Source organism: Blennius ocellaris (genome assembly GCF_963422515.1).
Source record: "Blennius ocellaris genome assembly, chromosome: 2".
Classification (NCBI taxonomy): Eukaryota; Metazoa; Chordata; class Actinopteri; order Blenniiformes; family Blenniidae; genus Blennius; species Blennius ocellaris.
Genome location: NC_137651.1, coordinates 3332686 through 3476864, shown reverse-complemented (window position 1 = coordinate 3476864; position 144179 = coordinate 3332686). Strand labels below are relative to the sequence as shown.

Below are 144179 nucleotides of genomic sequence, written 5' to 3'. Positions count from 1 at the left end.
GACAAGACAACTGGTGGCCCCTACTTACGGCCTCAAGCCGGATAAAAAAACATTTTTTAAAGTTTTTGTTTCACTTGAGAAAGTCTTGATATAGTCAATTCAACCACATTTAAACTTCATATCAACTGTAATCACTCCTCCAAAACTGTTTTATGAAAACATCCAAAATATCCAATATGTCTACAATGGTTTTCTAAAACTACAGTGAAGACGTTCAGTTAGGATTTAATAAGATTGAATTCCCACATGGAGACCGCAGCAGGTCCACATTGCTCAGATATGAAAAGCGGGTTATACTCGACCCGTGAAGAAGTCATTCATCTTTTATTTCGCTTAACAAACGGTGATGGCAAACCTAACTTTTTGTTAATGGCAGCGAAGGTTCGAGTATCTTTTTATGACCTGCTCATCCCACAAATGCTTTTTCCTTGACATTTTGGCCTCATCTGAAACCTACACAGTTCCCAGTAGTATAAGATTTGGTGCCAAAAAGCTTTGTTACGATTCAGAAATCACCCACCAAACAAACTTCCCTCCTTTTATCGCTGCGTTTATGTCATATTATACATTATCTCACAGCAGCGTTTCATCATCACAGGAGATGTGAGGATTTATTTCAACCTTTAAAAATGATTTAAAGTGGTTTTTGAACAGGTGAGAAGAGAAGAGAAAGAAAGAGAGAGAGAGAGAGAGAGAACAAAAACTCATGTATTCTACCTTGTGCTTCAACCTGTTGGTGTGTTTCATAAAATTCATCTTTCATCATTGTGAGCTGAAACCAAACATGACGTTATCATTAAGCTTTTAAATGCTTGGATCATGTTTCTGCTCTTGACCTCAGTGACAGTTGGAAAATTCACTATGAGCAAACATATATTAGAAATTAAACTACAGCAACTGCATTTTTAATGATATGGCGTATGAAATTGGATTTTCTGGTTTGAGATTTTGCATGAAGCCTGATATTATAATATTGTAATCTGTCTTTTTACACATGAGGATATTGTAAAATTCAGAAGGAAAAGTTGCAATTCCTCCTAAATTGAGATTCAATTAGAAAATGGGCAATCCTGTGGCAACTAAAACCTTTAAAGGGGTCATACTGTGCAAAATTTCCTTTCTAATTTTCCAACAGTACTCATCGTCTCCACACCTGGAACGACGCCCCAGAAGTGTAGAAAGTGTGTCCTCTCTCTCCCTGGCTTGTTCCAGGTTTTAAAAAGTGTGTTGCTCCAACCAGCCAATCAGAAATCAACCCTATATAGTGTCATCAGGGGTTTAGCCAATCACAATCAAGGTAGGCTCCTCCCACAATTAGGCAGCTCTGCTCTGGCACATGGCACCACGAGAGGAAGATATTCCTCCTCTTCCCATAGATGGTCATGTGTGGGCGGAGTCAGTCCAGCTCACACAGACACAGCAGATGCTGAATGCAGCTCCTATGATCCAATATTCAAGTAGAGGAAAATCGAGGAAAAGCTGGATTTGGGGACAATAAACTTTGAATACAACATTTTTGGATCAACCAGACCATGTAAAAGTGTTGAAAAACTGGATAATATGACCCTTTTAATATAAGTTCTCAGTTCTCAAGTAAAATTCCTGGAGTTTTATCATTTGCACACACTTGATTAGTTTTAAAATTGAGTTTGTAATTAAATAACTGAAATGTTGCCCTCAGGTTTTACTCTGTTTCATTTTAGCATTGCTTTAATAATTTCCATCCATAAAATCCTAGCCTATCCATGTTTAATCTATCCCAACAGCAGCTTAAGTTTGTTTAGTTTAATTCAATTATGTAATACTGTTATAGTTTAATGCTTCTCTATGCATTGAAAATGAATTCTCTCTCTCTCTCTGGTCAATGTCAGCTACTTTTTGTAGATTTGTTGTGTGTTGCGCTCGGCCATCAATTATTTTACACGCTTACCATTGATTTAAGATTGTTTTTGCTCGCTTTAGGTTTATATAATATTCCATCGCTTTCTATATTGCCCAGTTTAACATGCAGCTCCTCAGCTGAGGCACAGACACACCAGGAGTTGAGTTACACACATTTCATACGCTGGTGTCGGTTTGGCTGCTCAATGAAGTTCAAGTGCAAAGTGATAGTAGATATAAAACAAGTCACACGCATGTGAGAATGTGTGGCTGAGAAATGGGAAAAACTCTGACTTCTGAGATGGACAAAAAGCCATTCCTTCAGTAAAAACTGGCTTCCCACAATTTCCCACTAAAAGTGGAAAACTTGAAGTCACTCAACATAACAGAGGCGGTGCATTTACGTGAGAATCAGCGTTTCATGACCATGCACTTTGCATTAAAACGTTCAAATATAAGACAGAACTTCAAACTCAATATTTCCTCCTCAAGGGGGCGGGGCTTGTAGAATATTCACTCAGCTTTTGGAAACAAAGCTGAATTCCGAGTTTTAAAGGACAATTGGAACTCATTGTTATCCGAGTTGAAATTCAAAATTCCCACCTTAAAAAAAAATGTTCTTGTTTTTTCTAAGTTTCAGCACAAACTATTCCGAGTTCCTAGAACAACTGGAATGTACTATTGTCATATCCAAAACTCAAAAGTGGTAATTTCCCAAGTGGTAACTTCTTTTTTTATTCCCACCTCCATGAATGCACAACACAGTTCATATCTTTTAATTTCAAAATGTAAGTCAGGACTTCAAACTCAAAATTCCCACCTCAAAGGGTCGGGGCTCGTGGATTGTTCACTCAGCTTTTGGAAACAAAACTGAATTCCACGTTTTCAAGGACAACTGGAGCCTTTCGCTGCCGGCGTCACACTCCTTAATCAACGTTGACTTCTCCAACTGGTACCTGAAAAGCACGATGTGTTGGTTTGATTTCAACAATAATGGGGTGTGTTCACTTTGTTGCAGCACAGCTTGAGTGAAGGAACCATCTGTGTGTGTCTGAGCTGTGCTCTGAACTCCTGCACTGAACAAACCATTCATAGTATTGTAAGTGCATGCGCTCAAGTCGGTGTCTCTGTAAATACTGTAACCACTGTCCCGGGTGTTTCCAGTGTCTGTTGACGTCCACTCTGTGTGCGTGTTTGTGTTTGTGTGTGTGTGTGTGTGTGTGTGTGTGTGTGTGTGTGTGTGTGCTCTCTGCTCACTGGGGGTCCAGAGGTGCAGGGAGGGGTGCAGCTCGTTTCAAGGAGAGGCGGCTGCTTCATCACAAACATGGCCGACGCAGGCAGCCCAGGCCCTTTCTGCTTCCTCTCCACCCTCTTGCCAAAGCCATAAAACTCTGCAGAGGTGAACCACACAATATACATGTTTTTTTTTTGTTTTCCCTGTTCAAGGAAACGCAAGATCAAACGGGAATTTTTTTTTTTTTTTTTTTTTGGGGGGGGGGGGGGGGGGGTGACAGAAATGTGTGTATCATGTTGAACCTGATTGTGTCCTGTTATTGTTTTGGGGATTTAATTTTTTCTTTTCTTTTGCACTGTACCTGTCATCCATTCCAATGAAATGTCAGATTGTAGGTTTGTGCAAGAGTGCCATCTAGAGGAGAATGAGGCTGAAACATGGCCATACTGCTCCATCACGTGTGTTTCTGTCTTTGGACACTGTGGGGATTTGTTGTCGGAATTCTATTTAAAACGTCTGATAAATGTTGCTATTAAATGTTGAATTTTTATGTAAAATGTATTGGTTGACTCTGCTCTACCGACACGGCGGGTAGAGCAGCACTTAGTATGCGAACACATATTTAAGCAGTATATTTATAGATGAGGAATTTCTTGCCCGTGGCAGAAGAAAAAAACAAAAAAACATTTTGAACCTGTGAAAGGTTTCGCTCACAGATGAGTTAACAATTTTACATTGTGGGGACTGAATAAACAGCATTTCTGTAGAAACAGTCTTGAAAACCTTGTAGGTCACACTGGGTTTTATTTTTTATGTTTTATTTTTTAATCTTGAGGGGGTAAAAAAAAAAAAAAAGGATATAACACTAATTGAAATATTTTTTTATTTTAATCTATCAATCTTGCAGTATTGGTGGAGTTTTTCTACCAGATATCCAGCTGATCACTGCTGTCATGTAGTGATTCACTTGAAAAGTCCTTTCTTTGTTATTCGATGTGTTTTCTGGGATTTGAGTTAAATCCACCTTCTTTACAGTACCCGTGTAGTTCGACGGCCCTCTTTCCCCCCGCAGACTGATTGCATGTCTCCATCACTGTCGAAGTTTTCTTTTCGGAGAAGAAACGCACAGTGTCTCTTCAGTAGCATGTTGGTCGGATCCCACATTCCCCTTTTTGTTTTGTAACTTTGTACATAGCTATTAGACGGCGTATCTACTAGACAAGCACATATTATACATACTTTGCACGTGCAATATTTAAACATGTAGACTAGAGAATAACTTTAAGTTGTATTATTTATTAGAGGCTTAATAATTATGAAAGTGTAAATATAAACCCCCTGAACAAAAGTGAAATAATTAAAACCTGTTGCAATAAAATACTGCTTTTTTTCTTCTTCTTTTTTTAAAAGGGTGTTGTATGTTTTATTTCACTCATCACTTCATGAACAGGGTACACTACTCAGGTGTTGAAAGCACTGTGGTTCGATTCCCTACCTACCCATGAGTGTCCTTGAGCAGTGCAGCCAGTGGATGCACCCAGCGCCTCGTATGGCCATTAATCTGCTTAACATGTAAACTTAGTTGAACACTAATGATTTTTATCATCAGAATTGCAAAACATCCCTAATTTCTGCGTAAATAGGCAGAAGAGTGAAGTGAGCTCAACCTCCCCTCACGTTGCACAATAAAACTGGAGACACTTTTATTACATGTTCTCACTTTTCCAGGTAAAAGTAAAGAACTTCAGGCATGTCTATACTTTTTGGCCCCTATGTAGTGGCTTTCATTAAACTATACCAAAATATACATTTGATCTTATTTTTATTTTGTTCGCACACCAGAGTCATTTTCAAAATGACTTTTATCTATTTGGTGAAAACAAAAACAAAAAAGCCCAATAAATACAATTCGGGGGGGAATGTATTTGGAATTTGGAAAATGACTGGAATTTCTGAAAGAGAAAAAAAACCATCTTAAAATAAAATTTAGAAAAAGAAAAGAAAAAAAAAGCGAAACTGCTTAGAAAATAAAAAGGCTAAAATGTCAGTTCATTCCTGTCACCATAAGACTCTCCAACTGTGTGTTCTATGATTTAGTTCATTTTGTCCACTTTAATATTAGTCACACCAAGCCTTCTACATATTCATATTTATAATTACATATTTCATTTTTGTCATATTTGATATTCAACTTTCTCTCTATTTATTCTATGCGAAGCAATGCTTAAAGGGGATTTATATACGTTTAGAAGTTTTCACTCCAGGTAAATTAAATGTGCTTTGGTGGTAAAGTTCAGACCCCTCTAACTGTCTGCTCAGTACAAATTGTTGGGACTCGCTGTGATGTTCCGTGTAAACATGGATCAGCTGAATAGACACTTTTACAAGGTCACAGATGCTGTGGCTCTGTGTGAATCACAGCCTTGCAGAGATTCAGTGTCGTTCTACTTCATGTGACGTGATTTGGCCCCAGTGGCCACTTTTATACCGCTAGAGGGCAGCATTGTACACAGAAGAGCGGTGACTGGTACACTGTTAGTGTGCTGTTTTGTTGTTGTTGTTGTTGTTGTTGTTTTTTACATATTCACGTATATACATATAACCACAACAAATAATATAAATATTCAGTAATATAAATAACTATCAATTTCATCACATAGTCGGACAGTGTGTACAAGTGAGCTACTGACAGTTATACAGATTGTGAATAAAAGCTGATTAAATCAGAAAACAGACAAACAGTAGACAGTATGTTCCTGTTGACTGTCCCTCTTCAATATACAAACTATATGAATATAAAAAGTTTTAAGGTGGCGGTCCAAAATATAAACCTAGCAAACTGAGAGATTCCTTTTTCTGGCCTGCAAATACATTTGTTCCTGTAAAAATACTGAGTCCCCACAACTACAATATAACAAAGAGGGACGCAGAAGATTAAAAGTTTATATGGATGTAGTGTAGTATTTGCTTTTTTTAATTGTTGAGTAGATACGTGTGTAGAAGATGCGGGCATACATACTGCAAAGTGTCTAATCAGGGGATAGCACTCGGATAATTGAAAGGCTTTATTTAGAAATGAAGACATAAGGGGGGAAATGCATCTGGTTTAAGCATTGTATTCTTTTACTATGATTGAAATAATTGAATACTTTAACAGTTTGAGTTTGAGAATATTGCAGTTTTTGATTACGACAGCTCAGTCAATAGAAATTATTCCCACATGTTTGGTTTCAGAATGATAAGTCTAATTTCACAAGCAAGTTTCTTTCCTCAGTTTCTACCTTGTTATAATCAGTTTACTTCAATTCAGTGTTAGAAACACAGAGCAGAATATAGCTATCACATTTAAAATATTCATCAAAGCTATTAATGAATTATGAATAATCATAGCAACAGTGAACTCTGAAAATGTTCTTTTACCAAGACGATTAAAGACTTTCTGGTTTGAAGAGTGCAAGAAGAAGAAAAACAGAGTGAGTCATTTGGGTTTGATGTGACGGTTGACTGGGCCTCGGCCTCGGCCGTGATCTTCCCTCGGTGCAGGGAGGCGATGAGGCTTGTGGTTTAGGAGTCTGATCTGCATCCAGAGTGGTGTTAACATGCAGCCTCTGTCCTGCAGGGCCGCGCCGCTCTGCCCAGCTCGCCACCAGAAACAGGCCCTTGTGCTCCCAGCAGGCTCCTCCTGCTTCATTTACATCTCCAGCACTTAACGCATCCTTCAGCTCAGACATGGCGAACCGCCACCCTCTGATTCAAGGACAATTTTTTCACTGATGAAACTGGAACTTCACCTTTGCAGGGCATTTATGTTGAGCCACCTGGCAGATGTAATCTTTGAGGGTTTTTATTTATTTTTTAATTTTTTTAGATTAAAGTATCTAAAAGCTGTGAGCAGATGCTGTGCAGTTAGTGTGAAATTTCTCTCAAAGGATCCTATTTTCAGAGGGTAATTCTGAGGACTAATCTCACAGTGTGAGGAAAATATTTAGACCAAACACCATGCAAATGGATGAAGCACTTAATGAGACACGCAGCATGACAGCGTCAACTCTGCACACTCTCAAGCTTCTTTTTAATATTTACAAAAAACAAAAATTAAGTATTTAAACGTGTCATATTTTACAGTTTTTCAACACTTTCACATGGGTCTTGCGGGTCCCAAAACATTATATTAAAAGCGTAATGCCCCAAATCGAGATTTTCCTTGTTTTGAATATTATGAGCTGCATTCAGAATCTGCTGTGTCTGTGCGAGCTGGATCGGCTCCGCCCACTCATGCCCATCTTGGGAAGAGGCGGAAGTACTTCCTCTCGTGGTGCCATGTGCCAGAGCAGAGCTGCCTAATTGTGGGAGGAGTCAAAGGGGAGGAACCTACCTTGATTGTGATTGGCTCAACCCCAGATGACACTATATAGGGTTTGATTTCTGATTGGCTGGTTGGAGCAACACACTTTTTAAAACCTGAAACAAGCCAGAGAGAGAGAGGACACACTTTCTACACTTCTGGGGCGTCATTCATTTATAAAATTTAATTTTGCACAAATATTTGTGACATTATGAGCTGTAAACAGGTGTTTTGGTATAATGTATATGAGAAGTTTTCAACAACTCAGAGGGCATATATTAATATATAAAAATATGGTAAAACTATGATCGTATTTTCTGGACTATAAATCACAACTGAGTACGAGTCGCATGTCAAAGAAATATGCCTCATGAAGATGAAAAACCGTAATAGTTGTTTCCAACAATACCCAAAGTCATTTTTCATCAATGGCAACATCACCATTATAGTACCTTCAACAGCCAGTTGTAATATGGAAGATAAAGGACACAGGAGTAAATAAGCTTCTCAGCTATTACCCTATTTTTATATAAAGATGGAAGCAGGCACATTTCTCTGAAAGAAAACATAATTGGATTCAGCCCACAGGTCTTGAGTTTGACACATGACAGTGTCCAAGCCCAGCCTGGACCCTTAAAAGGTTTTTTGAGGCATGTTTAATTTTAATGTTTTTCATCAAAACATATGGAAAATTATCGCTTTCATTAACCATTCAGCAAATCGCTTCCGGTAAAACAACTGAAAAAATAATTGCATCTGAATTTGTCTAGATTTTGATGAAATTTGTAAAGTGACAAACTGTAAAGAGTAACCATACACAATGGAGGAAACCAGTTGTTTATTGGAAGACAATCGTGGCGCAAGAACCCAACTGAATAAACTGAATATATGACATCATTTACATCTCCTTTCAGGAACAGTTCTCGTCCGCGTTTCCACAATCCGTGGCCTTGTGCATCCATCGCTGACTCCAGCCTCCTCTTCTAATCTCCAGTTTTGTCAACATGACAGAAAACAAAGTGCTTCTTGACTTTTGGCCGTCTGCAGTAGTTATGGCACTCAGCAGGGAACAGAACTAATCAACTCAGCACAACTCTGCACCCCATGAAGTCCTTACAGTCATGCTACAAGGATGTACTGCATCTGATGCTACAGAGAGCTTGGAGTCAACACATTTAAAAGAAGCCATCATTTATGTAGAATTATGATTTAGCCAGTAGCCCTCTTAACATTGTGGCTTTTAATGAGATTTGGGATGATTTACTGCAAAAAAACCAAAAAACTAGCTCCAGTGTATTTATTGTTGGTGCTTTGTTGATCAAATTTTCAAAATATTTACAGGGGTCTAACTTTCTAAACTAACAATAATGACAATTTAGGCAAGAATGCTTGGCAAGTAGGCAGTCAGAAGTTTTTGTGCATCCCGGGTCACCAAAAACTTGTTGAAACCTAATAAAACTACAATTATTACTTCAGACTGTTTCACATTTTAAAAGGCATGAGATGATTCACAATGAAATATTGCAGAAAGATTTTGAGGATATAAACTCTTTTCCCACGTAAGACAGAAAAACATGGTTTTGGTTGATCGAACTTTTACCCACAGTCCTTAGAAAATGTCGCAGAGAGAAGTGGCACGGACAGAAATAATGGCAACATCACATTGGAAGTTTGTCAAGTCCCAACAGACGGACACAGTCCTCATGCTTGAACTTAAAAAAAACAAAACAAAAAAAAACAACCCACAGCTTCTTCAGAGTTTTATTTCCCCTTTGTTGGGAGGATGAAGAGCCCGTCCTCGCCGTTTGTGCCGTGAGCGGAGCCGAGGTCAGGTGACAGCTCCTGGGAAATGGCCTCCGCTGTAATTGGTCCCGGTGGAACTGGCCCAGTGGACTATTGCTTCATGGTGTTCTTGATGGTCCACTTCTGCCCCGAGCACGGCTGCAGGACCAGCAGGTGGCCGAAGTAAACGTTGGCCTGCACCACCTCCAGGCAGCGCCCCGTCGCTCGATTTATGATCGAATCATTCTGCGGGGGTGTATGATGGAGAGGAGAGAAGCAGTGAGGAAAGAAGGAGAGAGGTGTGAGACGGATCGAGGGAGAAATATGTATCATCCAAACCAATCAGTAATTGTTACCTTCGCCAACGAACGTAGGGCGACAACCAAAGTTGGCTGAAAAGGTTATGTTTTTGTCTGTGTGTATTTATTTATTAAATTGTTGGTTTGTATGTATTCTACCAGCTTTTCGCAAAAGCTACCCACCCAAATTGCATGCAATTGATTTTTCAGGAACCAAGGACCAAATCCCCCAAAACTGCGAAACTGCGGGAAAAAAAATGCCCCACTCATCTCGTTTCATCTCCTCACACTAAATTTCCTTTGAAAGTTTCTTGTAATAGCGTCACCAATACATCTCGCACAAAGCCTTGCAGCCTCTCCGTAGCCTGGTAGCTGAGCTGTTTCCATGGCGACGAATCACGTTTCACAAATTGATGCAGCTACCTGAGCTATCGAGTTTGCGTTGATATGAGTAAACGGCTAACATGCGAGCAAATGCTAACTCGGGTGTTGACGAAGGTCTGCTCTCTACCGAGTGCCCGATTTAATTTAGTTTTTTTTTTTCAAGCTAAAATAGTGTATTTAATTAGTACTAGATGTCTAAAAAAAAAGTTTTGACAATCCTGGTGTCTCATCACCACCAGATCACATGTTTATATTAATCGTGGGTAATTCAGTTGAATTAAAACATTTTTTTATTTTATGTCATTTCAAGACACTTTCACAGAGAAAAACCCGACACCTCCACATGAGCCAGCAGTCGAATCTGTTCAGCAACTCGTAACCAGAAGCTGGAAGAGACTGAGCCAGACAAGTCAAGGAGATGAATCCCTGCTCACCTGATTGAAATTCCAGGTTTTCTGCTGGACGTTTGTCACCTTGTCACAGTTGAGGAGTTGAGGAAAGCGGCTGACCTGGTCGTCCACCACGCAGCGAGTGTCTTCCCCGGTGCTGCCCAGCGGACCCAGAAACAGCTGACCCTCTTTGGTGTAACGCCCGATCTGGAGACACAACCCACAACTAAAACTACCTGAAACCTCCCCCGCAGACGCTTCAGTCATTATCGCACAACACGCTAAGGGAAAATTACATTTCTAGAGAGACTTTCCTCTTTTTTCTTTTTTTTTTGCAAACAGCATTGCTTTCTGTGAACAGATGGATCCTCCAAATGAGGCTGAGGGGAAACAGACATTTCTTGCTCTCCACTGATTGCAGTGCTGAGACTCTCCTGCAGATCTGTGCTTGAGGAGAACCACGCTGAGTGCCGATGGAGCAGTTTGCACAAATCAAATGTGTTGTTTGTGTTGAAAAACTGAGGAGAGCAAAAAAAAAAAAAAAGAAAAGAAAGAAAGAAGTCTTGCACAAAATGTGACAAAATATTTCGCCTTCTGTCCACAGCGTAGGAGTAAACGTAGTAATCTGAGACAGAACAATGAATCAGTCTGGAGGGTAAATCTATTTATCTATCTATCTATCTAGTGGTGTTGAAATGAAATGCATTACATGTAAATGTGCTGCATGACTGGTGATTTAAACACCATTTGTTGAAGTCCTTCTCTGCACTCAGGATGAAGTCGCTTTTTAACCTCAGTTAGTTTTAAAGCACTTTTGCTGCCGGAGCCAAGAGTTGTCCCCTCAAGCTGAAAAGTGAGGTCCTGCGGGCCGGAGAGCCGACACCCGCTGACTCAGGAGTTCAGCAGAGGAAAAGAAAAAAAAAAAAAAAAAGTGCAGCAGAGAAACATTTTTATTTTGACAGCAGAAGTCCGTCCTAAGAGGATTTGAGCCGAGCCGCGGTGAGAAGCACAGCAAGTGAGTCACATCGCGGGAGAAGCACTCATGAGCCGTAAAATCTTCACGTTCTACCTGGGGACCCCATCCGTGGCAGGGGTGCAGCGTGGCGGTGTGGTTCTCCTTCATGCCCTGATCCATACACAGGTTGCTCACTTTGGAGTTACGGATCTGGAACCAAAGGTTGATTTAAAGAAAACGCACTTTGAAATTGATAAAATATGACACACATTATCTGGACTACAAGTCATTTGCATATGCCTCCACTTTCTGTTGCACATTTGATCATTTTTACTTTAAATTCTGCTTTGTAACGGGGGTTTTTTTTTTTCTTTTTGACCACATTTTCCATGCTCTGTCAGTCCAACACAGTATTTATGTAAGTTTTTCTGTGGTACCATAGCAGCATACAGCCACCATACAGTGACATCTAGTGGTCACAGATGGTATGTGCCGCACAGTGGTGTTTTGATGGAGAAGTGGGTATATGATCAATTTTAGAATCAGTGGCATGTAATATGACGATTAAGTGAAAATCAAACCATAGTATTTGTTTAATGTCACATTATTTTGGGATAATTTAACAATCAGAGGCAGAACAGGGCAGGTTGTGGCATCATCATCATATAAGGAAAAGAATCTAGCTGGTGGATATTGCTGAGTGGTGCATCACGGGGGATTCTGAAGTGGCTGTAGACAGTGATGACTGAAACATTATTGAAAAATATTCGTCGTATAGACCTGTATTCCTACTGGTATCACTATATTGTGAATTATCAACAATAAACAACAACAAATATGTGACTCATCCACAAAATACTGTACTTTAAGCTGAGTTTTGACTCACCTCACCGTAAAACAGCGTGCTGTTGTACCTTCTCATCTCCGGGTAAACTTTGTCGAGGTACCACTGGAAGCTCTTACAGTTCAGACTCTTCCTCAAGGTGACGCGCTGAGAAATGTCTCCGTAATCGATGCCGTGGTTCTGCAGCATACACAGGAAATCATAGTAAATCTGCTGGTTCTATCTATCTCCATCGTTTCCCACTGCTCGGGTGGTCCCTGCAGCTTTTTCATCCCTGATGACTGTTTCCCTTCTTCTTCTTCTTCACTTGGGTTCAACGGCAGTTGCACTACCGCCATCTGCTGGTTCCAGCTAGTCCATACCTTTCGCGCCACTCAGACAGAAGGAGACAGACCAAGGCTTTCCTTCAATGCCTCAGTGACAAGTCTGATGTTTGAGGCTGCCTCTCTCACCTCCATAGGGATGTTCCACGCCAGGTACACGTTGGACTTGTACTCGTCCATCCAGACTTCGGCCACGCGCAGGGCGTTACGCCGCGTGTGGTAGGCGATGTTACTGTGGTAAGGCTTCTTTATCCGTGCGATGTGAGCCACCCTGGAGCAAGGAAGCACCTCCATGCTGCCGCCACACAGCCACACCTGCAAGAAGAGTGTGATATAAAGTCCATAGGGGGGCTTTTTTTGGACAATAAAAAACAGGAAATTGTCCCAAAAAAAAAAAAGTCAATGAATGCAAAATGATTATTATAATTTCAGATGAGATAATGTAGAAGAAGTTCCAGCATTGAAAATGATAAGTGTCTCTTGATTTGGCTTCCAAATCTGTTTAAAGATCATACATTTTATCTACTTTATTAAAAAAAAAAACTGCATATACTGAGTAATTTTTTTCACACCCTCCGACAGGCCGGTTTTGGCCTGCGGGCTCTATGTTTGACACCTCTGTCTAGACTTTACATTTCATCAAGGATTTCATTGCTCTTTGTGTGTCTGACACCGAAGTTCTCAGTGATAAAACTACAACAAAGGGCTGAAGGCCAGTGTTAAAGCTGTGAACAGATTTATGGCTACGCATTACAGAGGAATGGGATTTATTATGTGGTCATTTGAAAAGAAGCCACTTGGTTAAAAATATGAGCCTTACAAAAAAAAAGAAAAAAAAAAAAGAACAACAACAACACTTGTCACATCTGGGGTGATTGTGAAGTTAGTAGAAAACCACATAGCCGTGAAAACATAGAGAAAGCATCTTCCAGCGGTGCTGCTCCATGTGACCTATTTCTCTGCGTGGCCCTGCTGCGAGCTGCACACACAGGACCAGTCCTCCAGGACTCCTAATGGGGCCTCATTTATCAGCGGTGCCACGCTACGGTGGCCAGTGCTCCACTTAAACCTTCAGGGGTAAAGAGGGAGTGGGAACAAGAGGAAAGAAAAAGTGGGTGACACACAAACCCTGATGCCCAGCTCGATGTTCTCCCCCCCATACACGTCCATGCCGGAGTCCAGCAGACCGAGCTCGCCGAAGTAGGCGCGGTTGGCCACGAAGGAGCAGCCGATCATAGCGGGAGTACTGCCACGGAGGAAAGAAACCCAATATGAAAACAACTATATACACGTGTAGTACATGTTGCTCAGTGAATGCATTTGTGATCTGGGTCGGGGTTCAACCTTCGGCTCTGGAGCCACCATGAAGGACATAAACGCTCCCTGAAGCTTCCATAAAATGATTCGAAAATAACCTTGTTAATAAAAAGAAATTTCAACAATCTTTACATTACATTTTTTTATTTACTTAAAAAAATTATAAAACAGCAAAAAATGGCTAAAAGAATTGTAACTGCTAAAATTGTTAAACAAAAAAAGGAAAAATTAAAAAACAGTTGTTGGAAAAGACTAAATAGAGACAAAATGATTAAAGAATGATTAAAACAGCTCTACGTGCTAAAAGAGCTTAAATCATGAAACAAGTTGAGAAGAAAAAAACAAGGAAAAGCTAAGAGTCAATATTCCTAAAATGGATAATGGATTTTTTGCAAAAATTCAAAAATTGCTAAAATAGTTATAATAACTAAGACGGTTAAAAGTAGCTTAGACGGCTTAAACCAGTTTAAACCACGAGACATGGCACAAAAGGAAATTAATAAGCAAAATGACTAAATGGGCTGACTCTAATGTTTTTACAAGCTGAAACACTTGTAAAAAAATGTAATCAAATATCTTAAATGCAACCAAACATACAGTTTTTGTATGTATAACAAAACTATATATAAAACCATCTCAATGCATATATAAAATGTTAAACACTAGTGCGGTGAAAATAAAGAGGCCAATCAGATCATCAGTCGATCACATGAGATGGGAGATTCTCTTTAATCGCTTATTAATCTTAGTTAATACTTAGTGTGAGACGAAGCATGAAAAACTTCAACGAAGATCAAATTACAATTTATGAGAAATGAATCGTCTACCTCCTGTAGCCACTGCGTTTGTACTGCTGGTTTCAGTTGAGCTTTTCTTTTCTTTTTTTTTCTTTTTTTTTGGGGGGGGGGGGGGTGTTGCTTGCCTGATGGGGGCTGACATGTCCCCCTCGTCCCACCACTGTTTGGGCGGGCTGATGTACATGCACCACAGCTCCCAGTTGTAGCCGTGACCCGAGTTCTCGTAGCGCTCCACCTCCAGGGTGTCGTGCTTGATGTTGTCGATGGAGGGCAGGATGATCCTCTTGCGGTCCTCTTTTATTCTGGCCAGAACCGGCTCAGCCCTATTTTAAAAAAAAAAAAAAAAAAGAAAGAAAGAAATAATATAGAATAAAAACAGTGGACACGAGCTTCACAGTGCTTCCCTTTAAGATCAACACTCCGGCACCAACTTCAATCAGAAAGTCCCTCAAGCAACTTTATTAGTGATTCCGTTTGATTCAGGCTCAGTGGGGCTCTGGAGGGTTTGTGCTTGTTTATGCTGACTGAACTGCCTTGTGTACATCCACTGAAGGGCGTGCTGAGCTGGAAAAGCACCACGCGGACAAAGAGGTGTCAGCGGGACGAGGCCACAGTGCCATAAAAAGTCAAGTGGCTCCATTTTTCTTTTTAAATAGTAAATAAAAGCGATCTGAAACAGCTCTGGTAGAAATGCTATTGTAGCCTCCTCGATGAGATATTTGTCTTTCATCAGCTGGAGTTTTCTTGTCTTAAAAATTATTTTACTCTGGTTCTTTACATTTCTACTCATTTCATCTGTACACATGCTTCATCCACAAGGTGTAGAGCTGGAGGTGACCACAGTAAATCTATCTTATATCCAGTGTGAGATCTCAATCTACAAACTATTGGTGTGGACGTGCACTTCAGCATGTTTCAGTTCAGTAAGACTGAGAAAACATCTCAAAACCCTCCAACTCAAACATGGACAACATGAAGATAGACGAATGTGTTTCCAAGCTGATATTTCAAATTACATTGTGGATAACATGGAATTATATATGAAAGTACACAAAAATGCCACGTTAAAATGTTGTTTGAGTGTTTTAGTTGTGGAGGGAATACTGAGAAATGTATTAATGGAATCTCTTGTGAAGCAGCCGGACCGAACTGAGGAAATTGCCGGCAGCAACTGGTGTAAAAAGTGGCAAAAGATGGATTTCATATTACACAAGTTATATCGAGACAATACCGGACTCACTCACCAAGAGGGCGTGAACTCCACATGGGCGTCAAAAAAGCCCGTCACCTCAGCGGTGGCCGCCTTCCAGCCCTCGATCCGGGCTCGGATCAGCCCCTCTCTCTTCTGGTTCCTCACGATCTTCACCAGGCCGGGGTAGCGCTTGTTCACGTACTCCTCCAGCGGCGCTTTCAGCTGCTCTGTAAGTGGGATGAGCACATGGGTTGCACCCGTGAAATATTTACAAGATCTTCAGAAAAGCCAAATGAAAAACGTTCTAATAGTATAAAATTTTCTTACTTTTTGCGCATATTTATTTCAGTTTCGCCAGACAGAAAAAGATACAGCACCTGAGAGTTAGCTGGCTAACGCCCTGTCCATAGGACGTCGCCATTTCATGTAACCGCCTCATCCACACGGCGCAGTGTTTAAGGAGCCTGAGGATTTTTATTTAAAATTTTTCTAAATGGGTTCCAGAGTGGAGTAATTTAAAAACGCCACCTCAGCTTTGACGTGTGGATGGACAAGATGCACATTTACTTGAAACGATGATGTCAGTGACCCTCTCTGCGTCGTAACTTAATAACAAGCACAACAACAGAGGCAGCAACAGGAAGAGATTCCAAATCTCTTCCTGTTGCAAGAGTACAAACTGTTCTGACACCAAAAGGCTCTCTATCATATAATATTGTTTGCTCAAGCTACAGAACAGGACAAAGGGGAAAAGAAAAAAAGAAAAAACTACGCACACAATAACAGCAATGGCGGACTGCATGCGGCAGATGGAGCTGCAGAAGCTACTGATGCTCGTCACTTTAATAAGGTGAGAAGTTGGGTTTCTCAAATAGGAGGATTTTTGCATGCTGTCTCTTCTCTATTTTTGGTGTATTTCTGTGGCATTACAGCGCCCTCTATATAGGCTTGGCACATGTACTACATCATTTCGAGTCATTTCTATGGTGTCGGGTGGATGGGGGAAAAAAAAAAGAATGATGGGGAGAAAAAAGATAGTATTGGACCTGAAGGCGTGTTCACATTCCCCTGTTTGAACCAGACTGGAGTTCTCGCCAAAGGAAAACCATTTTGTTTTGGTGAAGTGAACACGCCCACCAACTCCGAACCGGAGCATTTACAATCACAAACCATCTTTCTAGCGGGTGGGAAGAGGGGGGGAGACAGTGTGATGTTGTGTGCAGTGCATTCTGGGTAGTAAACATACAAAGCTAACAGTGTGAATCAGAAGAAGCAGTCACAGAAAGAAAAAGCTGGAAAAAATGTGGCAGGCAAACGTGGAGTAGAGAGGAAGAAGTAGAGAGGAAGAAGTAGAGAAGAAGAAGTGGAGAGGAAGAAGTAGAGAAGAAGAAGTGGAGAGGAAGAAATAGTGAAGAAGAAGTAGTGAGGAAGAAGTAGAGAGGAAGAAGTAGTGAGGAAGGAGAGAGGAAGAAGTAGAGGAAGAAGGAGAGAAGAAGTGGAGAGGAAGAAATAGAGAGGAAGAAATAGAGAGCTCGAAGTAGAGGAAGAAGTAGAGAGGAAGAAGTAGAGAGGAAGAAGTAGTGAGGAAGGAGTAGAGGAAGAAGTAGAGGAAGAAGTAGAGGAAGAAGTAGAGGAAGAAGTAGAGAGGAAGAAGTAGAGAGTAATGAGCTCATCGTTATCTGGCCTAAAGACTAAATATTGAAGTTGTTTGTGGCGACCCATGAGCCATGATCTAACTAACCCAGCCACCATGGCAGCGGGACTTGCACTTTTGGTCCGGACCAATCAGTGAGCCGTGATTCTTCAGGTGACAGCGCCCCCAAACCAGCAACAGATGTACTTGCATGACATTTTCCAGGAGGTTTGGTTGGGTCTCAAAAGTAATAGTGAACATCACCCGAACTGAATTAAGGTGTGAAAATTCTCAACTCCCCTCCCTCCCAAGTGAACCAAGACCCAGACTATCTGAATGTGAACGGTCCCTCAGTCTTGACCGTGAGTGTGTGGGACCCTGGTTCGAATCCCTAATGTGACCGTGTAAAAACTAGACAAGTCTACAGTGCAAGATGCAATGACTCAACCTTTGTAATATGGAGCAGCTGAACAGACACTTGCAATACACCCTGAGACAATGTCACACATATAAGCAGAAAAAAAACAAGAATCTGTTATTTATAGATACAAAGAGCCAAACAGAAACTGAGACGTGACATAAATCAGCGTGCTCGGCCTCCCGCGGGGCCTTTTCAAGCTCCAGCACTCTCCAAACAACACCAAAGGGAGTCTGTGGCTTCCTGAGTGTCAGCCACCGATACACCTTTGATCTCTCCATCAACTCATCAGGCGTTCCCCTTCCGGACCCAAACACACACTCTTCCTCTCCATCACGCACTGAAACAATCCCTCAAACACATTTCTTATGCTCTCTGTTTCCCCATGCAGACTTTTATTTATTTCTTACCCACTGAAGCTCTTGATCGCAAACTCATTCTTCATGCTGTGTTTTCCCCCCTCACACACACACACACACACATACGTATGAAGTGACAGGGGCCGGGTGATGCGCTGCACGCAGTGAGGGGAGGGAGTGTGATTTGTTTGCGTGCCTCGCCCTCTGTGCCGCCGCAGCCTCGTCCCCTCGGTGATGGATGGATGGCCGTGAGCCAGCGGAGAGGGGTGCAGCAGAAGACGTGAGTTCAACTCTTCTCACAATCGTTCACTCCTCCGCTCTCTTTTCCCGCCTCGCCGTCCTTTGCACTTAACCCCCGCTGTCACTTGAAGATGACGAAAACACACGTGGGTGTCAAGCTGCTCTCTTCTCACTACCTCGAAAACCCGGGAGACAAAAAGTCCCCCACACTGAGGAGTCCTGGAATCGAACAAGGGCACTCCCGCTGTGACGCAAGAGTGACCACTACACTGCTTTGTGCAAAGTCACACATCAGGATGAGCCGAAACCGAGCGATAAAGTTTGACATAAGAATAACAAACACAATTAGGCGGAATCCTTTAATGACTCTTTACTCACTTCTAGTTACTCACTTCTAGTTACTCTCTCAGTAACCGTATTCTAACATGTGTTGAGCTATCAATTCTATACCTGTTCTACCATAGGCAGTGCCGGGGGGGGGGGGGTCATAGCTCCACCTGGGAGAGCCATTGCACCCCCATGATGTTCTGATTCTGTTTTACGATATTTAGATTTGTGTGAATATTCCTATTGTCTGGTTTATTAATAAAACACCACTAAAACATGAATTTATTTTATCAAATTTATTTCACTGTGGTCTGATTCAGCCAATTGGTGCAGCGTATGTCTTAACCTTTGAACTTGCCACTTCCTGTTCACTGCGTAACTTACTGATAGAATTAAAACGTGGAGCACAGTTTTGCAAAAAAATGCGCCTTCGCCCTCAACCTCAACAACCGAAGCATCGTTTCATTATGACATCTAATGGTGAGTGTATGATTACTGCTCATTTGGTGGTTGACATCCAAATTCTGGCTGGGTGTTTATGATGTCAATCCAGCCATTGAAATGAATCTTTTTCTTTCAGTGGAGGTTTTGGTGACTGGCAGTAGGAGTTAGGGGTCTTTGTGTGTGAGGCCAAAAAAAACAAAAAAAACTGCTGTGTGTGTTTTGTTTACTGCTGCTGTTGTGGCTCCCTGTCAGTGACATACTTGTGTTAAAGTTTACATCCAGTGGTGTGTTGAAGTGGCAGTCTCGTACACCTTTCATCTTTATCACTCTGGCTAAATACCATGTGTATTGTGTACACCCCTTCTCTTTAATGGCTCAGAAAACTTTCTGCAAATTCAATGTTTGTTGATTTTTTTTGTACTTTATATTCTAAAGATGGTCTAATCTTCTGGTTATAAAACAGCTAAATAAAGCAACACAGCTAGTATTGCTAAAAGCAGATTAAATAACCTCAAAAAAGAAAAACAGGTAAAATGGTAAACTCACAAAAATAGTCCAAAAACATTAAAATTGCTATTATGGTTGAAGAAGATATTCAAAACAGCTTTAAGTAGCTAAAATAATTAAAATGGCTACAGTGGAAAAAAAATCAATTTGTTAAAATTGGCTACAAAAGCAAAAGAAAAAAATGCATATAACATGTCTAAATTAAAGCTATGAAAAGCCATGTATCAATTTTTTGTATGTATACTTTCCCCCCTTCATTTCAGTTAAATAGTGTGTTTTGCGAATTCAGACAAATTCTAACTTTTAGTCATACTAATACTGTCTGCTTTACTATTGTTATTTACTGTGTTTATAAGATGTTTTCTTATCTGTCTTTACTGTGATGCACTTTGTGACTCTGCTGTCTGTGAAAAGCACCATACAAATAAAATGTACTTATTTACTTACAATCAGCAGTCTTAGTAATAGTGGTTAAAATATTAATAGAAGTTATAATAATAGCAAAAGTAAATAAAAAAAATAAAAGTAATGGCGCATAATAGTAGTCAGAGTAAGGGTAGTCGTGTTAATACCACTACTGTTAAAATGGTCATTTTAACTAGTAGTAATAATAGAAAAAGTAATAGTAGTAGTAATAATAGTATTGGTGTTAATTCTATTTAGCTACACAACTGAAGATATATGATAAAATCAGGGCATAATTTAGGCAATGTTTATGAGAATTACAGAGGGTTGTCCTGTGGCTGTATCACTTTGGTAAGAAAAGAACGGAAAGAAGAAGAGACAGATGAAGGGAAAGTCACAAAGCGTTCCCCGACAGACGAACACGGTGTTGGTTTTGATCTCTCACAGGATTTGTTGACAGTGTGAATTAGATCATGTCAGAGCCTTTTCTGAGCCTTCATCATCCTCGTCGTCTCGTATCCTTCCTCCCTTCTCCTTATATTTTCTCTCTCAGATATTCATGGCACTGCGTCTCCTCCTCTCTGTCCGACCTCATTTATCTTAGTGCCTCTCCGTCTCTCTCTTCCTCTCCGCTACTTTCTCTAATAGCCTGAATTTGCTCTTTCAGCCTCTCCTTTCATTCTGCCTCTACATCTCCGTCTCCTTTCTACTTTGCCTATTTTTAAACACTTCAAACCGTTTCGTTCCTTGACCTTTTCCGTCCTTCCTCCTCCCCCCGACGAAACCCCTCCTCCGACACCGACTCCCCTGTATCTTTCCCTCGCCTCCTCCCCTCCTGCCTCCTGCCTCCTCCCCCCTCCATCCCTCTCGCCCCACAAAGCTCAGCCTGGCAGCCCTGCCCAATAAATAAGACACAGACAACTCTCCTGTGACATCCAATTGTGTCTGCCCTGCAAATATTTGACACCATCAGTCACCTCGGCAAGCGGCTCTTCAGAAGCAATGGCCACCACCTCTGTCAAGGAGAGAGCCATCCTGCTGTCACGGAAGGAAAACGCCGCCGTGCAACAAACACATTATAAAGTACAGCGCCACTATTTCCAGGGGTAAGTGTGGCTTGACAGAGGCTGCCACGTTGACTCACTGCAGGGTGCACTGGAGAGTCGGCTAGTTTTCACACAGTTCCTGCTTCAAACACGGGACTCCAGCTGAACTCTAACGTCCCATATTGACAGTTTTTCAACAATTTCACATCGGTGTCAGAGGTCAAACATTATATTCAAAGTGAATTCCCCCAAATCCAGCCTTGGTCCTCAATTCCAGCCTAAAAGTCCCTCTAGTGATTCTACTGAGAGCAGGCTGTTTGTGTCTGTCCACGCCGACTCCGGGCCCGTTTCCGGGAGAAAAACTATCCAGTGTTTCAGAATAAGTGGCTTCCCTGTTAATCTGGTAACAATTTAGTGTCCCTTGTTGCTGCTCATAACAGATGTTAAAAACTCGACAGGAATCAGTAGCCGTCCCGATGAACGCCTTTTAACAACATATACAACCATGTTCCTAAGTGTCCTATATTTTGTGAGAATTATTTTACACATGTTGTGAGAAGCAGCAGTTATGGATGCTAAAGGAAGTCGGGCACCATTTAGGACTGAAACCAGTTAATCCGAAACGATAGAGTTTGGGGGCTAATGTTGACAGTGGAATTATCGGTCTTGCTTGCAGAGACGCTGTCGTTCAACCAGTTTGAACCAGAATCAGACCCAGAAGTAGAGACTCCTAAAGATAATTAGTTAAAAATATTGTGAGGGAAAATCTGTGATTCACATATTTGAGCACACGTTGAGTAAAAAGTGGAGCAAGTGAAGGAGATGACGGACTTTCTTCACTTCTGGAGCCTCATACAGGCTGAGGACACGCAATACAGTTGGAAAACCATTCAAATGAATTTTTCATAATACGGGCCTTTAAAGAATGAATCCATCATTAAATTGACCTACACTGCACCTTATGCACCGGATAAACTCAGAATAATGTAAGAAAGACTATTAAAATGATCTCTATAGGTAATTTCACGTGCATTGATCCATTTTTTTAAAGTTTTATTTTAGGTATGGAGTGAAGTCGTAACTGAACTTACAACTGCAATAATCGAGGAACTATTGAGGAAACCAGTATTCTTGTTTCCTCAATAGGCTTGTTGGGTTTTAATATGTGGCTCTAAACTGTGTGAGTACCTGTGGTTACATGAGGCAAAAGTACTCACCATATATACAATTCAGTCTGATTACATTTGCACCAAATGATGGGAATGGGGGTGTGGTGTAGTCTGGTTTTTGATCAAGGCATCGTCCATGTAAACAGCCCCACTGATTACTTCCTACAGCCGGAGCTTTGCGTGCAAAAAAGTGACCCGTACTGATCTCTTCTATTATAATTTGAATCAAAAGAATGTTTCTTCGATGTTGCAGTTTCTAAAACAAGAAAAGAAAAGAAAAAACACAAGTGTAATAACTCCAGTTAAATTCTTTTTTTTTAACACATCCAGGTAAAGCTGGATGTTGGATTCTATGCACATGCCAAAGATATCCAAAAATGTGGACTGGTGAGCTCTTCAAGCTACAACCTGCTTTTTAAAGTCAGTTTTGATTTGCTCCAGTGCTGTTGCACCCCGTCTGGTAAGACACTGAACCCCCCCCCCCCCCCCCCCCCAAATTGCATCCACTGAATGTGTGAGTGTGCAGGAACACGTGTGTGAATTGAATGGGTGATGCTGTAGAATGAGATACACGAGAACCAGAAGACCTTCTGGAAACCTTCTTTTGTTCTACGTCGGCCTCTACAGGCAAGAGCTTAATTGGACTGGAAAGCCATTTAGCTCCGCTGGGATGAGGGAGGGGAAGCCTTCCGTCTCTACTGACCGTCGTCGCTGTTGTCGTCCACCAGGATGATCTCTTTGAGCAAGTGAGCCGGCGTGTGATTGACGGCCGAGTGGACGGAGCGCAGGATCACTGACAGCGCCTCGTTGACGAAGATGAAGATGATGGAGATCTGCGGCAGGTCCCTCGGGTAGGTGACCTTTGTACATCTGTGGAAACACGAACAGAGACGCGGCACCATCTGTAAAACACACTCCTTCCCTTTTCAGCCGTAAGAATTCATGCGTTGTGGACTCTGCACGCTCCACTCGTCGCCCATTATTACCACAAAAGACCGAACTGCCTCCACGGAGCGGCTGATATCTTGTTCAGTGGAGCTGAAAGGGGGAAGCACATGCCTCTTCCTGTTCTACTGTAATCACATGGACTTTTTTTTCCTCCCCTGTAAATTAGTCTATTCACCGAGTGTCTGCTGCAGATAGACGGTCTATTTTTACCCCTGTTTGGTTCAAACAGCTCTAATGAAGAGGAAAGAGGCAGGGCGAGGCTACGGCTCCCGGTTTGTGAGAGGAAATGCCTTCCTACACTTCTCTCGTCTATTTTATTCTACAATCTCCTGTTCAAATTGAACGTAAAGGGGTCACATTATGCAAAATTTACTTCCTAAAGGTTTTCCAGCAGTACTAATCGTCCCCATACCTGAACGACGCCCCAGAAGTGAAGAAAGTGTGTCCTCTCTCTCCCTGGATTGCTTCAGTTTTTAAAAAAGTGTGTTGCTTCAACCGGCCAATCAGAAATCAATCCCTATATAGTGTCATCGGGGGTTTAGCCAATCACAATCAAGGTAGGCTCCTCCCACAATTAGGCAGCTCTGCTCTGGCACATGGCACCACGAGAGGAAGTACTTCCTCCTCTTCCCATAGATGGTCATGTGTGGGCGGAGCCAGTCCAGCTCACACAGACACAGCAGATTCTGAATGCAGCTCCTATGATCAAATATTCTCATGGAGGAAAATCACGGAAAAGCTGGATTTGGGGAAATTAACTTTGAATACAATGTTTTTGGATCAACAAGACCTTGTGAAAGTGTTGAAAAGCTGCATAATATGACCCCTTTAAATCAATTATATACTGAATACAGATGCTGTAATGAATTTGATGATATTTTTTAGTTGTGGCATTTGGGAGCAAACACTAAAAAAAACAAAATGTCAACAATTATTTAAAGTAAATTAAAAAAACATGTTTTTTTATTCCTTTATGCTACATCTTAGGTATTAAAAAATACAAATGCCAGTATTGAAGTTTGAATAGCAACGTGTTTAAGGAGATATTACCTTCATAGACACGTGCATCGGAGATACACGTACTATAATGTAGAAAAAATAAAGGAAATTCGAAGGTAAAAGACGCTACTGTAACTATGGCAATACTCGTCGAGAACAGGAGGCTGCAGGGAGAGTGTTTCTCCTGACAGCAGTGTGTAGCAGCGTGAGTTATCGAAGTGTGAAGTCCTTACAAGTACATCTTCATCTTCATCTTCAATGAGAAATGTGTGTTGAATTCAGCCTCTCACAGATGGCTCCTCTGACTGCAACGCGTTTATTTCCCATTCCTTATCGAATCTCATACACAGAACGCGACATACGTGTTTCATGTTCAGGTTTGGATCAGTACAAAAATGTCAAACGTGTCAAATTTATGTGAAAATCGTTTGGAATGCTTCGCACATTTTTCTCGTTGACGTTGATATGAAGAAAAGCTATCGGAAGTTATTTTTGACATTTCTTGATGAAGGTTGTTTTGTATCTGGTGGCAGCGGCACGTCTCGAAAAAGGTGGGATTATCCATTATCCTTCCATCTTCTATAACGCTTACACACCATCATCATTGTGACTTTAATGTCAGAAGTCTGGCTTTTTTTCCTCAGAATTCTGAAGAAGAAAAAAATGAAGTGAGATTAAGGTCTCTTTCAGAGGCAAGGTGCACAGGTTCCTATCCGAGGCACTGGTTTATTTTTAATCTTTTTCTTTCTGCTGGATTATTGACATGGGACTGGGAGCATGCAAAAAGTGCAGAAAATTTGGGAATCGTGTACTATGACATGTTATGTTTTGTTACGTTTTGTTATGATTCAGAAAACTGTTAACGGGAAAAAAAACTGCAAAAAAAAAAAAAAATCCCATTCAGAGTGGATGGGATTTGGATGAAAATGATTTTTTTTTACTTTTACCAGTGCTCGGCTGCAAGCGGCAGGCACACACAGAATTACATCTGACATGTCCTCCTAACAACATATTGTGTGTGCCTGTCTCTTTAAGAGGCCAGGTGTAGAAAAATGATGAGACTTCTTAATCTTTTTATTTTTCATCCAAGGCTAAAGGAGGCTAACCCTTCCCTTAGATTATTGAGAATGTAAACATTCCTTACCATGGCCGCCACTTAATCACTTCCTGGGTTAAGGAAAAGGAGATAGGAAAGGAGATAGGAGGGACTATTTGGGCGCAGCCCCTGACTTCCTCCCTTTGAATTTCCCACTTCTGTGATTGTGGACTCCGCCCCTGATTGCTTCCACCTGTTCTCCTCTCCCTCATGTATAAATGCTCCTTGTGTACCTTTATTGTGTTGCCAGTTCATTTTGTTCTGTCCAAGTCTTTGTGCCAGGATTCCAGGTTATTTCAAATTTGTGGTCATTCTTGACCATGTGAGCGCTTTTTCTTTATTGGAATTCTTTTGTTATTGGTATCCTTTTGAACTCTGAGCAAAATGAAAGACAAGATATCAGTTTTGAGTCCACCAGTTCTGTCTGAGGTCTTAACAGAGGGAATGAAACGCAACATCAATTACTAGGTTTTCCTCAAGAGATTTCCAAACATTTCTCAGAACTTCTTTGTGTCGCTTTACTTGTTTTCTCCCAGATTGGTAAACTTGCGTCCATGTTTACATCTGAGAGACTTTCCCAGCTGAAAAAGCTCTTTTTATTCCCCATTTGTATCACTAACTTGCAGCATTTTGCAGATTTTCTTCCCACAGTCCAAAGACATGCATGTAAGGTGAATTAATTACCTTTAATTGGATTGAAAATGTTCCCCCTCAGAAGATAAACGTGTGGGTAAAATTGCTCTCCATCAACGGCTGTCATTTTATGTTCTACTGTGAATGTTTTTCTATATTATACATTACATATATTTATCAAAATTACAAATATTACGGTATCTATTTTATTTTCACTCTACACATTTTTAGGAGTAAGAATGCATGAATATACCAGCCTTTAAAGGCAAGTTAACGTGTAGCACCATTCGGACACAAGATAATTCAAAGTGCTTTATTGCAACAATGCAATAAAAACATGAAGAAAATTAATACATTAAGCAATAAGATGGAGAATAAAGTCAAAGATGCTAAATCTATTATTTATTTGAAAGTCTGAGGTGATAATCACGGTCTGATTAAAAAGAACTGAAAATACAAGTCCTGTATCGCCTTCCCATAATATTTTAAATATGAGTTTGTATATTTTCCTCTGTGCTGCTCGTCTGCGTTCACATTTTCCGGATCGACGGTGTTGAAGGGACCTTCAGTCCAAACGCGGTGGGTCAGCGTGGCTCCCTGCTGCTGCTCAGCCTGAAGACATCACATCACAGCACAACACGCTTCATATGCAACTTTGATCCCGGCGACATGAAAGACACGAGTGACAACTAGGAGCGCTGGATTCGGATCCCGACACCCGACCGTCACACAGAGCGGGAGCCGGTGGCAGCAACGGGCCGGGAGCTTTATGTCATCATCAATGACTTTCAGAGTGAGGGTCCGCTCCTGTCTCCGGCAGCCACGTCAGCAGGACGCCGTTACTACAAGCTGGGCGAAGGAAACCTGCAGCTTTCAGACACGGCGCACCGTGTGGAGATGAGGCTGCACACGCTCACTCGACAGGCACACTAATGTGCAAATTCATCAATTCAGTGTGTGAATGAGATTGGAGGAATGGGTTCTCTTCCTGCTAACACAAGCAGTGGCACATGTGCTCACTTTGCTGGACTGCATGCCCAAATGCCTGCAGATCAATAAGCCCGACGGTGCAACTTCATCTAATATGAGAAGAGGCAGAGAGGGAGGGAATGAGAAGAGTCAGGTGAAAAGCTCCACCAACAATGATCTCATGCACATGAAGTCAAATGTTTCATTCAAACCTCACAGTGTTCACATACGTTGATATGCACTTCTTCAGCTTGTCAGTATTGGACCATAATATTCTTTATTGTCTTCGTAATGTCTACAACAACAATAAAGTGTCATCCTGTCAGTGCATCATGCAGAGAGTCGATATGACATTGGCTAAAATGGATAAAACCTAGAATTAAACACCACAGGGACACAAATAAACAATCACACACAGGGGTGTTTGTAGACTCACATTAAGGAACTCCTCAACTCTTCCTTTCCACATGCACCACTGCATGTGTGTGATTTCGCAGTGTTGCAGGGGCCCCATTAGGGGGATTCCCAACACGCTGTTGCAGTCTGAGGGTTTCTACCTGTGACATGAACCAAATGTCAGCCACTTCTGGTACGACCACCTTCCAGCCATTAACCATTGACAACAAGTGTGTGTGTGTGTGGGGGGGGGGGGTTAGTGGGATTCCTCATGTATTGTCAAAGAGATTCCGTCATATTGTCACTGATCCAATCCATCCAGCTCAGGGCCAGAGGCAGTTCCTCCCCCACCGTGACACCTCTGATTGTAAAACAGCTTATGGGATTAGAAACGTGTTTGATGGGTTATTATTGGATGCAGCACAGAGGCTAGTTATCACTGCAGGGTGAAAATAGCTTTTTTTTTTTTTTTTTTTTTTTTATTGCTTTACCTGATGACAGCAGTTCAAACGGCGGGTGTTCAGGGTGGGAAGTGTCCTTCATAATGTTCTGAACTATTTTTCATTCAGCAGCCGGGGAGTGTGTAGGTCAGGAGTCTGAAACCTTCATGACCGAAAGATGTACTTTGTCACTTTCCACCAAATCAAATTGAAGTGGAGCCACAAAACACGTTTAACTTGATAGAAAAATGGTCTCCTTTGTCGTATTTATAAAGTTTCAGTTACAGTTTAGGATGGTAAACATTTCTATACACTTTGAGCTGTTTTTGGACCTGATTTTAGTGGTTTCAGTATTTTTGGACAATGTTGACATTTGAGCTTTTTTTGCTCTTCTATTAGCAGTTGTGCGTGCTATATTTTCCCATTTTAACCCTATTTCTTTTAGAACATCTACACATTTTAGGTTTTTGTTTAGTTTATTTGTAGCTATTTTTCTCAATTTTAGATACGTACAGATACGTTACACTTGAATCACTTATCTGGGAATCTGAGTCTATGTGAGCTTTAATTTCAGTCAAGAATTTTATATGAACTTCCGAAGTCCATCTTTACATCGCATCATTTAATTGGTACAAAATGCTGGTTCCATGTTCAAAGATGGAGCCTGCATCACTTACCATCTTCCAATTATTGTTTTTTTACTTTAATTACATTTATCTACATTTATCTACATTTAATATATTTATTTATTACAAATTACTTTATCTTTGTTTCAATCTTACTTTTTTGTTTCTCTTAAGTAGGTTACCTCACTGTTTGAATGATTTCACCTTTAATATTTAATTAAATCTTTAATCATTATTTTTTGTCATTAAAAGATTTAATGGCTCTCTTCACACTTTTCTGTCTTGGTTTTAAATTTAGTCCATGTTTGGGTTGAGATCAATTTCCCTTTTCAGATATGTTGAATTTGATATATATGTTACGTGTATAATTTATACATATATAGGCATGTGTATACTTGGAAATAGATTTATTTTGTGTTAGTGCATTTTCAGAAAGTATAGATTTAATTATTTGTATAGATTATTGCATTTTGTATATGTTTCTGAGATGTCTGAAATAAATTGACAAAAAAATATAAAAAATTCAGGTATGGAGACATGGTGAGTAACCTCTAAATAGCCTTCGGTGACAGAGAGCTATTTTATAAAATAACTGGATTTTCTATCAATGTAGTGAATGTACACTTCGAGACACAGCATTAATTATCATGTCAGGTAAGTGTCCTCTTTCTTTTGGATGTCAAACCACCACTACACTTTTTCTTTTCTTTGTCAGATAACCATTTCTTAGATTTGTTTCACCTGAAAGGCGTTGAATGGAGGTTCGTCTGAGAAGCCCTGCAGCACTGACAAGAAGAAGAAAAGAAAAGAAAGAAAAAAAAAACGCTTTTCACTCATATCACGATGTGTTTTTAGGGTATAAGCTCTGAAAGAGGGTTCTCCGAGGTACTCGTGTAATAACTGTAATGGATGAAACCGAGGTGAAAGCTTCGGCAGTTATGATGTCTGATTCTGTACACCTGCATGGGTGTTATGAGATGCGACGAGCCGACTGATTGGCACCCGGCTGTGAATTATCCCGTTACTGTGAAGCATTGAATGAAACAGCTGAGGCCAATCAGCTGATGTAGCTCAGATAGATAAATGGATAGATGGATAGATTCTCCCTCTCTCAGGTCTTCTGGAAACACTAAAAAGCAACAGGCTCCTTCCTCTATAATCGGTTCGGGTATCTGAAGTGAAGAACTTCCCTTACAATGCAGAAAAAAAACCACAAAAAAAACCTCGAAACTATAAAAAGATATCAAAGCACTCCCTGCTTGCAATTACCACCGTCTGCGTCGTCGTGAGGAAAGAGAGAACGGTAGAAGTCCGAACAAGACCTGTAACATCCACACGTTTGGGGATGTTGTGCAAAAGAAAGGCAAAGCGAAAACAGCAGCTGCGGAAAGGTTTATCCGCCCCTGGAGTGACGGTTGGACTGTTTACCGTGCAGCACAGATATATAGACTGGGTCTGCATGGACAAGTCATCAGGGGGAAATCTGCTTTGCTTTCGCATCTTAAAAACGTGTTGTCTCAAGTCTGCAAGGCGGCATGTGGGCCGTGCAGCTCTGCAGACAGACGGAGTTCAGGTGGAGCTCCTCCTCCACAATCAAACTTCATGTACACCCTGATAGAAGATGAGGTTGTGAGGGTCCACGGTATTGGTATGTCCCCCTGTATTTCAGCATGAGTTCCCGTGTGCTGTGAAAGTCAGGTGGTATTCCAGCAAAACCCTCACACATCTGCAGCCAGTCTTTTATGGCTCAGGGACCTTTTGCGTGAAATTCGGAAACAAGCTCCAGATGTTTAGCAACATAGGAAATTGGAGACTGTGTCTCTGAGGAAGTAATGTAGATTCCATATGAGTCTCATCCTCACAGCATGGTGAATGTAGAGGCTCTCTTCTGTCGTTGATCGTATGCATTTGTGTTGTTGAGTTGAATATACCAAGCCAGTAAATCAGTGTATATGTATATATGGAGCCATTTAAAACTGAAGTATTGCAAATGTATTTGGTTCATCGCAAAATCCAGAGCATCAACAATATGACAACATGACATTTTTTTGTGCAAAGAATTATGATTACATCCTGCAAATGTTCACATTCAACAAAGTGTCCACGAAACCTAATTACTTGTGATGCAGAACACTCCAACAGGAAATTAGTTTTAGAGAAAAGTACACACACACACACACACACACACACACACACACACACACACACACACACACACACACACACACACACACACACACACACACACACACACACACCGAGAGAATGCAAACCAAGGCACTGCCACTGAACAAACTATGAACTTTCTAAGTCATATTCACTGGAAAACAGCAGTGAATATCTTCTTTACTTCCACATTCGACCCTTTGACGGACCTGTTCTGGCCCATGAGCCATATATTTGGCACCCTGACATGAAACCTGTGAATGACTCTTCTCATGGATGAGAAGAATCATTCATGCAGGCGGCAGGTCTGCAATGTGACATCAGATGATCTTTTCAGACTGAGGGATCAAGATGAGCTCCACCAATGACGAATGCAAATTTCACACAAGGCGACACGCTCACACCTCACTCTAGTTCCTTCTCATGATCTCAAACAGATATTGTCTACATTTTTCTGATTTCAGAGTTTCTATAGCAATACAGTTTGATTGAATGATTGAATACCTCCCTTGATCACACAGAACCTGGAGCCGCTGCAGTCGCTCAGAACTATTTTCAGTGTGAGAAAGAACAAAGAGTCCCGATAGTGATACAATAACGCCTCAGTATGGCAGAGTCTGTGTGGGATTACATAAAGAGACGGAGGGACGGGATCTATGAAAGATCTCAGAATTGTGGAAACCTGAAGCAGCACGCAAGAGTGAAATCACTGCATTGAAGACTATAGATTTTTTCTCTCTGGTGAATTTTTCCTGCATGCACCTCAACCACTGTGAATGAAGTCCACTCCACACGCAACCAGCAAAAGTTCACCTGCCCACTCTCCTCATTAAGAGCGCTGTGTGTGTTACACAATGAAACTGGGATACCAATGTGACGTCAAACAAGTCAGTGGAGGCAGCAAAGTGCTGCAAAGAGCTTTCATTAACGACACGGTAATTATTCAAACTTGACCTCGAGCTGTTTGAAGAAACACAGGCAGGGGTTTCTGGACTGTTCTCACAACTCTGGTGAGACCTGCAATATGACCTGTCTGCAGGAACGCCTGAAGAGATGCAGATATGCTACAACAGGTTTTACGGAATCATGCATTTTTACATGTGCACAGGCTGCATTCACTTCAAATTACCTTCCCAAACAGAAATCGCCAACATTTCGCAAAACAACTGCACACTTTCATCAACTAAATGGATTTTCAATACTCTCCACTGGAGCTAAATCTGCATCATCCAGAGCAACATGGACATATTGACATGCAACCATGTTGCTACTGATAAAATATTTAAAAGTTATTACATTTGAAAATGATGTTTAACCCATCTCCGTTGATCTCGGATGCAGGGATCTTGAAGATTCCCAATATTTTTTTTCATTCATAACTTTGAAGACGTTGCACTCACTTGCTTGGCCGGTGGTCTGGTATTGTGCGATCCAGGGAGATCCTGTCACTGAGGTAGGCGTTGTAGCCGTACTTCTCCTTCAGGTATTTGGCTTTGTCCTCCTCCGTTGGCTTCACCGTGGCGGGGAGGCCACCTTTACCCAGACCACCGAAGCCCTCAATCAGGCCCAGGGACTTGGACAGACCTGTGCAAGGCAAACAAGAGAAGATTACACGTCAGGATGCTTTAGCCCAGCCTGAATCGCTCTCCTCTCGGTAATTTGCTCCATGGCCTGCGGCTGATAGCCCGCTTCGCCATCGCAGCTCCCAGACTCACGTGGATAAACTATGAGCACTCCCAGGCTGTCAGGCAGGGGGATCTCTGGGCTGATTGCATATTGTTGCAAGCACAGGCACAGATTCACACAGAGGATGTCAAGATTAGAAACTATGCACAAAAAGTGTGATTGGTAGATTATTTCTTTGTTGTAAGCCTGTTTTAATATGCAATTCAGAGCTGAGCTTCATGCCATGTGGATTATTCCCATTACTAATATTTGCCAAAACTTCACTGACGCCAAACAGCTACTATTTGTGCATAGTTTATGATAGGAGACTTACTAAAATGTATGCTTATGCTCGGCTCACAGAGGAAAACACCTTTCATTCAGCCCTGAACGTTTCTTATTCAAGCTGCATCTGAAGAGTGTGTTTTGTATTTGTGGGTGGAGGAAAGATTAAAGTGGTTATCCGTCAGCGTGATGAGCTGCACTCAAAGCTACTGTGTTGGTAAACATCCTGCGCCCCGAGAGCAAAAATCCCCAAAAGCCCCGACTCGGACCTGTTGGAGGGGAGACATTGTTCTCTCAGGCATCAATTAGCCACAATTCTGCACACAGCGCCGCGAGCCAGAAGCTGCTCTAATCTGTTTCTCCATTTAAACTCAATTATGACACTGAGGAATTAAGCGCTTTATTGGAAATTAAACCCACTACAATCTGTGTTACCGCAATGAATACGTTTTTAACTGTCCGTCGGTGACATTTTCAAGAAAGCTGGTGCGTTTAGATTTTCGAGCCGACTGCACAAACACATCAGACACTGCAAACGGCTGCTCGAGTGATGTCAGAGGCAAGCAGGACCCAATAATTAGCAGCACAATAGCCCATTACAGACGAGGCACAAGCGGAATGAACGGGCTGAAAGAGTCTGCTGATGAGCTTTCACTGCAAAACAACTGGTGGCCGCCCACGAGCCACATGTTACAGTTTACTGTATTATACTTTACTTGTTTTCTTTCATCATGATGTCATATGTGCAAGACAAGTTCCAGAAATGAATAGTCTTCATGTGTAATGGTAATCTAGTATGGAATGAAATTACTTTATTAATGTTTTGTCTTTTTCAAGGTAAAAAAAAACACAATTAAATTAAATGCTTAAATGTTAATTAGTCTTTTTCATTGAATTAGTTGCCATAATTCTCTTGAATCCTGTCTCAGCATTAAGTTTATAACTTTTCCTTGAATGTGTCATTTCCCAATGTTGCCAATGAATGAATGGATGAATGAGGATGAATTTAAGGCAGGCGTCTGCAACCTTTATGACCAATAAGGCCATTTTTGACACTTTCCACCATCAAGTTTAACAGGAGCCACAAAACATGTTTAACCTTTCAAAGGAGGTGAACACAGCTGCCATTCAAGCTTTTTTTGCCCTTTTTAAGTTACATTTTTTTCCAATTTTCCATTTTCTTTTCGAAATTCTATTCATTTTGGATTATTTCAATTAAAGCTTAAAGGACCCAACTAAGCACAGCAGTCAGATTAGTTTATGGAGGCTTGATTGTGACTTTGTAACATTATGTCAGGGTTCCTAGAAACAGGGGAGCATGTCTGATATCGAGAGTCTGGGGCACACAAAGGAGTTTGCAAGTATGCAAATCACAGTGGAGGAGGCCAGAGATGGAATGTGGAGTCAGAAATACACTTTTCCCACCATTCCAATCATTTCTTTGTCAAGGCGAAACTAAAATGTTACGAATGTGAAGTCTGAAAGCACATTTGTTCAATTCTGACCATTTTGGGTTATTTTCATTAGAGGAGGGGGGTCAATTCGTGATTTTCTGTACCCAAGCCAGGAAAGAGTGAAGAGCTGCAGGCAATTCTGGAGTCATCAATTAATATCAACTGCATGTAAACTAAGACCTTCAGAGAGCTCAACACGTCCACATGCTGAACAATTGTAGAGCCTGTATTAATTAAAGGCATGCACAGGGAGAACATGCAAACTTCAAGTCCTCTGGTTTTCGGAACCAACCACTTCTCTACGTGTCACTCCAGTTGAACGAGTGTCACGCTGCTTTTTTTTTTACCATTGAGCTGCCTGTACACCACGTCCTCCAGCGAGCTGAGCCTCTTCAGCAGCCCCTCATGGCTGATGCCGGGCCCCTGCGCGGTGCCGTTGGCCCGGGGCCTCTTCCAGTCCGCCGGAGCCTCGGGACCGGCGGGCTGCACGCTGCGGGCGCTGTTGCACCTGGCCCAGAAAGTCATGAAGCCGGCGAGGGCGAGCACGTTCAGCACCAGCAGAAGCCTCCATCGTCTGAACACGAATGCCATGGAGAAGTCGCCGGTGACCGGGCTCCGGTGCGTGCAGAAGCGGTAGATTCAGGTCTCCCCCTGCGGGCGATGCGCTGCCGCTGAAGGCTGCGGGAATGATGCACAGCCCGGTTACAACTGCAGACCTGAGGCTACACAGAGAGAAGAAGAAGAATTTTTTTTTTTTTTAAGACCTCAGGGAGCATTAGGTTAGTGCGATCCCGAGCCTGTGCACAGATTTTTGGGTGGGTTATAAACGCGCTGTCTTACCATTTGACACGGGGGTTATTTTAGGTTGCATCCCCCCTCCGGACGCAGTTTGGGGCGCCAGGCGACCGAACGGGACGTGGACGGTGCAGGAGAGGGATGGATGAATGGATGGATGGCCATCGGCGATCATCCGTGTCATGCACTCGCGATGTAAGACAAAGGCATCAGCATATCCTGAGCTTGAAGGAACAGATACTCCTCAATAATTTAACAGCGAGGAGAATACCAGGAGTCCCTTCTTTTCTTTCCTCCTCTCTCTCTTTTGCGTCTAACTGTGATGCCTGGTGAGGGCTGCCCGCAACGACAGGAAGAAAAATCCCCCGGAGAGACTCAGGGAAAACCTTGGTCAAGCAACATTTGTGCTTCCCGTCTGCTCGCTCATCGTCTTCCACCCGGACACACGCGTTGAATCGCAGCAGCCTGCGCGCATTTTTGAGCGCATTGAGCGGCTCAGGCGCGCCGCCGCCGCCGCAGCAGCAGCAGCATCCTCTCTCCGGTGGCACAGGCAGGCAAATCCGCGGTGTCTTCACATGTTCTCACGTTTAATCAGCACCCGCAACGTTTTCCTGTTATTTTACACGCCCCTTCTTGTTTGCTGCGCCCTGTTGTTTCCTCCTGTTCCGCCCGGAACGCGCAGAGTCGGCCGCTCCGTGGGCAGGAGGCTGGAGAGGACGCTTCACTTCACAGCAGGTCGGAGGGTGGCGTGTGGGACGGGTGGGGTGGGGTGTCGGCTCACTGGTACCCAATTATCTACAATTACACAACATTTAATATATGCACATGTGAGAGGGGTTCCCAAAATGCGGCTCGCGGTACTGATGCGGGCGCCTCGGCTCAAGCACACGGTGACGCCTGCAGTGCAGAATCACCTTCAACCCAATAAAGCAGGGAGACACAAGCCAGTCCTGCATTAAATCACAATCGCTCTCCATCCATTCTTCTGCTCTTCCAGGGGTCTGCACCATTGATAACCCTGAGGAGACATTTCTGTCATTTGCCTGGAGCCACAAAACACACTTTAACATTTCCTATATACAGTAGTTTCGAAACACATGGGGGGAAGTATCTTATGTTGCATTTCTAAAGTTTCAATAACAAATCATGATGGTAAACATGTTTTAATAACATTTTCAGTTGTTTTTGTACCTGATTTTAGCAGTTTCATCCTTCTTTTCCAGCATTTTGCAGATACTTCTGAAATTTTACAATAGAATAGAATAGTATAGAATAGAATAGAAATTCCTTTAAGCATTGCTCCACACAGAATAAATAGAAAGAAAGTTGGATATCAAATAAGACAGGGCAAGAATTTAAAAAGTAATGCTAATATATGTCTTAACAGTGACCATTATACATTTAAAAGTAACAGTGTTGCTTTTACATCAAATTAACTCGGTTTTCGGTCTGTTGCCATAGCAACTTGATGATGGCTTGGTATTCAGGTTCTGCATGCAAGTAACTCAAGGTTCACATACTGAGAGTTGATTAAAGTTATTCTGATCAGCTGTTCTGGAACAGGAAACGCAGGGTTTCATCTCAGATTGAGTCAACGGGAGTCCCCCCCCCCCCACCCACACACACACACACACACACACACACACACACACCCCACCCCTACCCCCCACACACCCCAAGGAAGCCACTACAAAAGCACTAAAGACCCACTTGTGGCTCCACAGCCACAGGTTGAAGTTCTCTGCTTACTGCTTGTATTGTGTTCAGGACAGTGGGGGTGCCGGAGCAAAATCCAACTATAGTTCACAAAAGGTTACACCTGGGAGAGGTTCACAAGATGCTCAGAAATGTAATTACGTTCAAGCAATGTGAAGTTTGAGAGGATCTCCATGTTTCTCATGGGAATTTAATAGTGCAAGTTGTCACTTATTTAAAAGTGGTTCCCTACCTGAGAACGCAGCAGGCGCCGAGCCTTATCTGGCTCTGAGGTAGTCAAAATTAGAACCTGCACATGTCGATTTAAAAGAAGAACAAAAAAGGGAGACTTCATTGAGTCCATACCTGACTTGAAAATCTGCACTGCTTTTCTTCTTCTTTTTTTTTCATTTTAAGGTCTCTGCATTTGTCTGGATAGTTTTAACTACGGGAATGAACTCAAATACACTTTGCATGCATAAACATTGTACTGAGCTTGTCTGCAAAACAGCTCAAGCGTACGATGAATACTTTATAAGTTTTCACTGAATTTGAAATAATGTGCTTTTTGTTCAACAGACAATTTGAGAGGATTAATAATCATCTAAGACTTAAAAAAAGTATAACACTGCTTGTCATCAGTAAAAACTAGAGATAAATCCATTATAAATCAATTAAACAATGGTATTGTTTTATCGACAACTTTCTAATAGTTTGTAGTTTATTTTTTGCTTCATGTTTAAATATTCATTTGGTTGTTTTTTATTTTGCTTTTCTGTTTTATCCCCTTTGTCTCTAAAATGTTGCCAAATTTTGTGTTTTTGCAGATATTTCTGACAACGGTCCAGCTAAACAGTGTTTCACATGCAAGGATAGTTTTATTCTCTGTCGTCAGGCAAATAACAAACTATGTTTACCTCTCTGGAATTGAGTTGATGAGAACATGTGTGTATCTTCTCTGCCGTGGTGGGCCGTGGATTGAGCCCTGTGGCACTCCATTTCCAGGTGGAGTTGAAAGGCTATAGATTTGGCAGATTCTACAGCAGAGAAAGGAATACATTGTGGCGGGCATAGCGTGGAACTGACGCCGTGAAGTATTGTGCGGGTTTGTGCAGAAATGGGTCACCCAAATAGCTGCGATGAAGCAAGGAGCTCAGTAACTCTGCAGCTTACAGAGAGACACGCCAACTCTGATCCGTGTGTGTGTGTGTGTGTGCGTGTGTGTGTGTTTGCGCGTGAGAAAGGGAGAAAGAAGAGTGTAGCGAGATCAAAACCAGCGCGAGATTGTGTGAGACGAATCAGGAGACAAACAGAAAGAAACATCAAGGGAAAAGAGAGCGAGAGAGCATCAGTGAGACGCACACGAGGAGGCAGAGATACAGAGGGAAGGAAGGATTGGGTGGAAAGCAGAGTTTTTAGAAAAGGTGGGAGGAGAGCGTAGACACTGGGGAGGAATCAGAATTCAAAGGGAGAAAAATTCCTAAAGCAGTGGAGAGAGGCACACCGAGATGCTGGAGAGAACAAAAGGCCCGAAATGTAAGAAGGAGCGATTGTGTGACGGCAGCACTGAAGACAACTGGGTGAAATAGAAGTGCAAGAGTAGATTTGACTTGATTTTTGTTGAAAGGGGGCGAACGTGATAGTCTCCGCTCGAGTGCCCCTGTCAACCTCGCAAGTGCTGGACAGTCCAGGCCTGAAGTGGACTAAATGACTAAACGCTCTGCTCTCTGCTCAACCTAATGTTGATCTGGGCATCGGCTGCCCTACAACTACATTTAATCATGAGAAAACACAAAACTGTTTACACTGTGGTTTAACTTCATATTTCTAATAGAGGCTAAGAAATATGTTGCACAACGCATGAAGTTCAACAAAAACAGGAACTTTTTTTTATTAGGAAACATTTTCAGAGTACATGAAGTAAGTGTTGGTATTCTATTTTGTGATAAATGTATAATTTAAATCACAAAAATGCAATATAGATATTGAACTAATATAATGACCAAGATCAGTTTAAAATGTAGTTTTAGACCCTCCAATAAAATGCCTAACATAAGACATTATAAACACTTATTGAAAAGTTTAAAATGGGTCAACGATGTACAGAAATTAATGATTAAATACATGCAGTCTTCCAATTATGTTTGTTGCTGTATCATTGACCTGTGTAGACTGTAATAAACTGTGAGAAAAAATAAACTATATTAGACTTTAGAATCAGAACTGATGATTTCGTCTTAGCATTCACATACTAATAGAGAGACTCAAGAAGGTTGAGGGATGTGTGAATGATCTCCTCTCAGTTCAGTCTGAGAGTTCTAAGCTACAATCTCAGCTGTGACCATTTGCTTTCCTTTTTAAGATGAATAAAGTTTTACTTGATTATTAAATTGCTGCTTCATTAAAGTAAAGCTGTTAAGTGCAACTTGAAATCGGTTACATTTAACCCACTGAGCCCTTTTTTTTTTTTTAAGTTCATATTGGTACATTAGGAAAAACACATTACTGTAACCTTGAATCACCTTGGATTAACATGTAGTTAAATGAGGAACTCTCTCTGTTGCAGCCTGAAGAAATTGCAAATATAAAACTCCCGCTTCAGGCAAAACATCTTTATCTCTTATTATTGGCCCACGGTGTTTGGTTTTTCTGACTGTGTGAAGCACAAAACAAAATAGAGCCCCTTTATCTTCTAATCTACTATATCTGCACTGTAAAACCCCACAGTACAGAATAGAATAGAATAGAATAGAATAGAATAGAATAGATCAATTTCAGAGGGGAATTATTTTTCTTTTTTTTTTATATGAATAATTAATTAATTAATTTATTACAGTTATAGTTATTATATACTATATATGGGATTCATAAAGTATTTTTATTCTATAACTTGAATGGTTAATACTCATTATCAGTAATGTAATATAAATAATGTAATTTAACACAAAAATGAATTTCCATCATGGAAACTAAACTGAATTCAGCACATATATCTGTGCATTGCATTGTGATTTTAGCGAGTTACAGCACCTCACTAACCCTTTTCTTTGAGTCGACTCTTCTATGAAATTGCTGTCCGCAAATGGTTTGAGTGGAAGTAACTCATCAGACTTGAGTCAGGATTTAGAGACACAGAGAGCCTAATAAGTTGTGAACAGCTAAAAACAACTTAAAAGTCCAAACTTATCCATTTGTTTTCATGCAAACAAATACAAAAAAAATAGCTGAACATGGGATTAAATCTGTTCACAAAGTTGGAGCAACGTAAAGTTCTCAAAGAACACTGATTAAAGTGTCATTATGAAAAAAAATAATTTTTACGGTGTGGTGTGTATTTTGGTGTTAGCAAGTTATCTGGGTTATGCTTTTACACGAGCTGCTCTGTGGAAACTTTGATAGTTTTTTAATTGTTTTTAATACATTATTGATTCAGTGCTAATTTTAATAACATGAGGAAGATGTTTCCAGTGTATTAGAATGATCAATAATGATAGATTTCCTTACTGTAGTGAGACAGAGAAACAATTAGGGTTCTGCCTGAAACAACACTGATCTTTTCATGTCAATTAAAAAAAAAACCTCTAGACACTGTAATTTCATTAACAGACATCAAATTCAAAAATATTGTTTAATGACATTATAATACTTTAGTTTTTACTATTTATTCAGTTGCAATCTCAGAATTTTTCTAGTCTAAGCAGCTGAAATGATAATTAAAAGAGCAGAAAAGATCTGACGACCCAAATTTAACTGATTTATCATCTGAGGGAGTTTTAATAAGTGCTCCAGGATTAAACTCAGTGTTGGATTAAAATGGATTAACATAAAACAAATGGACTCATGAGCTTTGAGAGGTGAGTGAGATCAGAGCAGACGTCTTCCTAGTGACTCCCCCTGGTTGTCTGTCAGCAGGAGGAGGAATCCCCTCACCTCCTCTGGTCACAGCGGGCAACAAGGAAACATCAGGACAATGAGAGCTCGTCTGTGATCCCAGTGCAGAGTGGAGAAAACTATTCAGCTCAATTTACGTAGGTCCAATTGAAACACAGTCATCTGAAGTCATTTTTACAGAGAAAAAAAACCCTACTTCTGCTCTCAAATAAGCACAGGAAAGAAAAGGACAGACAAAAAGCAAAAAAGCAGCAAAACCAGATGGTCATAGCAAAATAATAATCCACTGTAGACGTAACCCCTAGCGGGGTCTAAACCTACAGCAGCGTCACTAGAAAACAGTCCAAGGTGGCCTGAATGACATAGAGAAGATTCAAGTTAAAGCACGTGGCTGCGTCCGCCTCCTGTCGGTGAAACCGCCGCTGCAAACTAGGATCCTGAGTCAGAGTCACACAAGAATCTTCACTGCAAAGCTGCCAGGAAGAGGAGTTCAGGAAAAATAGAACTATATTTAAGCCTTGGCCAGTTCTTGAGACTTATGTATTTCAAATATCTGAAACTGAGACCTGGACCCACATGATAGGAGCTTAAAAGAAGGATTTTAATATTAATTGTATTCTAGATTTAACAGGATGGCAATGAAGAGACGAAGCTGACATTGGAGTGATGTGATCTCATCAATACTCTCACTGCAGCATTTTGAATCAACTGAAGACTGCTTAAGCACTTATTTGGACATCCTGATAATAAGTGCTTTCTTCATTCAGTTTGCAGTTTTTTTCTGCGTCAACCTTCAGCTCAAGTCTCTCTTTTGTTATTTTTCAAAGTTTAAAGACTATTCGGAAAAAATTTCAGTTTACAGTCGTCGCCATGAATAAAGATAAAATCAATTGAAGAAAACTGAAACATGGAAAGGAAAATAAATAAGAGCAAATATGCTTTAGGTACAATATTAAATGTATTCACTTTATCAGAGCAGCTGAACCTTGTGCAGATGCAGTTGACCTCTGCTATAAATAACATGGAAACTTTCCTCAGCATGTGACTCTGGCGCACCAGCGACAGATCCGCTACGAAAATGTACCATGACCAGGCTAATGCGATTCTCCGGCAGACTTTAGGAGCTGCTGAAGAGGATCTGAGACTGAAGAAGTAAATCACTGCACTGTGTGGAGGAAGAGGATACGACGTGCTCTTCTTTCACCACGAGCTCCTTTCATTTCTGCCCGAGCGTATGTAGCGCTCCCAATGGGAATCCATTGTGATCATGGCGGGCTTTAGCAAAGACAAATTGACCTTCATGTTGGATTTGACTGGTGTGGGTGTTTGTTCCTCTTCCGTGGGATTAAAGTGGGTGTTGAGCATGTGCTGGAGGGGGTAACAGACTTCCGCTAAGCTCCGCCAGAGAGATGAAGGTCATCACCACATCGTGTTTCGATGCGCTTTGATCTGAAATAACCAACGGTCTTGATGTATTTAGCAACTAAACTAAATCGAACATTTGCAGATTCACGCCCTACTACATCTCTTCTTCCATCATGGCTCTTAAATATTTCACTGGCAGAAAAAACAAAGTTATTGTTTTTATAATGATTGTCACCCATAACAACACAACTTTGCCCTCGCCCAACGATTACGTTTCCGTCTGCGTGTCTTTACTTATTGCTACCAACTTTCCTCAAAAACTGCTCCCTGAAAACTGCATGAAATTTTCAGGGATGATTTGCCGTCATCCAAGTACCAATCGATTAGATTTTGGGACGTTAACGGCTAACCGTTTCCGAAATAATCCCAAAACACTGTGATAAAATGTCCCATACATGCGGATTGGAGAGGCACCTCATGGTGGAGCTCAAAGGAGATCAGCATCTGTTGCCATGGAGACGCTCCCTGCTCAGTGTTTTACACAGCGACGTTGCTACCTGAGCTACTGAGTTTGCATCGATATGAGTGAACGGCTATCGTGCGCGCTATGTTAACTCGGTTGGCCATAGTTCTGCACTCTACAAACCACTGCTCCCGGGGCCAGAAGTCTCCGTGATCCAGCTGAAGCTGGGCCGGACACAACACGTCTGCATTTCAGCAGAGTGAAAAATGTGCGGATGATGAAGGCGGCAACCAGCACCACACCACAACAAAATGTGCATTCAAAACATTACCTTTGTATGTGGCTCGAGACGCAAGCCTCCCACTGGCAAATCTCATGGGCGACCAGTCCCCGCTGGCCTCGCACAGTCTGTCGCTGACCGGGAGTGGATATTGCCCCGGAGCACAGTGATTGGTCAACATGCTGCCCTTCAGCCCACCATGAGGAGGAAACACGGTTAATCTATGCGACATGATGGTATCCCTGTCATGCAGGATGCTTCTGTTGGTTCACTGTCTGTTTTCCTTATCACAAGTAGGAACTCAACTAAATGAGAGTTTTGTCAGCACACATTGTATATAATGACAATGAAATTATTCTGATCTCTGTGATACAGTTTGTTTGTCGTGGTCAGCATTTTTGCCTCACAGTGGAAATCTCCACAGCTTGAGTCTGTCCTTCGACGCCTTTCTATGTGGAGTTTTCATGTTTTCCCTGTGTATGCAAGAGTGTCTTCCCATAGTCCAAATGCATTCATTTGAGGTAATTGCTGTCCTTAAAATATATAACATTTAAATAAACTTATACATATACATACACACAATTTTCTTATCTTTCTGAGTTAGCTCACACCTGTATGTTTTTCAATCTTTTCTTTCAATGTAATTTTATATTTGGACTGAATACACTTGACGCGACTACACAAGAACTGAAACACTTATCCGTCTGCTATAGTTGTTGCAGGGTGGCAGTGGGTGACAGATGATTCCAGCTGATACATTTAAGAAACAGGGAGGGTTGCCAGTCTATCCATGGCTGAGCAGAGTGACGGACAACCACACGCACACACATTCACACCTAGAGTCAATTTTGGACATGTTAAAGTATGTATTTTGATTGAGGTCTTACACACTTCAGAGTCACTGATTGACACACGTGCCTCTGGAGTGAGTGATGAAGCCAGAGTACTCAAAGAAATGCCACGCAAGCAAAGCACACAAACTCCACACAGAAACGCTCAACCATCAGATTTAAAACAGGAACATACGTGAGTCTGTTGTGAGAAAATGGTGCTGACCACTGTGCTGCTCTCCACAACATTGAAGCCATCCTTCATGACATCACTTTGACATAAATGCAACATACAAGCCTCTTATTTGCCTCCTGAAAAGGCAATGGAAAATGAAAGTGTGCAGGAATTATTTTCACCTGAGAATAGGAGACATTTCCACCTTTGATGCTCTCCGTTACTGAGCAGTTCATAGGCTGTTGATCCTCGTAGTAGTCTGCCTCAGGTGTAGTCATATTCCTTCATGGAGACTTCAAAACAATCTGTACAAATGTTTACCTCATAAGATGTCACATCTTTTTTGTCATAGATTTCATTTTTAAAATTCAGATACCCGATACTGTCGCAGGAGCGTGGCCGCTTCTCTCTGGTCTGAGATGGACAGCCAGATGTTGGGGAACGAGGTGAGGTTGTAGCTGAGACCTCGACACATCTCTGCCTCTATGAGCTCACACGACGAAGCTGGTTTCATGTGGGGGGAGTGTGTTTTTCTTCCTTTATTTTTCTGTCTGGATTGTGTGGCTGAATTACCAGCATTGACTTTTGCTGTGTTGGAGGATTTTATTACAGCCTCAGTGGGAAAATAGTGAACAATTATGAGAAAACTGAAGAGAAGAGCTTTTAGACTGCCCACCAGACACACAGCGCCATTCAAGACCTCATCCTGGATGATTTTATCACACCGCCGGGCCATTTTAAAAATGAAATCTGTGACAAAAAAATATCCGCCATCAGACCCAGGTTAATTTGATTTTAACTGTCCTTTTGTGGTTAAGGTGCTGATGGAGTTGGCGTGCTTCGAGCCACTGCAGAGGTTTGTGGGATGTTCCTGCCGCAGTGCAGCCCTCAGGGTGGCATCCTGCAGCCCTGCCGCTCAGTCTGCTCCTCAGCCAAGCCCTGGATCTCTTCTCCTTCAGCTGGCCCTTCAACTGCCACCTCCTCCCGGACTCACAGGACCCCATGGAGTGCTCGCTGCCTTGAAGCCCCACAGTAACGATGCACAACAGTTACCGTCATGGTGTCAACTCAACAGATCTTCAACCAGGAGATAACAGATTTTAGGTGTGAAGCGTGCGTGAGGACCGCAAAGCTTACGTCACACACTTGAGCCCAGGTTAGACCGATTGTGTCTTTTCCGTTTTTGGTGTTATGAACCAGAAGTAACGCAGGACTTCCCCATTTGTGCCGACTGACTCAGTGACTAGCCCATACAGATCTGCATGTTTATTGGACGCAACCTGCAATAATGTGATAAACTGGAAGAGGCTTTGCCTCCCCTGCCTTTCATGACTGCCCATCACTGAAACAGTCCCAAAACGCACCAAAGTTTTCTGTGTCCTTTTGAAAATGTCGTGTGAATTGATATAATTTCGCTTATATAGGTATTTTTTCACTGCTTCAGTCTCAACTGCCTACACTGGCAGCATTTTGGGGTGTTACTCAAGGGCACTGACATTAGATGTGGTGAGATGGGGGATCTTACCTGCAACCTTACAGTTGGGAAACACCTTTCAAAGTAATTCTCATAAACACCATAACAATGTTTGGCAAGACAAGAGGAGGCAGTATCCTTACCTGAATTGTCTGAACCATTTCAAATAATCATTCAGCTAATTTGTAGAATTATGTTGTAAAATGTTATTGATTGATTCACTCTCTTTCTCTATTCTACCCCAGATAATCTTTATGCCTTTTCTGTATACCCACAAACTGTAACTTACAGCCCCCCTTCACACCTCTATCTTGCAGTGCCCAGTCGCAATGACCAACGTCATCCCTCAGAACCCTAAATTGAATCAAAACGCCTGGAGGATCCATGAGTCCGACTTCACCAACCTCTTCCTCCAGAAGTGCTCCAAGGCCTATGTGCTGGTCGGGGCCGTCCCCTCTGCAGACAACTGGATCGTCAAAAACAATGTGAAGCGCGTCAATATCCCAGATTACCTGTGGAATGCCTACTGCTGTGTGGACAACAACGACAGGCCTGTTCAGAGCGGTGCAGCCACGGCCAGAAACACAGAGGACAACATGGTGCACAAGGTCTCTGTGGACCAATGGAAGACTTTCTGCAACAGTTCTCCAATCAGCCAGTAGGGGAGCTGTTTTATAACAGCTGCAGGGTTTAAATCAAAGCCACAGTATATACTGACTTGATGCCACTTGCCAAGCAAGTGAAATTATGATATTTACATGAATGATCAATGATCTAAAAAGAAATATAATCTTGATATCTTAATGAATAAAGTATTACAGTCATGATTTAGTATAATCATGTAAAATGACAACAATACAGAGATAAATACACAATTAAAAAAGCAGCAGTGGGGTATTGTGGCTGTTTGCCAGTGTCTTTCTTAATCATACATTAGCTTCTTATTACATCTGGACATTGTTCTGCCTACAGGACACATGCACATTTGTTGTGACAAAGATCAGTTGACAAGATTCTTTTGTGGCGCTTTTCTTTTTAATCTACTTTATTTGACAACGTTTGAATGTAAGTAGTTTGTGCTTCTTGCATTTACTTTTTACTGTGTTGACTAATGAAGTAAGAGGATTATTTCGAGAGTCTTATTGTAATAATAATAATAATAATAATAATAAACAGACCTAATCTACTACCTAATCTAATTTCCATAATTTTTAGCTGCATAAACATTTGAAACAGAATGATTAAAATCTCTTTTCAATGCACCAAAAATTTTAAGAAAACTTGTTCAAAACTGCAGTGTTGACAAGACTTTATTGACTCTTAGTGTTTCAAAATCAATTCCTGCATTTTCCAGGATATTTCAGAATTATTATTTGTTTTTTTCATGCTTCAGATTGTGCAGTTAATGATTATCGTAGAAATTCCCTTTGACATACACATTATTCACATTTGACACCAATGAAACAATCAACAATTCTGTTATACAGACAGATAATCCACTCACTGTTCATTTTCATCTATCATGTGGATCTAAATTAGTGGCAGAGTAACATTCAGGCATGCTTGGCCATGGGGTGATCACTCCACAGGGGCAGATGGGAGAGTTTCTCCTCGGTATCTTTTTCAATGGGCCAGCCCCAGGCCTTAAAGAACGTGGTCAGGTTCATCCCAACGTTCTGTGAGAAGGTCTCGGTGTACAGGTTCATCTTTCCTGCGTTGTCAGTAGGGACGTTGCTCATGCTTTGGTAGGCAGAAAAGACTTTCTTAAAGGCATTCCAGCCAAACTTTTCTTGAAGCTGCAGGACAAAGACAGAGAGTGAGATTTTGATTAGGCTACAACAACAACAACCCAGAAGTGATTTGATATACATAAAAGAAAACAACCCTGTAACATTTGAGGAATTTATTTTGAAATTATATTAAATTTAATGCAAGTATTTGTATCATTGGCGCAAACCAGAGAACCTGGGGTAAACCCACACACGTGTACAGGAAGAACACCTGACATGAAAAGCCCACCAACATGGACTCAAACTGGGGATTTTGTCATTGAGAAGTGAGAGTATTAACCACTGATCCCCTATGCATCCCTCAGTGTCTATCAATGCTGCTTATATTAAGACTCCAGGTTTTAATGTATTCACATAAAAAAAAACTGTTTTGAATAAACTTCTTCTCTGCAGTACTACAATGCACCAAGAATTAAAGTAAAATGTTTCCCTGACCTGCAAGTAGGTCTCAAGAGCTGTCCACACATTCCAGTTGTTGAGGTTTCTGCCGGTTTTGACATACTCATCAACGCAACGCTCGCGAGATTCTGAGGTCATGGAATTATGAGCCTGCATTAAAGACATCAAAAGGAAAATTCTGCCACTGAAACACATTCATGACAAAATGCAGTTAAATAGTTGGCTGAAAGAGAAGATATTTACAGCACCTGTGCCCTGTTGACCCCCAGCGTCTCTTCATGCACGTACACTGTCCAAAGGTTACATGTGGCCTCCGTGGTGTGCGGCGGGAACTCCCAAGAGGCTCGCTGTTGGTTGTGTCCCATTTCATGAATTATTCCCCACAGACCTTTTGTTCTGGCATCGTTTGGTTTAACCAGCTTGGATGCAATAGATGAGTGCATCATGATGGGATAGCCTGCATGAAGCCAACCTGGAAGGAGAAAAATCACAACCTGTCTCGTTTCTTGGCCGAATGTAACGCCGGGTAAAAATGCTTTACATGTCATCTGTCATCAAAATAACCTGCACACTTGCTCATTCTGAACACAACATTTACATCACCGAAGTGAGAGGGATTGGTGAACTTTGCCCCCTTTAGTCGATGTATTTTTGCAGCTCCTGACTTATTTTCATTGCATCATTCAATGGGGGCAAAATTAGAATGATTAATGCCACTTCACCCGCAGACCAAACAAAACACAAAAAATAAATATATCTAAAAAAAAATACAACATCAGACCAGTCTATTGTCACAATAGGTTTCTGGAGGTCAAAGACGTATTGTTTGCTGTGAAATTAACAGCAAAAAAAACAATTCTTTGTATATGAAATGTCTTGGTTTATCACTGTTCTATCAGCAGGTCTTTACACGCCTGAAAACATACTCACCATGTGAAATCTGCACATCTGCAACGAAGCGTTCTTTGCGAGCAAATTTCTCCGGTATGACCGCCAGATCCGCAACGCCCTTCATGATGCTGTTCCAGAGCAGAGCCAGCTCGTCAAGGCGATCCAGGTCACGAACGACGCGTGACGGTACAGTCAGGATGACATTGTCAAACTCCAGCTCTGCCCAGGGTGCAGGAGCTGAGCGCAGCAATGCCCAGTTATCTGATGTCGTAGCCCCTACGATAAATAAAGGTGGATATTGGGAAAAGTTTACCGAAAGTTGAGTTATGGTAAATGTGTTTACACATGCCTGGGCAGATGCCCAAGCTTGACGTTATTTGTACTAGAGGTGATAAATAATTCATCAAAATTCAGATTTATCCTGTATCTTCTTCAAGCTGATTAAACAGAAGTCCTGCAGAGAATAGAATGCACTTCAAATAAGTGCAAAATACTCCACATTCCTCTATTCTACTTCAACATTAAACTCAAATTGGAACCTGGACTTACAATGGGGCTAAGACGATGTGCAGAAGCAACATGAATGATAACTATGAATAAATATGCAACTCCACCATAGATTTATGCTTTTTGCATGAGAATCTTCTGAAGCAATAGTGACCCAGACTCACCATGTTTATAGTACGGGGCAGACACAGATTTCTGAATGATGACCTCCTGGCCTTCCACGTTTGAGTCGACCGGAGCCACCAGGTAGATGAGCCCCCCCCACAGGTTCCACACCTGCATTACCTCTGAGGTTACTGGGAATCGCTCAGAAGCACTCGGTGCTCTCTTCAGCTCGGCGTGTTTCAGATAATCGGTCTGACAGCCTATCTGTACCTGTGGACGACATGAAGTGTGTGCTACAACTTCAAAACAGTACAACCACTGACTTCATTGAAATACTCAACATGTCGGTTTTCCTGTTTTTCACCATGGTCAGGTTCTGAAGGTTCCGTTGACCATGCATTACCTTTGGTTCGTATCACATCTCTGACCACTGAGCTTAATCCACTTGTCATCATAAAACCAAAAAACACCCACCTAATGCTTCAATGACATCACTCTGAAGACCAACAGCTCCACAGTTTCCCTTTCCAGTCACAACTGAAATCTTAGCTTCATCTTCCTTCGACCAGAACGGCCTTCTTATATCTCAAGACTATTGCTCACCTCCACCCATGTCTGTCTTTCAATCTCAGCTGCAGAGACCCTCATCACACCTTCATTCCATCTTGTCTGGGCTACTGCAACACTCACATCCTCCGTGGCTCAATAAGCTCCAGTACATCAAGAACTGTGCTGCTCCACTTCTTACCGACTCTTAAAACTTGTGACCCAATCACATCCGTTTTTCAAAACCTCCACGGCTGGCCAATTTACAATCCTCTCAATGACTTGCAAGGCTATTAATGACCTATTCTCATCATATCAGTCCGAACTCCTTCAACCAGCACACCTCAGCTCACACACTCTACTCAGTCAACACCACCCTCTTGTCCCACGATACTCACATGAAGCACAAGTCTAGCAGAAGAGACCTAATCTACAGCTGCTCCAATTATCTGGAGATCACTTCCCAAAACCTTCTGTGACTCCACCCTTTCTCTCCAATGTTCATATGATCAGATAAACATGTCTTGCTTGCCTAATTTAGCAGATAATTTACTACTCAATGATGCGTCCAGGACAATTTGTAGTCATTCTTTACCATCCATCTCTTGTTGACGATGCTTGTTGGCATGATCATGTAGGTCTTCATGCCAGGAGCGAGGTACAGACCTGTGCTGATCCACTCCTCTTTATCTAATACGCACAAAAAAAGAAGCAAAACATCCCTTAGAGGCAAGCTTTTAACAATCACAAGACATGTTTACTTTAATCTGATAAAAGTTAAGCACTGGACAAATGATTGTTGTACATGTTAATCTCGTCATTTGGCAAATTTGCTACAGAGACTTACCTGTTGTTTTGGCATTAATCTGGATCCTCTGGTTGTACAAGGCAGGCATCGCCGTGTAATTCTTGATCAGGTAAGGCAGGAGGGCATCGGGATCCTCAGACAATCTGTATACCGCTGTGGCTACTTGAAGGAGTAGGTGGTCTTTGGGACTTGTCACAGGCTTCTCCTCACTCACCTTGATATGGATTGATGAAAAACAGTAACAGACATGTGAAAAGAGTATGGTGGTATGAAGGTACCGTCATGTGAAAAAACATTAGGACACCCCATTAGATGTTTTGTTCCTTATCACGCGATGTTCACATATTGATGTCTACCCACATGGAAAGAACCTATACGAGGATATATGTGCATATATGAAACCTACAAGCAGTTTATATGCACATATATGCTGCATATATGCGTATATATGCCACATATAGGCAACATTGAGGTGCATATATGTGAATATACAGGCCATATAGGTCTCCTGTACTGCTTCTTTATTTCCACATATATATAGCCCATATTTCACTTTGGCAACTGTCATACATTATCAAGGCAATAACTAAGAACTAACTAAAAAACAATTATGTAAGAAGAACATATAGGTGCATATATGTACCTATATAGGTACCTGTATGCACGTATATGTATAAATATATGTGCATTTATGTACAGATAATATAGGAAAACGGTCAATTTTATATATGTCACATATTAAAAACCTATATCATAACCTATATTAAAACATATATGTTTATATAGGTTCTTTCCATGTGGGTAATCTCATTTTCATTCATCTCTGGAAAAGAAAGTGATTTAATTGCAGGTAAACAACAAAAAGGTTTTACTCATTAAACAAACAATATCCACAAAAATTTGAATTGTAACAGAGGAAAAATTGAGGCCACCTTTCCCACCAACAGCTGGTGTTACAGTTAGTGTGGCTGAAATAACTAAGTCCCGTGAGGACATTTTAGGGTTTTGCAGATTTCTTTTAGCATGTTGGCAGTCGTTTTGAAAATCCTCCACTTGTAGACTATTTTCAGTGGAATGAATTATTTCAAATTTATTTTGAGACCATTTTAAATCACTTAGCAGACTCATAAGCAGCGGGATTTTCTATCTGATAACCTCGGGCAGCTGTTTGGATCTCACCATGTTTTTCGCCTTCACAAACGGTCGGGAGCACATCAAACTACATTTCTGAGGTTTCCTTCAAAATGCTCAGTTATGATGTTCTAATCATGTGCTCCTGATGTGATACAACCGTGTTACATTTGAGCCATTTTAAAGTGGGAATACATGTGGGGGTGTCCTAATTTAGTCCTCGCCAGAAATCAAATGTTTTTAATTATTCAATTTTACAGAAAGTTTTGTTTAAAGTATTTTCTTCAGTTTTAATAATACATTTATATGTTTCAAAACTTTCAATTGTGTTAAAATTGAGATAAAATTTTCATATGTAAAAAAACAAAGTGCTGTACAGGAGAAAATGGTAAAAACAACAAATAGTTATGTTATGGTTAGTTATTTCAAGGCAGGACATATTGTTGAGGACTATTTACAATACAAGCCATTAAATTCCTACAATTTCCTACAGCTCACCTCTGGCATGCCACTCTTCAAGGTCTCAGTGAGGAAAGACAGGACTTGTGTGTAGGAGTAGCTGTCAAAAGCCTTCAGGTTCAGGTAGTAGGCAGACTCTTCTCCCAGCTTTTTAAGCTGCTGCTGCTCTTGGTTGGTAAGTTCTTCACCCTCAACAACATGGCCAACAAAGCGCTTGAGAAGATGACGGAAGTGGAAGTTGGTACTCGTGGCCTGGCTTGGCACGGCAGCATTGTATACTCCGGTTGGAGTAGTTTCCTTTAACACACTCAAACCCATTTTGTTCAGGATCTTGTTACCTGAAACAGAAGAAATGTTTTTTTTACGCGAACACATAGTAATGACAAACTGATAGTTATTAGTAGAATGTCAATAATGTAATTGTGTCCAAAATGCACAACAGTAAAAGTCGAATGATTAAAAGCATGTGGGATGGACTCAGGACTTAGAAGTACTGATATACAAACTCTTGTCATTGCCAGTTCATCAGTCTGAGGTTCGGCCTCATAACTTTGTACCAGTGTCATTCTGTTCTGTTATCTCCTGTTCTCTGTCATTCTTGTCTTGACAAACTGCATCCCTGAGGGTATTCTCATGACTGTCTGACCATTTTATTCACACGTCAACTTTTTGCCTTTTACGATCGATCCACCACCCTTGATTATATGTTACTAATCCCCTCCAGCTTTTCCTGTCCTGTCTTGTGTCTTGACACTGCAAATATGTGCTATTAATTTTATATGACTGTACTGACTATGTTTGTAAGTGTGTTGTTCAGCATCCATGGCGTTTCACAGCTTTACTCGAAATGGATTCCTTCGTTTTCCTCATAATTCTTGACACAATACACCATAATAACAATGTCAATGGTTTTTTTTTGTTAAATGTTTGCAATTTCAGGAGATAAAAAGAAAGCAAAAAAGGAAACAAGAAATCATATGTTCATGAGGAATGATTGTTGCAATGAGGCTCAAAATTGAGCTAATTTCAACAGCTTCATTGCGGAGTATGAACTCTTCTGCCGAACAGGCATTTTTTTTTTTTCGTGAAAACCAATGTTTTCTTCTTGAAGGTCCAAATGAGCACAATGGCCTTGAGGTGACCAAAAACCCAATGGTCAATCTGTCAGAGTTTCATTGTTCATCTGAACATTCCAGAAGGACAAACTTCTCTACAGAAATCCATTATTCTGGCCTATATGGTAGAGTAGCCAGGCGGAAGCCAATTCCTAGTAAAGGGCACATTTTGCTAAAATGCACCTGAAGAACGCTCTTGAACAATGCTCTTGCGACAACCAGGATATCAATAGCCAGATAGAAATGACCAAGACAACTCTGTGAATGTCCTTGGATGGACCAGCCGGAACCCACTCTTGACTTTGATTAAAGACCTGTCAAAAAACCTGAAAATGGACAAAACATTCTGGTTGCAGTGCCGTCCACAACACTTTTAACACCTCCACTAATATGGACGACATCGATACAGGAAGATAGCTCACAGCTCACCCCTTACAGCCTCCTGGCCTGCATTAAAAGCATTTGCAACATCACTGCCAATCGTTGGTCCAAATTGCTCATTGTGACTGCAAGTGCACAACATGAAAACAAACACTACCACAACATTTCATGTGGGTTTGTGACCGATCCTTCTATACTTCTGGTGTGCCACGCATGTGGAATCATATTCAGAAAGACTGGATGCTATTCTGTTAATGGTTTCTGGGTGAGTCTCATATCAGAACAAAAGTGCAATTTTTGGCATTACTATACCTGGAAAATCTGTCATTGGGTTTTGATCAGAGTGAACCCACGCCCAGTGCCAGGCAACTCCACCAATCAGCAGGCCTCCTCCCTCTGCAACAAAGTCTTGGATTTCCTCCTTATGTTGATCGCTATACACTGTACACACGAACACATTCAGGTCCCTCCTGAAATCTGTTCTCTCGCACTGTAGCTCCAAACCATTGATGATAGGGAGTCCGGACCCAAAACCAACCACTCCGTTTCGGCCTTGGGCCAGCCACTGAATGGCTTTGTTCCAAAATGAAGCCCAGCTCTGCAAAGAATAACAGAAACAAGTTTATGGCAAAAACAGACAATCTAAAAAGGATTGATCAAAACTGCTTTAGGTAGCATTATTAAAAAAAAAAAAAAAGTAAAGCATAACTTTTGACAATTGAGAAGGCATATCATAATATGGTATACTGCATTTTATGGACTGAATAAAAACAAACAATTAAGTCATAATTTCAGCTGTACCTCTGCTTGCAAAAACGTTTCATGCGTCACCACAATGACGCGTCCTCGCCCATAGTAGCTTCCTGCGAGGAAAGCTTGCCCCTCTCCAGTGGCACCGATGGGGAAGGCCAGAGGCCCATGGACCAGAACTTCAGAAGGTACACCATCCCCTTGAGTGTCAAACTGTGAAGTTCCATTTAATAAGAACTCTAGGTCTTCCTCAAAATTTTTACCAGCACTGCATGGAAAGAAAGAAGAGGAGAGAAATGTTAAGATGGTTCTGAACAGGCTGGTAAATTTAGTACATTTATTTGGTTTTGTGAGACAAATTGTATCAGCAATACTGTATGTGTATCCCACAAACACTCGTTTTCTACACAGCCACTTAAATTTCCTATACTGGATGAGTGTATTCTTACTTTATTGCTCTCCAGGATGATGGGATTTGGGGGTAAACGGGGAAGTTATCTACTGCTCCATAATGGCCAGTGAAGTAGATCCCTGCCACTCCTGCCACTTTATTTCCTGGAAACTGGGAAAGTATGTTCTTGTTTGGGTTTACTGAGGCCCAGTGCCATGCTTGCCCTCCCATCAGCACTCCTCCTCCCGCTTTCAGAAAAGCCACCAGCTTACTTGCATCTGCATCCACACTGTAGGCATTTGTCACATACACGCCAACCCCCAAATCATCTCCAAATGCATTGGCAGCCTTGACTTGGAAACCAGAATTTTGGAGGTTGTCAGCAACTGCTCTGAGGCTTGTGTGCACTCCTACAGAGCTGCTGTCGTACTGATCGCCTCTCAGCCAGGTCACCGCATTCTCCACCAGAGCAGGGAAAGTATCCAGGTAGGCCTCATGAGCTACTACCACAATCCTTCCACGGCCATAAAGCGACGCAGCCACCAGGACATTGCCTTGACCATTCATTAACAGGGGGAAGGCACGGTCTCCAGACAGCACGAGCTGGCTTGGGACAGAGGTCCCCCGCAGATCAAGCTCTCTCAGGCCATTCATCAGAGACAGATAAGCCTTTGTGTGAAAGGAGTCCTGGCGCATGTTGGAATTCATTGTTGCACTGGAGGTCTGTTGAAAGAAAGAGAGTTTAGATTTTCTTGTATGAAAATGTTAATGTATTAACTTGATGTTGTTGTGATGCAATACATCAGTGCATAGAGACAGATAAATGAACCGATTTATTGAGCTATTGAACGATTGATTTCCCCAGAAGGGCAACAAAAAAGAAGATTAAATTCATTAAAAGAAATTACATAAAACCAGTAGTAAAAATATACAAAGAGAAATTTAGCAGGAAATAATAGGAATGGAATTAAAGTTTGATGGCTAATCAAACCTATTTTAGAGGATGATATACATTTGTTAGGTTTACCTTATTAAATAAAATTATACACATGATGTATTATATAACGCCGTAGTGCAAATTAAAAGACAAATATTGTTAAATTCTGTAATTTAATTGTGGCTCAGCAGTCAACTTACCTGAAGGCTGAAAAGAATAGGCAGACAAAATTTACCACGTTAAAATTTCAGAGCTGTTTTATGTAATTTTATGAAATGGCTACATTTCGTAGCTGTGCATAAACACAATTTGGATTCCGAATGGCCGCACTCCCTGCTTTCTTGGTCCACGCTTCAATTCTAAAGTGTCAACTGAAAACCTTTACGCAACATTGTGGTTAGTTTTTCTTCATGCAGTTCATTTTACTATTTGCGTAAATGTAGCCTTGTGCAATGAGCAGCGCTGGACACCAGATGAACTCACACAGGAGCACACCCAAAAAGTGTCTCGAAATTCCTGGGATCGACAGTTTTCTTCTGGGCATAATAACCCAGATAACCGTACTCTTTTCAGTGCTGGTAATGGTTTAAATTCAGGATAAAATATATTGACCTCAGTGTGGTTTCTTCAATGATAAAATTATTCAGTCTTTAGATTTGCTCTATTAAAAAAAAATGGATCTACAAAATGTGGCTGCCTAAACCCAACTAAATAAGAATGTAAACATTGTACTTGTATTTTTTGGTATTTATTGGGATGAAAGGTCTCTGTGAAGTTTAGATGTTTTTCCAGTCAATATATGGATTTTCTCTATATGCTCCACTTTCCACTCACAGCCCCCCACCACCCCCACCCCACCCCAGACAAAAGATTTCTAGTTTGCACAGGGTGGAAAACAAGCCAGGTCTGGTTAAACTGGTGAGATTTTACAAAAGAATGCTTTTCGAGACAAAGCAATGAAAACTGGAATCTGTCCGCCAACTCTTTGTATGACATACATAATCGCGTATAAAATGTAAGACGATGCTGATAAAAAAAATTCTACCTATTGCAATTTTTTTTTTTAAAAGGAGCTACTTTTTGCATAATTTATTTATGTTGATCAAGCAAGATTGTTTTTTGATGAAACTACTTACTCGCCCCCCCATTTTTCTAACAAATATTTTTCTAATAATAATAATTCCAAGCAAATTCCTCAGGATCTATAGATATATATGGTTGGGATGTATGTTTGATAGATTGTTCGTAGTCTATTTTCCACTAATATACTATTATTATCCCCTATCACTTTGGGTATCTTCATTCTATCACTGTGGCGCTTGAGAATCCTGATGGATTGTGGGTATTGTAGTATTTGGTATTTTAAAATCCTGAATAAAATACAGTAAGGATAGCCAGGTTGTTTTTTTGCTGAGTGGATGAATTAAAAATATGATCTCACATTACATAAATTCTTCTGTTTTGAAGATATATTTTTTTACTTCAATACGAGATGTATTTACATAAATATACTGTTAAATTTACTTTTCAGCTTAATTTTTCTCAGTGTATTTATCCAGTTTAATTTTAAAAAATCCTCAAAAAACTAGAAATATATTAAGTAAGAGACAGCCTTGTCAATGTATTATTCCATAAAATGTGAAATGAAACAGAAGGACATCACGAGACAAATGGAATCTCCTAAATCAGTTGTCATTATTGATTAAAGGTAAAGCAAATAACGTTTTTCTTCAATTGCATTGCAGGTTATACAACAATGCATTCAAAATGTACTCAAACATACCTTAGTTCTCAGCCGGTCGAGGTCAGCAGTGATCAAAGGTCCACGTCCAAGACTGATAACCAAAATCCGGTGGGTGGAGTTTACCTGCTCAACCCCTCTAAAAACCAGTGCTCATCTCCACTCCTCCCTACTTGATAAAAATCAGCGTTTCTTCATGCACAAACAGAAGGTTACATGTGACACTTCCTCTCTCTGTTGGGTGTGTGCCATGTGATGAGCTTCTTCTCACAGAGCTTCAGTCCCGACATGTGGTTTGATGGGCTCAGCTGCTGATTGACAAGTCTGTCATGTGTGACAGACAAGTCCACACAGTAAAGCCTGCAGGTGCTGCCTTCACTCACCTCACCTCACTTCCTTGTTTACAGTCAGCCACACCCAAAACATTTTTCATATGCACCGCACCCTTGATTTATTCCATTTAATTAGGGACCTCGCCAACGGCAGGTCCCTTTTGTAATTCGTCGTCACCGAATGAGTTATTATTATCGCATCCAAAAATAAACATCATATTTAAAATGGAGCTTGGAAAAGCTGTTTTTTTAATCTATTTCATCCTAAGCTCTGCTGGTGTATTTGGTAAAATGCACATTGATGTTGTTTTTAGTCGCAACGATTTGCGGCCCTCCTGGTTCCGGGGAGGGGGGGTTATCGGTGGCGAGAGAATTCGCCTAGCTCCTAACTGCCAACGCCCGGACGCTAACCCCGGTCACCGCTGCAGCCAACCCGGTGCTGAGCAGCCTCAGCACCTGATTTGGGGTTGAGATAGTGGGAGGTGAGGCGAACAGCTGGGTCTTTAGATGCCAATGCCCGCTCCCGGGCCTGTCCAGAATCGAACTTCCCTTGAGGGGAACTTTTCGACGTAAGGATCTCCAAACAGGGGTACGGTAGCCCTCGGGGAGAAATTACTTCAGTTGACAGGGAGAGTGGACGGTTTCGCCTCGAAAGCCGAATGTGATGTTGCAATCCAATAGTTTGTGTCTCTTGGTCAGGTAATCCAAGATGCAAACGTTGGCTTCCAGAGAAAGTTGGAAGCTCCGGGTAATCAAAGATGCAAACGTTGGCTTCCAGAGAAAGTTGGAAGCTCCGGGTAATCCAAGATGCAAACGTTGGCTTCCAGAGAAAGTTGGAAGCTCCGGGTAATCCAAGATGCAAACGTTGGCTTCCAGAGAAAGTTGGAAGCTCCGGTTAATCCACCTGTGGCTCCCGATCTACGCCCCCTTCCGCCCGGTGAGAACTCCACGTCTGGCCCCAGGATAATCCGTCCCGTCGCCGCCGCGTTATTCCCTCCGTGCAGATTGAAAGGCAGTAAATCCCGTCGCTCCGTTCGGTTGATTGCAAATCCTTTTTCGGGCACGTCCTTTAACTCCGGAGATTCCGTCAGAGATGGGCTCCTCGGTGTGGAGGCCTCTCTCCTCGGTGAAGCACTCCAGTGAACTCTGTTGATTAGCTCATGCTACAGGGTTTTGTTTTTCCTCAACTCTTCTCGCCAACAACTCCCCTCCTGTTAGTAGCCCTTGTTAGCAGCATAATGCTCACTCCAATTCCCCCCCCCCCCCCCCCCCGCCCCCCAAAAGCCAAAAACAGCTATAATAGCTAATTAAACTCTGGCCTGCATGTCTGGCTTCTCACCCAGTATCGGCTCCACTTTTTGCTTCCCGTTGCTAGGTTACTTTTCCGCTTCACCCGCTCAGCCACCTCCTGTCATCAATCTGCCCGTCATAACACCCTACCTTCTGACTTCCTGTGAAACGCACGAATACAATGAGAGCACATGAAGCATTGGTAACTTTAATAATTCTACTTAACTGCACACATATTTTTCAGGCTTTTCCTACATCGCGTTATAATCACACACATAAAGCTTTAAACTTTCTTAACATGCAACAATTCTATTCAATTTTATTTAGTAAGGATTGATGATATTATTAGTGTACCATCCCTCCTGTTGAGGCATGGCGAAGCCCATGGCTCATTATTGCTGCCTATTTATATAGTGATTTTGGGAGTAGGTTTTCCTTCTGGTCAGAAATAGATACTCTCTTTCTGCTGTGCTCCATTTTTTATTTATTTCTTTATTTTTTATTCTATTTTTCTTATCCAATATTGTTTTTCTGTTTTGGAACCGGTTTTGCATATCTTTTAAAACTTCTTCATCTACTCCTGGTTTAATTTGACCACTTCTTTGGCTGTTTTATCTGCAAATACATTGCTTTTTGACATTTGAATCATCTGTGTTCTTTTTATATGATCTATAAATATTGTTATAGCAGCACATCAAATACTAGCCATATTATGTCTGATAATCATTATTTTGTTTCTGCAAAGGTAACAATCTATGATTTTAAAAAATTGAGAATAATTTGATCAGTTTCTTATTTTTTAATTTCTTGTTTGAGGTTTTGTTTTTTTTGTAAGCTGACTCTTTCCAAACTTCATCTAAATGTTTAGTCTAGTTTTAGTCACCGTGTTAGTTTAGTTTAGTTTCACTAATCTATTGTTGATTTTATAAACCGTTTAATTCCTGGACCTCTGTAAAAGGTCTTAAATTTCATTGCACACATCAAATTGTAATTGTGATCCTCAAACTCTCAAGTTTAAACTCGTATCTACTTGTTCCTACTGAATAGTTCAACACTGTGTATTTGAATCCCTTCTTTATCCCACTGTGTGTGTGTGTGTTCTCATGGTACGACCTTGGCAAGCTGAAGTGTATTTCACGTCGCACCACGGCATGTTTGTCATTACGTTGGAAGTTTCCATGTTTGTAGTCCAATCTACTGCCTCCACAGCCTCTCATTCCTCCACCAGCAACGTCTGGTAGAAGCAGAATGGGATCGGAGCTGTGGATTCTGTGTTTTCATTCAATGTCCTCGTTCTCCATAACAGCTGTTTGATAAGGAGGAGCTCTGCTTCATGCATATACACCCAAAGTATTTGTTCAAGGATTCCTTTATTGATTCATTTATTTCATCCATTTATTTTATTCAGTTAATTTAGCAATTTTGTTTATAGATTTTTTTAAGTTTAAATTCCAAATAACTTGATAAGTTTATTTCTTCACTAAACACACTAAAGTAGTCCTGACACATTACTGAGAGCAGCTTTGTTTTGTTTTTGTGTTATCTCGTCTGAGGCCGTTCAGTGTGGAGACGTGTCTCCTGCACACACACACTGAACACACACACAAACACACACACACACAAAAACACACACACTTGTACTTTAAGTTGTATAACTAATTTTACACACTCTTCTGATTGCAGTTTTCATTTAAATCCGTATTTCTTTTGCTTTACTGTTTTAGATATTGAGTCAAGCAAGGGTGACTTTTACTCATACATTTTGCGTCACCAACTTCATTACTAATTAGTTTTTGTACAACAGCTTCCTATATTTAATTTATGTTGCCAGTGCGATCTCATGGACCCACTAATTCCTCCTTGAAAGACGAGCTTCTAGGGCAAACCTGTTGTTCGCTCCGGTCTTTCACTGGGTGTTCTATCACAGGAGTAAGAGCCGTTTTAGATTTTCCCACAATTTCACCTGATGAGTCAGCAATAAGAGGTTATTTTTACTCCCCAGATAGAGCTCAGTTGACACCGTGAGGTTTTACCGATCATCTGGGTTTCGAAAATAATGTCTCTTCATACACACAGTCCTTTGGTCAGTCACAGTCACTCGAGTACTTTTTGTTTTTATTTATATAGCGCTTACCATTTTTGTGTGCTGTCATAACCTTCTTTTTGCATCTTTTTAGGATCCTTTTTAATTTTTTTTCTTTAATCGCATTTTGTAAACCTGTTGTTTTTTGTGTATTGAGACTCCCGTCGAAGTCGTATTCTGCGATCCAATTATCCAAATGTTTTACATTGTCTTCGCTGCAGCGTTCTACATATTTCCAATCTTTACAAGTTAATTTATCGCGCGGTTTAGGTTTTTTGGTGTTCCCTTGTCCCATTTTGTTTTTAAATTTGGACGGACCGTACTACGTGGGGTAGTCTATGGTACCGTTGGTCGACCTTTCAACAGGGTAGTGGTTAATTTTTTTACTGATCGTGGTAATTCTCACTTCAACCCTTTCAGGTGGAGAATTCTTGCCTGTGCATCCACGCCAGCCCACTACTTACTTTCCTGTTGTTTTAAATGGTGGCTGTAACCTAGTGGTTCACAGTCCACCCACTCATTCAACATGCACACTTTTAGTTTCTTTCTCACGGATTTTTGGGTAGACGCTCAACCGTGGACTCCGTCGCCCGTTTAACATGAACTATTCTCAGGCGTCCATTTGCCTCAGCGTCTTTTATTTTACCTGTCAGAGTCTAGAATTCACAGGGTTTTACTATCCTGCAACCCTCAGTTGCACAGTTTTCTTTTTAACCCAAAACAATGCTCACCCTTCGGAGTCTTTTTCCTCTCGCCGTTGGATGCCGTCAACCTGTGGGTCCCAGCACACGAAGTAGCGTCAGTTCCTGGAAAAGGTGCTGGGTCTCACCTAGTGAGGCCCGCCACGGCCGTGGGCTTGCTGGCGACTACCGCGTGCGCCAGAACCACCAAGCGTTGTTGGCATCCGGCTCGAAGGACCAAGTTAAATGTCTGGTTTAGGCTACAGACATTTATTAAATCTGCAAGAAAGAACAAGACAACAAGGATGAGCTTCTGTTACTCGCGAGGAGAATGGCCTAGGAGCGTGCCCAAGTTACACCTCCTACCCACTCTGAGCTCCAGACCATTTCTCCTGCGTTTTTATTTCATTTAACAAAGGGGAGGGTTCACAGGATATACATCATAAAAACAAACATTTTCTATGCTTAACAGTTTATCAACCATAAGTACGATCTCAGGACATCCCGCGCGCGTGGGACGCCGAGATGGCAGCTGTGTGGAAGATGCGGCTTTCCCTGTTTATCAGTCTCGGTCAGGGTGCCCTTATCAAGCTCAGAACATATGATTAGAGAGCAGCGCCTGAGTGGCGCTGCTAAATAAGAACACAAGAAATAAGACTGAAATTAAGCATGAATATGGTAACTATATATAAAAACACTCTAACAACTTCCAGATGAGACTGTGTTATCTTTGTGAGCGGGTGTTATCCTGCTGGAAGTCCCCATCAGGTGGTCGTATCCGTTTTGAGGTTTTTCTCCAATCGACTATTATTCAGTGTCGGTGAGACTGTGTGAGCTACAGCGGGGTCGTCATCAGCTCATATTGTCTTTCCATCATCCCCAACCAGGCTTACTTACAACTGAGGTGGTGCTTTTTTTTTTTTGACAAAAACCCTGATAAAATGATGGCAGATCCACTTGTGAGGGAGTTCTTTGAAGCTTCCCACCTTCCCGGTAGAAAACTCGCCATTTGATGTGTTTAGTCACCTTTTCCCCAGAGGGAAGTGAAACTTTTCCCGCCTCCCAGTAAGCCATGAATGCATCAATGGTTATTCCAACTCAAAAAAAAATACAGGTCGACGATCAACATCTTCTTTTCTCAAAATATGCTTTTATTTCACATCTTCTTTTACTCAGGAACACAGCACATCACTTTCGATCTGCTTTTATTGAACAGAAACTACACCGGCCCCGGCTCGTGGTGATTTTTGAAAGCTGAACCTACAAATACTTTTCAACATTTTTATTTACACCTGTAAGACTTTGCAAGCTCATGAAAAAAAAAAACTAAAAAAAAACTCTTCTTTGCACTTCACATATCGCCTACAATGTCTGTAAACGTTGAATAATTCATGGCTGAATAAAACAATAAGCAGTTCTAACTTCCACTTTTACCTCCAAAATGTTTCGCACACTTTGAAACCCACTGATCACAACAGTGCTGCTAATGCTGAGCGTTTGGCACAATACAGCATCGTGTTTTTAATGTGATGAAAGTTTGAACTGTTAATGTTCTCAGCAGGTGTGAGAGCATCATGTTTCAGGGAAAAAATCAAAATGAAGTTGTGACATTCAGATTTGTCTCATGTTGCAGTTTGAAGATGCTTTGGGGAGAAAAATACAAACCGACTTCCAGGTCAGATTTGAGTTTTAAATGTCAGCGTTTCCCTCATCATGAGCTTTTTTTTAAAAATGAAGAGTAATACTGAAGACATCATGGCGTGCTGAGAAAACTGAAAACCAAAAGACGAACAAACATCTCCCGAGAAACTGATTTTCAGAAGCATCAAAAAGCATTAGAACGTTACGATATGAACAACGTAAAGAACCCTGAGCTGATATTTGGCCTGCGAACACTTGTTCTGGAGCTGCTGCAGCACGAAGGACAACAGGCGGTGTGTTTAAACCTCCTCATTCAGGAACAGTTCAGACTTTTCTTCCTCCGTCGTTCAGCTATCAAACCTCCTCATTCTCCTCCAGCGGAGTTCTTCGGCATTGGGCTCATCAGACAAGTGGAAACCATAAGGAGGAGGAGCGTCTCCCGCATTCCGGCCCCCTGGATCTGAAAACATACAGATGGAAGGGATTTGATTGGACTCTTACTGAAGAGGAGTGTCGATTATTTTTAAAGAAGCCGGCTTCATCACCTCTCTCATTCAGACTGTTTCTGATGGCCTCCTCCAACTGCTGCTCCTCCGTCAGTCCTCCAGTGTAAGAAGCCGCCTGATGGGACGTCTGACGAGGCGGATACTGCGAGTTCCCGGAGTGTCCCCCATAGGGGGCGCTGTAGCCTACACACAGAGCTCAACCTTTCTTTCTCTTCCTTTGGCAGTAACAAACAATGGTTGCAAAATTCCATGAATATCAAAGCAGGAAACTTTCCCTGGGAATTCACAGGAATTTAAAAGATCGCTTTGTGATTCGCTCCCCTGCAGATCTCCGCTCTGCGTGCTTTCGCTCAACATCTGCACCCTGTACGTGCTCAACTCGGCCGTCACCCTTGTCAAATTTGGCACGGCGCGAACAAATGTTACGGAAAAATCAGCCAACCACAGACTTGTACCGGGTCGTTCTAATTGGCTGATTCTATCCAATCAGGTGGATTATCTTGGTGCCGTTAAAGATGCTACTTCAATCAAATGGAGTTTTGCAGTTGGCACTGGATGATGACAGATTTTCGGTGAGTTATACTGGAATTCCATAACAAAAACTAAGCGTGTCCCTGGTGGAGACTCGCCCCACAATGTGAAAACCATTGGTTTTTAAGAACGAGTTACCTGAAGGCCCAGCAGAGTTGTAATGCCCATGTGGTCGTGAGCTGTATCCATTTGATGTCACAAGCTCTGGTGAAAACACAAACACACGCTTCTGTCAGACACGAAGAGAATAAAGTAATCAGGAACTATTTCCCACTCCAATATAATCTAAATAATCTTGAGAGGATGGAGTTAAAAGAGATGATGGACAGACATAAAGACATAAAGGCAGTTCAGACCTGCACATTTCTTCATGATGCTCTTCAGCGGCCCGCTGGTGTACAGCAGACCCACCAGGATTCCGGACAGGTGACCAACGAAAGAGGTGCTGAAGAAGCAAGAGCCCAAAGTAACTGCTGTCCAACACTGCCAGCTAGTGGCCACTTTGAATCAAAGCATCAGAAAATGAACAGAATACGGCACACATGAGGAAGTAGAAGACCACGTGCAGTCTCCACATGCAGACAGCCAATGGGCTATTATTGTTGGATGATGGCCACTTTAAGCACAATCCGTGATTGATCTAAACCGCTGTATTATTGTTTCATAAAGGTGATCATTGTCAACTCTTGAATTAGTCATAAAATGAGTTGTTTCAATTGAAGTCGCTGCAACAGTGTTTGTATTCCTCCAAAGAGGTTAAAGCACATTTTATCATAATTTTCATGAAAACTCAAACTCATCCCAGCCGACACTGATGTCGATATGCAGAACACCTCAACTCAAGTACCAAAGAGGGAAGAAAAAGACTAATTGAAGCCATTTGTCACATCATTACTCCATTGTATGCACATGTACACACACACAACTGTTGCACGAGTTGAATAAAGGCCACTTAAGAGCATAACTCATCTTGTATCATAGATTTGAGTCAAACTATTTCCAAAATAACAAAAACTGGTAAAAAAAAAAAAATTGGTTGTATTTTAATTTGACATAAAGCACTGCAACATGATATTCAAAACATTTATTTTGCATGTACATTTATATGTTAAATGGCAAAAGGAAGTCTTGGCATTGGATCATTATTGATGCAACTGAATTTATCTTAAATTCTGCAACTTCTGTATGAATAAATGTTTCCATCGGCTGGAGTCAGAATGAAGGAAGAGGAAAGCACAGAGATTTGGATGAAAAGCAAAAACTCCTCAAGTAAATTTCACTGAAGTAACGGACAGACATAAGAATCTACACATGTAGATTACTTTACAAAAATTACTTAGTTTTCTGACTCCTAAATGTCAGGAAACCAGTGAGACCACAGTGAAGAGAATTTCACGAATAAACACTGGACGCCTTGTCTGTGTTTCTAACCTGGGCCAGAAACTTTGTTAATATACAAGATATTTAAGAAAACAAACTGTAAAATGTATTTTGATCGAAATTAATTTGGGTCTTTCAGAGTTCACACTCTTCTCATCTGTACTTTTCTTAAATTTCTGATTTCTGCATAGGAAATATCCAATGCTTCTTTTCTTCCCTTAACGTGAACCACTGTGGTAATTTATATTAAATCGCCCGTTTTTAATCACCCTTTTTTATACATGGATATTTCTGAAGCTAATTAGTGACTTGAAATGACCTGCAGGTGTGAATATGAGGAAATGTGAGCGTTCCCTGTGTTTACCCTGTTGAGTCTTGGTGAAGTGGCGGAGGTTCAACCTGCCTTCAACTAAAGTCTGCAGGATTTTTCACTCCTCACAACTCTTGTGTTGATCAAGAGATTAATAGTTGGATGGATGCCTGGATGTTCTTGCCAGCGATGGCGACGGGTTACAGGAAATCAAGAGACTTCCTTCTTGGAGAGTATTTCTTATCGGTGACTCACCCGGGTGACGTGAGGTGGATCAGCACGAGCTCCGCCCAGCTAGCATAGCGGTTGGGAACGGGGATGCCCATGGCATAGGTGACGCCCCCGGGGTGGTAATGATTGTTGATCACCTTCAGAGCAAACAGGACTCCTGGAACAAAGACGTGACGAAATCTCAGCAATCTGACGAAATGGTGACCAACTAATACGAATAGTATTTACAATGGTAAATCGTACCCGAGAAGCCGACCGCACACGCCATGCTGTAGGACTGATCCTGCGTGAGCTCGGTGAGCAGCGCCTCCAGCAGCAGATAGACCAGCCCGGTGAGCAGAGAGAAGACCGAGAGCAGGTAGAGGAACCACGGTCCGCCCAGACGGCGCTCCAGCTTGATGCCTTTCCAGAGGAAGGACACCATGTTGAAGTACAGATGCCAGTCGTCTGCATGGTGCAGCGGGGACAGCAGGAGTCTGCGCCAGTCACTAAACCAGTACGCCTGCTGGACACTCACACAGGTCTGGAGGCGGGAAAGACGACACAACGCACAACAAACTTCAACTTTTAACTCTCATACGCATTAATTAATTTCATCCTCTCGGCCACATTAGTGATTCACCTTCATCAGTGGAGCGGCGGGGAACAGGAAAAGATAGGCGTTGAGACCCAGAACAGCCAAGGTGACCGGAGGGATGTTGTTCATTCCCACCTGGAACAGCTGGGAGGCCAGCAGCAGCAGGCCCAGGTGGCTCCCCCTCGGTCTGTTCCTCATCCTGAAAACTGACCGAGGAGACAGGAGTGTGAGATTACGCTCAGTTCTGGGTTAACTGGGAAGTTGTGGAGAGAGAAGAAAGATGTGATTACGAGAGCCGTGCTGTGAAGACAAATCTGCAAACTCTCAAATTCTCCTTCACCTCAGAAAATCACATCAGGGATTTTGTTTATTTTTCATGATCGTGGTCTGGTGTGTTGACATTGATTAGTGAAAGAATTGCTAATCAAGAGTAGCTTAAGACACACATTTTGCTTTAAAGATAATATCAATAGGCTTTATTGACTGAATGTATATTAAGGAAAAGAATTCAATTAAAAACGATTATCTACATTCTTTAACAAACTTTGGGCCAGTATATCAATTAAACAAGAACAGATATTCATTGATAGACCGTATGAGTGCTTGTCAGTCTAAATATAGAAATTAAATATCATCAAACAAGCCCAACAGACACTATATCTAGTATTAATTGTCATGTTTAGCCTATACATGACATTTAGACCCACAGCAAGCAGACCTCCTTGTTCATAACTATAATACTGCATCGTGTTAAATAGGCCGAAAGAGGAGAGATGTGCATCAATATACACACGAGGTCTCTCCACAACTTTCTTGAAAGCTTCATAAACAGGTTTTTCGGTAACAATAACAGTATTTCTTTGCAAAACATCTCATTTTAGTTCTGTATTGTCAGTTTCACACGTTACTGACGAAAAGTAAACTTACTGTCGAAGCTCTTCCTCGTCCTGGAGCCGAAGCGATTTCAAACCTTGAAGTTATCCGCTTGTCTCGCCAGCCGAGACCCCTGAGAGCGGTTCTAAGTCAACCTAAAACTCCGCTGTACAGAAATAAAACATGTTAGATACACGTCAGCGAGGTTCATTTCTCCACATTTCATCATTTATTTCGGACAAGCTGAAAGCATCCCGTCAACAGTTGAAGACGGAGCGTCATGACGTACTGATCACATGACCAAAACAAACCGACCTCTCTGGCGCATGCGCAACTGAGACGCCAGCAAACACAAGAGTTCCTTGTTTTGGTGTATTAAGTGTAATTTCTTGCCTTGTAAAAACTGACTCCAGTAACTTTTGGTGTGTTAAGAGACGAATGTGCCGATATTGAACTGCACCAGTAATCATATACTGTATTAATGGATGTATACGACGTGCTTGTTGCTGTGTTTTTATCCCAGATAGATGCTGTATATTTTCACTTTATAGTGATTAAAGTTTATATTAGCCATTTCTTATCATATGTAAGAATGTAACTGTTTATTTGATTTTGTGCATGTTTGAAATAAACAACTCAATTTATAAAAGATTAAACTCTAAAATGCCGGAGTATAGACCAATGATTTTTCACATCCCAACAATAAACTGTTCAAGTCACGAGCTCTGCTGCATTTTTCTCGTATCAAAAATACTGCATGGAAATACTATTACTGATTGTTGTTCAGCCCCAGCCTAGGAGCTACTGGAGCACAACACAAAATAGCTACACGCACACAGAAATACAACCACAGTCGTAACAATTGTATATTATACGATCATTTGTGGCCATGAATGATCCTATATTATACATTCAGAAATAGTATAATATATAATCGTTTATTGGCATAAACACTCAGGCTACACATGCTGTATTGATAAAGGCACTGTGCTACATTCAAGAAAGGAGCTTTTAATGTTGCGTTGTTGACTAATTAACGCATTCTGAATTTTCCACGAGCATTTCGGCATTTCATTCTGCCCCATTTTATTTTGAATTGTTTTATTTTATTTGGAATGAGCACTTCCTGTTTGACAGAGGAGCGTGTGCGTCTGAGTGTGGAGGTTCTGCAGTCAGACAGTCTTGCAATGAATACGATTCAACGGGAGGCTTCAAGGGCACGAAGTACACATGCCAGGCCTTTAGAGGCCTGTGACTCATTAAACACACCAAAAATTCAAAAGAAGACAGAACACATAGAACTTTAGAAATATTAGAAATAGAATCAGGACAATTAACCTCGATTTAAGTCTAGTTCTATAAGTCTATGTCTGTGCTCTTCCCGCTGTTAGCATCATTTAGCTTCTGTAGCTCCACCGGAGCTATTAATAACGAATAAGAGTAAGTTAAAGTAATACATTGAAATGTTGTTATACTTGATTGATAAAATTATGAAGAACCCATTTACAACTAATTACTGCATCTATCGGTTTGAAAACAAAAAGTTATCTTTCTTAGCCATGGTTGCACGTCTTCATGCTAATATACGTAGAGCCAAAAAGGCCAGCTGTTACGTAAACTGCGTGATCATTTGCGTGATGAGCTGCGTCGTTGTCACGGTAACGGGACGACGCGGGGTATAAAAGGTCAGCGCGTCTTGACATCACATCTCTGCGGAGGAGAAATCCGGAGGAGCAGTGAATCCGAGACTGAGGAGATGATGGACTCCAGCCGAGCGCCGGAGGAGGAGGAGCACCTGCTGGGAGGAGACGCTGCTGGTATGGAGCTCCACTTTTTCTTTACTTTTCCACTTTCACTCGACATCTCACTGACCAGTAGAACACTGATGACTTGACGTTGTGCTCAGACACTGAGCATCATGTGTCAAAGTGTTGGATTTGATTGAATCACACTTAATCCAACTTATTTTTGTGTAAAAAGAATCAGAATCAGAATCAGAATTTATTTATTGTCATTGTAACAACAAAAAACAACAACATCAACAGTGTTTTGTGCACCGGGGTGTGTTAAATGCAGTTTACAACCCAATATGCGTTTGAAAAAATACTTCCATTAGTGTTTAAGTGAGTAAAAACTTTCCTAAAGCTGATGATATTTGATAGACTAAGTGGACCGGGTTCTACTAAAAAAATGCCAAACAGTTATTTGGTGCGCTGGAGGCGTTAAAACACGACGCAGGTGTGATCTGTGCAGCACGTGATCATCAGCCTCACATTGTTTCAATGCATGAAGCATCGATTTAACTATGACAGACTGAATTATGTGTAAACAGCCTCTGTGCGTCCTGGATGTCTCCATCTGCTGCACGTTACGCTTCAAACTAGCATGCCTGTTTACATCGCACATTATGGTAAAGCCCACAGCTTCATGGTGCGTTCAGGTGCACCTCAGTTGCCAGTATACACAGGACTGCACTGGCTTATTGTGACCCAGATTGTTTATTGGGTGTGACTGGGTGTGCAGCTGCCTGCAGGTCAAACCTCGAGCCAACATGTGGCATCTGGTCTGTTGCTGTACAGGTAAGAACATCAATCACATACAGGTGGAGCAAAATCACACACCTGAGATTTGCTGTTTTGGTTTCCAACACTCTTTAGAGGAGGTGCCGTTGAGCTCAGACTCTTCCTGAACATGTGGGAAAAGTCAAATAACAAAAATCTGACTTTTAAAAACTAAGTTGAGGGGAAACGAGTGTCCCGACAACAACTTTGGCTTGTTTTCTCATTGTTGAGACGAGAAACTGAAGTAAAGATGTGACGGCTTGGCTGAGATCGTATGTCCTGAAACATTCACTGCACAAACAATATTCAAGAGCAGCAGTATTTTGAATGCTGTTTAATTTGTGGTTGAACTTTATGAGCAAGAGGTAAGTTTTAGAAAATGTCAAGTCAAATTGTGCTCAGTGTGTTGGATGTTCCAGACTCCAAAAAAGCAGAATAGTAACATGTCACCAACTTGTTGAATGAATAATTGTTGCATGTGGGTTTGTTCAGTGCAGATATGAGGCAGATCATTGGTCCACGTTTCACCCGTGACTCTCCAACTTCTCCCTCCTTCACATCTTCTCACCAACTCTTGTTTTGTGTCTCTTGCAGAACAACCCTGTTCTGCTGACTCAGCGCGTCGCGGCAGCAAGAGGAGTCGTGAGGAGAGCCTAGAGTCTCAGGTAAACAAGAGAGCTAGGTGGGAGGAGGGTCTTGGTCATGGTGGAAGATCTTCCTCTTGGGCCTCGGGTCCTTCGTGGCTGAGGGAGGAGGAGGAGGAGGAGAAGGAGGAGGAGGAGGAGGGGCTGGAGGAGAGGGAGGAGGAGGAGGAGGAGGTTGAGACGGTTGAGGAGGAAGATGAGGAGGATGTTGACGTTGAGATAGTAGAGCTGGTTGAGGGGGAGGAGGAGGATGAGGATGAGGAGGAGGCGGAGGAGGAGGAGGAGGCTGAGGATGATGAGGAGGTTGAGGAAGAGGAGAAGGAGGAAGAGTTTGAGGATGAGTTTGAGGAGGAGGAAGAGTTTGAGGAGGAGGAGGAAGAGTTTGAGGAGGAGGAAGAGTTTGAGGAGGAGGAGGAGGAGGAGGAGGAGGAGGATGAAGGGTTTGTGGAGGAGGAGTTTGAGGATGAGTTTGAGGCTGAAGGGTTTGATGAAGCTTTCCAGAGGTTTACTCCAGCTTTACGACGTTGGGGATGAAGAGGAGGAGGAGGAGGAGGAGGAGGAGGTGAAGGAGGAGAAGAGTGAGATTTAGAGGAAGATGAGGTGAAGGGTGAGGAGGAAGTGAAGGAGCAGGAGTGAGGCTTAGAGGAAGGAGGAGGTGAAGGAGGAGGTGAAGGAGGAGGTGAAGGAGGAGGAGAGTGAGGCTTAGAGGAAAGAGGAGGTGAAGGAGGAGGAGAGTGAGGCTTAGAGGAAGGAGGAGGTGAAGGGTGAGGAGGAGGTGAAGGAGCAGGAGAGTGAGGCTTAGAGGAAGGAGGAGGTGAAGGAGGAGGAGAGTGGGGCTTAGAGGAAGGAGGAGGTGAAGGGTGAGGAAGAGGTGAAGGAGCAGGAGAGTGAGGCTTAGAGGAAGGAGGAGGTGGAGGAGGAGGAGAGTGAGGCTTAGAGGAAGGAGGAGGTGAAGGAGGAGGAGAGTGAGGCTTAGAGGAAGGAGGAGGTGAACGGTGAGGAAGAGGTGAAGGAGCAGGAGAGTGAGGCTTAGCGGAAGGAGGAGGTGGAGGAGGAGGTGAATGAGGAGGAGAGTGAGGCTTAGAGGAAGGAGGAGGTGAAGGGTGAGGAGGAGGTGAAAAAAGGATCTAATGTCTCCGTCTTCTGCGTCTTTTTCTGTCTTCCTTTTCCTGTGTGTCTCTCCCCTTGTGTGTGTGTGTGTGTGGTGGGTGGAGTCTACCTGCCCTGCACACCTGAGAGCTTCATCATCATCATCATCATCACCATCATCACCATCACCACCTCCATCCTGGGGCTGAGCTGCCAACCTGAGAGCTTCATCATCATCATCATCACCATCCTCCTCACCATCACCACCGCCATCATCATCATCACCATCATCACCATCATCACCACCACCACCATCATCATCATCACCATCACCATCATCACCACCACCACCATCATCACCATCATCATCATCATCATCACCACCATCACCATCACCACCATCATCACCACCATCATCACCACCACCATCATCACCACCGCCATCATCATCATTATCACCACCACCATCATCACCATCATCATCATCGTCATCATCATCATCATCATCATCACCACCATCACCATCATCATCACCACCACAACCACCACCATCACCACCACCACCATCATCATCATCCTCATCATCATCATCATCTCCATCCTGGGGCTGGGCTGCCCACCTGAGAGCTTCATCACCATCATCATCCTCACCATCAAGTCTCCAGATCGTCGTTTACCAAGTGGTACTTCGCTCGTCCAGCTCAGCATTTTGGAAAAGAAGCTTTAGAGCCTTTTGGACCTGGTTTTGCTAACTGCTGTTCTTCCTGCTCTCTTCAGACTCGGTGTGTGCTGCCCCCCGCTGGTGGACCTGCGCTTCTCCACTCCAGCTGCCAGACCCCCGCGAGGCCTCTGGAGCCTCTCCTGCATCCACTTGTTCCAATAAAGTGTCTTGTATTCACCACAGTCCATCTCCTGTCAGCTTGTGGCTCCGACACTCACCACAGAGCGTCGCACTCATCTAGGCTCCAATCAGCTCCAGGAATTACAACCAATAGCTGTCATTGCAGAAAATAGCTCAAACTACTCACATGACCATCAGAAATACTATCAACATGATTGGACCAAAACGATTAGAATTTCTAGCAGAGGTCGTGTTAATGAAAAGAATAAAGGAAAACAGGTAAAGGAAGAATGTGGAAAAGAAAAGGGAAAAGAATGAGGAAAAGTATTGTTCTGACTGCTCTGACCACAAAACGCTCAGCATATAAAATACTTCAATATCTAATGCAGCTAAAACAGCTGGAATTGCCCCGCTCCTGACTGTTTTCATGTAAACAAACTAAAGTTCTACTCCTTGAATTCAAGAGGGCTTCACATCCCCACGAATCTTTGGCGCCCCCTGTGGGGGCCGGGCGCCTCTGCACTAGAGAAAGGGGATCTCTGGAGAGGAACAGCGGATGTTTTCTGATACCTCGGATTCCGCTTGAAGATGACGTCACCACGGCACGTAGAAGCACGTGCTTTCATGCTGAAATACTTTTGATGATTCTTTTTAACAAAAACTGACATGGCATATCAATAAATGTATAAATTAAGAAACTGATTGATCATTTGGATGTCAAACAGCTTGCACCCTCTCTCACACACATACACACCAATAACACACGAATGTCTTCATATGTTTTGTGTGCTGTGAACATATAAAATATTTTGTAACCATTTCAGGCACATGCATAGGTGCACGCACACACACGAGTGCGCACGCACACTCACACACCGTTTTTTTCTGTCCATGCCAGATATCATGTCAGAAAATGAAGGTCAGAAAAGTTGTAACCACTTTGACATATTGTCACTGTTGTATATGGCTCTTTTAATAAATGGTAAATAATCTCTAGTCATACTTCGGCATTTTCAATACTTAAACCAAGTACCTATAATTAAACAACTTCAAATTGCTTTTAAACATACATGCTGTACATAGAAATCAATCTTAATTCTTTATCTTCCTTTATTGCGTGTGTGTGTGTGTGTGTGTGTGTGTGTGTGTGTGTGTGTGTGTGTGTGTGTGTGTGTGTGTGTGTGTGTGCGTGCGTGCAAATGTGCATGTTAATAAAAAAGGATGTCCCATTGGGAGTCTTTTGTACTTCATCTTCATGTATTGCTTTTTCTGTCTTTTAAAATCAACCAATCACATTCCAAACAAATACATATATTTTTTTTAATGAACTTTATTTTAACTTTGTGGTGCACAAACAAAACAATCAGTCGTTCCAATTCACAAGTCTTAACTGCAACAGCAGAAACAAAGTTTACAACAAATATTATGACAGTAACGCAGCAGAGATAAATGAAAAAAAACAAAACAAGTAGCATAAATTTGTGTTCTGTTTTGTTTTTTTACATATAAAAGTGACAGGTTTTTGTTTTTTCGGGGGGGTTATATGGCGTCACTTCCGGTAGTAAAATGGGGTTAACCCTACCGCTCTGCTTAATTGGTCTTTGACCTTCAATAATGAACACGTGCGGCAGGTGTAACGCCCCTTTCCTTCGTGAATCATTCAGTAACTCATCCTCAGAAGCGGCTTCATCTGTCTATCTCCCAGTAACTGAAGCTCCCTGTCGGCTGCTGGAGTTCAAACACCTCAAAACACCTCAGCTCTGCTCACTCTGCTCAACACACACCGGAACCGAGGAGAGACTGTTGCTATGGTAACAGCAGTACGCACGGCGGAAGCAGCGCGAGGTAATTACATTATTGCAGGAAAGTGGCGCCTCTTCAGAATAAAAATGCTGTTTATGTTGATGTGAGGCGCAAAAAAAAATCATTTGTAGAATAGAATAGAATAGAAAAATATCAAATAAGCATTCAAGACAATTTTGACTTAGATTCTGTACTGCTGAATTTAAATAATTTGCTTCTTAGATTTGTTGTTTCTTTTTCTTTTCCTTTTTCATTACTTTTATGGGCCTGCTTCTCGTTTGTATAGTATTCTTACATGTATAAAAAAAACATATCAATGAATAAAACTAAATAAAAAAATTTTGGTACAATCTGATAATATACAGTTTGTGTTTGTATTTTATTTTTACTCATTTATTTATTCATTAATAATTAATTTCAGGCATGTGGTATTTCACGTGTGTGCAATCACATAGGGAAACCAATATCCATATAGTCATGTACACGCATATATACACCCTTTGATGAAATATTCAGAGAGAGCGAGAATATTCAGAGAGATTAAATATTCAGAGAGAATAGATCATTTATATTTACATATACCCACAGACTAATAAACGCACATACACACACATAGATACCTCATATATTTAAGCGATATGCCTGAAAAGGGGTACGAAGATAAATCGTAACTATAAAATCAATATCTTTAATGTAGTCCATTTTGGAATGAGGTGTCACTGAAAGAAGGATATATTTTTTCTTTTTCTTTTTTAAAATTCGTCCATATACAACTGGTACACTGCACATACATACCTATCTAGAAATACACACGTACACACAAATGACACATATATTTATTTGGAGTTTGTGATATTCAAAAAGTTATTCTGGATTTTCTAAGAGCGGTAAAGTCGAGTTGAACTTCAGCTCAACGGTGTTTTGGTCCCTGAGGGTCAAAGAGGTCCAGCTGCTGTGGGGTTGAGCTGTTATTGTGACATCACCGGAAGTGCATCTTGTTTCGCGACGTGAGCTTGACTTAGGGCTGTGAGACACGAGCGGGAGCAGCGGAGGCAGGTACAGGTGTGTGCGCGCGTGTCTGTGTTTGTGTGTCTGTGGATGTGGGGGAGACAGGGGAGGCCGTGAAGAAGAGACGGAGAGGAGGGAGAGGGGGGAGAGGAGGACACGGCGAGCTGGATGAGGGCAGCCGGAGGCGGGCAGAGGATGTCGGAGAGGATCGCTTCGTGCGGGAGTCTGTGTGACAGCAGCAACCTGCTGCTACAGTACTGCAACGGTGAGACACACACACACACACACACACGCACACGCACACGCACACGCACACGCACACGCACACACAGATCATGCATCGATCATTCTATAGAAAACAGGAGAAACAAGGTTCCCCAGCTGTGCATGGACTGTAGCTCTAACGCATTTTATTGCATGTTGATGCAATCAAAATGACTGCTTACAGACCGTTTTAATTTCTGTTCAGTATTGGCTGGTGAATTTCCTCTCATTTGAGCTATTTTGGTTGATATTTCAATGCATCTACGCTAAAATGTCCATTGAATTAAAAATGATTTATTGTATTTTAGATAAAAGCTTGAATACTACTTGCATTTAAACGGAATTCTCAACCCGGAGATTGGATACCTAAAGTAACTGAAATATCTTCATCTTTAAATAGTAACTTTCCTTTCTTTACCTGTTTCTAGATTCTCTTGCATTGGCCAGGTTTATATTATAACTTGTGGTAATACATAAAAAAAAGGCAATTTATATGATTGAGCATCTGTTCATTACGCCACTATTCAAAAATGATCAATTTGATTTGTCTTATTTGCGTTTATATGTTTTGGTTGGTTACTTTTGAGTTTTTGTGAACATTTCATCTTGTTGTCTCACATCCTGCTGCAGAGATAAAACGCAAATCCGTCTGTGGAGCCGTCAGGTCTGATCATATCTGTGTGATAGTGGAAGAGCAGGGCAGATTTACAAACAAATGAACTGGCACCTTTTCTCCACTGTCATGATAAGATCTCGCACAGGGATGCAAATTTAAGCAGTAGGTCTGTTTAATGGCAAGTTTAAATCCTATGAAGTGAGTGTGGGTGGACTTGTCGGACAGACATATTGTGCAGCAGGTGTGGAGGCAGCGTGAGGTCCTGAGAATCTGGTCCGAGCTGCGATGTTTCCCATCCAACATGAAGACAACTGCACGTCGCTCCGTGTCGCTTCCTCAACGTTGTGACCTAAAAGCTCCTGCAGCTTCCAGTGACTTCAGTTTAGCCTGAGCACAAATCCACACCAGCTCAGTTCCGGTGGTAGAAAGAGGCAGAATTCGAAAATCCAAAGAGAAAAACGTCACTCCAGGGGGAGTGTGTTGTGTGACAGCTGCTCCTGCACTGATTGCTCAGCTGCTGCATTTGGGGAGTTTTCTGCACGACGCCAGTCTGCTTTTAATCACACTTAAATAAATAAATAGGAAAAAAAAAACATTGCTTACTTTACGCATTTTCAGACAGCATCTAAATCACTGCAGAATCAGTGATACTCTGGTTGGACTTTTCAACATCGACTTAAACCCAGAATCTGCATGTACAGGACAGCCGGTGCTTCTGTGAAAAGATCTACACTAGTAGTTAGATATTTTCAATGCAAAATACAAGAATGCATTACGAAGGTGTTCACATAAACACAAATAAATGTGCAAACTGAAATTGCTTAGGCCATTTGTTTTTTTTTTTAGAACAGGAGGTTTCTGCAGCCATTAGTCTGGTGTCCTTTAGATTTCTCTTTTTTTTTTTAACGGTGGACAAATTGGAAACAGCATTTGATAGAAGCATTGCAGTCAGTTATTTTAAAACTTCATGATTTAGATCCTTCACGCTACATTGAAATACATTCAAAGTGAACATTTCTACCAACCGATAAGGATATTTCCTCAAGCATAATAGAGACGTTCAGTGTTTAAAAACACAAACTGTCATCTGAAAATGTATTGATCTGAGGTTTTATTTTGTTTGAAGGATGCCGCAGGTTCACATTGTCTCCCACTCTCATCCTCGCCACACAAACGGCTGATTTAAATCCCTCAATCAGACACTAGAGGGGCTCGTCTGGCGAGACCTGCTCTTCTGAGCCTTAATTAGAAGCTGCTGTGAAGCAGCTCATTACATGTTGTGATGCTGGAAATTGCACCTCCATGAAGTGTGAATTAGTCATGAAGAGACGCGGGAGGAAGAGAGAAAACGAGCGAATAGACACCTTGTTCACACAAGTTTCATTGTCTTTCCTCCTCATTTTGCATCTGTCGGGCCTCCTCCTCCTTCGGTGCCGCCGGCCTCCGTGTGCCGTCTGTGCAGCCGCCGTAACCAGAGACCCTCCGTCCTGAACGGATCTGCTTTCTGTTTGTTACCTGCTCTTCTTTCTTAAGCCCTCGCCTTACTCTATACAGTCACACGTTGTGTGTTACACTTTAATACCGACACGTTTTAAGAGCTAAATCCTTGTTATCAAGGCAGAACCAGAGAGCTTAACATCCTTGCGCGTCAACCTTTGCATGACAGCCATTTTTCAAAGGACTCTTAACTCTGGGCTTAACCCTAACCCTAAAAAAAACACAATTACTAAATACAAAAATTTCTAAAAGGAAAAAAAAGGGAAATGGAAAAAAAAAAAAAGGTGCCATAATGGTTCAAATGGTCTCAAAAAATGCTGACAAATAGGATAGAACTGCTAAACTCGGGTACACAACGGCTGGGAATGGAATTGAAAAGTGATAAATGCAACCTGCAGGATGATAGTTTACAGATTTTAGTTTGTTGAATCAGAAGTCACGTTTTCATCCCTGGATTGTTTGTCGTTAAAACGAGCTCTCTGAGCGAGACGTGGTGCGCTGAACGCCGCATACTGTGTAGTACAGTGTGGTACAGTGTAGTACAGTGTGTTCCTGCTGCCGGAGAGGCAAGCGACTGAGGAGTGGCGTGAAGCAGCAGATCATCACTTGCTTCTCTTCTTATTGGTGACGCCACGAGCAGTCAGCCGTCACTGCGTCACTATTAAACAGACTGAGTTCACGTCATTTCTTCAAAGTATCTTGAAGCTTTTGTAACATTGTAACATGGTACTAGAAAATCTCAGTTGATATTGTGTGTGTGCCTGCAGACTAGTATCTCTTCCATTTAGTGTTTTTCACCAACAATCCCATCCACTTTGAGCAGCAAATTGTTCTCAGTATTTTGGTAATCTTTGTGGAAATGGTTTGCCGATCATCAACAAAAGTTGTAGCACACTATTACCAAATTTTCCGCATGTTGTCATGTGCTTTTTGTGTATGTGCATCCGTTTTCGCCCGTTTTTGCTTTGACGAGCAAATTGAGGATAGTACTCTTTGCGCCTCACCTCTTAAAGAGACAGGCACACAGAATTAAAATAGGAAGGAACAATTAGCAAGTTGTTTTTCTGTCTTTCTGTCTTTGAATCAAGTTCTAGATACACCTAGGTGTAGCCAGTTAGCACTACGACTGCGTAATAAACCACACATTTATCATTATCATGATATCAACATGCAAAATATGTATCTTATGAACAGCTGACGGATGAATGCAACATATCTGGCCAATCAGGCCCCACATTTGCATAGATATGAGTGTCTGAGGTCACAAAGACTGTGAAATAAAGTTATGTGTGGGTTAGTTTAGGGCCCATGAAAAGAATACTAAGGATGAAGAACATAACGGCATCAATTTTATCACGAATTACGTCGTTGTCGCACGTTCACTTTAACACTCATGGTTTCCTTCCACAGTACAGAGACATGTATTTAAGATGAAGTGGTGACTCTCATGTGCACGTCTGTGAGAATACAAGTGTCTGTGGTTCCCAAATGTTTCCTTGGTGGGATATTCCCAGTTGAACGGCTTTTCCCACTTCTCAGTCTCAGGATTTTGAGTTTTCGCAGCAGTTTTGAATGTTTTGAATGAATTAATTTCTGTGTCAGATTTAGCTACACATACCAACAGGTTTCCTGGCCTTTTGTGGGGATTTGCAGAGAAAAATGATTGAATATTACATTTTGAAAACGCAAAAGTTACCACGTTACATTTTTGGTTTTTTTCTGTCCTAAAACACAACAACTGGCCAGATGTCGGTGCTTGGATTTGACCCGTTTCAAAATGACTGGGTGAACCCGCATGTGAAAGCGCTGTGTCACTGCAGACTGTCGTGTTGTGCGCTTTTAATTTTTGTTGATGCAGCAAAACACCACATGTGGTGTGTGACCTTTCAGCGTGTGAGTGTGTGTCATTGATCCTGGAGTCTGCAGCATCTTTTCCTGGTGGTGCCTGGCTGTGCTGATGCTGTGTGTGTGTGTGTGTGTGTGCGTGTGTGCGTGTGGCCTGGAGTCAAGCTCCACCTCCTCTGCCGTCGTTCATGCTGTTTATAGCAAATGAAATGGAAGGAGGAGGAGGGATGTGAGTGGAGGAAGGAGGAAAAGAAGAGGGCGGAGGATGGAAATGAGGGGGAGGTGGGGAGGAAGAGGGAGTGGTCATGGAAGTGAGGGAGAGAGGGGGAAGTAGAGGAGCGAGCGGTTCGATAGGATGGGAGCTGGTGTGTGTGGGACAGAGAGGCAGTGTGTGAAAGAGAGGGAGGGCGTGACCAGGCGCTGGACACAGACAGGGAGGGGGGGTGTCCAGGAAGGGGGTGTGGGTGAGGTGAGAGCGGGTGGACACACTGACTGACCGACCGGCCGGTTGTGCAGCGGCTGTAGCGTTTTGATTGACAGGAGGAGTGAGCGGGCGGTCAGCAGCGTGGCACCATGGCAGGTAGGCCGGACCACAATCACTTCACTGCAGCATGAATATTTCAGCAGCCTTCCATCCTCCCATTGCCCCACGCCAACCTCCCATTGTCCATTTCACTCCCTCCTAACACACACACACACACACACACACACACACACACACACACACACACACACACACACACACACACACACACACACTCTCAAACACACACGCAGCCATCCATATCTCTCTGTCTGTCTTCCCTTCTTTCTTTCAATCGCCTCCTGCCAACTCCTTCTTTGTCTTTGTCATCCAGCTCTACCTCTTTTTCTGTTTCCTGACAGCAGCAAGTGTGTGTGTGTGCGTGTGCGTGTGCGTGTGTGTGTGTGTGTGTGTGTGTGCGTGTGCGTGTGCGTGTGTGTGTGTGTGTGTGTGTGTGTGTGTGTGTGTGTGTGTGTGTGTGTGTGTGTGTGTGTGCGTGTGTGCGTGTGTGTGTGTGTGTGTGTGTGTGTGTCATCACACATCAGCTGTAAATAACACTTGACTGTAACGTCTGCTGGATTCAGAGGGAAGTTTAACTCGTAACTCAGAGTGTGTCGGTGTGTCGCCTGCTGAATATCAAACAGACGCGGCCTCCGGTTTATAAGGAGGATAATGAAATCTCACTGAGGTGTAGCAGCTGTTGGCGTGTGTGTGTTTGTGTGTGTGTGTGTGTGTGTGTGTGTGATAATTCAAGGGCATATTGGAAAGTATCCGGCGCTGCAGCTCTTTTGAACAGGTGTCCTGACAGTGGAGGGCATGAAGGTGAACGCGGCTCCGCTCTCCATCTTTGTTTTCACTTTCCATCTGTGGACAAATTTTATCTTTTCATTTCCAAATCATTAACATAGCACTCTATTCCCGGATGTTCTGCATGTTTTGATGTGCTTGTAGCGGTGCAGGATTAACTCGCCGCCGGCAAAAGAAAAATAGCACGAAAAATAAAGCCGGCACCGAGATTAGTAATCTCCGTGCCTGCCTCTTTAAGAGGCAAGGCACACAGATTACTAATTTGGACTTTAAAGACTGCACATAAAGTTAAAAATCAGAGTCTGGTTCAAGAAACAACTTTTCCGTTGCTGTGTTTTTCTCTTCAGAGGACGTTTAAAGATGAATTACCGACAAAAGCTTTTAATAGCTTCATTGGTGCTGAAGCTTTCGCACATCCAACCACAATAAAAATGTATATTCAGAGTATTTAATGGGATATTTTGTGAACAAACTGAGCTAAATTTGAATCATGGACAAATAGAAAGTGGTGTTTTTCAGCCAAATCCTCCTTTAATTTTCAAAGGGGAGGATTGAGATGTGTTGATGCTGCTTCTGTGACCAACATCAAACACTCTGATTCACACCTCCTCCCTTACCTCGCCCTCAGGACACATTTTAAAAGATGTTCCTGCTCGGATTTGAAAGATTTCCACGAACAAGCCAAATAGAGCAGGTGACGGTTTGTGAACTGCTCAACTCCAAAATGATTAAAAGTTTATGTTTGACTTGGATGATTGCAGAACATGGTTTGAACGATGAAACAGAAACTCCTCCTCTGGTTTGCTCTTTTTTTTTTTTTTTTTTTTTTATGGCTGCCAGCTGAAATATACTTTATGGCCCCGTCCGTTTATATAAACATGATTATCGCTGCAGTCGGTTAAAAATTAATCATTTTTTCTCACTCTGCTCCCACGTCTTTGTCTTTTCTCAGCTGCTCACAACTCCTGACCTCCTCCCACCGACATGCTGTCTTCGCTTCCAGCTAACGAATGTTTCTCATCTTTCTTTCAATCTTTCATTCATTTTCTGTGCAAATGACTGTTTTTAACCATCAGGTCTGTTTGGGGGGGTTTTCTCACCTGAATTTCCTTCTCGAATAGAGTTTCTTACGATCAGTAAACAAAAGTATGTAACAACACTCATGGATTATAGTCTCTATATATAGAACCAACAGACAATATGAAAATCCAACATAACAAAACACAAACTTTTTTTCCCCACATAAGCATATGTGTATGGTACATTAAAATCAAAACAAACAAACAAGTAGATATTAATGTGAGTGGTTTGTATGTAATTAAATAAGTCAATTGTGGGGGGATTGTTTGTATTACCTTTTGTATATCGGGTGACCACAGGTAATCAAATTCCTTCATTTTGTTTTGTATCCTTGCTGTTACTTTGCTATTGCACGTTGAACTTTTAAAATGAGGCTGACACAGCTTCTAAAGTTTCATGTACACAGTAGTTTTGAAATGTGTACAAAACCTGTGGCTTATGTCACATTTTTAAAGTTTCAATTACAATTTCCGGGATGGTAAAAATGTCATTTTCAGTTGTTTCATATCTCATTTTAGCAGTTTCATCGTTCCTGAGAGCAATGAAACTGAATGGAATAGAACAGAAATACTTGATTCATCCGAGGATGAAATTACTTTAAGCATTGCGTCACACAGATTAAAGAGAAAGATATTTGAACATCAACTAAGACAGGATAAAAAATTAATAAGTAATTTTAGACATTACTATGTTCGAGGCTTAACAGTGACTAAGCAACGCAAACACTATTTACAAGCAGGCACCATAGAGCCTTATGTCCACAGGAAGGAAGGACATTTTAGTCATTTTGAATGAATGAATGAATTTTACCTCTTTATCTCTTTCCCAAGCAGTTTTGCTTGTTTTTTCCCCTCCATTTTCAAGCTTTTTCCCCTTTTAGAAATTCTAGTCATTTTACCATTTTTGTCCCATTTGAGTTATTGTGCCTTTATTAAAAACCCTTTTTTGGGTCCAAAAGATACATTTCCTTTTGAAAGTGGCTCTGGTATGTAAATAAAATGAAAACAAGATTATTTATGTGTAGTTTGGCGAAAGCTTGACGGAGCCGCTACAGAAGAGCCAAAGAGCCACACGTGGTTGCAGAGTGGCAGGTTGCAGACCTCCGTATGACACAAAGCTCCCCTGGGCTTGAAGGTTTGCATGTATACCGTAAAGCTCTGCTTCCTTGTGGTCACTTCCTGTCTCATTTGACTGTGAGATGTGATCCAGCTAACAGTAACAGCAGTGGCAGACCACCAGGACCTTCAAGGCTTCTCTGCAGGCCTAAGAAAAAGAACTGAATCACAGACTGGTGTTGATTATAGTTTTTCCATGAATACTTATTAAATAATTCCAAATGGTCTGTCCGCTTCTCCTCATCGCTTCTCTCCGGCTGCGCTGCTTCCAGATGCTTACTTCCACATTAAAGCTTTTAACCAGTCACATTTTAGCTATCATCTGTTACCAATTAAAGAAATCTGCTTTAGGCCTTCACATTCAATTCTGCAGGCGTCTGCAGTGTAAAACTAGTGTCTGTCACATGGCTGCTTCAACCAATCACATTTTGATATTGGCGACTCAGGGCCTTCTAGAAGGCCTCGTGTGACGTCGGTGTATCCAAGCTCTCTGATTGGCTCATCAGAGAGTTCACTCCCCAGCTAGCTGGTTGCATCTGTAGCGAGCTGCACAAACAAAAATATAGTTGTTTATTTGATAGTGGTTGTGTCAACCTACAATGACTAAAGGAGAAGATAAAGACATTGGGTCACAGATTTATTGTCAAAACAATTTTCAAGACAGACTTTTCCTAGAGGTCATTGAACGCACCGCAGCACTCAGCGCGCACATCCATTGTAATTCATTAGCACTCGCTACAAACTCCATGGCAAGATTCAGGATTATATTATTTGCCATTATATTATTTTCAAGACCAAGACAAAGCTAACGTTTGTCTCCCTCCTCGACCCCCAGAAGTTTTAAGAAAAGCAGCCGCTTTTTTATGCAGCTAACTTGGATTTTTTTCATCAGTAAAGGTGTTTATTCTGGCTACAGGAGTATCCATCTGTGGTGCAAAGGCTTTTTATACTGCACTTCTGCATGGTAACAAAGTTTTTGTATCCATAAAAAAAGTTATTGAGGGGTGGATTGACTCACTAGTGAAGGCCTGGGTCTGAAATGCACGGACGGCCACTGAGTGACAGTACTCTCTATGTGCTGAGCTCCTCCATGAGGGACCTTTTGTAGTGTCAGTTTGGGGTTCCTCGGTGCAATATTAAGACAATCTGATGCTCGGTGGATTTTTGTTCATTATGAAGTGTCACGTTTACCCCAGACTTCAATTGGAGACATTCTCACAATGAGGACAGAGAATGTGGACATATGAGCAGATTTCTGAGTGATCATGAGGATGTGAATTATTACACTGTAGGTTTGGAAGGTTTTCTACATGTGCAAGTGCAACCTTGTTTTTTTCGCCTAATCTGCTCATGTGGGCCAGATGAATAATCTGCTCCGTGCTGTTTGCCTTTGATAATCTGATCAGCCTGTGGTGGGGTTAGTGTGTGTGTGTGTGTGTGTGTGGGGGGGGGGGGGGGGGGGGGGGGGCACTGCATGATGATGATGTTTGAAGAGCTGAAGTTGTGAGGTCGGTAGTCAAAAGCTGCTTGTTTGTGGCATTAAAAGTTAATTTATTTTTGACTGAATCATATCACCCACTTTTTGTATTCTTATATATACTTTTGATATTGGTGCTTTTACTTTTTGGAGAAACTACAAGCAAATGCTTTACATATTATACAAATAAATACAGCTTGGTCTTTTAAAAGGTTACAAGACATCATTGAATGTAATGTATTCCTTATTAAGCCTCGATAGCAACATTTGTTCATCGTTGTGCAGGTGCACGACAGAGCACCGTATTGTTCAAGTTGTTTTTGAAAACTTCGGCGATTCCGGAGAAATAACGTTGCTTTGTTTCTTTATGAAAAGCTTTGTTTCTGTGCCTCTTCCTTCTTTTTCTTTTGTCCTTCTTTTCCAGCCCGTCGGTTCAAGCCAGTGTGCTTGATGTGGTTTCTCTCATTCTTTCTATCATGCTCACTCATAGACTTAGTTTTAAATTATTTAAACCAGGCAAGACTTCTTTTCTTCCCCTGAGAAACTTAAAACCACCAACTCACAAAGCACCATTCATCCATCCATCCATCCATTATCTTATTATCCATCCAAGTATTTTGAAAAGTTTCTAGCTTGGCTGTCATGATTTTAAAAGTTTAGAGACTTCAGATGACTTTCATTTGGTGATGAACGTTGCAGAATGTTGGACTTGCTAATGAAGCTGCTGTTTCAGTGCATGTGCCTCGCGAGGCTCGGGGCGAACGTGCAAACTCCAACGCACCTGCCCGGATGTGAAAACCGTCATGTGAAAACCGTCATGTGTTGCTGACGCTCTCCCGCACCGCCCCCGTCCAGATGACACGGTGTCGGCCAGCAGCAACATGGACATGGAGGACCGGGTCTCCCACCTGGAGCAGCGGCTGCAGCTGCAGGAGGACGAGATCCAGCTGCTGAAGTCGGCTCTGGCCGACGCGCTGCGTCGCCTGGGACACTGCGAGGAGGCGACCCAGGGCGTGCAGGTGGGAGGCGCGCACGCCGGGAGGAGGTCTCTGGCTACCTCAGCTTCAGTGGCGCCCACCAAGGGTAAATACAACCTCAACCATCAGGCCTCATTCTGCTGGGCTCATCTGTCGGTAGATTTCATATTTCAACATTTTCTGCCTCCCATCATTTGGAAGGACTATTTGATCGCGTGCTGCACTGGCGTTGTGTCAAACGCTCATCGAAGCCTCTTGCACTTGCTGAATACAAAGTGCTTGTTACTTTTTTCTCTGATTGAGTGCAGCTGCCTCACAGTTAACACAGCACCGCATGCTGTCTCTTCATTGTGTCATTACTGCAAACTCTGAACATTTCACGAAACGGTTGTGGGCGACAATCACCACGTGCACGCTCCCCTGAAAACTTGTCAACGTCCCGGTGCGATGAGGCTGATTACAGTTTGTTATCTCACAGTGCGTCAGCTCCTGCAGGCTCTTCCCTCCAGACCTCTGAGTAACGGCTACGTGCAGCAGAAGCGCCTCCTTTCCTCCCCGTCGTCTCCAAAGAAGGAGGTGCTGCAGTCCATTAAGAGGTACGACCGGGAAGTGAAAGCTCCTCCATCTCGATGCACTCCGTAACCCCGTGTGCTTTTTGTGCTTTGTTCTTATACAAAAATTGCAGTCGAGGAGTGCAAAACGTGACGGGGAAGGACAAAGGATTTTGGTTACAAGAAAGCACTTCTGTGGGGAAATGAAATTTTAAAAAAAAAAAGCCTGCGAGACAGTTTAAATCTGATGAAGGATGTAGATTTTAATTTAGCATCGCAGCAGGTGGACATGAAACAGTTTCTATCAGCACTTGACAGTTTTATGTCATCTAATCTTTTACCAGTCTTTAAAAATAATGCAGTCATGGTGGAAAATGAGTTGTCTGCATATACAGAGACGCTTGTCCTCCTCTTCATCCTCAGGAAGAGCATGTCCACAGAGCGCCTCACCCTGGTGAGGAGAGAGATGGCAGCAGAGAGTCGAAGTAGAACCACCTCGTCCAGCAGCTCCTCTGGGGGGAAAAGGTAAACACACTGCCTCCTTCAGCTGGGAGGTGAAGGATAAACTGTTGTCTTTATCATTCTCAGTGTGTGGCAGTGTTGGAAACAGTGCTTTGTAATATAAGAGATATTAATATTATCAAGACTGCATTAGTAACCGATTACTATCATGTAATTACTCACACAATTGAAATTAGTGGAGCTTTACTTGGGTTGTTACAGTGGTAGATTTACCCTCTGCTGGCATTAGTTACTATACACCCAACTCCTGTTTAACAGAGAAGGAGTGATTAGCATTAGCGTCTTCCTCCCACTAACTCATGTAACTTCAGATGAATTCAATGAGTGAATCAGTCAAGAAACTGACGGACAGAAACGCTACAAAAGGCTCCGTGAATGTCAAGAATCAGATGGACATAGTTATTGATTTTAGCGAGTGATGTGAATGCAAAGAGATAAGAACTATCATGTGTTATACACAGTTATCCATCAGTGGTTCTCAACTTTTCATTGTTTTTTTTCCTGGCCTTTTTTGAACATAATTTATCTGCACTACTTAACAGTAGGCTCCATAATAATGGGAGTTGATAATAGCCACTATTGTAGAAGGAACATAAAGTGTGTTTACATGTTCTAACAAAGGCTAGTTAAGCATTGGTATGATGCTGAATTACTATGAAAGCATGTTGTGCAGTGAGGCAAGAAAAGGTGTTTTGGAATCTTGATGACATTTTATTTTCTATCTGTGCTTTAAAGCAAAGTTGAGACCGTTAAAAAAAAAAAAGGCTCACTGAAACGAAAACAATGTGGTTGTATTTACTGCTAATTAAGGATGAATAGACTTTTCCTCTCTAATATCCCCACTCTCCTTTCATTGATCAGCAAACTTGAGTATTATTACCTCCTGTCATGCTACAAATCGCCTCCGGGGGTGCTGTTTCCTCAGGTCCTGAAGGAGCACAGCTCCTTTGATAGTTAATCTATTCCAGGTTTTATGTGTCAGCTCAGTATTTATTCTCTGTTGTCGGGACATTCAAATAGACGTATGTAGATGTGAGGCTTTAGTTCCTCCCTGTGTTGGAGGAAGGAGAGGTGAGGTGGATTCTGCACTGCAGCTCGCCCTCATGTGTGTTTTGGGAAACTCCCACAGTCGGCGCTTCATATAAATTTCTCATGCGGCCATGAGTTATGTCTCACACTTCAGTCCTGATGCCCACTCTGAAGTATCCACTTGTCATGTAGGTTTTATCAAGGCTGTTTTTGTCTTTACTCTTGCACTTTCATTGTATTATTTTTTTCACTTTTCCATGTGAAACTTCCTTCTTTCGTTCTGATCTTCTCCGCTCTCATCCTCTCCACTGTCCTGCTGCTGATGGATCATATTTCCAAACAGTTCTCGGTGAAGTGGGAGGTTGTGCTTCCTGTGCAGAGGGGTGGGTGGGTGGGTGGGTGGGTGGGTGGAGGGGGTGTGGTTTGCAGGAAGGAGGAAGCATGCTCTGATTGGCCGGTCGGGGGTTTCAGGCCGTTATAAAAGTTTGCAGAGTGAAGGAGGAAGTGGGAGTGTTGCCGTGGCTGTAGAACGGGACAGAAACCTCTCTGATCTGATCTGATCTGCTCTGACTGCTCGCCGCTCGTGTAACGGAAACCCTGCAGACATGAAGAGGTCCTCCAGGTAAATACCTGCTTTACAGACAAGTTAATGATTGACAGAGAAGAAGAAGAAGAAGTAGAGTGAGATAAGCTTTTGCCTTGTTCAGTTTTGGACTGAATCTGTCGTAGTACAAAAAGGAGTGGAGCTTTAACCTTTGAATGGCAAAATGAAACCTGCAGATTTTCAATGTGATTCAATGTGAGTTCAATAAAGTTGTCACACCCAGTGCTGCTTGCACAAGGAGGAGCAGTGTGCTTGAAATGCACGCAGACTTCAGAGAGCTGCAGTTGTCTCTTGAAGACAGCCTGTGGGAAGTTGGTTAGAACGGTTGTCACGCGAGCACATCCATGTGGTGGGCGTCTCTCTCCGTCTGCAGGGCTGTGGGCTGCTTTGTGTTGCCGTGGGGAGGGGCAGCCGCATAGTGACATGAAGAAAACAGAAACAAGAGCCGGCCCAGCGTAGTGCATCATGGATCAGATGGCAAAAGGCAGGCCTGATGGAAAAACTCCAGTAATATGGAGTTTTGTGAAGATATGTTAGATTTTAAATGTTGAATCTTATTGGGGGAAAAAAGTAGTATTTAGTAGCAATTTCAGGAATCTTTCTTAATGCTGCCAGTGTTTGTTGAGTCCTGCAGCTTCGTTAAAACAAACAGACATGGCACATTTCTGTGCAGTTAGAAAACACACACACACACACACACACACACACACACACACACACACACACACACACACACACACACACACACACACACACACACACACACACACACAGATGAGATGTGACAGGAGGACCAGGAACTCTGTGCTCAGCACTTCTGACAGCAGACTGATTATTCTGTTGAACCTGACTGATCCTGGCAGCGTCCTGCTTTACCGGACGACACAAAGACACTTGGATCACTCCATGTCCACTTTTTTTACAAACTTCACACCATCGACCACACCCTGCTTAAATTAGCCTGCCTTCATACTTGAAACATTAATTTTCTAAAAGATTTCTTACATGCAAAAGCCTTGACGGACATTCTCTGCAGCACTGTAGAGCATTACGGCCAAACACAGGAGGCTGAGGTGGAGCAGTGGGGCGGACCATTACCGAGTCTGCACAGCTTGCAGAAGCACTAACATTGATTGCATCTCCCACTTGACATGCTGCAAACACACCGAACACACTTTTATGAGCAGGAAGGCAACTTTACTGCGGCCGCCTTTGATTTGCTCCCATATCGAGCAGATGTGTTGTCAAGCAGAGCAACAGAAGTAAGAATTATGGACAAAGTGGAGGAAGAGGGACATTTCATTCAACCAGAGACGACTGGTCTTATTTACTGTGACAACCAGGCTTTCTTCAGTTTATGTTGCAAATTTGAAATAACTGCTGCGTATCAGATCTCTGCAACCAACAACATGCAGTTGTTTAGTCCGGCTTTATTGATTCCGTGTACCTTTGAAAATAATGATGTTCCAATGCACATTTGAACTACAGTTGTTATAAAATGCAAAAATGACCATGCAACTTCCCTGATGAAGGGTCAATAAAAAGGTGAATACAAATTAAACAAAACATGCAAATCCTGATGGAGGAAAAGATCAACACATCCGTATCACGATCAAATCTTTTCCGTTTGAGTGGAATAATGGACAGTAATAGACGGGGAGATTGATGCTCGCTTGTTTGTCTTCCCGCAGTTCAGGCGACTTTTTAGCGTCATCATTCTGACCTGCACGTCCATTTCCTCTCTCTCTGCATCATTTATGGATTTTCCCACTGAAAGTGACTCTTCTAATTGCGTTTCCTCAAAGAATGAAGGAATCTCATCTAACCAGTGTGTCCCAGTACTCATCCAATAGATCGAGGTTTGTATACGGCAGTCTTAGATAAAGTCAAGGTTTATCAGATTTTTCACGTGTCATTTTGACTGTTTTTACTGCACTTGATGATAAAATTCTATTTGCCATAATTTTCATTCATTTTCATTACACAAGTCCAATTCTAAAAATGTACATTTGAACCAAATAAATGACTTTTGCTATGTTTTATTATCATAAATGACAAAAGTCCCGATCACAGACATTATCCTACTTCTTTACAAAATGCACCCTAAATACTTGCAAAAATATGATTCCAATCCACTGAAAAATGACCACACAAAAAGAGCTGTACATTTACATTTAAGTTCCCAAACTGGATTGTTTTTAGAGCCAAACCTGAAAATCAGTTGGTAAAAGCAGTTAAGACATGAATATCTCAGTTTGATCAATCTGATTTAATTTTAGGCTCTTTTCACAACATTTCAAGTAAAAATGCATCGTTTTTGCATTATTATTTCAGAAACTTTTTGAAAACGATGCCCAAAAGAAAGGCTGAAAACATTGTTGCACGGTTGCTTTTGTAATGAAACTGCAAGCAGATGCGCACAGAGAACAAAATGCTCTAAACATTACCGGTGGGAGAACACGGGACATTCTAGTGGACAGACGACCAAGTTGGGTTGTTAATACTGTGACTGTCGACTATAAAACTACCAAGTCCCAGGAGAACATGGACTTGGGGGTCATGACACTCTGGCGGAAGACAATGTTCTTATTGTCCATCTACTGAGCATGTGCAGTAGCACCATTTCCCAAAAGGTGCGAGACGGAGTCGGAGCATTTTCAAAAAGTGGCATTTTCATTTACTCCAAGCACCGTTGTCCTGCAAACACGCGTACGAAACACGGCAAAACTTTTATGTTTTCACTTGAAGTCAATGTTGTTTAAACAGGGCCTTGAATTAAACTTGATTTCGGACCCCGAATGCTGAACATTACAGACGTATTGCCTTGTTCATTCAGTTCAAAGAAGCTTACATATTCTCTGGAAATCCTGCTTTATTCATATTTTAAAGATGCAGTTTATAAAAAAACGGTTAGTTTGTATCTTTATGTAATTATCCTGAGCTTCCACCGCTGTTTTATCTTCTCCAGTTCCTCTCCGTCTTATCGGACTGAAAACAGACAAGATGATGCTTCATGTTGGCGAAACCTGTTGCACAAAACATTGGCAAATAGCGACGTGATTAGAAACATCACTTGCTGTCTGTTTTGAAAGTTCTCTCTTCCCGGAATTTAATTTAACAGGAATGTTAATTGAGCTTAAAAGAGGTTTGATGCCTGTGACCGAAAGCTTTGATGGCACTTTTAACGAAAAGGCCTAATTTCTCATGAAGGCTCTTTGTTACTTGTTTGCCTTTTCTCATTATTCCAAAAATAAATGTCCTTTTTCAAAGTGCAGCCAGGCTGAAAATGCCAACCAAACATTTGAGTGTCAATGAGTGTCCTGTTTGTGCATTCCCTCTCCCTGGAAACCCGGCGAGTCGGACCGCTGCCACATGGGCTTTACATGCCGATTTATTTGCCCTGTCCCGCTGCCAGTTACCCAGCAGGCCTCGCTCTGCACTAATTACCAGGCCCGGATCAGTGGTGCTCCGCCATTGGTTGAGATCCCAGCTCCACCTCGTCTTCCAGGCAGAGCAGGCAGACAAGCGCTCCCCGGACAAACGGGCCTTTATGTGGTTAGTTGAAAGAGCCGACACCCTGCCTGGTGGCCTCCGGGACGCCCAGCAGACACAGGCAGGCTCCACTCAGGTCCTCAGATTACTGGTCTGTTTGTTCTGCAGTTCCGTCCTTTAATCTTCTCCAGAGGATCCGCGCTGTGTACGAACACGGACATGCAGCCCTGCCGTGTCTTCTTCCACGTGTCGCTTGTTGATTTTTAGGAATAAACGCATGGAGACACGCCTGTGTTCGTTTCGCTCGGAGATGCTTCAGAGCTAAGGTCACAGTTTGCAGTTCACTCCCAGTTAAACAAATGTCAAGACGGGTGAAGACGCGTCGTTCAACACGGTGCTTTAAGGTGTCCCGCTCATGGTTTTGCAAACATGTCAAAGAGAATATCGCTAGGTGTGAGTTCAATTGGAGGCCCTTTTTGTGTGGAGTTTGCATATTATTCCTGCTCCCGGATGGGAGTCCTCGCCACTGGCTCTTGATAACCTATATATAAATACGTCACTTTAAACTTTAGTGAGGAATACAGGAGACATGCGAGTGATTTTGACTTAGAAAATCAACAAATCGACACAAACTAGCAGCAATCATGTGCAACAAAACACCCACAAAGGTCATTTATGCTCCGAGACGTTTGGAAACAAAAGTGAATGTTTTAGTTTATCCTGCACCCGAGGGTGAGGAGGTCTGATCGTGCTTCTCTCTGGGTTAATCTCATGTTGTCTCTTGAACGCACCTCGGCTTTAGCCTGATTTCAGCCGGGACGCAGTCCAATTTCTGAGACTCTGATTTGGATTAAATGAGCTCGGATGATGGATGGTAGAATGGATTTACTTAATTTGTTTACGACTTTGTTTGTTTGCAGCAGCCTTGTTATGCACCTGCCCTCATTCCTCTCTGTATTACACTGTTTGTAAAAAAAAAAAATAGAGACAGAGAGAGAGACAGTGAAAGTTATTTTTGTTGTTCTCCTTGGCGTCTGGATGCATGAGACAAACTATTGAATGCTATTGAAAATAAGAGAAAACGAATGGGATTGGACAGCGATTTGTGTATTTATAAAAGACGTTAATTACAGCAACGGAGCTTCATTTAGTTAGCTTATCAATCTGTGGAATAAAACAAGACAGCTATACAGTATATAATAAACCAGCTTTACCACTATACATGTTTAATTGTGTTGTTTGTGTTTGATATATATTGTGTATGTGTGCATATGCTGTATATTATAGTCAGAAGAAACTGTATTGATCCTTGAGGGGCAATTAGGTGGACAAAAGGGACACATTAACAAGAGTTAGAAAAATAAATTAGATTATGTACAGATCAGCCTGCTGCCAGTAACAGTTAAGGCAGTTTTGTACGTATATAACAGCAGGTATATTAAAGCAGCAGGATGTGTATAACGGTACGCCTCATGATATAAATGTGGAATAAAATATGGATGTATACATGGTGTGTGTAATGTGCAATATATAGCATCATATACAGTATATTAATGATTATTTTATATCTATAATCGCATACATGAACTCCACAGAAAAACTTGTCCAATCCGTGTACAAACCCTCGATTCTACCACATTTTATTTCGAGCTCGTAGCTGCTGTCACGGCGACGGGTTGATGGCATCGCAAGTCAGCGAACGCTCCTGATTGGTTGACGGTGCGCTGAGTCGGAAAGTGTCATTCAGAAGGTTCAGAGTGACGGGTGTAATCATGAGTTTTGTCAGAAAGGCTGAAGCAGCAGGTGACTGGTTTGATTCAACTCCCTGATAAACGGCGTCTCGTTTCCCCGTGTGACAGTTTGGCTGAGCGCCGCGCCGACTGCCAGTCCATGTGTTGACTTTATATCCTTCAGAGGCTTTTAGTATTTCAAGACCACAACTTTCATCCTCTGTGACCGTCAAAGAAAAACTGCTCTTTGTGTTCATGTTCCTGTTTTAGTTAAAGTAAAGAAAGAGGAATCTTTTCATGCAAGCACAAAATAAAGGTTCATTCATACACAGCAGCGATGAAGGCATTTTTTTTATATTTTGTGCATTTGCTAAATTATTCTACCTTAATTATTCTTTTAAAATGGCAATTTGTATTTGGAGAATCTGAGAATAACTGTTGAATGGATTTTATTTCTTTAAGCACATTTTCACAGTGAAATTAGAGTTTTGTTGTGGAACAAACGTTTGGTGAGAAAATAAATGCTTTAATTCAACATTAGTACTTTCTTGATGGTGGTTTTCTCTTAATATAGCCGTTTCAAGCAAAACAACAAAATACACGTCTTACCATCATTTTCTATTTATTTTTTTATCTATTTAATATATTTTCTGGCTGGTTTTGTCTTCTTCTCGTTAACGTTTAGCCTTTTTTTTTTGTCCATCAGTGCGACCTATTTATTTCTGTTATGTCTGCCTATTAAATTTACTCCAGTTTTTATCCATTTCAAATTGAATAACTACTGTTTATATGTCTTGCAATGCTATTTTATTTGTCTTGTTTTGCTGTTTTCTCATTTTTACCCTTTTTTCCATTTTTTCTTTCTTTCTTGTTGTTTTTTCTCTCCTCCTACCTTGCATTGCATTAAGTTGCAAATTAAACTTTGAACTGGGGAAATATAAGCTAACAACGGCTGGACTAGAGTATTTGTTGGTTTTCAGCTGTATTTTGTCGGCCACAGAGATTCCAGCCACTTCGTTGCATAACGTTTCAGTCCAGCCTCTCATGGTGCATTATATGGGCCTCCGGGGGATAAACGCTGTTCTTCATGTCTTCATTATATGATGAGCAGCCTCTTGTGTTTCTGCTGACTGTGCAGTTTGTGGCTCCTCCCTGCACATAACTGCCGACTGGTTCAGCTGAGTGTTGAAGGGGGCAGCCTGCAGAATGAAGAATAAATAATTCACACATGAACAAAGTCCCGGGAGCTTCGGAAAATGCCTCTATTATTATCTTCTGTCTTTGTTTGATTTTCCATCATCACTTTTTCTCATGAATTGTGAAATTGACCATTTTTTCTCTCCTCTGTTTTAGCAAATCCAAAGAATGCGCCTTCAATGCAGGTACAAGAATATTTTTATCCTTTAAATTTGTGTGTGTGTGTGTGTGTGTGTGTGTGTGTGTGTGTTTGACATCTTTCCCTGTTATGTGTTAAGAGGTCTCATGTGTGAAACTCGATCATCAAGTGGATCCATTGACGCGTTCAAGGATTTAATTACTGTCATTTAAAGCCATTAGAAATAATGAACTTTCACTTTAATTACATCAATTAACATAAGCACCTACACCGAGTGCGTTAACTTGGATGTGTCCTTGGAAGGTTAAGAGAGACTAATCCTGACTTCTGTCTCTCTTCTTCAGAGGACGGCTACGTGAGAATGTTCCTCCGCGGCCGGCCGGTCACCATGCACGTCCCCGCCCAGCAGAGGGACGGCTACAGCCTGGACCTCAAGGTGGCGCTGCCCGAGCACAAGCTCAAACTGCAGTGGGTGTATCCTTCAAACAGGGAACTAACGGGAGGCAAAAGTACTGGCATTCTTTACTAGATTACAAGTAACCAGTCGGATTGCAAAGGGGTGGAACATTTGCGGTAAATTTCCGTGGAAAGTTAAGCTGGGGAACTTTAGAAATGTTCGTTATGATGGATTTTGTTGCATTGATGCAGATCCGCATCGTAGAAACGATTAAATTGGAGAGCATAGTCTCACCAGCTCTGTGCTTGTGATTGAGGAATAGATATTCAACTGTACTTGCATGAAATCTGTTTTTTTTTTTTTTGGCCAGGATTACATTAAAATATAACTTCCCCAACTATATTTATTTATTTATTTTTTTTTTTTTTACTGATTCACTCATTTAGTCAGTGAGTTTCTGGTGCACAGACAATATGTTGATCTATTTCAATTTTTTATTTTTTTTTATAAAATTTTTATTCCCCGACTATATTTCCCTATTAATTGCTAAGCTTCAATTGAGTAAATTTCCATTTTTTTCCCGTTAATTCCAATAAATTCCCATTTATTCCCATAGAAAGTTTCCAACTTTGAAAATTCCCAGGTCTTTTAGCACCTCTACTCTTTAGTATATGATGCCTTTTTACAAATTTCTTGCTCCTTTTTTTGTTGTTGCGCACGCAAAACTGTTGTTATAGTAATATATGCAGCTTAATCATTAGTTTTCACACAGATCAGGATTCTATTGTGTCCCAGAAGCAGAATTAGTTCTTTAACTCCGCCGTGCGTCAGGTACGGCTACCGCGGTCGGGACTGCCGCTCTAACCTGTACCTGCTGCCCACCGGGGAGATCGTGTACTTCAACGCCTCGGTGGTGGTGCTGTACAACACGGAGGAGCAGCACCAGAGGCACTACCTGGGACACAATGACGACGTCAAGTGGTGAGAAAACCACCGAGAGGAAGTGTCTCGTCACATGAGCGTGTGGAAAGATGACCTTGACATTGAGTTTTAAGTCCTTCATCCACAGTGGAAGATTAATCCTTCATTTCTGTTTCAAATAGCGGTCAGTGATATTTTTTGGTTTTACAACACTCATTCTTGGTGAATATTTCCCGTTATCACACAGAAACCCAAACAATTTCATATAAAACATCAAATGAGCTGCTGGTTCTTAATTTTTAGCACTTTTGAACTCCTACGGTCATTGTTTTGACTCACAGAAGTGGTTTTATAATTTAATTTCAACAGACTGGTCAGGTTTTACCTGGAGCCTGTAGTGGGCTTCAGAAGTATTAAAAATGTATGCATTCATACATTCATAACATGTTTTATGAAAACTCATATAAAATTGATATTTAAAATTACTTATTCTATTTTTAACCTGTCTTATTTGATATTCAACTTTCTTTCTCATTATTCCGTGTGAAGCTTAATGGAACTCCCCTCTGGGACTGATACGTAATTGTATTCTATTCTATTCTATTCTATTCTATGAGAAATGCTTTGTTTTGTTTCAAAGCTACTGTATAAATGAAACTTCATAAGCCGTGTCAGCCTCCTTTTGAAGGTTAAACATGTTTGGTCATAAAGGTTGAAGACCTCTGCATAATTTGCCCTTGTTCACATTGAATGATTCTCTTTCTGAAGATAACATTTAACCCACTATCACCTTGTGATGGATGTTAGACTTAAGATAGACTTAAGGTTAGACTCAAGTAAAAACCTCCAAATCTATTTGACAGTTTCTCAAAAATAAAGTGTTCTGTGACATTTTTAATGTCAAATTCTGATGAAACTAGTTCTTTAAGGTTTTCTTTTGTTGCAAATACTTGGTGATCTGTAGTATAATCCAATCCAATCCAATCCATCTTTATTTATATAGCACATTTTAACAACAACCTGTTCCCAAAGTGCTGCACATGTGACTGCACATAAAAAATTTAAAAAAAATCAAATAAACAGTCCAACACTAAAAAACCCTAAAATAAAAATAAAAACAGATTAAAAACTACAAACACATTAAAAAACTACAAATAAGAATACAACAATTTAAAAAAATAAATAGAAATATAAAAAAGCTTAAAAGGCAATAAAAATAAATAAGAACAATAAAATAAATAAAAGACACAGGGGACCACACGACTCACGCGGTGTTAAAAGCCTGAGAATAAAAGTGGGTTTTAAGACGTGATTTAAAATGGTCCACAGTGGGGGCTGTTCGGACGTGGAGGGGCAGAGCGTTCCACAGCTTAGGGCCGACAACGGAGAACGCTCTGTCCCCTCTGGTTCTACACTTGGTCTTAGGACCCACGAGCTGGAGCCCTCAGACCTCAGAGCGCAGGGGGGGTTGATAAATTTTGATGAGCTCTGTAATGTACTGAGGGGCCAGTCCATTCAAAGCTTTAAAAACAAACAACAACATTTTATAGTCAATTCTAAAATTAACAGGGAGCCAGTGCAAAGATGCAAGGATAGGGGTAATGTGTTCTCGTTTTTTGGTCCCTGTTAAAAGTCGTGCCGCAGCGTTCTGGACTAACTGCAAGCGGGAAAGTGCTTTGTGGCTAACGCCAGAATAAAGTGCGTTGCAGTAGTCCAGACGAGAAGAAATAAAAGCGTGCACGACTTGCTCAAAAAGATTAAAAGATAAAAACGGCTTAACCTTGGATAAAAGTCGAAGATGATAAAAGCCCGATTTTAAAACGCCATTGATCTGTTTATCAAATCTAAAATCACTGTCTATGGTGACGCCAAGGCTGGTGACTTTGGGATGCAAATAATTTCCGAGTGATCCCAAGTCTGTGAGGGCTGATCCAAATACCATAATTTCGGTTTTTCTCTCATTCAGTTTTAAAAAATTCTGGGCTAACCAAGCCTTAATGCCACCTAGACAGTCGAGCAGGGGTGTCAGGGGACTGTGGTCATTCTTGGCAATGGGCATATAAATTTGGCAGTCATCTGCATAAAAGTGATAAGATATGCCATGCTTCTTAAAAATCTCTCCAAGTGGGAGGAGATACAAAGCAAAAAGAATGGGTCCCAGGATAGATCCCTGGGGGACTCCACAGTGAAGCGGGGCAGAAGACGAGGTGGAGTCCCCCAGCCTGACGGAGAAGGACCTCCCCGACAGGTCGGACTTAAACCACTCCAATGCGGTCCCCCTGACACCTACGCAATCTCTTAGGCGGTTTAAAAGAGTCGTGTGGTCGACTGTGTCAAAAGCAGCCGTGAGGTCTAGAAGCACTAAAATGGCAGAGCCTCCAGAATCAGTCATTAAAAACAGGTCATTAAAAACCTTTAAAAGTGCAGATTCAGTACTGTGCAAAGCTTTGTAACCTGACTGAAACGGGTCTAAGGTGCCATTTGCATCTAAAAAAGGTTGCAACTGTGCAAAAACGCATTTCTCAAAAATTTTAGACACTAAAGGTAATTTAGAGATTGGACGGTAGTTTGCTAAAACTGCAGGGTCAAGGCCAGGTTTTTTAATCAAAGGCTCTACAACAGCTTTCTTACAAAAGGAGGGCACTATGCCAGAAGCCAAGCTGCTGTTGATGATCTCCCTAACAGAAGAGCCAAGAGGCGTTTATGATTTTACAGTGTAAAAAATGTAATGCATTGATCCGTGTCTTATTTTTCCTTCTCAGTCTGAGCGTGCATCCGGACATGGTCACAATCGCAACGGGACAAGTGGCTGGAAACACTAAAGATGGAAAGGTACCATTTCATGAAAGAAGCATTGCAGTATGGTTTAGTGTATAGAAAGATTTTGCATGAGCTTGTGTGTTTAACTTCTTGTGTGTTTTCTTCAGCTGCTGGCTCCTCACGTCCGTGTGTGGGACTCCGTGAGCCTCAACACGCTGCACGTCATCGGGATGGGCGTGTTCGACAGAGCCGTCACCTGCGTGGCTTTCTCCAAGTCGGTAAGCACAATTATGTGCCGGCTGGTTTTTCAGTGGGTCGTGGGCCCCAACAGCCAAATATCCACCACACAGAATATAAAATTGAAGACAAAGGAGGACCAAAAGGAATCGGTGTGTTGGAAAAAAAAAAAAGTAGCCGTAACCCTGACGTTAGTTATTTTGATTAAATTTCAGCTTGGAGAAATAATCTGTGGAGTGTACGAATCCCTCCTCTACAAGTTTAAACTGCCTCTTTGTAGCTTCTTATTTGATTCACTTCCACCGATCCACAGGCAGGAAACTGGACCGAACCATTGTAAAGCCGACGAGGGGCAAGATGAGTAGAGTAGAGAGCTTTATTCCTCCACAGGGGGAAACACAAACTTACAACAGCTCAAGGTAAAAGGTGCAGAACTTATACAATTAAGGAATTAAAGTATGTAAACATATGTAAATATCCAACAAGAGCAAAAAAGAGCACAAAAAATAGAATATGTAAAAAGAAAACAATCCAGTAAAAAGGAAAAGATCCTCTAAAAATAGAGTAAATTGCCAGGATTGGTATAAACACAGTGTAGATAGGTAAAGGGCAGTACTCAGTGCAGGTGTAAACAGTACATGTAGGACATTTACAGTGCGTTGTTAAATATCCTAACAGCTGTTGGGGTGAATGACTTCCGGTAGCGTTCTGTTTTACACTGCGGGTGTCGGAGCATCCTGATGTTTTTAAAAACACACGTGCATCATCATCTGTCTATAAGTGGTTTATTTAGGTATTTAAAGAATGTGGAGTTCCTCTGAATGTTGATTTCTGTCTGCGGGTTAAATGTGTACGTGTGACTGTGCTTTCGTTCAATAGAGGTTTAACCCTTTTTGTTTCAGAATGGCGGCACCTTTCTCTGTGCGGTGGACGATGCAAATGACCACATCCTGTCAGTCTGGAACTGGCAGAAGGAGAAGCAGCTGGCCGATGTCAAGGTATCTCCATCCTGGACTCTGGTTCTCTTCATCCATCCTCTAGCTGGATTTTTCTCATCTATTTGGATTATAATCAGGTGAAAATAGAAACTTACTGAATGGGGTTTGAACTCCTGTGTCTGCAGTGCTCCAATGAATCTGTGCTGGCGGCAGTGTTTCATCCCATGGACACCAACCTGATCGTCACATGTGGAAAATCTCACATCAACTTCTGGACGATGGAGGGAAACACTCTCACCAAGAGGCAGGGCCTGTTCGAGGTACGAGCAGAGTATGAAGCGTTCAACCCGACTCGTACGACGTGCCGACGCGAGTCCAGAAGCAAATCCTTCATGTTCGGCGTTGCTCACCTTTTTAGAAACACGAGAAACCAAAGTACGTGTTGTGTGTGGCCTTTGCTGAGGACGGAGACGCCATCACCGGAGACTCCAGTGGAAACATCTACGTCTGGGCCAAAGGTATCGTCCAACACCCTCGCTGATTCTTTAATTTTTAGGTTTTTATCTGCATGTTTATCTTCATGCAGGGGTATCAAACCGCTCACTAGAGGGTTCAATGTGTTATGGAACATGTAGAAATGGGAGAGAAATCAATCATTACCAGCGATTTTCAGAACAAAAGTAACTCAGTCGTTATAGAACACTGAGAACCAGAACTGAACAGCAGATGGCAGCGTTGCTCAGTTCCAAGAGATGAGCGACGCTTCCTTATTGCTACTCACCACTACTGAGATGAAAATGTGCACATGAAAGGAACAGAAACCATTTGTTTACAGACATAACGGGTTATTCATCCGAGATTTAGCAGAATAAATGTGAAGATTTCGATGAAGTCCTTCATTTTTTATTTGTTGCAACACTATTTTTCCTGCCAATCCTGAGCGAGTTCAAATTATATACCCCCGCGGAAATGGACGTAGTCCCAAGAGAAGCAGTGGGACTGTCGTGTATTCACTCCCTGACGCCTCTGTTTTCTACCAGGTGGTAACCGCATCACTCAGGTGCTGTCGGGGGCCCATGAAGGGGGGATCTTCTCCATCTGTGTCCTGAAGAACGGCACCATGGTGTCCGGGGGAGGGAAAGACCGCAAGGTGGTGCTGTGGGACCACAAATACAGGAAGCAGTCCGAGATGGAGGTACGATCACCGTCCTGTGGACATCAGATCTCAATAATGCCGTCACGTTGAACGACTCCCAAGTGATTCCCATCCAATGTTCAGCCCACTCTTAGTTTCAGTTGGTGTAAATGACACGGATCACAAGAGATTCATTGTATTTTAGATATTAAGTCATGGTTGGCAGAAAATGTCCTTCAGCTCAATGAGGACAAAAGTGAAGTTTTGGTTACTGGTCGTGAAGATAAGACAGACAAACGTTGGTCAAGAATACCGACAGCGTCTTTAAAAACATCTAAAGTTCTAAAGGCATTGCACTGGCTCCCCGTGTGTTTTAGGATCGATTTTAAAGTTATTTTAAAAGTCTTTATGGTCTCGTACCTTCTTATCTTTCAGATTTACTTTTATTTTACACACTACCACAAACCCTCCCGTCCTCCGGCACCAGGCTTTTAATAATTTCCCCCCGTTTATACAAAGACAAAAATCAAACTTGTTTATAGAACAACCCCTGTTACTTGATATAGATGTGTAGATTTTAGAATTTTTGTTTATGCATTCATTTATGCTTTATGCATGTATAATGGCCGGGGGCGGGAGGACCAATGGGTTTTACTTGTTTTTAAAACGAGTAAAGCAGTAACTGTAAGGCAGTTTATGCTATTTGCTGTTCAGTGTGGAGTTTGCATGTTTTCCCTGTGATTGGATGAGATTTCCTCAGAGTTCTGGACAGGAAGGAACATACAAGCTCCTTCTAAAGCTGTGCTTTGTGTCCGTTTCCAGGTGGGAGACTCATTCGGGCCCGTTCGGGCTTTGACTGAAGGAATATCTGGAGAACTTTTTGTGGGAACCACGAAGAACGCCATCCTCAGAGCCGCCTTCCCCAACACCCTCACTCCGATCGTACAGGTACAACTTCAGCACACACTCTGTCAAGTGATATTTGATTGTCTTTTTGAATAAAAAGCTTAGTTTTATTTCATTCATTGATAAAAGTTGAGTGGGAAAAAAAGTTTACTTTCATTTCCAAACTTCTGAATGAAAGAGAGCAGAAAAAAGAGTAAATACCCTTTTTACTCAACTATTAGTGACAATAGAAATTACGATCAAGTCTGAGTTAAATTCTTTGTATTTTGATAATAGGCAGGTTTTAAATGTTAAATCTTGCGTGTGAATTAGGCTCTTTTGATTCCTTCCCGAGATTCTTCCATAAATTGAATGCAGCATTCCAGTAATTTAGTTTTTTTTTTAGAAGATCGCTGTTGCTTGCTAGTTATAATTACTTTGTCTTTTTGCAACTCTTTGAACATTTTGTATACAACTCATTAAAAAAAAACAAAAAACTTGAGAACACTTTAACCTTCTAAAGCGGAGGCGTTCCTCTTTTGATTGACAACAACCCTCGTCCAGTTTGATCTGATATCTGAGGACCAGAAACATCCTGCACAGCTTTAAGCGACGCTTAAAGACTCAACCCAACGTTTCTAACGTGCTGATCTGAACTTGAACGTATTTCCAGGGTCACACAGACGAGCTGTGGGGTCTGGACGTTCACCCCTCCCTGGAGCAGTTTGTCACCTGCTCACAGGACAAACAGGTTCACCTCTGGGACACCAATTCCCATCAGCCCCTCTGGAGCAAGACCATCGAGGTGGGCGCCACGGGAATGAACGTCACACTGGAAATGAAGCAAAGTGTAATGAGTTGAAGGGATTCTAAAAGTGTTTGTTTGCAGGATCCCGGGAGGTCTGCAGGTTTCCATCCCAGTGGGGCCGTCCTGGCTGTGGGCACCATGACGGGAAGGTCAGTCCAATCTGTGGCGCAAGGTTTATCTGAAACGGAGTTTAAACTCACGTGCAAAGATCTGTTTGTGAGTTCACAGCACTTTCAAACTAGACCGGAATAATCGGGGTTAATGGGAGGATTCCTGTCCCAGTAGGTTTATTTTACAGTGATTTTCTTTAGATTTTAAAGGTCTTTAGTTTATGATGAGCTTTTCAAGTTTGCTCATTTTGGTATTTAAAAGATAAGCTGATATTGTGGGGGTCCCAGGTCTCATTTTAACTCTTCATAGGACATATCATCGAAGCAAAGTTAATCGTATTGATGTCCGTGTAAAAATATTGGTATGTTCCATTTACACATTATAAAAGATGTTGAAAAGCATTATGCCACATACAATCACACTAAATTTATCTTGTGGAGTCTGAAATTGTATTGATTTCTTTCTGGATGCCTACAAAAGAGCTAATTTTGCTAATGAGCTAATGAGCACTGCTGTCCTACTATATGAAAAAATGTAATATTGAAATATATAGTTATATCTTTTCCCCCAACAGTCTTAATATAATAATTCTAACATGTTTAAATTAATTGATTAATAAATAAATCTAAGCAAAAAGAAAGTTATACTTCTTCCCACTCCTTTTCAAACCAGATTATATTGTTTTGCTGCTTATTCACAGTTTGTTTGATGATGTATCATTTGGTTGATTAATGTAAACTATTTAATTTTTTACGTGTCCAAAATGAGTGAACAATTGCATTAATGTGTGAATTATTCATAAAAATCTGGAAGAAATAAAGAAGTTATCAATTAAAACCACTTAAAGTGCTGAAATGGAATCTGTGTGATTTGAAAAACCAGCTGCTTAAAGACTCATTTCAACATGCAATTTTACTTTTTGACCAAACTTCTTTGCTGTGTGTATCTGTGTGTGTTGCAGGTGGTTGGTGCTGGACACCGACACCCGGGATCTTGTTTCTATGCACACAGACGGCAATGAGATCATCTCCAACGTGAAGTACTCTCCAGGTAAAGCGTGAGCTGCTGATGCGTTGCCTCTTCCTCCTCCTCCTCTTCCTCATGTCCAACCTCCGATAAGTCTGTGCTTGTTTCTCTCTGCAGATGGAAACTTCCTGGCTGTTGCTTCCCATGACAACTTTGTTTACATCTACGCCGTGACGGAGAGCGGCCGGAAGTACAGCCGCGTGGGGAAATGCACTGTAAGAGCACGTTCACATGATGCATGAGGTTTTTCTTAGTTTATTTTTAATAATGTACATGATTCCTGAAGTCCTACGTGTCAGTAAAGTGTTCAGGGGCCACATGCTTCTTTCAGACTCATCCATCAGACAGGCGCCTTCCCTGTTTGTTTTTAAAACACGCCTTAAAACCCATGTCTTCTCTTTTGGCCTCCGACACCACGATTTTACTCATCTTTTTAATGTTTTTTTTATATTATCTATGTTTTTAATCCCTTTTAATGTGTTTTGACTGCATTTTTAAAAAATTTTTTTTATTGTCGATAGGTTTGAACTATTTTATGCAAACGTGGGAACTGTGCACTTTTGCATGTTATGTATTTGCTTGTAGAGAGCTTTGGTCCGCTGCTGTCTCCTTAAATATGGTGTAGAAATGAAGTTGGATTGGATGCAGCTCAGTTTGGCCTCAATCAAATCGCCTGTAAATAATGATACAGTCGTAGTGTCTTCTTCTTCAAACCACCTCTTCTTAACCCGTGTGGCGTCTGTTCTTCCTCCACAGGGACACTCCAGCTTCGTCACCCACCTGGACTGGTCAGCCTGCAGTCAATACCTGGTCACCAACTCAGGAGACTATGAGATCCTCTTCTGTAAGACAGTTTCACAGTTGACAGCAGAATCTGGCCAAAATAAAAGCATATTTGGACATTTTCCTGCAAGGTCATCCGTCTTGTTTTAGTGTTTCTGGAAATACGTGAAATGAAATTTGACGACAATAGAATTGATGCTCCTGTCAGTGATGTTCACAGAGATCGATCAAAGTGGTTTTATTGTTTCAGGGGAGGCATCCAATGGTAAACATGTGACCACTATGGACACGGTGCGCGACCTGGAGTGGGCGACGTCCACCTGCACTCTGAGCTTCAACACCTTCGGTTGGTTTACTTCACTTCATTTTATATTCACTCTGAAGCTGGTGAGCTAAATGCTGCCCAATACAACAGAGTACTCTGCTTTGACTGTCCGGGGTTTAGCAGAGAAAACGGAGAAATGAAACTGGCAAAATTACCAATGTAGTGGTCCGATCAGTAATGTAACGGCTGGAAGCAGGAAGCACAGATCAGATCAACAGTCGGCGACCTGCAGGAAAGTACAGAGTGGAGCAGAGAGCAGACACTACAGGAGAGACTCTCAGTTGATACACTATTTTCTCACCTCAAAGCTCACACACCTACACCAACAGACACTTTGAAAGTCACCAATTAACCTCAAACTATAGAACTAACAGAAAAACTCCACCCATGCACAAGAAGAACGTGCAACGACAAAGCACAAAGACTCGAACCAGGGATTTTCTCACTGTGAGGCGAGCACCCAAGCTAAACCGCCGTGCAGCCGCATGGCATGGGAATAAACAGAGTAGACTGTGGATTAAATGAGGTCTCCCAGAAAAATACACCTACAGCAGGATGCACCTGCAGGAGAATGAGCCGACAGCAGTATAAACCTGTAGTACAAAACCTATACTAGTATGCACCGACAGCACAATAAACATACAGCAGAGTAAACGTACCAGTGTTAAAACTAAATGCTCAACCTCTCATCCTTCCCTTAATGATTTGGCCTCCATCAGTTGAACTTACGAGAAAACATTTCAGATTCACATCTCATGTAAATTACAAAAAGTACCTCACACTGTGTATTGTTTTTATTGTGCCTATTCGTATTTATATAACTTTTTGGACCTATTTCATAGTACTCCCTATTGTATTCTGTTGCGTTCTTTACTAATTTATGTCTCGGCCTCGAGTACAGACTTTCTTACCATGTAACAGTGCACTGGTATGACAATGAAGAACCCCTGTATCCTAAATCTTTACGACTGTGTTTTTATATGTGGACATGAAGAACATATTCACAGAAAAATGTCCCACGTCATCTAAACATATTATTTCTCAACTTTCTGTTTTCAAACAATAAAAACACTCCTGATTGGGACAGAGTTGCATTGAATTCCTCAATGTCAACTTTTGCGACTGTGCGTGGCGTCTTTAAAAGTTTAGTTGTGTGTTTTCTGACGTGAACACACCCGAAGTTTGAGTCCAGACTGAGCTTCGCTCGGTGTTCAGTGATCTCCTTCAGGCTGAGTCAGACCGTGAGGTGAATATTAATGTCCGGGCCGTCTTGTTCTCGCTCTCCCGCTGCCTTTCTCACTCTTTCTGTTTTGTGTCTCTCAGGAATTTGGCCAGATGGAGCAGACGGCACAGACATCAACGCCGTGTGCAGGTCACATGACGGATCCCTGCTGGCGTCCGCCGACGACTTTGGCAAAGTGCACTTGTTTTCCTTCCCCTGCTCTCAACCGAGGGTCAGTGGCGCTCGCGCAACGCACCTTCATGTTCACATGTTCGTGTGCGCACGCTCACACAAGTTCAGTTCTGTTGTGTGCACGTTGCTGCAGGATGCTCACATTTTTTAACTGAATCTTTGTAACATCAAGCTGCATAATTACGTGGTGGAAAAAAAATTAACAAACCCGACCAGGAAGGCACATAAAATTAACAGTTTGAATGTATCGCAAGAAATGATGTAAATATTAGAAGGGTGCAATTTTCTCTGGATGGTGGAGAAAGCTTTTTCTCCTTTCTGGTCCAGAGGCAGAAAATTCATAACATTTTGGTTCAAGGCTTTTCCTTTTAGACTTATATTAAGTCTCTATAAATAGCCTGTAATCCTGCCACACTTGTTCACATTACAACTTCTTTTATAATCTGAATATTCATGAATGTATGCAACAAGACACACGATCATAAACTGTGCACCGAGTGGCAATGTAGAGACGGTCAATTCAACTGGAATGCATGTTTTTGAACTTTGGGGGAGAACCAGCATGCACTGAGAGAAGATGCAAACGGCACACAGAAGCTGAGTAGATTCTCTCTTTCGTGATATTACTGCACCGGGGTGTCACTTGCACATCCCAATCTATGCTACAGTGCCTTGACTGCAAGAATTTTAAACCGAATAAACATTTACGAGGAATTTAGAGCAAGGTGAATGTTTTTAGACTACACGAGGACAGAACATGGACACTCAGATCCACATTCAGTTTGTTAGGATTCAGAGGTATTAAAAACACAAGATGGAGTCTCCCAGGCCCACAAGTGTTCTAAAACCAGTTGTGCAGTCTGAACTATGCAAGGATGAAACGACCCATTAAAATCATGTTAAAGTTCTCACTTTTTCCTACAATTTCCTATTGGTGTCAAAGGTCCAACAATATTGTATTCAAAGTGTATTTCCCTAAATCCAGCCTTGGCCCTGAATTTCAGTCTAAAAGTCCCTCTGGTGAGAACAGGTCGTTTCTCTGCCTGTACCTTTAAATACTACTGTGTCTTTTCCCATAACGTTTGCGAAGAGAAAAACTGATCATTTTAGAGTGTAGAACTCATACGCTTTGTGTGTTGTTAGAGTTAAGGCTCTGCCATACTTTTCCACATTGCACGTTTCCACAGATGCACGCGCAATTCAAACTACATTTCAGGGTTCAGGTCAGTACGCGTTCCATAATATAACATAATGATATTTCTCTCCAGGAGTTCTGAGCCCTCTGGCTATCTTTAAGTTCTTTTAAATTGGCATTGTGCAGCTGGGGATACCGGCAGTTCTCCTCACACTCGTGCTCCTTGACGTAGGCGTCCTTTGTCGTCGTCTGTTACTCTGGCGCATGCGCGATCAGAGTGTTAAATCCGTTAGATCACATTGGACTGTGCACCCTCGTGCACAGAGGTGGGTGAACATGTGTACATCACATGACGCGCAAAGCAAGAATTGGCCTTCACTACCAAGTAACTGACGCTCTTATTCAGTATATATAGGGATGGGTTATTTCCCTGCTTGATGTCATGAAGGGAAAATCTCTGAATCGCTTGTATCGCTAAAAAGTGAAGCATGTAAGTTGACAGGCTTTGTTCACTTCTAGGGACACGCGTTACTGTTGGAAAACCATTATGAAGTCAATTTAGCATAATGTGGGACCTTTAAGGTATAATCACTGTTAGGTTAGACGGCACCGCTGTGCAAGTCACACCCTGATTAGTATTATTATTAGAATTATCTGTAAGTTCACAGATGTATGTAAAAGCTGCTAAGCGAACGGTGGCGTGTTGTTGATTCATCAGTATTTTATCATCCCTCCTCTTCTTCCCCTCTCAGGCGCCGAGTCACGAGTATGGCGGCCACAGCAGTCATGTGACCAACGTTGCCTTCCTGCGCGATAACAGCCGCCTGATCTCCACCGGCGGGAAAGACACCAGCATCCTGCAGTGGGTGGTTGCTTAGGCGGTGATCAGCGTCTCATCTGACCCCCCTCCCCTTCCTTTACTGATTCACCCTCCTGCCACCAGGGGGCAGACCCTCCTCCGTGCCTACAATAACACCTGGCATGACCCCGCCAACCTGCAGATGTCACACTGGATGAAATATCACTGTTTTGAATTAAAGTGTCCCGCTGTTTGTTATAGATTATAGAGGAAACAAGTTAACCAACAACAGAAAAGGCTCCACTTCACGCCATGAAACCTGTGATTCTAGCATTAGTATTGACTGTGCCTAAACTCTTATTTATTCCAAGTCCCTTTAACTGGGAATTCCAGCTATTTTACACAAGCTTGTTGGTACTTGAATGCATGTCGCATAGTTATGGTTTAGAGAGTATTATCTATTTTACACTTATGAAATGTTAAATTGAATTAGCAGGCTCTAGAAAAGTAGAGACTCATGGAAGCATACTGAATGCATGAAATCTATTAAATAATTTGAGTAACTGCTGAGTTTGCAAAACAAAAGAAACGGCAGCTGCGGTGGTTTGAAATGATTTGAAGTACATGAGACATTTATCAAAGCGTATTAAATCCACAGTCACGTACTGAAACGCAGCAGAATGTGATGCACGTCACTGAACAACGATTGTACAAGAATTCCTAAAATAGGTGGGATTCCCCCCTTTTCTTTTTAAAAGAGAAACCTACTATAACCCCATTGCCTTCTCAACTCTCTCTCACCGCCGGCCTGCTTTCTAAACTCTCCCGGTGCAGATTGTAAGTATTACACATTGCTGTTGGAGCTCGTGAACGGTACTCGGTGGCTGCTTGTGTCCTTGCCCCCACCCACCCCCACCCCCACCCGGCTGCTTGTGTCCTTGCCCCCACCCCCACCCGGCTGCTGTGTTTTCTGATTGTAACCCTGCTGTAATGCGCTCGGGTGCCACCAGGTGACGCCGCGGTGCAGCGGAACGAGTCTTCCCCCCCCCCCCCCCCCCCTCTGTAACTGCTGTTCATGTCTCTAGAGTAAATCTATATCATATGCAGTATATCCGAGTGGCTGTGTTATTTTAATATTTAACAGTGAATAATGATGGACGTTGCTGTTGTCGGTGCTTTTAGCGACGGGCGGAGGGCCGCTGTAGGCCGCTCTGCTCTGGAAGTGTGCTTGAGCTGTGCTTTGCCTTCTGTTTTGTTAATAAAGTTTTTACCCAAGTGCTCAGAGGGATGTCCGTGGTTTTTATTCCGGTCGTTCTCAGGGCAAACGCACTCAAATTCACACCTACTTTTCATTTCTGATTTGGCAAATACCTGGAGAAAGTGAGGGATTGTAAGAGAGAACATGGAAAAGCATTTATTTTTAATTATTAAAAAAAATTAATCGCCACAATTAACTGATTAGTCACACTAATCTTTACAATTAACTCATCACGTCTCTGTTTCAAACTACAAGGAAATGCTTCTCGCTGTGAGGCGATTGTGCTCACTACCATATAACCTGCGAAAATAAGAAAGTGTCTTGACTGTGATGACAGTCCACATTAACGTGATGGATGGAGGTGAGTTAGTTCTAATCTCCAGAAGAAGCAGCGACTGTTCACAGACAAATGAGGTCCGCCACCTCTTGTCCAGTAAACACACACATTCATCAAAAAGGGCTTGAAGTGGGGAACGTGTGGTGGTCGATACTCATTTTAACAGGAAGTCTGACTTGATGTCAAAGACTAGGTTGAAAATGTTTTGAGTATTAATCAGCTGGGTTTTTTGTTTTTTTTTTCTTTACATGAATGATGGTAGAATTGAAATTGAAATATGAAAAAAGGAGGCAGAAATAATAAACTGAGCTTCAATATATCTGGACAATAACTGGATGGACTCTAACAGAATAATAGAAAGAAATATCCCTTAAGGAGCTTTTACCTTAAAATAAGTGAAAAGAATCTGCCAATCGAACAAGTGAAGTTTGCCTTGGCAAGATTTCTTGAAATGAGACGTGATATTTAGAACATTGAGATCTTAGAATTAGCAGGGGGAACTTATTTTAAGTTAGATTTTACTCGTATTTTTAAACTTGGTGTCTTAGAATAAGCCACAAATGCTATCATCAAGACTATCTATCTGAAACAATTTACACATCAGCTTGAAAAATGTATGAAATGTAAACTAAGCCTTTGTTTCTTCTAATAGTCAACTCAAAACACGAGCATTTCAAGATTGTTTGACTAAGCAACATATTTAAGATGAAATTGTCTTCAAACCAGTCCCTCTCCTGGAATATTTCAATCAAGTGGGATGAGATATTTTGACTAAAAACAAGATGAATAAACTTGGCAAGATTTGCAGTGATTGTGGTAAAGGATAATTCACACACTGTATTGTCAAAATGTATACATTGTGTGAATTAAACTTGCTCTCCCACACTCCAAAACAATGTGCAGAGGCACATTACTGACTCTAACGTACCTGTTGGTTCACCTGCATCTCCGTGTTTCATTTTGAGATAGAGTACAGAAGCATCTGGACAAAATGTGTAAATCTCCTGATTATATGGTTTATATCTTGAGTTTTCAGCACATCAGGTAATCTACACATGAGCATTATGTTGTTTCTCTCTGCTCCTCATTATCTTTGGATCGTGTGAATAAAATCATAAAGAATAATTACATGCACATACTCTTTTTTTGTGTGAGTGGAACTTTGTCCTTTCAACATCAGTGCATTCACAATCATCACAGAAAAATCCACTGGTGGAAAATAATTATTTTCCCCAAGAAAATGTATATTTACTCATTCGAGACTGACTTTTCTTTCTTTTCTCAAACATGTTTAACAATACAAGTTTGTATTCAGAACCACTGCAGAATTTTCACACACCAGTTCTTTAATAAGCCCTCTGGTTTTAAAAGTTGAATATCTGTTCAATTCAATTCATAGAACTGGAATATGAACAGAAATAACAAACATTGGGGTGGACTTCCCATCATCTTTTTGAGTGGTAAAAAAAACCCTCCAGAGAGTTTTTGTAGTTGAAACACAACATGCATGATGGGAACTTGCTGTTTATTTATATTTCATATGTTCATTTAAGTCTTAGTTGTGTATTTATTAGAGTTTCATAATAATAAAAACAACAGTGTTATGAAGTATTGAATTCCCTTCCAGTTACATAATTGAAAGTGTCGGGCCTCTTTGGCTCGGCTGGCGGAGTGTGACGTCATCCAGTCCCGGGTTGGTGGTTTGATCCCCCACAAGTTTACTCCCAGTGGTTTACTTGTACCTTACATGGCGCCTTTCCCCGGTCAGTGTGTGTAAATGTGACCGTTTGCGTGTAAATGAAATCCCCAATCAGTTATCTTTGACGGTGACATTTAGTCATATCCCGGGTCTGAAATAATCTTTCTATGGTTTGTTTCAGTCTTTCAAACTGATTTCATTGTATGTTACTGACCTACAATTAGTTGACCTCACTTTAAATAACACAAACTTGTTGATCCTCCTACAAAACCTGAGGATTTAAATTTTCTTGTAAAGAATCAATAATATTTGCCAAAACATTAAAAGGCTGCACAGAGGAATAGTCCATTTAACATTTACAATGATTCTCCTGCAGACATGACTCACTGTGATATATATTCTTGTACATGACGTACGTATCTGCACCTGTGCACATGGAGAACTTGTAGATATACAGAAGATCACCAACCTGGACTCTTATTGAGTACCTTCTAGATGTGAGCTTCAACTCCTAATTCCACTAAAATGCAGCCAACCAAACAATGTTAAAGTACCTTGAATAAAAAAGAAAACAAAAACATATAAGAATTCTTCCCAGTAAAGTTACTCAGTCGTTCACGGGCTCAGAGTTGCTGTGTGATTTGTGAGGAGAGCGGAGAGGAAGTGTGTATCAGCCGGTTGAACTCCTTCACGGGGCAAACATGCAGAGTGAGTGTGAGTGATACCCTCCCTCCCAATTACAGTGAGGAGGAGAGTTTACGGCAGGCGGGCATCTGGAGTTGCCCCATAATTTACCTGCGTTGTGTGCGACGCTGCCCATTCGAGACACAACACAAAACTACAATTACTCTCTGGAAGCCAAAACACTGCAGTGCTTATTTTAACAGTAAGAAGCTTTAGCTTTAGTGGCTCCTCCTCTGTAACACCCATAACGCTCCAGGTTCATGCTGGTGATGCTGCAACTGACATATATACATATTGGTCGATAAAACAAAATGTTAACTATCTATGGAAGTAACTCGATGTTGAACCAGGGATGCTTGGATTAGTTGGAGAAGTGATTAAATCGCCACCTTAAATCCCTGAAACATCTACATCATTCCATTATTGCATGACATGCACCCAAACAGAGTGCGACGAGCAAAGGTTTCACGTTGAAAACACTGCAGAGGCTTTTACGTGTGGTCCGGGGGAGAAAAAACAACAACAACAACAACAAAAATAAAGTGGTAAATGCAGCATAAGTTAGTGTTTTTTCTGATCATAAATAAACCGTGAGAACAAAATATAAAAATGGCCCAAATGGTTCCCAGGGACGATTAATAGAAAAACACAGGATGGAAGATTCTGTCAGTCTGGAATCAAATGTACAACCCTGAGGCTACACACACACACACACACACACACACACACACACACACACACACACACACACACACACACACACACACACACACACACACACACACACACATACACACTTTTATTTAATTATCTCTTAAAAGAAACACAAAGTGACTCACAAAGACAGTGGCGCTCGGAGGTTTTTCACTGTAACGTCCAGAGTTGTTCATTTACACACCACGGGGTCGTTACTCTGCCATGGAATATTAAAGCTCATGAAGAATAGACTTCAGAAAAACTTTAGAATACATTCAACATTGACTGCTTTACTTCTTTCAAGAAATTCAACAAGAAAATTCTGGAGGAGGAAACCAACCAACCAACCAACCAATCAGCAAACCAGACAGCCAGCTAATAGATTAACTATTTACCACCATCCAACCAGCCAGCCAGCCAACAAACCAACCAACCAACTGACAGGCAACCAAATAAGCAACTAACTGACAGAAAACCTAAATCCCCTGCTGCCCACCATGATACCTCAGATGATTGACTGTGTACACTACATTTGTTATATCCTCCCACACAGCGCTGCACTTAAACTGTGTGCCATGTCGAGTTTTTTGTTATTGTTTTTTTTTATGTATTTAAGCTTCTGTGAGTTGTGTTCTATTCTGGAGAAAAACATACTGCCTGAAGAGGCTGAGAGAACCAACAAGCTGTTGTAGTACCTTAAAGTAAACCGTCTTCAAATCTAGACATAGTTAAATATCATAGAAGAGGAAGAAATTAGGAGAAAACAGGAAGAAGAGATAAATATTCGTGTTGTTCCACAGCGTGAAAAAAAGTGAGATAAAGATGAATAAATCTATTACAGCTGTTGCGTGTCGTCACTTTTATCTAAAAGTGATTTAATTTGTTTAAAAAAAAATTCTACTTTAACATTCAGTTAAAGCCTTCAGTTCAGCATGAGAAAATCAGAAGTTTACATTATTTATTTTTATTACTTATTTTGGTTTATTTACCTATGAGGGTACATACATCAGTAAAGGTTTTCTTCTCTGAACATGTCAGCTTCATGACGACAGAAAACGTAAATAATAAAAAGATCCCACCATCAGATACCTATACAGATAAACGCAAAGCCATCTGTCCCTAGTCTGCATTCATTTCAAATTAATTTTGGCCATAATTTTGTCCTTCTCCTGAAAACTTTTGGATATGGACAAAAAGAGCAGTCAATACAGGGGGCAGTAATGAGATTAAAAGTCGAAAAACAAATGGAGGAAGTGTTAGTAAAGCTGCATCTCCTGGAATGTTGCCTCGGACTGTAACTTCTTCTTTATAATCATTTTGAAACTACTCATATTGATTGTTGACGTCCCACTTGGTATTTCTAATGAAGAACTCTTTTATTCTACTTAGTAATTAGTATGTTCACCTAAACATGTTGTTTCTGGCCTGTCCCACATGGAAAGAACCTATATGAGGATATATGCGCATATATGAAACATATAAGCAGTTTATATGCACATATATGACAATATATGCTCATATATGACAATATATATGCTGCATACATGCATATATATGCCACATATAGGCAAAATGTAGGTGCATATATGTGAATATACAGGCCATATAGGTCTCCTGTACTGCTTCTTTATTCACACACACACACACACACACACACACACACACACACACACACACACACACACACACACACACACACACACACACACACACACACACACACACACACACACACACACACACACACACACACATATATAGCCTATATATCTCACGTTGGCAACTGTCATACATTATCAAGGCAATAATTGAGAACTAACTAAAAAACAATTATGCAAGAAGAACATATCGGTGCATATATGCACACATATATACATGCATATATGTACCTATATAAGTACCTGTATGCATGTATATGTGTACACATATATGTACATATATGTGCATATATGCACATATGATATAGGAAAACGGCCAATTTTATATATGTCACATATATTAAAAACCTATATCAAAACATATATGTTTATATAGGTTCTTTCCATGTGGGGTCGTCCACATGAGGCGGTGTTTTAGGAGCGCAAAAATGAGTTTTTTTTAACACGGGTCCCATAGTGGGGACATTTTAAAACCCTGGCTCGTGCTGTCCAACCGTCCGGAGTGTGGACAGCAAAGACGACAAAAACGATCATCTGTGGGAGAAAAGATTACATAAGAATCAGGGACGACAAGTGCCGCTGGAGCTGCAGAAGATACATGAAGCTAACAGCAGGATGAGCGCAGCTATAGAACTAGAATTATATAGAGGTTTATGAGCAGGAATCTACATCAGAATTTCTATGTGCTCTGTCTTCTTCTGCGTTTTGTGTGTATCGCAGCACCTCTAAAGGTCTGGCATGTGTACTCCAAGTGACGTGTGGACAGAATTTGTTTTAGAGAAGGCTGGGGAGAAAAAAGAGAAAACCCTCAGACTCTTTTCAGGTTTTGGAGCAGCGATTGCAACATCTACACCTCGAATGACTTTATATTCAAATACATTTCAGAAGCAGACATAAGGGCACAGACACGGTGGCGTGAAGCTGAGAAGAGAGTGCATGAAGCTTGAGACGGAGGGAGTGTTGGAGAGGAAGAGTTCAGAGAAAAGGTCAGGAATGCAGATAGTGTGGAGGAGGCTATTCTCTGGAACAACGGGGGTCCGAGGTGCTGCTGAGCAACGTGTTGACGTTCGGGGCGTCGCTGAATAGTTGCGGTTTGTCTGCTGCTCGTCCTGCGGAGCAGAGAAAACCTGCGTCGACGTCACCTCGTGTCCGGCATGAGACCACCGAGGCTTACTGCTCTGATTAGTTTAATCTTAGGAGCAACGGTTTTGAATCTGATGTTTTACAGATTCACACAGAACGGCATGCTAAAATGCTAACAGATAGATTGCTAACGAGCTACCAAACAGCTAATGTTAATTCTTTTTTTTTTTTTATCATGCATAACATTTAAGTTATTTTCTTTTCTTAATATATAGTTTAATACAATGCAGTTCATATTTAGGGCTCTGAACATTAAAAGTGTTGCCCCATTTTTTTTTATCAGAATTGTGAGACAATGTAAGGAGCTTTTGTGTTTATAACAAATTTTCAGAAATCAAGAATTTCCACCGGATATATAAAAACTGGATCTTCCACAAACTGTATACAAGGTTTACTGAATGTTCGATAGATATTTGATAGATGAACATACATCATTTTACACGTCGAGTGAAAATCATGCTATCCAGCTCGTTAGTTCAGTATCGGTACCCAGCTAGCTATGTATTTACGCGTGTCTGTGCCAAAGCTTATTGGAACAAGTTGAAAGAAGCTGATTAAAGACCACCTCACTGATTAAACCCACTGTATTTAATACACGATAACATTCGCTGCAGATGATGACGTTGATGATAGATGGTACAGCACAGTACCGCTCAGACTCACACACAAATCATGATTGTCCTAAACAGTGTGACACACCTCATTGTACTGCTTCAGGTCAGTGTTTCATCTCCGCACGGCGCCTCACTCGGTCTCGGAGCGTTGGACAGTCTCCACCTGTCTCAACAGAGCAGCTCCAGAGCCGTGGATGTAGTGCATGTGGAGAAACCACATGCTGATGTCCGCACATTAAGTAACACGATGCCACGGCGAGTTGGAAAAAAACATGTTGAGAACTGAAGAAGAAACACGCAGGTTTGGGGAAACGGGAACATTGTAAGGTCTGTTTGGGGAAACGCGACGCTCGCTGGTTGGAATCCTCAACTGCTCAGGTTCATCCTTCAAAACTTCAGCTAAATCAACTATAGTTGATCTTTTGGAAACCAGTCATCAGATGCAGATTAGAGATTTGGAAAACACAAGTTGCAATGAGACGGAGCAGAATCACTCTGACATGACCGCTTGATGCACGTTTTACACTCAATGTGTGTGTAGTTGTAGTACAATCTAACATCAGGTACAAAAATGTGCACCACAAGTATAAATTCTGTCCTGGATTTGAGCCCATTGATGACAAAACGGGGGCTTATCCATGTATTTCAGTTGAACTTGTTGCTCTCTGGTACCCCGTTAAATGCAAACGTTTTGTTTCACTGTTTGAAATTAACTGTACCCTGTAAGAATTCAAATGTGGTGGAAGTCATTGATATGAATTGTTCTAAATACCACAGAGGTCGGGGAGCTCAAGCATTAAGGTGTGCAGCGCCTCATTATAAAATAATGGTGCAACATGTAATAATGTAATACATTTTCAACTCATCATGTATTAATTTTGTAATAACTTGTTACATAATGCAACATTTGTTACAAACTGTGGGTTAAATGATTAAATGTACTCAGTGGCACTTACAATCTGGTTTCATTTCTTCAAGAAAATAAAAATCACTGGTGGAAATACTGATTGGCTTTAACTTTAAAAATCTACCAGCTGAAATGTCAGCTGATCTAAAAAGTTAAACTTGATTTACAGCCCTGCATTCTATCATTGTAGTACTGGCAGGACATGAGCAAAAGCAAAGAGTGACATAGAATTCTAATCCAACTGAATCTTAATTTCTTTCTCATTATTAAACATAGAACCATGTCTACAGGTAAAAGGCCAACATTATTACATAATGCACCAAATTATAACATTTTCTTTAAAAAGTGATGGAACACCCACATTTTGTTCTAAATACGTAACAAGTTAATACAAAATGCAGCAAGATTTATTAGAAAATGTGGCATTATTTAATGAGTTGAAAATATATTACATTATTGTGCCAATATTACCTAATGCCGGGCTCCAAGGTGTAATTCTGTTCAGGCTTGTGGTTGAGTGTGTTTGTGGTTGCCATTGGAGCAAACTCTTGTTGTTTGCATTTAGTCTCAGGGGTTAAAACAGGGTTTTGGACAGACGGAGCAGGGACAAGACTTCTGGGTTGTGTGATTGTTTTGTCCAAGAAGGCAAAAAGAATCTAGCCTGAAAATCCAATCATGGTTGATAGTCTTTAATAGCTGTGGTCAGTAGAATATTGTGTGTCTTCAGTTTAATCTGTAACAGTTTGAATTTTGTCTCCGAAGAAGTTCACAAAGCGTGAGCGGCCTCCTCCACATTTCACACGTCTGCACACCAAACACCTGCTGGAGTTCAGTTTGACAAATGTGAAAATACAGAGACATCCGTTTCCAAATGAAAACTGCAGCGTCTTCCACCTCCAGCTTCTCGCCGAGCCAGAAGATCATCTGCGTCCGCGTGATGATATCCGCAAACACACTGTCTGCTGCAAAACAGCGCAGCTCAGGCTGAAGAGAGGAATCCCTCACAGTTACTTGAATAAGGATTTTCTTTTTTTCTTTTTTCATTTTTTTAGTTATCAGGCTCAATTGACCACTGGAAGGAGAGATTTGATACTGGAATCTAAACTTGAAATCTTTCTGGTTTAAGTCTGGGGGTTTACATGTTCTCCCTGTGCAAGTGTGGGTTCAAAAACATCCGTTTGAGAATAACTGCTGTTTTTAAGTTGTCTGTAGGTGTGACCTGTTACACATGGGTCACATATGGCACCGACCCTGAACCAGCTCCTGGTTCTTTTTTTGGAGGAAAAGCCCCTAATACTGGGGTCGACATTTAGTTTGTGACCAGCCTGGACGACAGTGCTTTTACTCTGAAATGTACAGAGTACAGAACATTTACACTCAAATTTGTTACACTGCTTGAAGTGATTTGAAAAGGTTTAAAAAGGATGAAAGGAAAATTACTGGATCGAAATGGCAAAAAAGCAACTAAAGATTGGAGTAAAAAAGTAAAGCAGTCATGCCACAATACAAAAGGGAAAATAAAAAGTGTTTGTGTTTGCATTTTCATTTTTCTCTTCATGGTAGTTTTGCAAATTCTGACTGAGATGTGACTTATTTTCTGTAATTTCAAGTGAACTTTCAAAAAAAAGAGAAAAGGTTGAGGAGTCATTTCGTGGAGGAACAGAAGCAGAGGAGTCCTGATTTACCCCAATGTGACACCAGGGGGCGCAAGTAAAAACAAGCAACTGAAACCCTGCTGCTACTGAGGTTTTTACTGTTCAGCATTGCATTACATCATGAACAGCAGGTATTTAATTTTTTCTGTAATATAAATCTTTGTGGAATGAAAAATCAATGTCAATAAGCTTTAAAATATATTCATTTTATCTTTGACTTTGGCTATAAATAGACTTTCTTTTTGAATTGTGTACTTTTTGACACTAGAAAAAGACGATTATATATATTTTTTAGATACTAACATACAGTTCAATAATATAAGAGTGTATCAGTACTTCAGTATGAGTAGCTTTATTCTTCAATCTATATGTGACCATAAATACTACACGATGTAAAGTTGTTGTTATCCAGTACAAAATGATTTGTTACTGGTACTTTTTTTTGTCTTTTAATATTTTGTGTCTCTGCTTCTTTAAGAGGCAAGAAACAAAGTTTACTATCATAAGCACCCTTTTTTCCATCAAAGAGCACATTGAAACGTGGAAAATTCAGGAGTTGTGTGCTTTGACTTTTGAAATAACCCTAACCCTTTAAGAAACCATTTCCGCAAAAATTGCAAAAACTTGGCAAAAATGCGAGCATGTAGAATAACAGCACATCAAAACGTACTGGAAATATTGGTAATAGTTTCACAAAAAAACAGCGAAAATTTGCTGGATTGGATTGGATTTTGTTGAAAAATCGAAAACGGAGGGGATTCTAGACACATAACATATCTTTTAACGATCTGTAGTTATTCTCATTATTCCCATTTTATGGAGTATAAATTAACAAGCAGCATAACACTGCATCTATATGACAAGGCTATACTGTAGTTTGTACTGTATTTATTCGGAGAAACCACATTTGAAAAAATATGAAAGCAACTAAAAAATACCATTTAAGGAAAGAATTGAAAGACTTTTGACAGTTATTGTCTTTGTTTCCAGGAGAGAAAGTGAGACAAACGCTCAGAGGAAGCGAGAGTCGTCAAGTCAGGAAGAAAGCCTCCTCCTCTCTCTCTCTCTCTCTCTCTCTCTCTCTCTCTCTCTCTCTCTCTCTCTCTCTCTCTCTCTCTCTCTCTCTCTCTCTCTCTCTCTCTCTCTCTCTCTCTCTCTCTCTCTCTCTCCTCGCTATGCGCGAGTCTCTCTGTGTCTCCCGGAGGACCAGGACGCTTTAAACGGACTTTTCTCTGCGGATACGAGCCGTTTTGACAAGTGACTGCAGGAATCCGAGAGTCTGACTGTGAGTAGCTCGTTTTTAATCCCCCTTCTTCGCTTTGCGAGCGGAAAGTGTCACCTGCAGAAATCCGCCGCATTGAGCGCGCGCGCGCGCCGTGGGAGCGAATCACTTCACACGTCGTGCGCGCATCGGGAAACATCTGCTTTCAACACTTGCAAGGTGCGGTGGTTTTTAACTTTACCGGGACGAGAGCCACCGTCAAACATAATGTCTCGGTTAAAGCGGAGGCACGTTGGAATCTCCAGTTCCTGTCAAGTTTGAGTTTGTCTCTGCGCGTCTTGCTGCTTCACATTTGGAAGATTTAGATTTATTTATTTCCCCCCCCAACACAGGTGATGTTGGTGAAGCTGCAAGCACGAGCCACGAACACAAACACAAAGCTTCCACCTTCAAAATACAAGCAACTCATGCGAGATGTGGTGATAGCAATGATGCGTACTGGCGATGCGGTGGTGTTAATGGTAATTGGGTTTTGGGAAATAACAGCCGCTGTCATTTCAATTCAATTTAACAGTGATACAGATTTACACCAGATGTGACTGAGCTGGATTTTTTCTTCTTTTTCTTTATCATGTGTTTTTTTTTTAACATGTGGCCTGTCCTTTTTGTGAATTCATTGTGAATAATCACACTTTTTCTCATCATCTTTACAATACTATTTTGAATTTGCACCGCCTGAATCTATCTATCTATCTATCTATCTATCTATCTATCTATCTATCTATCTATCTATCTATCTATCTATCTATCTATCTATCTCATGAGGTCAGCTGATTCTCATGACATCACATTCATTGTTTGGAGTAAAACCAGCCACATTAACTCGACTCTTCCTCTCTATTATAAGCTGTTAGTGAGCCTCCATAAACTTTTTTTTTTTTTAAATGTCACTCTCCTTTCTACACTGGGCTTTCTTTCTGTTGCTGCAGCCGTGGACTTGTTGCAGAGATAAGTGCATTAGCAAATGGAAAAGCGTGTCTCCAGCAGCAGGCACTTGTTGTTGGTGCCTCAGCTCCAGGGGCTATCGACTGCATACAATTAATAAATCATGAGGCCCAACAATGAAATCAACCATTTGTGTCTCTCAGACCACTTAAGCTGCATTTCGCTTCGCCCAGAGGCAGAACGAGGCTCATGTTTTTACTTTTACTGATGAAGAAGAAGAAGAAGAAGAAGAAGCTCTGAGTCTGCGAGGTTGTATTTCTTTGAAGTCAAAGTTTGCACTTGCATGGTTTTGTGAAAACAGTCTGTGGTATTGCTCGGGAGTGAAGTGGCTCAGCTGGTAAAGTGGGTTGTTTTTCAGTCTAAGGTTGGCGGTTCAACCCCTCACCTTGATCTGCCTTTGTGTTGAAGTGCCCTCGATCCATATGCCGAAGCTCAGACTGCTCCCAGTTGAGGTTGAACATGTTGACTGGTGTGTGTGCGTGCGTGTGTGTATGTGTGTGCAAATCCCTTTGAGATTGCTGAAATGGTGAAAATGCACAATACAAGTGAAGTATGTTCAATATTAAAGGGGTCATATTATGCAAAATTCATTTTCTAATGGTTTTCCAACATTGATAATCATCCCCATACCTGGAATGACGCCCCAGAAGTTATGAAAGTAGGGATGGGGCCAATCCGATCCAGTATCGGTACCGGTTCCGATATGAACGTAATTCACAGATCCGAAAACTCCGATCCAACCTGCGGAGGTTTCCGATCCATGAAGCCTCGTCTGTGCTTTTGCTGAAATGAGTCCACAAGTGTTTCCCTGCCGGCTGCTCTGCTTGCTGCAAAATGTGGACTGGATTTCCTGAACAGAGGTGGGTCTCAATGAGACGCGCAGTAATAAGTCGGGGAAGTAGCGCTATCCGTGCTATCTGTGCTGTCCGACTTTTCATGACAACACGTTGCTGTTTGGACGTATTTTACGCTCAAAACACAGCAAAGTATCGACATGGATGTTTTGCAAAGCGGTCGTACAGCGAGGGGGCGCTCTGCCGCCAGACGTCAGCGTTTTAAAACTCCAGCTCTCCAGGAGAACAGCTCTGATATCAAAACAATGAAGAGCAGCTCCTCCGCGGTAGCAGGCGATTCACTGCTCCGTGAAGCTGTGTCCTACTCCACGCTAAAGTCCCTGAAAATAGTACCAATCATTTGTGCTGCGTTAGAGCTGGAAACATTCTGTTGGTGCTGCGTTGACGAATAATTTCTCCAGGGATTAATTAAGTGAGTCTGAGTTTTTAAAGATAGAACTAGTTTATTATGAGATGATGACGTCACACAGACCCACACGTTGTCCAAAGTGAACAACATAGTTTGTACTGCTTCCTTTTCTGACCTTCTGCTAACTTCAAGTTGTCTTTTGAGAGAAAGCCTGCAAACATTCCTACATTTCATACTTTACTTTAGAGAGGAGTTTATTACAGCCTCATATAAAATCAACAATAATGATAATAACAATAATAATATTATAGCAAACACGGCTCTGGTATCGGCATAGTATCGGTATCAGCAGATATCCAAAATCGGGTATCGGGTCGGATCGGAAGAAACCTGGATCATGTATCCATATATGAAAGTGTGTCCTCTCTCTCGCTCCCATTTCAGTTGTTAAAAAGTGTGTTGCTCCAACCAGCCAATCAGAAATCAAACCGTCGGTGTCACCGAGGGTTTAGCCACCATCAAGGTAGGCTCCTCCCACAATCAGGCAGCTCTGCTCTGGCACATGGCACCACGAGAGGAAGAACTTCCTCCTCTTCCCAAGATGGGCATGTGTGGGCGGAGCCAGTCCAGCTCACATAGACACAGCAGATTCCGAATGCAGCTGCTGTGATCCAAGATTCTAATGGAGGAGAATCAAGGAGGAGCTGGATTTGAGGCAATTCACATTTTGGGCCATCAAGACCACGTAAAAGTGTTGCAGAGCTGGATAATATGACAGTTTTTGCTGCAGGGCTTCAGTCTTTCACCTCTCTTTGTGAGGAATCACTTTTTTATTCTGTCACTTGCCCCTTTTTTAATCTTTAAGTTGTTTCCGTGCAATTGTAACAAGGTGTGCGGCTCAATTTATGTTTCCTATCACAAACAGACGAGAACATTTCCGTGACATTCAGCAAAGCAGTTTGAAGATCTGCACAAATCCATTGAATTCATTGGGGACTCACTTGTTTGTTTTGCTCTTTCATTGTGTTGTAATTTGCATTAGCTGCTGCGTGTGTTTCTTTTGTTTTCTTCTATTTTCATGTGTTTTGAGTCTGTGGAACATCATCTGTCACACCATTTCCACAGAGAACGCCATCTTTGATTTCATTATCACGCATTTATTTTGATTTGTTGTTTGTTTAGTTGTCATTATATTGTTATGTTGTAATTTTAAGTGCTACTTTCAAGTGTTTTCTGTCAAAAAGAATGATTTTCCCGGTGTCAGAACGATCAGTAACTCAATGGTGACTTGATATCGATCAGATATTCATCTTTTCAATATGATTTGCTCAATTTGGTGTGCTGGTTTTGTGCGTTTTTGGTCGGGAACAGATGAGAAACGATGTCGTTTTGCGGGCAGATGAAGTATTTCCCATCACAACCTTTTTAGATTAAACAGAATGAAAGTGCATGTACTCAGATGTTTCGCAAAGTTTATTTGCAACCAGCAGTGTCGTCTTAAAAAGGATCTTGAAAACTATCAGTGCGACTGATTCATGTTTGTTTTGACTGTGATGAGCTGCTCTGAACGATGTTTCTGAAGATTTTGGGATCAAATCTGTGGCGAAAACGTCTGAGCTGCAGACCTTTTAATGCTCTCAATGAATCTACTGTTCCCCCTCCGCAATTCCTCTTTTCTACTCCAACATGTGTAATATTAAAATCAATAGAATCTCATTTTCTGCCCCACCGGAGCCGCGTTCCGCCCGCTGGCAAGATGGATGGAGTCGCTTTGTCTCAGATTTTCAGCTCGAACTCTCTTCAGCAGGGGACCTCGGTGATACCACATAAAAACTTTACAAATGTAACTTACGATCCAGTGCCTTCTGCTGCCATCCTCTCTACCGCTGCATCTTTTATAACTCAGCTCGAAGACGCCCCCCCCCATCCCCCCCACCCCACTATTGAACTGTTTCTGACCTTGTTGGAAAGATCATCTGTGCAGTTTTAGCTCCAACCTTGAAGGCAGGGGGATGACTGTGGTTAGCTACGAGTCCCAGCTTTACTTACACACAGTTTTTCACTGCACACACACACACACACACACACACACACACACACACACACACACACACACACACACACGCACACACATGCAGCGGCTCCAGGCCCAGATCGACGATGCCTCCTCATTGTCTCGACCCAGAAGTCAGACGGTGGCTGTGACCTTTAGAAGAATGTGCTCGCCGGTGGATGGAATTGTGAGACGAGCACCCATTCAGCGGAGCAATGCTGAAACGGAAGGCTCCGGCGAACCACACCAGACGCTTAATTATCAGCTGGTTTCGCCGCGTCACTTCCGCTCATGCTTTTCGGCAGCGAGGCGTCCAGCCGTCATTTGGACGGTCATTTTTTGTCAAATAGCGGACGCGTTGCTCAAAGCCGTCTGAAACGTGTGTGTAATGGCCATCACTAATTGTCACCGTCTAATTTGGCTTAAATTCATCTTTTTTCACAAATTTTCTTGACAAGATGTTGAGGAATTCTATCTGCACAATCCACACAAATGGGACTAATTCTACCGGACCTATGATCCATCTAATTTGTCATTTCCAAAATGTTGACACGTTTGGATAACTGCACATCGTTCACGCCTTTCACTGAAAAATTCAATATTTGTTGTGAAAATGATGATTTAATATAAGTATTGACAATCATGCTGGTTCCATCACCAATCTATGTGTGACTGTGACATTCTAAAATCTTCTAAAGACTTTGCTATAGGAGTCCTGCAGATGACAAATAAACATCTAATATTCATTTAAATACTAATAATAGGATAATAGAAACTATTTCAGAGTCCAGAGTGTACAGGTTCTCAATTTAGGGGTGGAGATAGAAGCAATGTGAAACTACAGGGGGTTTAAACAAGTACATGCAGTGAAGTTTGGAGGTACAGGTACAGGTACATAACCTTAAAAGAAATAAGACACCTTTTTAACAAAGCAATAACGTTTATTTGATGCATCAGCACAAATGTCAAGGAGAAAAGGGAATCTATTGCTGTTAAGAAGTCAAATCTACCTGAACACAATGTAGTATTTAGTAGTCCAGAATGCAATCTATCTCTATTTATTTATTTTTCTAAAATAGCGACCTGAATTTATATAACAGTGAGAGTGGTACGGTGGTGCAGTGGTTAGGACTGCGTGATAGTGTTGGATTGTATTACTTGTGATAAATAGACAGAAGTATGTGATGTTGACTTCATTAGAACTCGCACTTTTTAATTCAAGTGCCATTTCTTTTCTTTTCTTTTTTTCAGATCACACATTCGTGTGCGGGCGCGTGTGTTGGGGTTGTGGTGGCGTACAGATTTTTGATATTTGAAAACGTATCTTATTTCTCTTCAGTCAGTCTTTTGTGTTATGTACCATATTTGGACCAGGAGTCCAGCCGCTGCTGTTCCTTCTGTGAATTTGTTCCTCAGCTCTGACCGTCGTGCTTTTAGCGCATGATTTATTTGTTTCCTTCGTCACGCTAACGGTTTCTTCTCTCCATTCCATTTCAAGTTTCTCACACACTCTAATTTCTGCTGCCTTGCTTCTGTTTCCTGCTGCACACTTGAGAGTATTTAGTTTCAATTCTGCTTTGTTGTTTTGTCTTTTTGTCAGGACACAGTGGTGATGGAGGATTTCGTTTGGTAATATTGGCAGTATTCTAGTGGTCCCAGATATTATGTATAAGTCACATGACCAGTCAACAATCAAAAAAAGTGTGATTTATAATCCAGGAAATATGGTATATTTAGAATGTTTGCATTGTGATAGCCATAAAAATATGGTGCTGTCTGAGTTGTTGAATAAAGAAGTTACAACATCCAGGTGCTCTTGTGGGAAATTTGCATGTTCGTCCAAAGTTTACAGCACTTTGAAAGTCCTTTACATCCTGTATTGAGTCATCAAACTGACCCGAAGTACATTCGCGAGCTCACTGAGGCCTGAGCGCCTCCGTTGTTTCAGAAAAGTTTTGCGTTTACAAATGCAGACATTGAAAACGATGTAGTTAGTATGCCAGGCCACGAGTTGGCGCTATAAATGTTAAAATTGGGATTACTCATGATTCATATGGACAGATGTGGAATTTGATGCTATCAGGGGAGAATCTCAATTATAAAACTATATATGGACTATAAAAGTAGAACACGGAATGGAAATCATGCCATTGCGGAGGCCGTCATGTTTGTTACACATGAACAGAATAATGTGAATGCAACGATAGTTTTGCAGTGCCTTAGTCCTCGATCAGGGACCTGAAAGTGCAAAACTTTACAAACTTTAAAAAATGTTTAAAACACTACAAAATAGAGAAAACATGACCAAATCTTAAAACCATTTAGATTTGTTAGTCCGCAATGAGGACAAAACCTCTTGTCTCCTGACTATGGAAGGCAGTCTCTAAATCCACGGACCACGCTTCAGTGGGCACGATTGACTTCCTGTTAAAGAGACGGGCTTCTGTCCAATCAGCGATGAGCGTATCATTTTCAGCACGTCCAATCAGTGACGACGCTGCCAGCAGCAGGTATCTAATGTTTCCATTGTATGTTCTATATTTTGCAGTTTGGGGTGTGGTAGTGTTTTCTCTGTCTTGTAGTGTTTTTGTTTTTTTGTTGTTTTTTTTAAACTTTGTAATGTTTTCTTGAATTAGTTTTGTTCTCTGAAGTTTGTGTTTTGCACTTCCAGGCCACCGTACATGTGTCCTGTGGGCCAAAAGTGGCACAGCAAGATGGCTGAACTTGATTCAGTTTTTTGTTTTTTTTAAGACAAGCAATAGTAGCTGCTGATTTGCCCACTGGAGGTCACAACTGTTTAAATCAGAGTAAGAGGGTGTAACACAACACTTGTGCACAGACCTGAACTGACGGAAACACTGTGGCAGGTCGGATGACAGATTACACAGATTATTTATATATATTTTTTTATAAACGTTACCATTCTCAGGATGTATGTGTGAAATTCCATCATCAGCCCAGTTGAGTAAAGACACCGGATTGTCTGTGGCTCCTGAGATAATTTCAGCTCGACGCCCTGAGAATAGATGGAAATTTGTGTATGTATCAGTAGACTGATTAGATTAAGGGAAGTAACCGTCTTTGGCCTATTTTCGGCTTGCCGGCTTCTCGTGACCATGTTGTCCTATGTTGGATAACAGTGTGGGTGTTGGACGAACCGATGGATTCAAGGTCAGGACGTCACATAACAAGGAGGCAAAAAGGACAGCAACAGTTTATGAGTTTTTAAAGGAAAATGGATGAAAGGCCCAGCAGGAGAAGGAAGGAGTGATGGATGGAGGGCAGAGGAGGGAGAGATAAAAAAAAGGCTTTCAGAGGTGAGTGAATGAGAAAGAGATAGCGGCGATGCTGTAATTGCTCTCCAGAGGAGCTCTGATAAGCAGCACTTAAGAGCCTGTGTGGTTAACTAATCACGATGATTAACGGCTGCAGTGAAGGAGAACAACGCCAACAGGCGGCCTGACAGGCAGGCGGACGCCCACTGCAGTGCTCCATCACATTATCCTGTAACACAAGACCCCCGACATGTCGGCCCCTCCCCGCTTCCCTTTGTCAACACGCCGCAGTCGTGTGAGAAGAGTTTAACTCGGCTCTGCTTCAAATAATCCCACAATGGGATTTTCTCCCGGTTTGTTTTCAGGGAGTGTTCAGGTTCCCGCCGTTTGGTTCCAGTAAAACAACCTTGAATTCAGTTATTTGGTTGAATTTGGGTGGCGTCTAGATACTGTAAACAACAGCAGTTAGACCACCTGAGGCGGGGGTCTCCTGCTCCAGACAAAACGTCTTAAATCTGAACCACCATAACTGCAGCAGGTCTCTTTTGTGTCTGCGGATAAAGGTCATTCTTGTATGGTTGTATGGGGGCTTTGAGTACAGTTAAATGATTTTTAGATCATTCTAAAGATATATTATCAGTGAGAGAAATTAAAATGGAATAAAGTGTAAATAAAAATTTAAAAAAACTTAATATTCAACATGAAGAAATATGACAGACATCAGTTGTTTTAATTGTATTGGTATTATTATGTTTACACAATAATGAGCTTTTCCAATGATACACATTTATGAAAATCATGACCCTTTTATTATACTCGTATTCCATCACGTGGTCAGTACAATAATAATATATTTCAACCTTTTGTATTGCTTTCCACTTAACCTGACACATTAATAGTGTCATAAGTTTACCAGGCCAATGCTATCAGATGCTGACATCCCTTGTTTTTATTTTTATAATGACCATTTTTATATGTAACACCCAAGGAAATGACTCTACAACTGAGTTAATAACTATCAACACTTCCTCCCTCCAGTTTCCCTCCATTGTGTTTTTCACCAAAATCTTACCCACGTTGACTGGCCAATTTTTGGCATTTCTTTGTGTTTTTTGTGGAAACGGTTTGCTGAATAACTAACGAAAGTCTTCGCACACTATCCCCGAATTTCCCGTTTTGATGCACTTTAAGCAGCATGCTCTTTGTTTTTTAGCATTAAGACCTGTGACCTCGCCAAAGCCTCTGGTCAAGTTGTTTTTTGTGTGAGATGAGCATGTTCTACCTGCGTGCGCATTTGAGCCCTGTCCACACAAGCCAAAGCGATCTTTTTTTCTCAAAATAATTTCCGTCCACACGTCACTATGAACACGACTCAACATGAGGCTTGAGAGCATGTAGTACATATGCCAGGCCTTTAGGGGCACTGTGACTCAACAGATACACCACAAATGCTGCAGAAGACCCGGACCACATAGAAATTTAGGAGTAAGCTCCTGCTCATAGACTTCTATATAACTGTGAGTTATATCGGTCTATGCTGCTGCTGCTGCTGCTCCTTCTCCGGCTAGTATTGGTACTGACGGCCGACCTGCAGCATGTAGTCCGTTACTTTATGTAAGCTACAGTTTATACATATGTATAGAGAACGCATTTGTCAGACATCATCAATATTAACCTGACTTCTCTTTTTATACCTATTGATTTAACCTGTGTTGACATGTACAGATGTTTTTTCCACTTGGGTATGGAGATTAAGAACAGTGGGACAAACAAAAGGTGTTTGAACAAGCAAAACGTGATTAAAAACAGAAAACAAAGAACAAAACATGTATGAGGATCTGCTCTCAAATAGTCTCTGCATTGGCTGCTGTTTCCTATGTAAGCTGTGTGATTCACACAGTGGAAGAAACTCTGTTCAATATGTGAGCGAGGATCCGATTTCTGTCACAGAGAGACATCAGGTTACAAGTGTTCAGAGATTTAACCCGTGTCAGCTGTCAAAAATAGCTTGAAATGAACATGATTTGATGAGTGAAATGGCAAAAAAATGACCAATTGTTATTACAAAAAATTTAATAAAACAACAAGCTGTGAATGGATAAATATGATTCAGAAATTTCTGAAGTTTCTCACAGGTGAAATGTAGCTGATGCACCAGAGATATTTAAAGCAAATTATATGTTCTGGGTGCATGTTTTTTGTTTTTCTTTTGTTAGTTCTTTTTAGAATAGTGGCTCATTACCAGCCTGATGTTGAAAAGTGTAACTGGAGGAAACATCCGCCTGCAGCCTCACGGCTCAGATGATGAGATAATTGTTCTGCAGAGGACAGGTGTCACCATAATTCTTTCTTAATTAGCAGGATGACTCATAATGGAGTCACACACACACACACACACACACACACACAATCTCTCCAATCAGTGACAACCCCTGCCGTCAGCAGGTTCCTGATGTTTCCGATGTGTCTGTGAATTTTGTATTGTTTTCTGAATTTGGGAGTGTGTTGCAATTCCGTAATTTGGCCTTCCACTCAGTCACTTTGTGATGAATGAAAGCTCATGAACTTGGAGGCGTGACCGGTTCCAGCTGATTGTTGTGATGTAAACGGGTCTGAAGTACCAAAAACCCTCATTTAAATGCTCCTGTTTCACGTGGTGACAAACGATGTTGTTCTCAGTTGATCAACTGCAAAAACAAACCAAAAGCACAACGTTGTTACGTGAGCCTGCAATTAGCACGCTTTACGCAGGATCTCAACCCCTGCTTAATTGTAACCTTAACACACATCTTTACCCTCAAATAGCACCTTGTCAGGCCCGACGTTAAAGCCTCCATAAGGTGAGGCGGTCCCCACAATTATTGTAGAACCATAAGGCTCAAACAGAACCGGCAGGTAGGCGGGACCCCATTCATGTGCTTCTATTACAATACAGGACCACACACACACACACACACACACACACACACACACACACACACACACACACACACACACACACACACACACACACACACACACACTGAGCAGTCTTGTGCTGTTTAATTGGAGGTCTCTGAGGAAAGTGCTGTTTTCGTGTTTCACTGTGGGTGACCGCTTTTGTTTTCTCCAAGTCGAGAGCTCGTTTACATTGACGCCTCCTCCCGACCTTTGCTTTCTCAGTCCTCTAAGGCCGCATCCATACGACGAGAAAAACAATCTTTATTCTCCCCAGCCTTCTCCAAAAAGAAACTCCGTCCACACGTTACTATGACCACGGCTCAACACGAGGCTTCAGGGCATGTAGTACACATGCCAGACCTTTAGGGGCGCTGTGACTCACCAAACATACCAAAAATGCAGAAGAAGACAGAGCACATAGAACTTCAAAAGTAGATTCCCACTGATAAACCTCTATATAATTCTATAGGTCTATGACCCTGCTCTTCCTGCTGTTAGCATCATGTAGCATGTAGCAGATGATCATTTTTGCTGACTTTTGTTTTTGGCACAAGCTGGCATTTTAAAATTTGCCCACTCTGGGAACCGCCTCATGTGGATGACCAAAAGGCCCAAAACAGCACGTTTAGGTTCACCGGTTTCATGGTGTGGACGACCCCTCAGTGAGGAGAACATTTATTTCTTTTCATGAAAATCTGTGACTTCCACCATACGTCAGAAACATCAGTTTACTACAAACGGTTTGAATCACTGTGCTTCAATGGGATTTTTAATAGCTCTGAGGTCTGCCAGACATGAGTAATGTGACATTTTACTGTTCCAGGACTTACATCGAACGGCAGTGATGAATTATAAACGGCCAATTATTTTCTGATTGCGAAAAAAAGAACAGGGACTCTTTTCTTTTTTAATTAGCAGTCATGAAATTGTCTGATATTTTGTGCAAAAAAAAATGGGGTGAGTAAGTTCAAAGTTTCATTACTATGTACGGTTGGTAAATGTAAAAAATATTGCTTTAATTGTTCAGTGTTTTGGTCGGTAGGTTCAACTAAAGCCACATAAGACTTACATTAATGAATGAATGGAAGCTTATTTTCCTGCTGTGAGTGGCTTAAATGCGTCTGCATCAATTCAGTGCTTTGAACGTCACAATGCTGTACATCATTATTGCACGTTTCGATTAGTGATGAAGCTGCACATGTAAATGTTTGGGTGTTTCTCTGTGATGAGTTGCTCTTTGATTATCTTCCTCTGTAAGGCATTTAACACGTGGCGATACTGTAACTGTGTTATTGTAAGATGAGCTGAGCTGTCAGCACTCTGTGGTTTTATGTTGATGATGGATTCACTTCATTAAGTTCAGCTGAAGATCCATCAGCTTGTAGCAGGAAGATGCTCAAAACTCAAGATTATTTATCCTGTGGATGCAGCTCTGTGTCAGTGATACTGACCTTTCATGCTTCACTAGATAAGAGTTTAGTGACATTGTAGCAAATAAGATAATTCTCCTGGGCTGCTAAGGCCACCGTTTACACAACAAGGTTTTCAACTGAAAACAAACATTTCTTCTGCACATGCTCAGTAGATGTGAGTGTCATGACTCCCAGTCCATATTCTCCTGGGACTCTAGTTTTATAGTTGACAGTCACTGTAATAACAAACTTTCTCGTCCATCTATACGAGAGTTCATGTTTATAACGTAGTGTTCTGTGCATGCAGGTGTGTGGTCTCAGCACCAACCCATGGCCCTACACATGTATTACATAATTTTCTGCAATGCAGTGTAAACAGGCATCGTTCTCAAATCGCTTTTGTGAATTTTTTCTGAAACGAAACAAAAACGCAAATATGAGACAGCAGCTCTGTCGCTTCAGTAGAGTTCACTGAGACTTTAACTGCGATATGGCCTTTTATCAATATCACCATATTCTTAGGCCATACCACAATACACAATATTTATCTACTCTTTAAAATCAACACTTTTGATGCATCAATCACACTAGTAAGATGATTCTATGTCAACATTAAGGCATTTTTGTTCATTCTACATTAATGTATGCTAATATTTAACTTGGATGCAGTAAGGGGGGGAATCACAAAATAAAATTTTGCCAAAACAGTATTTATTAAACAGTACACTCGTGATTTGAATCATGAGGGTAATTTTGAATTGTCACTTTATTAAAATGTCTTCTCTGTCTTGAATATACAATGCAGGTAGAGATTTCGCTGTAAAATATTTGCGAGCAGAGAGAAAAACAAAAATTCTTCATTTACACGGACCGGCATATCCACCTGGTTCAGAGCTGCTCTGAGCATGCCAAACCTGTAGGGGGCAGTGTAACGAGAAGCATGAAGCCATAATAGCAAATCAGGATCCTCGAAGAAAACACAGTGCCACGAGTTGTTGCATAAATATCCACCTGCCCCCCTTTAGATGCAACCGGTGACACGGATTTTATTCAGATCTCCACTGTGACCGGAGTTTTCAGGAATCATTGTTTGTGGTGAGTCGTAACTGCTTTTATGTGTAAACGCGCGGCCCAAACACACAGAATGTAAACATGACCTGAGTCATTTATTTGTTCTTTCTGTCCGTGCAGTGTGTCTCGTAAATTAGTCCACATTTTTCCTGCAGTGTCGCCACAATGGTGCTTATGTGAGCCACTGCATACTTGCAGACACACATTTATGTAGCGAGGAAGTTCGACCTGAATCAGGTCAGGTCTGACGGCGAAGTCGTTCACATTAAAAAGTGGAGTCGGAGAAAGTGTGCTGGACTTTTTTTTAGAAGATTGTTGTGAAGAATGGAAAGGAGTATCCGTGTCTGTGCCTGCAGCCTTGACCCGCAGGGTGTGTGTGTGTGTGTGTGTGTGTGCGTGTGTGTGTGTGTGTGTGTGTGTGTGTGTGTGTGTGTGTGTGTGTGTGTGTGTGTGTCTAACAGGGCTAACAGTGTTTAGAGACAGACAGGAGTGACCTCATGACGCCCTGGGTACATTTAGGCACAGCATCAGACACACACACACACACACACACACACACACACACACACACACACACACACACACACACACACACACACACACTCTCCGCTGTGAAGACAGCAGCACCTGTGGCGAGTTTCTGATGGTCGATAACCATCCACGTCTGCTCTCTTTCCCATTAAGCCTTCATCCCTCCATCCTTCAGTTTTCCAGCCCTCTCTTCTTTTTCCAATATCGCTGACTTACTCATCTTTTCCCCCTTTATAAGGTTTTACTTCTATTCAAACCTTTCTTTCCTCTTTGTTCTTCCTACCTCCGTCTCTTGTTCTTTTCACGTGTGAAAAATGACCTTGTGTGTTTCTATCGATTCAGCTGAAGCCCTTTTCCATCCGTCCTCCTCTCACATTATCTCCTTCCACTTCAGTTATCTGTTCTGTTGTGAGTGTGATGCAGCAACCTCTTTTTTCTCTCACATAATCAATACATGTCATCTTGTTTTCTCTTCTGTTCTCCACCCAGTGCCCTGGCTTTGTCTCATTTCACACACACACACCCACACACACACACACACACACACACACACACACACACACACACACACACACACAGACACGTCAGACGTCTGGAAATTCAGTGTGTTTTCAAACTTGCTTGTTGCAAACAATATTGTAAATGAGTCGTGACAACTGTGGCTCCTTCAAGACTATTCTCTGGAGTTGAAATCCCGCCCTAACGTTGTGGAGCGTTGTGTTCCCATGACAACCAGATATGTTCCAATGGAGAGCGTCGTTTTCATGTTTTCCAGACCGAAAATGTACTTTTGCTGTCATGTAGCGTTTTTATACAGAGTGATTGAAGCTCCTCTGCTTTCATCAAGCACGTCACTATTGGGATGTGTTGTGGTTATATATGTGTATTTATAACATTTATAGCAACACCCACGTCACTCATACGATGACGGGAGCCTTCTCAGCTCAAACCTGTTGCTAACTGCCGAGGTTCCTTTCGGGCTCGCCAGAATTGGACTCTTCAGGCCGCTCTGGCAGCTTTACCTTGGCCTGGAGTTTCGTTTTGCATTCACACCCGAGTCCCCAACACAGACTCCAACCCACTATGTGGTGAGAGCGCTAACCACCACGCCTCTGTGGAGAGATGCCGCTGTAAAGTGTCTTAGTACTCCGAGAAAGAACATTCGCACTCATGTCCTTCCTGTTTGTTCCAAACCTCCAGTCACAAATGATGACAGTTACAACAGATATGTTCCAAATGTTAAGATCGGTGGTGCCTGAGGACATTGAATCATTAAAAAACATACATGGAACTAGAGCAAGTGACAGCATGTCATTTTTTAAACATAGTGTCTTTAGTTCGTCCTATTCAAACAGCAAATACTTCTATAGAGCCACACATTTAACTCAATTCTGCTCAATATTTCTTTGTAAAAACATGTAAGCTACATGGTTTTTAGAAGCTGCTGTTACTGCTTTGCAGTTCTCACTTTCTGCACATCTTATCTAATAATTTGCAATCTGTCCGCCAAATTCAGTAAACAAGTCACAAAACTCTCTACTTTTCTAGATTTATTTACCATCAAATCACATTTTCTTCAGACAGAAAAGATTCTTGTTGCTCTCCATCACAATGTTTGCATTTATGTTTGGTTATTAGCATTAAATTACTCTAAGTAAAAGATTACTGAAAGTAATCAATCATTGGATGTAATTTATGAGAAATTGAATTTATTCATGGAAGTAAACTGTCATTTACTCATCAACAATTTCTAAAGTAAGAGAATAATAACGAAGTAATAAATTATAGCGTTTTCAACCATGCAGTCACCAAGTTTTCTCTTTGTTCTGAGAAAAACAACATTGCTGTTTTATGGCCTGGTGCCTCTCTTCTTTGCAGTTGAGAGTGAATCAGTCCCAACAACAATGTAGACAAGCAGGCAAAGCTTCAGGTTCAAGCAGGATTCATGCGTAATGAAAGAAACGAGAGCTGTCGTCTATGATCTATAATCTAATTCATACAACATGGCAATTCATTTTCAGACTCAACCAAAGGGGCCACATAATGCATCAGGTCAGTTTTGGGCTGTAAATTAGAAAATTTGTTGGAATTTTTGATCAATAACACCTTTGAAATAACATTTTTTGAAAATAATGTTGAATTTCTTTTATTCCCTTTCAAATATTTGGATGCGTAAAGGTTGAGAGCTGCTCTTCCATTTGACATGGACGACCCGATTGTTTTGGTAAAAGTGCACCAGCTCCAGCTGCAACAGCGAGCGGCGGTCGGTTCTCACTGTGCTGCTGTGCACATCTGTGAGGAACTGCAGACCACAATGCACCACAGATAATTATAAGTCATCACCCAGAACATGAGTGCCCAGTGTGCATATTCTCAATGGTGCGTGCAAAGGCGCGAGGAGTAAAGCACACTGACACAGTTGGAGGTAAAATGTGTTTTACTATATGCTGCCATTGAGTTTCAGTGACTCAAAGTCATTCTGGATGAAATGTGAACCAGACAATGTGATAAAGTAATAGATAAAACTTTCTCTTTCTCATAACCACTTCCTCTCTTTCACCGCCTCTCATCAGGTGTGCTGCGATCTGCTGTTTTAACAATTAATTTAAAAGTTTAAGGGCACGAGAGGGGGAAATAAATCGATTGTTTGTGGCGTATATAAAGATTCGCAGTTTTCAGAGACAGAAGGAAAACCTTTAATTTGTGGTAACTTCTATTTTCCACAGTGGCAGCGGGCACATTTAGTATTTCAGCTCTGAGTCTGACTGTCTGCAAGTTTTGGCTGCGACTGGATTGATGGAAGCCTGTTTGTTTTTAATGAAGTTAAAAATATACAAAATAATACTCAGATATATTTTGGATTGCAAATGCCTCCCCTGAGATTTGCAGTGAATACAGCAGATTTATTCTTATTTGTCTGTATTTATGGAGTCTCACATTGTGACCAACTGCATAAGCAAACTGCAAAAACCACCGGTCATGCTATTATTGCAGGATGGAACTAATGCATTTTCAAAGTATTAGATGTGCTTGTCTCTCATCGATGGGACAGCACGTTATTGTTATAGCATGCAGAGCATCTATATTAGGTCTGCAACTCACGATTATCTCCTCACTGTGAGATGAGAGCGCTAACCACTGCTCCACTGTGGCGCCCTCAGGTGATAATACACAGCACTAATTCAAGTATATATGATTTGAAAACATGTTTTATTGAGATGACATAAAGATGTGACGAATCATTTGCATTTACAGTCAAGACATCATGAAGAGTAGCGAATGTTTTTCTCTATTTCTCTCCAAGAAGAATCTCTAAAATGTACTTCACGTAAAAAGTCTCACTTCTGCCCAGAGAATTAACCAACACACCAAAACAAGACCATCACCACAGTCTGTGTACCTTCCAGCCGTTCGATTTTCCTTTTGATGTCGCAAAACAGGAAACTTGAAACCAGCCGATTTACATTTTCCAATTTGATATTGGGAGACTATTTAGAATTTGAAAATCGAAAAATGTCTACAAGATGGGGTTGCCATCTTGCCTGCCAGGTCACCAGCTCTGGCAACAGCCAGTTCGCGTCCTTACTGCCACCGAGTGCCGACCCTACGCCCTTTCTAGATGCTTCTGCAACACCTCATCCGTCTCGGCAGTCTGGATTCTGGTGGAGGAGCTTCAAGACCTGCTCTGCCCATGTTACTCAACAATTGGTCTATTAACCAGAATAGAATCGACCAATCAGAAGAGACGAGACAAAACAGGACGTGGCACAGGAAGCAGCCGCATCCTGGTAGAACACACACACACACACACACACACACACACACACACACACACACACACACACACACACACACACACACACACACACACACACACAAAGAGGGTCCTCACTGATATCACTCCCTGATGATCGTATGTGGCATTATCATGAACACAGTGAGAAAGAAGTTTTAAACTTGTTTCTTCGGGTGTGGCTTCCCCGTGGACCCTCAAAAGTGTGTGCGAGTGTGTGTGTGTGTGTGTGTGTGTGCGTGTGTGCGTGTGTGTGTGTGTGTGTGTGTGTGTGTGTGTGTGTGTGTGTGTGTGTGTGTGTGTGTGTGTGTGTTTGGGGCAGTTTCTCTTATCCATCAACAGTCATAGTCTTACATATTCACCCACATTTACTCACGACGCGGATGTGTGCATGCATACTCACACGCACACACACCCACACACACACACACACACACACACACACACACACACACACACACACACACACACACACACAGCCCCGGTGGGATTAGTCTGGCAGGCTGCCCTCAGAAATGAGAGGAGGTTTTCTGCAGCCTGTCATTGAAACTGCTGACACCTCCACATGCAGACCTCCACTGGAACATCACTCGTGCTGCCAGCGTCTGAGGACTCGGTGTGCAAATCACCGTGTCGGACTCCAGAAAGTTTCTCTCCTGGAGGAATGGTGCAGTGAGTGAAAAAAAAAAAAGATTTCGAAGTTGTTGTTTATTTATACTTCTCAGCTTTATCAGAAAGAATCTTAAAAAAAAACCAAAAAACTTTAACCTTGAAACCAAAAACATCACTTAATTAAAATGATTAATGGGACAAACACCGTTCACACAATGGAGCAAAACACCTGCGCAGTTTGAAGCAGTAAACAACAATAGGAGGAAATGCCAGCCCTTCACGCAGCTTCGAACACAAACAAGCAAACAGGCCACAATGACATGTGCTCTGAGTTTAGTGGGTGAAGATGAAGTGCTGAAGAAACCGTGAGACAAATGGCACGGGGAAGTCGTTTTCCAGAAAGAACATTTCAAACAAACCTCAGATTTCAATGAGTGCAAATACTTCCAACGAGACGGTCATATACAACACGTGTTGTTATTGATGTCAGCATGGATACATTATTCAACAGCAGTGACACAGATCGTGATTCATATTGAATCACAGTCCTGAGTGGGAAACAAAAACCCCCCAAAAAAGTTAGATTTTCTCAAATGAATGATGAACTGCATCACTGATTATTTGACATGTTCTGTGGGTTAACAACTCTGAAAACGGGAGGATTGAATGGGTAAAGTACGTGAATATAAGTCGTGGCGAGACCGCTGAGAAGCAATAACAGCTCGATCGCAGCTCCTTTTTCAAATGTTTTTCAAAAACAGTATGCACGAGAACACCTTAACCCGTTCATTCACTACAAGTTACCTTTTCAGACTGTTAAAAACACGGCGCGAAGCTGAAGAGACTCTTCCTGCACACTGCACATCCTATCTCGTGCATTGGCTGCAGGAATAAGCACTCTCAGCGTTCATTTCGTCCGCGTACGACAACGAGCGTTTGGTGATCTGATCGGAGTCACATTTGCCCATTAAAGCTCGCAGCCCGAAAACGTCTCAGGATATGTGGCACTTTTATTGAAGTCATTAATTTCCCCGGCAGGGCGCCGGGTCGAGCCCACGTGGGCTCTGAGACATGCCGGACTGCACGGCTCCGCCAGCAGAAAATGGACAGGCAGAATTAAGTACCTGCGGCCTTCAGCTTCGCCTCGTCACGCTCGGTTCAGACCCTCGGCCGCCGTCTTCGCTGCTCACTCTGTCTGTTTTCTCCCCGATAATCCATTTCTTTCTCTTCCTCCCTCGTAGAGGTGAGTAACTCTCACGTAGTGCCTATACACAAGCTGCCCTGTGGGTTATTTCTATGGATAGACTGCAGTGGAGGCCCAGACGGCATTAAATTGTTTCTACAAGGTCTCACGTGGCCGTCACATCAATCTTCTGTAAGAGCTTCAACACAGCGCTGCTGGACCAAAACCAAGCAGATTAATTTTTGAAATTAATTTTTGGTTTATTATTTCGATGACATTACTTCAGGAATTACTTTTTTATTTTACTTTGTACATTTTACATTTGTATTCTTTCATTTGTAATGCTACTTTTTTTTTTTAAATAGGATTTTCATTTTGTTCGAGTATTTCTTATATATATATATGTTGCAGCTTTAAAAGACTCACTGTTGTCACTGGTTTCCATTATACTTTCCTTGCTTGATCATCATGCTGGTACTTAGTCAGAATCAGAAACTTTTTTGTCATTGTGATAAAACAGCAAAACTTTGTCGGTGCAATCAGACTTCTTCAAGCAGCAGATAAAATTTGTGTAAAAAATAGTATAAAACAAATTTCTGTATTTTTATGATGAGTCTTTTTTTTTTCTTTTTACTAACGGTGTCATATTGTGCAAAATTCACTTTATCATGGTTTTCCAACAGTAATAATCGTGTCCATACCTGGAACGACACCCCAGAAGTGAAGAAAGTGTGTCCTCTCTCTCTCTCTGGCTTGTTCCAGGTTTTATAAAGTGTGTTGCTCCAACCATCCAATCAGAAATCAAACCCTATATACTGTCATCAGGGGTTTAGCCAATCACAATCAAGGTAGGCTCCTCCACCTTTGACTCCTCCCACAATCAGCCAGCTCTGCTCTGGCACATGGCGCCACGAGAGGAAGTACTTCCTCCTCTTCCTAAGATGGGCATGAGTGGGTGGAGCTTGTCCAGCTCACACAGACACAGCAGATTCTGAATGTAGCTCCTATGATCCAATATTCAAATGGAGGAAAATTAAGGAAAAGCTGGATTTGGGATAATAAACTTCGAATACAATGTTTTTCGGACCAATGACACCATGTGAAAGTGTTGAACAGCTGGATTATATGACCCTTGTAAGATTAACTCGATTAAAATAACTTATCAAATCTTTGAGCAGTTCTCAAATACAGGTGGCACACAAACCTTTCCGTACCTGAAATCCTCATCTTGTGCACTTGCTGGTGCAAAATTGATACAGTAAGCCCTCAATAAAAACTTCAATTGAGTGCTATATATATATTATAACTATATATACTGTATATATATAAAGACATACACACAGTAGCAGTGATGTTTCCGGTATTCTAATTGCTTCTCGGTTTCATCAAAAAAAGGTTCAAAAACTAAAAATAACGTGAATCTTGTGAAAGCAATAAAAGGAAAGACGGAAAAGGAAAGCTTCAGGTTTGCAGGTTGATTTATGAACAAAGAACTCCACAAAGGATCAAAGCTCCGATTATTGTGTGCAGCTCACCTTCCATTAAATCCCCGTCTCTTTCTTTCATTTGTGTTACTGTAAACAGGTCGTGCATGTAAATGCAACGTTTTGATGGAGTTTGTACTTCCTGGAGACATATTTAGAAAGAGGAAGTGTGTGTGTGGGGGGGGGGGGGGGGGGGGGATGAAAGCACAGCTGACCTCCTGAGTGCCTGAGGAGAAGTGCTGCGAGCTTGTCGGTCTGAAACTGCTCCCAGAATTCCTGGAATTCCTCGTTGTCACATGAAATTGCTGGAAGGAGGGTCACTTTAAGACCCTGAACTACAGGGAATAATACTCTGGTACAAAAAAGCCAGAACCATTGTTATTGTACAGACACATTTAACCCTTTATTGGGGACAAGTGATTCTTTAGTAATCTTATTTCTTCCTGTTTCCTGTCATGGAAAATGAGATTTTGTTAAGATAATGCCGATATGATGCTTTAAACTTTCTACATATCTACAATGTACCTAATTGATGCTCTTATCGTGAATGTGCGGTAAAATACAACACACCTTCAGTAACCACTTTTAAATATCTCTTTCCATTGTAAGACAGTAGACTAGAATGACATTTTATAGCCTCTTATAGAAATACGATGAGAAATATTTCCTATTCAGACACATTTCATAGCTTTAAATCGTGAAATGTAAGTTAGTTTTGCTGGATTAATGTATCAATCAAGTGATAGAAAGTTTTATTTCAGCAACACCTTAGCAATATCTTTATTAAGATTGATATTACTAATACAAATACAGGTAATACTACTAATAACAATAATATGAATTATTGTGGTATCCATCCATCCATCCATCGAGCCAGCGGCCATTTATTTGCTTCTTTTAAAGAAAAATGAGACGTTGCCAGATATTGTCATTTTTCCATTAAAAGGTCAAAAATATGACAAAGCTGGACTTGAACAGTGAATACTTTTAAACATACAGCTAATATTTTTAGCATAGTTTTATTCTGAGGAACACACTATGTTGTATGACAGTGGGACACAATAATATATAGGAAATATTCAATGGCAGCTGAAACATGATTCTTTAATCTTTTCACCTCAAAATGTGGGAAAATGTGTAAAAATTGTCTGTTTAATTCATGTGTAAAGGTGTTGCTTTGCGCAGACATTAAAGTTGGAGTATTGAAATAGCCTGCAACAACACACACACACACACACACACACACACGCACGCACACTTCCAGGTGAGCGGGCCACGCGATGACAGCGGCTCCTCGGGCTGCAGTCTCATGACTCAGCTGTGCAGCTGACGACGGGCTGGAGGCTGTTATCATGCGGTGGCTCCGTGTTGTTGCTCTCTGCTGCTCTCAGCAGCTCTGTCATCTTGTCCGACATGCGCTGCGGTGGCAGGCGCCGTGTTCAGGCGCTGCTGTAACAGGAACGCATCCTGTCCCTGATTATTATTTTCGTGGCGTTTGCTGGTTTCGCGGTTATTGAGACTCTCATTGGTGACCTGCAGTGGAAGAAGTGACACACACACACGCACACACGCACGCACACACACACACACACACACACACACACACACACACACACACACACACACACACACACACACACACACACACACACACACACACACACAGTTTGGCCTGTTTTCCACCAGCATCAGGTGTTCATCTACTGGACTGACATCACTTGTTCTCCAGGTGTGAGACACCGATCCTTGCAGTGTTTCACTTTTCCAGTCGTTTGGTCTGAGGAGGTCGGGCTGCCTCTCACTCCCTCAGTGCTTGTGTAACAGAGAAGTCCTGATGTTTATCCAGACTTGATGCATCGCTTCCTCTGCACCCAGAGAGTTTCTCCCACCATGCAACTGTGACACTTTATCAACTCAGCAAAGTTTTATTCAGAACCTGGATCAAGTTAGAAACTCTGCATTCAATTGAGGTTATTTTTGTGTCCATCTGCCAGCTGTAAATTCAAGCAGCAACCTCTTTGTGATGTGTCGTGTTGCCTCAGGGTCATATTATGCAAAACTCACGTTCTAATGGTTTTCCAACAGTAATAATCGTCCCCATACCTGGAATGGCACCGCAGAATTAAAGAAAGTGTGTCCTCTCTCTCCCTGGCTTGTTCCAGGTTTTAAAAAGTGTGTTGCTCCAACCAGCCAATCAGAAGTCAAACCCTATATAGGGTCATCAGGGGTTTAACCAATCACAATCATGGAAGGCTCCTCCCCTTTGACTCCTCCCACAATTAGGCAGCTCTGCTCTGGCACATGGCACCACAAGAGGAAGTGCTTCCTCCTCTTCCCATAGATGGGCATGTGTGGGCGGAGCCAGTCCAGCTCACACAGACACAGCAGATTCTGAATGCAGCTCCTATGCTCCAATATTCTAATGGAGGAAAAGCTGGATTTGGAATAATAAACTTTGAATAGAATGTTCAATGTTGTAGAAAGAGCTGTGACTTCCATGAATGAACAGTTTATTTCGGTTACAGTTCCAGAACAAAAATGTTATTTTGTTTATAGTGCTTAAAAGTTCACGGACATATGTTGTTGTTGTTTTTTGTTTAGCTTGGTTTTTTTACCATTTCTATAGCTGAAATGGGTATAGGCTGAAGCCAAGTATTACTTTTGCATGTTCCTTAAAAATCCATTAAGTTACCCGGGATAACAGTGATACAAGAGAAATACAAACAGAAAAAACCAAACACATCAGAAGTAATACAAAGGAAGCGAAAAACTAAAACTAACTTAAGTTATTCTTCTTAATTAGTTCAGATTTAACAAAATTTTCATTTTAACCAATAACTGTTTTTACATTTCAAATTATTTTTTTAAGCACCACAGAGATTCACACAGTTCTATGTCGTGGCCAATTTTGCTGGTTCCACCAAGTCATGCTCTCTGTGACCGGGAGAGTTAAAGGAGTGTGACACCAGCACCTTTGAGAAATAACTGTGCGGAGTGAGTCTTACGGGTTCTTACGGTTGCGTTGAAGTAAACAGATCCTGACCTGCTCCTGTCACCTTGCTGCGACCAGTGCGGGCCGCTGTGACGCACGGCACGCTGCAGTTTCCTGCTGAGCTCCACAAATCCAGCGCATGTCGGAGTGCATGACAGACATGTTCTGGTCCCGGCTGATGACATCCAGGACGCAGCGCTGACTCACACCCTGCAGGGACGCTGCAGTCAGATGCCATCGCGGTGCACTTTTCTCCAAAGATATAACAACAACCCCCCCCAAAAAAAACGAAAAAAAACTGACTACCTTGCTGGAGACTGATCCGTTCTAATAATACAGTCTGGTTG

General features: G+C 41.6%; 4 protein-coding genes across 5 annotated transcripts; 1 reads left to right on the top strand and 3 right to left on the bottom strand.

Annotated features, from left to right (window-relative positions):
* Positions 1–9353: 9353 nt before the first annotated feature.
* On the bottom strand, positions 9354–34558 carry galnt17 (polypeptide N-acetylgalactosaminyltransferase 17; the record flags this gene model as incomplete). The annotated part of the gene is made up of 11 exons (XM_080513971.1): positions 9354–9488; positions 10360–10521; positions 11384–11479; positions 12156–12293; positions 12566–12751; positions 13565–13682; positions 14676–14873; positions 15795–15969; positions 22994–23160; positions 31964–32147; positions 34315–34558. The coding sequence occupies 11 exons, from the start codon at positions 34556–34558 to the stop codon at positions 9354–9356; spliced, it is 1803 nt and encodes a 600-aa protein (XP_080370097.1).
* Positions 34559–46239: 11681 nt separating this feature from the next.
* On the bottom strand, positions 46240–54810 carry LOC308134839 (TRPM8 channel-associated factor homolog). The gene is made up of 11 exons (XM_080502668.1): positions 54267–54810; positions 53869–54085; positions 53380–53665; positions 51611–51909; positions 50021–50195; positions 49769–49863; positions 48687–48897; positions 48055–48291; positions 47373–47596; positions 47161–47274; positions 46240–46731 (listed from the first exon to the last, which is right to left on the bottom strand). The coding sequence occupies exons 1-11, from the start codon at positions 54773–54775 to the stop codon at positions 46489–46491; spliced, it is 2610 nt and encodes an 869-aa protein (XP_080358794.1). The 5' UTR covers positions 54776–54810; the 3' UTR covers positions 46240–46488.
* Positions 54811–62409: 7599 nt separating this feature from the next.
* rhbdd1 (rhomboid domain containing 1) lies at positions 62410–67546 on the bottom strand. 2 transcript variants are annotated; one of them, XM_080512186.1, is made up of 8 exons: positions 67375–67546; positions 66493–66653; positions 66114–66393; positions 65895–66027; positions 64306–64394; positions 64088–64153; positions 63458–63601; positions 62410–63372 (listed from the first exon to the last, which is right to left on the bottom strand). In XM_080512186.1, exons 2-8 carry the CDS (start codon positions 66643–66645, stop codon positions 63260–63262), a joined length of 978 nt encoding a protein of 325 aa, XP_080368312.1. In that variant the 5' UTR covers positions 66646–66653; positions 67375–67546; the 3' UTR covers positions 62410–63259. The 2 variants fall into 2 exon arrangements, with proteins under 2 accessions (XP_080368312.1, XP_080368313.1); XM_080512187.1 differs by having other exon boundaries at positions 62410–63366.
* A 20527-nt stretch (positions 67547–88073) lies between these two features.
* Positions 88074–109687, top strand: eml2 (EMAP like 2). Its single transcript, XM_080513845.1, has 19 exons — positions 88074–88191; positions 94749–94777; positions 95076–95205; positions 95960–96109; positions 98812–98881; positions 98977–99087; positions 99949–100044; positions 100170–100304; positions 100403–100502; positions 101025–101179; positions 101942–102067; positions 102678–102809; positions 102894–102961; positions 103885–103973; positions 104067–104164; positions 104706–104793; positions 104983–105078; positions 106381–106511; positions 108359–109687. Exons 1-19 carry the CDS (start codon positions 88175–88177, stop codon positions 108482–108484), a joined length of 1947 nt encoding a protein of 648 aa, XP_080369971.1. The 5' UTR covers positions 88074–88174; the 3' UTR covers positions 108485–109687.
* Positions 109688–144179: the final 34492 nt, after the last annotated feature.

Excerpts from the sequence above, each read along its gene's own strand:
- LOC308134839 (XM_080502668.1), bottom strand. The coding sequence starts at position 54,775 with ATGAATGGTCAAGGCAATGTCCTGGTGGCTGCGTCGCTTTATGGCCGT. Across the intron at positions 50,196-51,610 it reads TGAAGAGTGGCATGCCAGAG|GTGAGTGAGGAGAAGCCTGT; the intron begins GTGAGCTGTAGG and ends ATCCATATCAAG. Across the intron at positions 46,732-47,160 it reads CTCTTGAGACCTACTTGCAG|CTTCAAGAAAAGTTTGGCTG; the intron begins GTCAGGGAAACA and ends TTTGTCCTGCAG.
- rhbdd1 (XM_080512186.1), bottom strand. The coding sequence starts at position 66,645 with ATGAGGAACAGACCGAGGGGGAGCCACCTGGGCCTGCTGCTGCTGGCC. Across the intron at positions 66,028-66,113 it reads GTGTGCGGTCGGCTTCTCGG|GAGTCCTGTTTGCTCTGAAG; the intron begins GTACGATTTACC and ends TCTTTGTTCCAG. Across the intron at positions 64,154-64,305 it reads CATCATGAAGAAATGTGCAG|AGCTTGTGACATCAAATGGA; the intron begins GTCTGAACTGCC and ends TGTTTTCACCAG.
- eml2 (XM_080513845.1), top strand. Across the intron at positions 98,882-98,976 it reads GAAACACTAAAGATGGAAAG|CTGCTGGCTCCTCACGTCCG; the intron begins GTACCATTTCAT and ends TGTTTTCTTCAG. Across the intron at positions 104,165-104,705 it reads GCCGCGTGGGGAAATGCACT|GGACACTCCAGCTTCGTCAC; the intron begins GTAAGAGCACGT and ends CTTCCTCCACAG.